The sequence below is a fragment of the Ornithodoros turicata genome, chromosome 3 (genome assembly GCF_037126465.1).
Source record: "Ornithodoros turicata isolate Travis chromosome 3, ASM3712646v1, whole genome shotgun sequence".
Lineage (NCBI taxonomy): Eukaryota > Metazoa > Arthropoda > Arachnida > Ixodida > Argasidae > Ornithodoros > Ornithodoros turicata.
In genome coordinates this window covers 33,686,080-33,830,258 of record NC_088203.1, presented here as the reverse complement: position 1 = coordinate 33,830,258, position 144,179 = coordinate 33,686,080, and the positions used below count along the sequence as shown (strand labels likewise).

Here is a 144,179-nt window from a genome sequence, read left to right as displayed (position 1 = left end):
CACCTCGTAGCTCCTTTGAATGACACCACACACGAAAGCTTGTTACGTTACGGAACCTTTAATGCTACATCTCAGAGGGAAACAACTCAAAATAGAGAAGGACGCAGTTTGTACATGAAACCCCAACAAGTTCGGTATCTAATCCATAAATGTACTAGACGAAAAATATTTCCATCAGGTGTCCATTCGGAAAGCCACTCACATTGACGATTATGCAGCCCTCGTGATCTGTTTTACGGCCCTTCCCTGGAAGCTCGTAGTGGTGGCCCTCGATATCTGTGCAGTTCCCATAAACATCTGCCCCAGCAGAGACGTGAAAGATGCATGCTGCAAAGGACAAATCAGAATGATACACAATTTTCTCGTTTGCAAATTGCTGGTGGTACATCTGAGAACCTCACTCCTTACTTTAGAGAATTCGATACGTCGCGAGACGTTATGCGATCATAAACAACGCCACAGCGGTCGGTCTGTCAATTAATTTTGCAATTAATTTTCTCGACGCGAGGGTTCTCGAACATGCATCGCGATCTCGGCACACGGAAATTCGTCGGACAGGACACGAGCGGGACACCTCGAAATTATTCGGGTCAGTTCCGGGCCACGTACAGAAGCAAAAGAAGGGCTCTGGCCGGGCTTGGACCTAAGAATGCGTCTGTGCAATGTCTCTATATTTCAGCAACTTGCCACGCCCTCTGCCGCGATCTAACAGGCGACCTAGGTATCACTACCGACTCTTCTTCTTCTTGACAAGGGGTGAGAATGGCCAGCCAAAGCCCGCACAGTAGTAAGCCAATGGCTTGCTACTCGTGCGAGGCCGATTGATGAGTGGATAATTTTGACATAAGCGTAATTTTAACGCAGGATACACAGTACGCGGTAAATTGTGGCAAACACAAATGTTTGGGATTTTCAAGATTTTGACCTGAAAACGTCTGTAAGTTCGATTTGGTAGTCAGGTCAAAGTTTACAATAGCCGCGTTTACATGAACTCGACAGAGAGGGTCGAGTTGACTGTCGAGTCGAGTTGAACTCGACCCGACAATTTGTGAAGGAACACCATTTTCTCTTTTATTTTGTTCATTGCGCATCTTCGGAGATGCGACTTTCCTTCACGCACAATGTGAGAGGGTGAAAGATCACACTATTCGCCTCTTGCGTCCTGGAAAAAGACTAAAAGAAAACAGAAAATGCAACTCAAGGTAAGGGCGGTTCCGATAGAGTCACCCTATACATTTGTTTTTGTTTCCGCAAGTTAAAGCGCATCTTCGACGCATGAGGTGGCACTGATGCTCCTTCAAACCTTTCACTTTGGGGGTGAAGGAAAGTCACGTCTCCGAAGATGCGCAATGAACAAAATAAAGACAAAAATGGTGTTCCTTCACGAATTTTTCCTTCACGACAACCTATCCATACTATAGGACTATAGACAGCTATACTGTCATTAAATGGATACTTCGGAACGATCGGTGAAAAAACTGCTGCACATCGTAGTTGGTGCATGACATCCACAGTATACCTCCGATTAACTTTGTTTCTCTCTCGTGTGACGAATTGTGCCTCAAATAAGCGAGCAATCAAATCGAAACAGGAATGTGGAGAGGAGCCTCAAAAGTTTCCACATGAATGGTATGACTAATGTCAAAGGGAGTTACTTCGCATGGCTCTTATGAACACTACCACTGCTTGCGCCGGTGTTTAGATCGGACGACAATAATGCCTTTGTAACACGTCTTTCGTGAAACTGCTTCATCGCGGAGGCTATACCTCACTATCACCATGTCCAGTAATGAGCACAATACACAAAGGTCTGCTTAAAGCTTACATTTCTCCACTTGTTAACTGTCCTGACAGCGCCCTCGCCGGAAACTTAATATCGCGAATATTTCTGTACACTTCTTTCATTTTGTGTCTAATTTCGTGTAGGCCGCCAGCAAAATGCCAGCCTGATGCATGATGCATGATTAAGTACTTAGATATTCGTTCACTCTTTCATTCACTGCACTATTCCTTCACTCCCGCTGCACTATTGGCTGAGAGCGCGGCGTCTCGTCCCAAGACGTTTTAACCTCCACCGACAGTCAACAAACCAAGCGCACTATCGTTAAATGGGACATGGGGGGGGGGGGCGAGCCCCCTACTTGCCACAGGCCGACACACGTGAATCGTGCAAATCCGAGGAGAAAATAATCTATTGGGGGGTGGGGGAGGGTGCCAGTATGACATTCGCGAAAGTCCTTGCAGTTCCTGCGTCTGTCTAGAGTCTATAATGGCTTTCAAAGTATGAACATATCAAAATACTTCCAATCTGGTCACAGGGCCTCATTGGTCATAACAGTCTACATATAATCGCATTGTGATCGAACGTTCAAATCAGTCTAGATATGCATCCCTTTTCTTGCAGTGTGCGCAATAGCCAGCTGGCAATAAAATGTGCGTATTGGCGCACCCAGGAGTAGCGAGGGGGGAACGAAAGTGACCGGGTATTCGTATCTAGCCCTCGTGTTTGTGTTTGTTTACGTCTCTTGCTCATCGCTCAGGCTTGCCTATCATGAAATTTATCCACCAGCTAGCCTGCATTTACGCCATTTTGTCTACTAACTATATTTATTGATTAAATAGAATATAGCCCATAATGGAACATAAATTACGATACTTACATAGAGACAGGTAAAGGACAACTGAGCTGCTTCTCTTCACGTTTGCACAAGTACTATACGAGCTGAACGACTTTACCTCTGCACAACGAGGAGGAATAAAATCTGGACAGTATACAAGTGCGATTTTCATTTAAATACAGGAAAGCACGTCATCGCCCCACATTTATAATGGGAGGATTTGAATTGACAGTCGTTTCAATTATGTGTTGTTAAACGGGCACTTTGTCAGTGATATTTGCACTACGTCTTTTTTTCATGCTCAGTAATATATGTGGTATTTGCACTACGTCTTTTTTTTTTTCAAGTAAGGCAGCAGTCGATATAGAAATTGGAATCTGGAATACAATTGTGTCTACGCAGCAAGGGGATGGCTACAGCTCTGCAGCTGTGAGAGAGCGCAACACTGTAGCCAGTTTGTGACTTCTGTTTGTCTCTTTTTGTGTTTAGCATTGCGCCCGACTTTAGCATTAGCGACTGCAAATGTCAAGTTTCTATAACTGTTCGTCGTACATAAGAGAGTGTGTCTTATGGGGCCGGCGCAGCTCAGTTTGCGTCTTTCTGCTGTGCTTTTTAAGGGACCATGCAATGATTTTCGCAAATACCGAGAACTCTGCCGGAAACGGTACTCATGATCCCTCACTATCGTACACACACCGACTTATAACTGTATTCAGTGCACGAGAGCGCGCAGTTACTACGCAAAAATAGCACGGCGTGGCCGCGAGGGGTCGCCTTCGAAGCGGGCTTACGTCAACGTCATCCACTCCTAACTGTGGACGACCAGGAGGACACCCCTAGGGACCACGTGGGTGCATGGTTTCTGTTTGGACAACCATGACGTGGTATATCTGCCGTCGAATTCAGTAGAAATATGGTGAAAGGCAAATTGTCAGTGATGGAGGAAGAGGTTATGCGACACACACAGCGTCTAGCAATCGTTTCGTACGCAGCAGCTCATAAAAGGCCACTGACCGAGACATTTCCTGGCGAAGAGGTTCAGAGAGGAAAACGTGCTCCGGTAACCATACTGACAGTCAACGGCTACATTATACTTCTGGTAGGATTCTGTTTGAACAATTAGATATAATCTTATACCCAGGTCAAATTAAAACGTATTTCATAGCGAAGTTTGCAAGCTTGCCTGCAAATTTTGCAAATTGCTCGCAAAAACCGAACTGGCAACATCCTCTGTGTGTGACGTCACGCAGAGTTCGCCTGAGAGGCTGGTCGTAGCAGCTGCCGTTCACGGCCGTGGTTAATATAGAATAAGTGCATGATTTAGTACAACGGAAGTAACTGAAAATGATCGGAGACTTGACTGATATCCTTTCATGATCCCTTTACCGTTATAGTAATACCAAAGTCCAGCCTACAAGTGTTATAACAACATTTGAGGTAATTAGTTTTATTATGTACAGCAACAACAATAAGTGCTCACGGTGATATGGGGTGCCTCACCGCGGCGGTGCGGTTATTTTGTAATGCATTACATCACTCGTTGCTTAGTGATGCACAACTAACGCCATTATTTAATCAAGGAATGACATTACTTTGGGATAACGTTTTCCCATATCGCTCTAACATTTCTAGGTGGTGTTTGAGGCGCGCACTATAAAGACAGCTTATTTGCCATTTTATCAATTTTACTTACGCATACGTTTGTTACATATTATCAGTGATATCAATTAGAGTTTCTACAAAATCGCTATGCACGAATGACCTCCTCGGGAGCTGAGTACAATACGCAAAACCTAAATAAGCACAGTCGACCCTAGTTTATCCGGACGGTGCCGTTCCCGGCAAAATCGTCCGGATACCGGGGCATCCGGATAAATGAAGCGACCGAATAGAAACGTCCTACAGAGCAAGGTTTAATTAAAACACAGAAATCTCGTCAATGACAGCTGTTACATAGTAGTGTAGGCACTCGATTCCTGCAAACGTTTGCTAATTGCATGGAGTTGAGCCACGCTGTTGCGCTGCTCGAAGAATGTCAGTGCGGACGCAAAGTGTCAATGTCGGAGCCTTGTTTCTCACTGGTGTCATCGGCACCGTCTTGCTGCACATCATCGGCGGCAACAGCAGCAATCACACCGCCATCAGTCATAGCTGCACACGCGTCATCGTCCTTATCAACGTCAACGTAGTCACAAATCGCACCATCATGTACGGCAGTCGCAGTGAGCCTCTGTATCAGGGATCGCAGCTCAGCTAGGGGAATGTCTTCATCCGCCAACGGGCCGTAAGCAGCAGGCCCTCGGGTTGGAGTTTTCCCCTCTAGAAGCGGACAGTTGCTCGAGATATTGATACGGGCAGCACAGCGTGGTGATGGCAATGGTTTAATGGACAGAATGATAATGCGCGTGACATGAGTCGCGTGAGATGATTCCTCATTGTCGTCGTCACAATACCCCCCCCCCCCCCCTCGAAGTTGTGACCTCCTGGGCACGATGGTCAATGTCGGCCGATGATCAATAGTGGTCAAATGAGCGAAATATGAAGTGACGCTGTGCTGCCCGCTGTAGTAGCCCGGTGCATCCTTCCTAGCGGCGCCGCCTGATGGATGGTGGCGACGTGTACGACAAGGCACAGGGCTAGGAATGACGTTCGGCCCTGTAGACGATGGGGCGATGGGGACGCTGTGCTGCTCGCTGGAACGTCGGTGGTCCGAGGGCGGGAGCTGAGCCATCACTGGGTGCTGCTGTCACGGGCGTCGGTCCTCAACGGGGCTGGGGTGTCGATGGCCATGGCAGCAGTAGGTCGGTCGGGGCGAGCCAGCACCTCCACCAAATGATACGGGCAGCACAGCGTGGTGATGGCAATGGTTTAATGGACAAAATGATAATGCGCGTGAGGTGAGTTGCGTGAGATGATTCCTCATTGTCGTCGTCACAATATTTCCAAATGACTGGACTGGTCAACGTGACCCGACGCACACAAATAGAAAAGGGGGTCATCGTGCACAGTTGTCTCCCCTACAGAGGAATGTACGTCCCTGACGTGTGACGGGAATAACCCAAACACAGCGAAAAGGGTGACGAAGCGGGGTCAGCGTCTCCTCTTACTCACCCCTAGTCCGGATAACTGAAGCTGGATTACAAGAATTTTCTACTTTCGTTCCCTGGAATTCTTGTCAGAGTCTCTGAAGCTGAAGTCCGGATAAACGAGAACAAAATACACGGAGGAAAATCCGTTCTCGTGCCTTTTGTCCGGATACCGCGGGATCCGGATAAGTGAAGTCCGGATAAACGGTGGTAGACTGTAAAATGATTGCAGCGCGATGGAAGGGGTTGGTGTCCAGAGGCCCCACTTGAACTCTCGCCCTTCTTTTTCGTGGTCTGGTCGGTGACAAAGGTGGTTACGAAAACTCAACTGGGGATTCTTTCTTTCTTTTCTTTCCGTGTGTGTGTGTGTATCAGACAATTCTTACCTGCTAGCTTTACCACAGTCCCTGAGTTTTTAGCTAGAGGCATGAGCAATGTTGTTGCGACTTACCCAGCCATAATTTTTTTTAAAATTCCGTGTTAGCGCCGCAAATGAGCTGTGGCTGAGCGACGTACAGATGTGGACAAATGGAGAGGACAGCAGGAAGGACAGGGGGTTCGTATGCGTCCTGGGCCGACTTCAGGGGGAACTGTGCTGAAACCTCAGACCGGTGGTAGAATTCAGACGCTCCTCCTCCCAGTCCTCAGCACGACCTCGGCTACCACCAACGAGCGGGACGCATTAACCCGCTCGATCATGCCGCTGGTCAGCCATAACTTGGCGGCATTATGTTACTCATTCCGCCTCAACGTAGTCATTCCCCCGCGTGGGAAGCTTATGTTTACCACCTTTTCTAAATGTCCTTCGTAGCGAAGCAGGGGGTCTGTACAGCTCGCGTCAAAGTTAATTTGAACACCGCTCTATCCTGTGAAAAGGAAAGAAAGCCATCCTGGCAGCGCGTAGCAGAGAACAACGCCTTCATAACGAGGGTCAGCCCTCAACCTGTAAACCGATGGCCAAAACACCCTCAGCCGTTATTCCTACAAGGCACCACAAAGGTCCGCAGGACGGAATAAGGTAACGTTCAAGTTACCTCTGATGTGAGCTGTACATGGCCCGCATTGGCCGTGATGGAGCAGGTGGCGGTGACCAGATCGGCATGCCATTGTTCGCCTGTCTCATGTGGGCGGCGTCACGACTGTAGCCGAGATGAGATGATATGATGCGAGATAATGTGTTGAGCAGATGAGGGTCGAAAGTTAAGATTCCAACAGCAATGGACTCGAAGGTCGCATAGATGACGTCATCCAAGATGCTTGTCGTCGCACCCGTCGCAACTACGAAATAAAGTTTCACGTGACAAGAGTTTCGATGCCAAGTCAGTGGTCAACGAGGAATAAAATGACACCATTGTTTCAAAATCGACTGGAAATGATGCCACCGTCCCTTTCCAGAAGGGAAATCACAAAGTGCCTGTCAGACCAACAACTTTATTTCTAGGTGATGGATGGGGAGTTTCATCGCCAGGGGCGATACTCCACCCCAGACAAGTATCGAGACGAGACGAGACAAGTATTAAGACGAGGGCAAGTGGTGAGTGCGACGCGGGAAGCGGCCACAGCCAACACCACCTAGCTAGAGAAAGTATTGCCTCCTCTCCCTCCTTCGCTACGTCAACACAAAGTCAGAATTTGTCTGCTACTGCGATTCGCCGTTCTGCGAATGCAAGAACCCGCAAATGCTTGCAGGTCACCTGGAATCTGCAGACCTAAATGTTTAGACAAAAAACGACGAAGACGCTTTCCAAAACCTGGCTTTTGAGAAATACTGAGACCGCATTGCGCTTTATTTCCAAGTTTTGCCATTTAGCACGCGGAGACGTTCACTTACAACTCGCAGACGACGGTAGCTCTTCGCCGTGGCCCCGGCCGCTGAAAGCACGTTCGTGATTGGCTACGGCCGTTGAAGACACAGTCCTCATTGGCTGACTATTACGTGACTGTTACGTGACGTGTTACTGTAACTGTTACGTGATGTCGACGAGCGCGCAGACTTTCTGTATCTAGGTGGTGTTGCCACAGCGTCGGCATTTCGCAGTACAGCTTGTGGTGGTCGACAGGTTCAGACCACGGAGTAAGAAAGAAGACTAGGACAGGCGCCCACAGCTCCCCATACAGCCCATAGTTTGAGATAATTCAGGCAACACTGGACATACGACCAATGAAAATGCGTCGTGATGCCTAGCAGCCAACCAATCAGCAGCCTCTCAGTTTGGCTCGGCTTTCGGCCGGCCCTGGCTGCCATTGACTTCTACTGGTTTTCATACCTGGCGCCCGTTATTCCAAAATAACATTTTGGACATAAGACATAAGACATTTTTGATAGGCGAAATACATATGTATTGATGCAACGTATAAACTCAAATGTTTGACTCATATATTCACCGTGCGTACAGGACGTTTCGTTCCTTGAATAGACAGCAACCAAACCAAGTTCGAACTTGCAAAGCACACATACAGTCTACTTCTGGAGGCGTGCGAAGTCCACGAGTGCGTGCGTTTCACAGATGAGCATCTTCTTCTCATTCTGGCGATGCACCGTAGGTCACACAGTCACGGGAAATACTTTTGTCGTTACGAACACTCTCTTCTTAGTCGCTGTATTTGAAAATGCGACAGCGCTCGAAAGTGTGCCTCAGGCGTCAGCTCACCAAGCATTCCATTTCCGACCCGGCAAGAATGTCCGTAGGCTGACACTTTATCGGAGATCAGTACATGGCCAGAGTCACATAGCTCACGAACAAACCCGCGCGTACACTTCCTCTTTGGTCGTTGTGGTCAACCGACATCGGCGAGCCGCGGAGACGCAGCGACCTTGCCTGGAGCTGCCCGCCTGGCCGACTGCCCGCGAAAAGTGAGCTGTCAGATATTTCGAAACTTTATCAACCAATCCCGGAGCGCGCATCCTCCTTTGGCCAATGGGCATCCGTCATGATGCCTGACGATGTAATACCACGTGACTGTGACGTGTTTCATTTTTCTACTGCCCCAAATGCGGGGAGCTGTGGAGGCCTGACTAGGAGATGAAACTTCACTCTCTCCCGCGACCAGAGAATCTACGAGGAGCGCGCGCTCGGCGACCCGGCCCGCACTGCCATCTGTTGCACGAGGACGCAGAATTTCCGAAGCATGCGGTCACGTGATACTGTCGCTTGTCCGGCGGCGTGACTAAAACACGTGAAAGCACGTGAATTAAACGCTAGAAAAGAAGAAGACGAGACGAGAGGTCAGACGAGTTTCAACTAGATATATGCTTTGCTTTTGACTGATATATGTTTTTCGTTGTTGTCGCGTCGCAGAACCCACTTCTTGCACCTGCGTGAAGCTCTGATATTTCATATTTAATCAATTTGGATCGTTTCAGAACTGCACAGTTTGGCGGAAAGGTGAGGGAAGTTTTAAAGGGTTGTTATTAAGTGTGGAGCGCTGTGCTGTTAAAAAAATGCATAAACAAATAAGTACAATAAGACTATTACGCATTTCTTGTACTTTCGTGAAGCTCTGATATTTCATATTTAATCATCTTTCTGATATTTCATATTTCATATCATAGCTCTGATATTTCATATTTAATCATTGCTTTATATGATCACGAGTCATTGCTTGCATGAAAAGCGCTTCATATGTCATCATATGTCACAAGTCAAAGGCTTCCATACGCAGGGATACTTCAATAACCACTGATACGAAGCAGTCCAGGAGGTAACAGACATGGAATATCACACCTGCGGAGGTACGCGGAAAGTTGAGAGAAGTTTTAAAGGATTGTTGTCAAGCGTCATGCAATTCAAGTTGCCCTTGCGCCATCAAACTCTCAATTACCCACACGCACACATGAGTAGTAGGGAATAGTGGCAAACAACCAGGAGCTTTCTCTAATCCAACAGGAGGCAATTCTAATCAAATTCTAAGCCAAAATCCAGTTCTAACCCTACTGAAAAAACCAGTAAGCTTTAAACTGGAAATGTTACTGGCCAGTCGAAATGCCACTGGTCAGACTGGAAATTCCACTGGTAAGACTGAAAAAGACTGGAAATCAGACAGGCAATACTGGAAACCAGATCATACTGGTCACTGGATATACGGGATTTTCACGGGGACACTGGAAACCAGTGTACACTGGTTACTGGCAGTACTGGAGTTTCACTGGATACACTGGAAACCAGTGTATACTGGATACTCAACCTACTGGACTTCCACTGGGTACATGCAACTGGAGTTTCACTGGGAGAAGTGGAAGTGACACTGTAGATACTGAAATCTGGTGGATACAGACTCTACAGGTCATGGTCCCAATGGATTATGATCACGGAGATCATCGAGTCCTAAAGATCAGAGATGTGTTAGTTTTACTCATCATCTTCAAAAAGTACTTAGTGACTTACCAATTATTCTTTATAATTAGGTAATGACTTTTTCAGGTTAAATGCCTTTCTCAGATTCGTGGGGAGGGGGGGTAAAAATCGGGCGCCATTTTTAAATATGTAATTCGGGGGAGAAATCGGGCAATAATTGTGCGTTCTGGTGTTATCGGCTGTTTTTGTTTCTCCTCTTGTCTATTAACTGATTTTCTAATATTTTTCTTTTGTTTTTTTGCGGGATCGTGACCTTCCAGTGGTTATTGCCCGAAGGCATAGAAAGTCACACATTGGTGTATTCCGGCGCGGATCTAAGGGGGGGGGGGGTTCCAGGGATCTGGATCCCCTCCTCAATTCCAGACTTGAACATAGGGTTCAATGGATCAATCCCAGCATGCACGTTGCACTTGTCCACAGTGCCCCCCCCCCCCCCGTCGGGAAAATCCTAGATCTGCCCCTGGGTGTATTGCTGGGATAAGTGACCCATTCTTACATGTGTTACACGTGGCAACCTTTGTTTGTCTTCACTGGAAACGTCACTTCAGGATTTCTTAGTGACTGGAATTCAGGGAGAAATATAGGGTTTAACCCGAAAAAGTCACAACCTATTTATAATACATTACCAAATCATTATACTTTTGTACAGTATGCACTTACCTGGTCATTACATTCTTCAAGTTGCTTACAAGTTCCATGTTCGCGCCGCGAAGCAACTCTGGCTATGAGCGGCGTACAGATGTGGACAGATGGAAAGAGGACAGCAGGAAGGAGTGGGGGACAGGGGGGTTAGTTTGCGTCCTGGGCCGAATTGAGGGGGAACTGTGCCGACATTCGTCTGAAATGTCTTCGGAAAACCCATGGAAAACCTCAAACAGCAAAGCCGCGATGACGGGATTAGAACCCGTGTCACCTTCCAGTCTCGGCGTGGAAAGCGATCACTTTAACCACTATGCCACGGGAGCTGGTCGTCAAGAATATAGTAGCATTATATATTACACGCTATATGCACTCTTGAGTCTCGAAAATACAATGAATTACCATTACTCGCTGACACGGTGTTGTAATGCATTACCGGCAATAACCCGTCATCATGTTCTTAATGCCATACTACATCACTTCAAACATGCGATTACATGTTTAATCAATTATATGCTAGTTGCAATCAATCTGAGTAGGTCGGCATGATCGCCAAGAAGGTCAGAATGAATGAATGACCCTTTTGTGTTGGAAAATCATATATTGACAAATTTAAGTAATTGCTTGGCTCTAAATATATGTGAATTTGGGGCGGAAAACTTCCAATACTTCCAAAACTTCCAATACTTCCGTTACACTGCGCACGCATGACAGCGTTCATTGTAGCGCCTCAATTTCCCCTGCTTGACCGGACTCCAGCATTCGCAGCCGAAACGTCTGGGTGGCGGGCAACAAACATAGGATACAAACAAAATAGTCATTTTATCAACCAACCAACAGTCGTCGTTTGTTTGTACCTTGGCTGAAGTGCACCCTGTATGGTATTCCAATCGGCAAATTGTAGGTATTGCAATAGCTTGTGCTAGATCAGCCTGTTCTCTGAGTCTATGGGTACTTCATGCAATGTGTTCAATAGCAACGAAGAATTATGAATACAATTTTTTCTTTCATGTGTACAAATTCCAGATTCACCTTGGGAATGACAGTTTTGTTCCTGAGAGATACATGTTTGTACAGCGCGCACAATGAACAACAAGCTAGCCAACGATTTGATGCAGCCCTTCTGAACACAACATGAAACGGTGACAAGTTGCATTTCAGGGCAGCCATGGCAGAGAGAAGGCATTCATGCGCTCGTCACAGGCAAGACCAGAGAAGCTGGAGGCCATGGCCTCCAGCCTCTCTGGTGTCAATATGATAGAAAATGATGGAAAATTAACGATAGAATATATCTGCAGCATGATCGTACTTAGGTAATGCGATTTACTTAAGTAAGATCATGCTGCAGATATTGTCTATCATTCAGTTAACGTTCAGATTCCAGCCTCAGTCAATTTGCTTTTCTTTCTCTGAGCAAACTGTAGAGTCTGCTTGAAATATTGTGGCATATGTACTGAACATCTCAACATTTTCATTTCAGATGGCATGCCACGTTACATTGAGCTTTTCACTTACCTTCCCAAAAGAAGCAAAGCTAAATCTAGTCAGCGAATCTTCGCAGATTTCGTTTTGGAGATGTTGCCCGGCAAGGCAAAAAAAAATAGAAAAGTGACACAATAAAGAAAATAAATCTGGTTATAGTGAATGAGTTCTTACGCATTCCACGGTCTACATCACAATGCATGCAGATTAAGGCGAGACTGCACTGCTTATTTGCCTCTCAGACTACGACACTGCATGTACAACAGGCCGGCGTACACCTGTGTGACCACACTGGATTCTCCAGTAAGACCAGTGCCCACACTGGACTGTCCAGTAAGGCCAGCGCCCATACTCAACTGTCCAGTAAGGCCTGTGCCCACACTGGGGTATCCTGTAACACGAGTATCCAGACTGGGTCAATAATCTGGTATGACACTGGATACTGGTTTCCAGTCTGTCCAGTATACTTTTTTTTTGCAATGGGGAGTCCAACACAAGGCAATTCCAAGCCATCTGATTGCCTCTTCACCAGCCCACTAGCTAGTGATAGCCCACTTCACTCTCTTGTTTACAGTATGCGCAGTGGGTGGCAGCTGTGTGCTCGGCCCATTACTCATCATCCCAAGCAGCACGTCCATATTTTCGTGATAATGGCAACGGGGAGTCCGTGTAATAATAAAGCATTATCCGCGTTAATATCCACCACTGATATTACTTCTCTCTTCTTTTTCATTTCTGCAGATATTCCTATTGACTCACGTTGTATAGCATTACAAAAACACCTCATCGCCGAAAAAACGAAGAACAGGCGCCATATATGCCCGTCTTGCTGAAGGATCCAGGCAGTCCCACTGAACTACCTATGCCAAACATCCCACAGGAGCCTTCTTTGGGATCACAATAGTGTATGTACCAAAAATTTCCAACCTGTTCCGAGAGTACAAAGGAGCGAAACACTTTCGTGACGGTGACGGACATATGCCTCAGCAACTCACACTGCCTGCAGTAAATTGAAAGCTTTACAGAGGACTCATCCTTTCCTATCAAAAATATTGTTTTTTACTTGACCTGCCGCAATTCCGTAATCATTAGAGGAAGCAGTGACATGTTAGCCCGTAGGAAACGTCGGATCCCACTGTCGGCATGCACATTAGTTGTAGGATGCATGATTTCGCTCAAACGACCACGTTCTCAGTCGGTTCGGCCGATTGGCATTGACATCTCGAAGCAAGATGGTGGCTGCTTCCAGACAGTGGAAAGTTGAGTTGAGTTGTAGTGAATGGGATTGCCACGTGTGTTGACTCTTTCGAACAATGTGTATCATCTGCGGGAAGGTTTGGATGTAACAACGTATTGAATAGGGCACTTCACACGCTTCAACGTCCAATCTTGCCGTGCTGCTTCGGCATTTGTGTAACACGGGTATGTACCATTTTCTGCATTTTCAGTCAGTGTGGTGTGTAAACGGGCAATATGGGGCCCATATTGTCAGAATTTTCCCCATATTGGCTCAAACTGGCTGGGGCCCACATTGTCCAGTTCGAGCCATAATGGCGGAAATCTTTGCGAAACGTGAACAGTTGCGTGGGGTTAGGCGTATTTCGCTTCCCTCTCATACATAAGTACATAAGTACTCATAAGTACTCATACATAAGTACATGCGTATTTTAACCTGGAATATGCGGTTGTGCGGAACCCCTTTCTACTCTCCTCCTCTGCTTGACTATTGTTCTCCCTAGAGATATTGGGGTACCAACGCTATCCCAGGAACAACAGCGGTGACCATAATACTCCAAAGGCAGTAATCCGGGGGAATGCATTAGCTTCATCTGCTTAGCCATGCTAGGAAATACTCAAGGCCAGTGTACGTGGTCTGCTGCTTTTGTGTTTCTTCGTGAAAATGGGCGAGAGACGAAGGGAAGAAACTGCGTCACTCTAGGCCGTCAGTTCGTTCCAGACAGTCGTGCATACCGCATGGAACGAATCTAGCAATGAAGATTACAACAAGTTACGGCGAAAGAATGGTGGTGGTGTCCTGCGACGTTATCTCAACGGTACTGTGCCTGAGGGAAGATGAACTAATGTGCAAGCGCCTTACAGTGAGTAGTGTCGTGTACACTTTTTCGTGATAAGTGATTGACGTTCTTTACTGATAGCGCGCTACGTAGTGTCACAGTGGGATAATTATGCTGTCTTTCGTACCTTAGAGATCTACGATGACGACTTTGACATCTGCGTGGAAACAGAACAAGCAGGTACTTTTCGTGGCTGTATAGCTCCCACCTTGGTTCTCTTTACTACGAATTTACAATTTGTATGCCTTCGTAACACATTTTGTTCGTTCAGATTAGGGAATAATGCAATGCGATCACAGGGACTGTCATTGAAACTGCCTTGCACAGAATTCTTCAGGACATTTCGGAAGCGGTTTTGGGGTACAGTCAAAAGAAGCGCAATTGGAAGCGTTCTTTGAAGCCTTTAGAGTCTGAACATGGTGACGGTAAGGTGATATGTCTTACGAGGTAGTCCACAGATAATTCGGACGTTTCACCGTTTTATGGCCTCCATAGCGCATATGCATTGCGACACATGCAGGGTGTTTCTGTTTAATTATTGCATAATGTCGGGTGAATATTCATATTGTGATTATGTCTTTATGTGAAGCAACGATAGTCACACTCCTTGTGGTCCTCAATCTGGTACATGAAAGGTATGAGTCCATCACGCCGCACCTATGGCGTTCGTTCTTATTGTACATCGCAAAAGGTTTTGTTTTGTAGCTATCGGAACGAGCTTTGCATGTTTCACACTTTTATTATTGATATCTCTAGAGCGACCGCGGAGATAACGTCCTGCTGAAAATATTTGCAGATTTTGTCTACGTATTCTGGTATCTTTCTATTGGTGGAGAACGAACACGTCTCTCATGTGGTGTGCTTTTCCCGGGAAGTATTCCATCCGCAGCGAACGCCTTTATGCCTGGAGAAAGAGACTCGGTGTCCAGCTTGAAGGAGCCTGTGAGGACCCTCGTCGCGCGTTACTGGCACCTTTACTGGACGTCGAATTCATGCCGAAGTCCCCTTCTACACTGCTAGTGCTCTACAAAGTGCTCTACCCCTCGTATTGGTGAGCCCATGTGATACAGCTGCTGTGTCTTCATTGAAGTATACTGTACAAAATAAAGATTTGTAATTTGTAACAGCCTTTTCTGTATGCTTCCATGTTATTCACTTCACAACAGTGTTCATTAACTACATGTCGTTACTGTTAACGTCACGTGTACCCCAACAAGAGGGAACAGTTCTAATTACAAGGGCAGAAGAGTTCTATGCATACGGTGGCAAATGCTTCTCCCGAAATGTGTGAAATACCTCTCCCCACCGGCAAAACTATATCACTGCTAAGGTAGAAAACATCTCTCCGTTACAGTGTTAAGGTTCGAACAACTTGGGTAGAACTACTTCCTTCAGGAGTAGAAATTTATAGCCCCGTAGGGCAGATCACTTCTACCAAGGGTAGAACGACCCTCCGCAAAAGGTATAGCATTTATCTCCAACGCGGAGGCAAAATTCGACTCCTCGAGGTAGATGTAGCTCTTCCATGAGGTATAACACATATGCCTTAAGGAGCATAATACTCAACTATGGACGGGTAGAACTCTTCAACAACGTGGGTAGAACTGCCACTCCACTATGGGGTACGTCTGCTCTACCCCTGGAGTAGAAGTGGCGGGGTAGAACTGCTTCTACCCCTCATTTTCTACCCCAAAAGGGTTGAAAATTTGGGACAACGCACTTCTACCCCAAAAGGTAGAAAAACAAACCTTTTTTTAGAGTGCGCACTGCTGCGCGAAAGTGCATGCGCTGGTCACTTTTGCAGTGTTTTAGTACCTTTACTTAAGATAAAGTTTTGTCTAAATGTGCTTCGTGTGTGAGCTACTGCATGTCACTTTCACACTCACAACACGCGTTCCTGAAACAGTACACACACACACAGAAAAGCTTTTAGGTGCGGTGTAAGTAAAGGCTAATGAAGGTATGATCCTAGACATTATGGCTAATTAGGGCTAGAAGCCGCCCCAATCTGGTATATAAAGGGTCTAAAGTAGGGCTAGGGTAAGACGTTGGATGTCTAAGTTGAGACGTCTAGGTGGCGTAAACTTAGCTATGCACTCAAAGAAAAAAAAGGTTGAGAAGGGGTTGAAACGGCGCACTTCTTCACAGACAACTTTTTTTTAAGCCTCCTGGAGGCATGAGTGCGGCGTTTCTACCCCTCTCCCCGGCTGTCTCTTCTCAGCGGTAAGAGATATGTCGGTGCATTGCCATGTGTGGGGTAGAAATGAAAGGCCGAAGCATACTGCGAAAGCCCTATACGTCACCGCGATAACAAAGTTAGCCTCCGGCTACCAAGGACGCCGATAATGACGTGTGTCGACGTTCGAGCCTGCGAGCCACGTTTCTTTTTCTTTCTCCTTTTCCAAACTATGATGTGTTTACTAAAAAAAAGCTCTGTACCTGGTGAAAATGCAGTAGGCGTAGGCTGAGATTCTTTGCGCGTAAACAGCTCACAACTGTCAAGGCATACTGTCACCGTAACATCCTCCCAAGCAGCACAATGTACTGAAAGTCGAGTGCAATAGGGGTGGACAGTATGTGTCTTATCAATGTTCTTTAGTTTCAGGATTCTGTTCCCCTCCCCTCTTGCACTCGACTTTCAGTACATTGTGCTGCTTGGGCTGCGTCTGCGTGCAAAAAGGGGTGGAAGAGAGTGGGATCACACGTGATCTCGTGCTCAGACTCGACGACGCGTTCCTGACCGACTGCGAACTCTGCCGTGAAGGTGAGTTATGGTGGGCCGCTACCGCACTGCTGAGCATACCAGGGGAAGAAGAGACCAACGGTGAGTTACTTTGTATGTTCGAAAAACGTTCAGATAAGTATATCAATTCACTTTTCGTTCAATCTGTGCGTGACTGTGCAGACGAAGGGAAGAAACTGCGTCACTTTAGGCCATCAGTTCGTTCCAGACAGTCATGCATATGAAGATGAATGAAGATTATAACACGATAACAAGTTACGGCGAAAGAACGGCGGTGGTGTCCTGCGATGGCAACTCAACGGTGCTCCGCAGGAGAGAAGATGTGCTAGCACCTTACAGTGAGCATGTGTACTTTTTCTCGTGCTTGACGTAGCCGTCACCTATATTATGATCAGTTCTTCACTGATGGCGCGCTATGTGTCGCAGTGGGATAATTATGCTGTGTTTCGTTCCTTGCAGATCTACGATGACTAGTTTGACATCTGTGTGGAAACAGCACAAGCAGATAGTTTTCGTGGCTGTATAGCTCCCACCTTGGTTGTCTTTACTATGAACTTACCATTTGTACGCCTTCGTGACACTTTTTGTGCGTTCAGATTACGGAAGAATGCAATGCGCTCACAGGGACTGTCATTGAAACTGCCTTGGACAGAGTTCTGCAGGACATTTCGGAAGCGGCTTTGAGGTACAGTCGAAAGAAGCGCCAACTGGAAGCGTTCTTTGAAGCCTTTAGAATCTGAACATGGTGACGGTAAGATTATTTGTCTTCCGAGATAGTCTACAGATAGTTCGGACGTTTCACGGCTTTATGGCTTCCATAGCGCATATGCATTGCGACACATGCAGGGTGTTTGTTTAATTCTTGCGTAATGTCGGGTGAATATTCATATTGTGATTATGTGTATGTGCAGCAATGATAGTCCCACTCCTTGTGGTCCTCTGTCTGGCACATGAAAGGTCCTTCATCACGCCCCAGGTGGGTTCTTATTGTACATCGTACAAGGTTTTGTTCTGTAGCTATGGAAAGGATCTTTGCACTTTATTACTGATGTCTCTAGATAACGTCCTGCTGAAAATACTTGGGAGATTTTGTCTATGTATTCTGGTAACTTTCTAGGTAAAGAACGAACATGTCTGTCACGTGGTGTGCTTTTTCGTGGCAAGTATTCCATCCGGAGTGAACGCTGTTATACCTGGAGAAAGAGACCCCTAGGGTGTCCAGCTGTGAGGAGCCTGTGAGGACCCTCGTCGTGCTTTACTGGCTTATGGGCATCGAATTCATGCCCAAGTCCCCTTCTACGCTGCAAGTACTCTACAAATTAATGAATGTAACCCTCCCATTGGTGAGCCCATGTGATAAAGCTGCTGTGTCTTGATTGGAATAGATTGTGCAAAATAAAGATTTGCGCAAGAGATAAACTGATGTTCTGAGGCTGGAACAACATAGAAGGGACAGATACAAGCAAAGCCTCAAATTGTCTGAATCGTCCCTTCAGATGACGCACCCCGAAAGTCGCTGGAGAGGCGTGTTAGCTTAGCTCAATTGGTAGAGCCCTGGACCGGTAATCCAGAAAATGTGGGTTCGATCCCTACAGCTGGCTAACCTTTTCAGTGACTTTCATCTTTCATCGTTGATTTCTTAGGCAATTTGAGGCTTTGTTTGTATCTGTCCCTTCTATGTTGTTCCAGCCTCAGAACATCAGTTTATCTCTTGTTCAACAGGTGCCGCTTGCGTCGATTTCCGTCGTATGACTGTGTGTATGAGTGAGCAAAAATGTAAGAGTGAAAGGAGGGTGAGTGAGAGTGAGTGGCTGGTTTGTCGTCCCTTCAGATGACGCACCCCGAAAGTCGCTGGAGAGGCGTGTTAGCTTAGCTCAATTGGTAGAGCCCTGGACCGGTAATCCAGAAGATGTGGGTTCGATCCCTACAGCTGGCTAACCTTTTCAGTGACTTTCATCTTTCATCGTTGATTTCTTAGGCAATTTGAGGCTTTGTTTGTATCTGTCCTTTCTATGTTGTTCCAGCCTCAGAACATCAGTTTATCTCTTGTTCAACAGGTGCCGCTTGCGTCGATTTCCGTCGTATGAATGTGTGTATGAGTGAGCAAAAATGTAAGAGTGAAAGGAGGGTGAGTGAGAGATTTAATTAAAGATTTGTAATTCGTAACAGCCTTTTCTGTGTGCTTCCACTCCTTCGGAACAGTGTTCATTAACTGCATGTCGATACTGTTAACTTCACGTGCACCCCAACAAGAGGGAACAGTTCTAATTACAAGAGCAGAAGAGTTCTATGCATACGGTTGCAAATGCTTCTCTTCCTTCCCCACCGGCAAACGTATATCACTGCTAAGGTAGAAAACATCCCTCCGTTACAGTGTTAAGATTCGAACCCCCTGGGTAGAACTGCTTCATTCAGGAGTGGAAATTTATAGCCCTGTAGGGCAGATCACTTCTACCAAGGAGCTGCTCCCCTCTGCAAAAGGTATAGCATTTATCTCCAACGCGGAGGCAAATTTCGCCTCCTCGAGGTAGACGCCCATGAGGTATAACACATAGACGCCTCCGTAGACTGCGACGTATTTATGAGGAAAGTCATCATTATGCACGTGGATCTTTTTTACTCTTTGTTTGCTACACGTTCAACATTTCTTTTCTTTGTCGTAGGGATCAAGGGAAGCGATGCAGCTTCCATTGGGTGTTTAGGGTTAGTCTTAGGCAGCAACTGTTTTGTCACACTGATGATGATGATGATTGAGATTTTATGGCGCACAAGCAACTAAAATAAGAACTCTACATCTCTGTAATTTCATTTATTATATATTCTATGACCAACAACTGATGCTGCATATCGTGCTTTAATGTCGTATGTCAGGGCTCGACAACGCTATAGCACACACTGCACTCACACTGCACACGGTAATGTGTGTCGACGTGGTACACAGCGTCATGAGTAGAGCGTGAAGTTCTGGAGAAATAATTTTTCCCAAATTGGGGGGGGGGTAAAAATCGGGTACGAAACGTGCTCTAAATTAATGCAGATCCGGGTGGAAAAACATCCAGTATGCTAATTCCTGGAGAAATCTGGCTCAGTTACTCCAATTAACTGTACCGATTTGCTACAAACGGTTATTTAACTGCAATTGCTGCCAAACAAGTTAGTGTGCATTCCTGCAAACGTGTCAACGAGGGCAGTTTGTTAGGCAAAAATCGGGTTTCACCCTAAAGAGGCAACCTTCAATTCAGGGTGCAAATTCGTGGAAGAATCGGGTTAAACCCTAAAACTCCAGGGCCTAGTCATTAGCTGTGTTTGAATGCAAGGGATGAAAACCTGTCTCTGCAACTGGCAACTGCAAACATGGTACTTGTTTAAGGTTGTGCGAACCAGTCAAGTGGTGACATTGCACTCGACCTGCGGGGAAAATTGATACATTGTGCATCCCACATGGGGACAATGTTATTCCACGCGAATGACCAGTGTCTTACGAATCATGTGGGGTTAGAAAAGCTATTACAGTAAGATAATGCTGAATCATTCGCATCATGAGGAAATAAATGATATTATTCATTTATTTATCTTTTGTCAAAAATGCTATCTGGACAATGTGATCAAAAGGTTTATGCCGAGCAACTGCTAATACTGCTATATTTAATGGTTCGAAAGCTACTCAGAAGGTGAATTTTACAAACTGTGGACTGAAACAATTTAGGCACATGGTGAATTTGCTACTGCTTTTTCCTTCATCCTTCATCCTTCATCAGCACATCATTTTGCATTTGACTCATTGCATTGCGCGTCATCTATGTGCGTGTTTTTGTCCATCGATTGTAATATGTGCTGCAGACCACCTGATATAGTATCGCGTGAGTGTACAGGATGCTGCACATGCTCATATGTTTGTATTAATATATTGTCGGGGTGGACCTTACATACAGGGTGTCCCAGAAAACGTGTCATTGAATTATAATAAAAAAACTACACCACCTAGAATCATGCGGCCAACAGCAGTTGTTCTTATTAGATTTTTGCCACCACCTAATGTGAATGTCATGTACTCCAAGTTTAATTATGTAAATATTTGCGAACTGAACTCGGAAATTTTTGCCAAGTAAAGGTCACTTTTTTACCCCACCAATATGAAGAGCGTGCCGAATTCACTCAAATTCATGATAATTCACAGTGATATTCACGAGCTATCCCATTGAAAAAAAAAGCCGAATATCATGCTTTTCGGAGCACCGGACCATAGCGCGCGATGACTCTTTGAGCCCAATCGCTCTCAATGCGACGAAAAGAGGTTCCAAAGCCAGCCCACAGAGTGATAGTAGAAAAAGTAACAGTTCCTAAAATTGGGAGAGGGAAAGCATTATCCCAGCGAAAGTCGGACGTGATAAGCCGTGCCTGTTTTATCTCTTTCTGCGATGTCGGGGAGGGCTGGGTTTCCAACTTCCTTTCGTCGGACTGACAAAGATTGCGCTGAAAAATCCATCGTGCGCTATATTCTGTGCGACCTCCGTAGAGCATGATGTTCGGCTATTTTTTTCCGATGGGATAGCTTCTGAATATACCTGTCAATTATCATTAATTTGACTAAATTAGACACGCTCTTCACATTGGTGGGGTAAAAAAGTGGCCTTTACTAGGCAAATTTCCGACTTAAGCTCGCAAAAATTTACACAATTAAACTTACGTTACACGAATAAACGTTACACGGAGGTCCGAATAAAGTTTCGTGTTGTCTGGAACATTCGCTTGAGATATATCCGTATACTGCATCTGAGAGAGCTCCTGCTTACGTCCGTATCTCCTGGCTATGTCCGCAAAGTGGACATCCGTAGGAAGTTCGAAGCCCGGTCAAGTGGATCTCCGTAGGATACTCGCTGGAGAAATTTCATTATTCTGCGTATCTCCGTATCTCCGTTAAAGTATATCCGATGGACATGCTGGGAATTTTCTGACTGGGATCCCGTGAAATACTAAGTACAAGGTACCAAAAAGTTCACACTGATGTAAGCAGGTTAAAACACACAATAAATATTATTTGCCGGTACACAGCTGCAGTAGTCTCTACGCGCTCTACAAAGGCTGAATATCTCATGCACGAAATTTTTCAAAGCAAAATATGCACGATATTCGTAATCTCCCATATATATCCAAATGCCCACGACAGACGTCACAGGGACTTTCAGTGGATCTACAAACAGGGCAGAAATGCTAGTCCCTGGAATATCGCATGGATGTAAAGCGGATCTGTGGCAAACTCCAGTGGATATCCAAACGTCAAGGGCGACATATCTTACGGTCATTTGCTGGATGTATCTGGTTTGCTGGGATGCTGCGAGACTACATGTGCTTTGAAAATAAATGTTTCAAAAGATTCGTTTGCTTCGCCTTTTGCTAGCAGTATTCCATTTTTCGTTTGAAACTCGCAGGTCTCCGTGATTGCATCTGTGTCAAATGACATACGGAGATAGCTCGAAGGCACAAGTGTGTGCGGAATTCTGCCTCGCTGAACTCAGCTTTTTTTTTCCTACCACACTCATTCTCAAACATTGTTCTCTGTTGCAGGGTTGAAAAGACCGACGGGGGAGCCGATCATGATGTCTTATCGTTAACATCACGATCACTATATTTAACGGTCCGCCATTAAACTTTACAGGTGCCTTACAAGATCTCGCGACAGGGCACCTTTGGAAGCGCAGTGAATCACAGCACTTAGGTTTGAAACCTGAACTGCTTGGCCTGAGTTCTGATCTGAATATTTCGTCAGTAGGTGTTCCCGGCAGACCGTTACGTGAAGCAGCTACTAATAAAGTCTAATGAGTGAAGCGTCACAATGTACTGCGCTCTGCCGAACGGAGACTGCGTTCAGTGAAAAACTCCGAACTTTTACGCCGTGATATCGACAGTTCACCAGGAAAAAGTGGTTGTCGTGTGCGCATGTGTTTCTTTTTCCTGCTCATCCGCCCGTTTACCCTTTACAACTGTTATTTATAACCTCGGCAGAGTATGTTTGAAACAGAGCGCGCGAATATGTGTGAAAGAACGTGAGGGTTCAAATCCGCGTAGAAAACGGCTAATTCACCGGCGACATTTTTGCAATTTTGTCACTCCTGAATAAGCGACAGTAAAGCGGCGCGAGATTTACAGTGTAGTCCACTAGCGTCCCCTATGTTAACACCACGCAGTCATTTACCGTAGTTATGCCTTTATTCCAGTGTGCGCTAGTGAAAGCACTTATCTAGCGTGCAACTGCTCCATGTATGGGCGACATCCACGTACTGCCGCATTAAGTCCATCTGGTCACACTTGTGTGTGTGCCTAGAACAAAAAGGACGATCTTGAAGGATGTTAGTGTCAAACACCGCCCATCCACCGCTGAAGTTGTGCTTCACTGTAGACAAACAGATCTAGAAAGGCAAAATGGGCGATCATCAGCCTAGCGCGTCAGGATCATCACGAAGATGAGCAATTAAACATTGGAGAGGGGGACCGACCTCTGTTGCCACCAACCTTAATGTTGTTTGCCTCAGACGAGGACGCTTGCGAATGAAATTATCTTTACGAAAACTCAGCCGTCCAAAAATCTCCCCTTGCGCCTCTTATACTTTAGTTGTCAAATTGTTGGAACTGAGCTATAGCTGAGGACAACACAGCTACTACCTACTATAGCCTAACTTTGCCACATCAGTATCTAGGGATAATAGTATAGTGACAACAGAGCAATTACAAACAGAACATCTACGAAGGATGACGCACGAAAGCGTCTGTCGCTCTTTTTTTTTGTACTCATTAACCATCACCTTCATTCTCTTTGTTTCTTGTGGGTCGTACCATGCGACTATGTTAAAGTCGTCACTCCTAACTCTTCTCTGGAACCTCGCATAGTCGCAGTCATTTGGTGGCCGCATTATGTCCGAGAAGAAACTGCCCATAGAGCATTCCTAGAGAGAGAGGAGTGGTGGGTAATGCACGAACATAAGACCACAAGCGGAACATAGGCTGTCACACTCTCAAATTAGCAGACGTTCAAGAAATGAGAAAATTATACTAAAATCCGCTAAACGAGGAGGATGGTGAAGGATACTCGCAGCATAAACGGATCGCGATCATTCCTGTGTTGGATGTAAATTCGGACACCTCTACTATGTTTTTTTTTTTTTTTCATGGAACCTTTATGACAAACTCCCCAGAAGTCGAAACGAAGTGTAATGGGGAAGTTATGATCCAGTCGAACGAGTGCGAGTACTTCCGCTATTAGCTTTATTCTACATATGATGCTCATAAACTTTGTTTTGTGTTACGTGTACTACTGCCGATTGCGAATACGTTTCGTGGGCATGTTCCTCACTCGAATGGGAAGGTCAGCAGGTCACACCTGGAAATTTTCAGCGCGTGTGCCTACCCTTGTCCGGCTTCTGTATCGCGTCTTTCTCAGCGCGTGGAGTAAAAAGCTGAGTGCTCAGCTCCGACCAACATCTCACTAATTTGGTTCCGCGGCCAGTTTTTGCCAATCGCTGCAGATGCTCGTTGTAAAGGGCTATCATCGTCATTGATATTCAAGCTCTGCTCTGCACGGAACGTGCCATGTAGGTAGGCCTTTACTACATGCATGGACAGACGTCGTGGTAACCTGCCAAACCCTTCGTTGAATACTGCAAAACCCACGAACCCAAAACTTAACAAAAATAAATCTGAAGAGAATACGGGTTCACAAAACGGTTCCGTGAGAATGTTGTCAGCAAGCCACGCCCAGTGCAGTGGAACTTCAAAGGTTTCACGATATACATTTTGAAAACCTGAACAGCTCTTCCACGACAAATTCACTATAAAAATGCATTTGAATCATGGGATTTATTTGGCATAGATTTCAACGTGGACTGTCTTTCATTCGGTTATCTGGCTCTTACCAAAAATGCCCGAATTCTAGATAAGTATTGTAATATGGGCAACAGAAGTCCAGGCCCTTGCCAGAGATCGGACCAACATCTTCGCTTCTTCCTACCCCTCGGTGCCCTACAAATATTTTCTGTAACTAGTTCTTTTGTAGTGCAGATAATGTCCACTTGGCCGCATAACCACAAAATCCATTTAAAATGTATAACGCGCCCAGTATAATCTCAGGCGGCAGGAACTGAACCGAACTAGGAAAGTTTCGAAATCCTGCCGACAACACTAGGAGAGTGTAGTGTTTACCTACGTATTACAAAATACAGTACGTGGCCGATGAACATGGCTAGGAAATACTCACAAACTCAACCTCGCCTTCTTTGTAAAGGCATCTGAGATGAGCTGCGCTGAAATAGTCCCAGCCTCGGACGATCGCATATTCGTGGACCCGTACAAACCACACAGCCATGCTGAAGGAGAGGAGTGGTTTCGTCCCCTCGGGCAATGTCACTTGGTGCATGAACTTCAAGCTATTTACCTTGGCGAAAGAAATAAACGACCGTAGTGAACGAAGTTAATCTGGCAAACTTGATTCATTCAATCCTAATTTGTTGCAATCACTGAGTATTGTGTAAAATCTCTACTGTGCATGCCACTTGGCCCCGGTTCAGTGAGTGCTGTTCTGTGCGGCTGTCCGCAAGAGCGAGCTGTTGGCACAGGAGAGCGAAGAGGAAAGCGCGCGTTAACGCGATGTCGCAGAAGGAATGAAGTTGCTCAAAACTTTCTCTTCGGATAGATTCTGCGGAACGGGCACAGAGTTTGCCGCCGACGGAGAGTAGCACACAAAAAGACGTGACGTCAACCACGTGCACCCAACAAGCTATGACGTCGCTCCTGCCGACCTTGCGTCTCCACCGAGGTTTCGACCCAAAATGTCGTTCTTGCGGACACCCGGTGTTCGCAGGAACGAATACACTCATCTAAGAAGGTTGATAATTTCATATTGGGGAGAAAGTATCTGGGATCACAGATCATGTTTTGAAGAAATAAATGGCACTTCGCAGTTCAGTGCAGTTGCGTCTTTCTTCGTCTCGTCGGCTCACGCGCTGGCTGGAAGCAGTTCCGCAGCCTTTCTGGCATAGAGGATGGAAACATAGGAGCGGCCCTTTTCCATATGTGAATGTCGCGTCGCAAATTCCATGGGCAACACTGTGCACCAGGGCTTCCTTTTTCAACTTTCCACCACGGCTCTGTGTTCAAAAGGGTAAGTACACCATCGTCGCATAGCAATGAAACACAGTTCGAGGTAACGAGTTACAAGTAACGCGTTATACTGTAACTAAGTTCCTTTTTTGGTAACTTGTAACTTAACTCGCGAGCCGTGGTAACTTTCAGAGGAACTCGTTCCTTTTTCAGTTAGTTTTAGCTCGCTTTTCACTCACATCCACATATGTTCTTGCTTTCTCTCCGGTTCTTTCATGGCATTTATTGCCATAAAACGTGGTATCCAATCAATGACAGTATTTTATTCAGGAAGTAAGAACCGCTGCCATTGAAATGAAGCTGAACCGTTGTGCGCCCACAGGGAGTAAGATGCAAAGCGTTCGAATAGACCTCTACCCGAGAAACGTCATCATTACATTGGTAGACAGACTGAAACCGAAACAAATCGGAAGGAGAGGGCTGCGTTGCACGAACGAGCACTTGTTCGCTGCCTCCCATTGAAAGAAAAGTAGGACCGAGAGTCCCGTCCCTTTAAGGGACCATATCGTTATCCCCTCAAGACCGTGGCTTTCGGGCGCGACCTTGTTCACCTCTAGCTTCGAGCGTAGTTCAGTTCTTCCAAATTTCGGCGCTGTCGAACACTAAGACGTTATTTGTTTACAAACAGGGAGAGGCCTATTGTTGGACATAAACGAAAACGATCTAAACGTGTTGCACTCCTCCGCAGGCAGCTCAAGATCTAACTCAACTGCTCGTGAGCGCTGCACCTGCGTAACTTGTCCGAACTAACTTGGAAGTAACTTCTTTTTTTGAAGTAACTCAGTAACTGCGAGTTTAGGCTGAAGAACTTTTGTTATTAACTTAGTTACATTTTGCACACGGTAACTTAACTTGTAATGAGTTCTTTTTGACGGGTAACTTCTCAATCTATGATAAAACACCTATTGTACGAAACAGCGCACTGCAAAGTGAAGAGACTTTACTGGCCCGCCAGCTCTAGAGCTGCTGACAGGTGTACGTGTCCCGATAGAGAACGGGCAAAGTGAGGTACTGAATGAGTTTAGGGTAAAATATCTACTTGCAGCTCAAAGGACCCACTTCTTGTTAACTGCACCACTTTTGTTAGAATGCGATGCACCTGTATATTTGTGGGCACTTTTAGTTTTCTACAAGGATCTGATACACCTGTTTTCCCTCTTAGTTTTCTACAAGGCGTGCAGTACAAAACCCTGGCGTACGCGGACCGCACGGGCCCGTGGCCGTTTATGAAGTATCACCATATCTTGTTAACTGCACCATTTCTGCACCATTTCTTGTTAACTGCACAACTTGTGTTAGAATGCGATGTACCTGTATATTTGTGGGCACTTTGCTTTCTACACGGAACTGATACACCTGTTTTCCCTCTTTTTCTTTTAGTTTTCTACAAGGCGTGCAGTACAAAACCCTGGCGTACGCGGACCGCACGGACCTGTGGCCGTTTCTAAAGTATCACCATATCGTCAAGTACTTCATTAATAAACCTGGCCACGGTAAAAAAACGATGGCATAAAAGTATACGAAAGTAGTACTGTGTCTGGCCGTAGGAGACCAGGGGCGAGTACGTTCTATGGACCCCTGGGCCCTGCCCTGAGCCCTGTGCGTATTTTTCCCCTCGCGGCGCGTGTGCGGAGGGTTGTCCGCGCTCTTATCGGCGAGGGGAGGGCTGTGTGCGCGTTTACCCTCTCACATTTTTCAGTCTGGGCCAACTTCTTTCGTCATTTTTCAATCTGTGCAGACTTGAATCGCAATTTTTTCCCCCGCTACAACAGGTGTGCGGTGGGCGGTTTACATGCAAAGGATAGCCATACACAAAGTACATGTGAAAATATATTTATTATAGTCATTAGTGTCAGGAATTATGTTGTGACTCTGCGTGAAGGAGAAAAACTTAGCCAAAAATCTGATGCAATAGCATTGAAGGGGTATCACAATTTTTTGTTAGTGATAATCACGCAAGTTTTCAATTAAGCAGAAGGAGTAGCACATTTAATCAAAGGAAATATTTTTAATCAGTATTATTACAATCAAAATTAAGTTTTATTATAAAAAGTCTAATGTGAGTGCCATAGTGGAGTTTTAATTACAAAGTTCTAATAGATGTATGTAACTTCAAGAACAACAGCTAATATTCCATTATGACACATTTAATCAAAGAAGATATTTTTAATCAATATGATTACAATCAAAATTAAAAGTTTTATTATAAAAAGTCTAACATTATTATACGTGACCACCATAGTGAAGCTATAGTGATAGATGTAGTTAATTGTGGACAGCAGAGAACCTGGAAGACCATGGGACACGAACACAAGACAAAATAAGAGTGTGTGTGTGTGCGTTTGTGCAGCTGGGGCCGCACTTGACAAGTAAGTTCATTGTGTTTGACATCAGTGATATTGCCGATATTGCCGTATATTATGCCGACTGTGATATTTTTGTGAGAAATAAGATTTATCGCATTTTCAAGAGACTAGACTGAGCGACACATGATGTATGCTTTCTCCAAGCAGCGTGCTCTATTCTTATCGAATCCCTCACGCCTGTATAACAAATTGAGAAAGCAGATGTGAATGGGTGTGTTCTCCAGGTTGTATGTTTGCCACACAAGCTTAATTTTAGCGAATATTGTATTATTCTGTTTAATAATTTTCTGGTGGTAGAAAATGTGTTTTGTCATGCTAGACACTTTGCTATTCGAGCAGAAGTGCGTGTAATTTCTTATTTTTCACTGTCGCTCGTTGTGTCTGTGTTGTGTGTGTGCAGCTGTGACCCCACTTAACCAGTAAGCACATTGCGTATGCCTTTTCGTGTGACTCGAGTGATAAATGTATGTGGTATTGCATGAAATGTTGGTTTAAAAATAACTTGTTGCACTTGCATAGCAGTGCCTTCTTAGTGGAATTTTCGCCCGTAAAAAAAAGAAAAATTCAGCGTATATCGTATTATGCTGCGCGAGAAGTGATTTTCTCAATTCGATTTGCGTACCTTTGTCCTGTGCTTTCTTTACGTAAGGGCAATGCGGCTGTGTATGTAGCGTTATGCAATAATTATTTGATAGCAGAAAAGAGCGCCTTTTTCTCAGTTTATTAGCATGTGCTTCGTTTTTTTTGTTTTTTTTGCAGTTATAGCTATTCAAGCAAAAGTGCGTGTAATTTTTCACGGCCCTTTTCTTCTTTCACTGCTAAAGCAGAAGAAAACCGCTTGGTAAAGCTGAATAGTGTTCTATGACAGAACGTGGGTTTCTTTGTCAGATTTTGTTGTGTGCTCGATGTGTTGATGAAGTAAACAGTTAGGTGTATTTGAGTGGAAATGTTCGTGTCTGAGCCAGGAGTCGAGTTTCCTATAAAGCACGTCTCCTTATGCATTCCCGAGCTGCTGTCTGCGTGTGTGTGTGCGCGTGTCTATGTGCTTTTTCTGATTTGTGTCGTCAAATGGGGATATCCACCCCAAGAACACAGACAGTCCACAGGACGTCCTCACAGTGTCATCGCGTCCTCGTCCTTCGATGTGTATTCCCCAGGATGTCCTGAGGTTGACACTCTCGGATTGTCCGTGAAGAGTCATTCAGGTACATCCTGTGCCAGTCCCGGTAGGTAGCTCAAGGGAAGAGAAATGCCACTTGGTTCAATTTTCCTGCTAAGACTCTGCAAATATTGAGTGACACATTTGTTTTGCTTTCTGGGCCGATCCCAGGGGCTGAATGACATTCGTCAGAAGAGATGCTCCCCTCCGAAAAGGCACCTTGATACCTGGAGCATTTACTGCGGAAAAGACAGAACAGCTCGATTCTGTAGCACTGCTTTTGACTTTTGAAGGTCCTACCCGGATGTCTCGAACCAAAGGAGTAAGAAACATAGACTTCGCATTGCTTGAGAGTTGACACTTCAAGCAATTCATCGCTTGAGTAGTGTGTGTTTGCTAAATTAAATTAAACTTCAATAGCTCGCCCTTCGTTTTCTGTCGGAGGCGAGCAGCACTCTCGAAATTACGGAGGGGGGGGGGGAATATATATTTATTGAAGGGAAAGGTCTGCCAGGAGGATCACATAAGCAATATATAATGTCTAATTTTCTTTGCAAGGAAATTCCAGTACCTTTCGAAGTGGGTATCTCGGCCTTTTTGTGCTCCAGGCAAGACTACTTCTTTTTCTGTCTTTTCTTTTGCCCTCTAGATTTCTGTCTTTTTAAATCGCCGCGCTTATTTCCGTCGTGGAAAGTACTACACTTTATGCGGCAGTTTGTGAATATGAATTGACAGTAATCAATCAGTGAAATCAGTGAAACCAAGCAGTTGTCAAGACTGAGTGGTTTCTGACAAAAACAAATAAGGTACAATAAAACGATGCTAGATTATGTCAATGCTGCGTGATCACATTCTCCTACATCGGTCTTTGATGACCTCCTAGGGACAACCAAAAGAATAAGTAAGTAAAAAGGTCCCATTTAGCACATGAGGGGTACCCTGAGGACCGATTTCGCCCTCCGGCGGACGTCCTGCCTGTCCTGGTGTGATAACCGTAGGATATCCCAGGGACGACATTGTGTTCTTAGGGCATTACATATGTTTTGCATGCGCTGTGGCATGTCTGGATTTGTTTAGCAGGGCCTTGCAAATTTTACCCACGCTAGTATGTTGTTGTTATCTTATGTTAGCCGCGCAGCGATGTGCAGTGACTCTGCGATTATTCCTGAGGTCTTAAGCCTTTTCCCTGGTCGCTTAAAGGAATTTGTGTGCCCTTGTCCTGTGCGTTCCTTACGCGGGGACAATGCGGGTGTGTATGCAGAATTATGCAAGAATTTTCTGATAGCAGTTGATGGTAGTTTGTTAGGATCTGTTTAATGTTTGAAGTCATAGCTATTTTGCTATTCGAGCAGAAATGCTGGTATCTGAGGGTTTAACGCTGACGGTAGAAATTGCTGTCTCTGATGAATCTGCATTTCACTGCAATTCATTTAAGTAATATTATTGAAATTCCACAGCCACTGTAAACAAAAAGGGATGGTTGTGTGCATGCTCATGGAAGCAACTTGCATATCGGAATGACACGTGATGAGAGCGAACTTTGCGCTCAGGTGCGGCAATGGTGTAGGCGGATGGAGCATTACGTGAAGCCAAGGGCAAGCTGCGACCTTGAACATGCAGAGCAGGTTATTTTTAGGCCATGACGACTCCCCACACCCGTGCATGTTAGGGCATGCAGCGAGGTCGCCGCTATATAAGTGCGGAGGATGTGTAAAGAGGTAGCAGTCTTCGCATCGCTTCGGGAGTGTGCGGAGCTCGCTTCAAAAGTAAGTATCTTTCATCCACGCTCTGTGGTGCACGTTTTCTTAGTGTTTCTTTTTTTTTTTTTCAGTGCCTAGATAAGTGTTCTGCTTTTTTGATCCTCATGATATCGGGGATGATGAGGCATTGGAAGAGAATTCACCATCTTCTCCAGACATTTCACCTGGCACATTGCATGCTCACGTCGAGCAATCACATCCCTATGTGGACATTTCCTTCCTGCCTTTCTTTCAAACTGATAGCGCATTCGTGCTATTGGCATCTGTTCACGATCAGGGAGTAGAGGACTTGCGACAATATTTGATGAACCACCTCCACAATATAATTACTATTTTGCGAGCGCAAAGAATACCCTTTAGGTTTTGCAATCGAGGGGATATAACCGCACACATAGCTCATTTTATGGCGCTTGCTCGCGAAGTCCACAGCGATGGAGCTCACACTGTTGTTGTTACCAACAAGGCTTACTCTATTTTTGGAGCAATTGCAAGAATGATGAAAGCTTTTAGCAATCCCAACTGCATTATATTTTTATTCCGGTCACTTGTTCTGCCTATATTGGAGTTCGGGTCAGTGGCCTGGAATTCTCTGTCAAAAACCCATGCAGAGAAAATTGAGAAAGTGCAAAAAAGACTCGTCCGCACAGTAGAGTATCGCTTTCCGTGGTTAAGTGATAGCATTTCACTGCCATCCCTTTTGAACAAACGGATTTACCGTGATCAGATATTTTTGTAGTGTCTACAAAATCGTGTAGATTGTACTAGTGTAATTATGAGGCTAGCTCTCTCCATCCCAAATCGCAACACCAGGGCGCTGCGAATGTTCCATGTTCTTGGTAGCTCTACAGAAAAATGTCCCTCATTAAGAATACAGATTTTAAGTAACATTAATTCTGTTTGCATTGACTTGTTTAATTGACTTGTATGAGAAGTGTCCAAACAGCTCTTCGTCGCGCATGTGATCTTTGATGTTTGTATAAGTATGGCCAATGCGAGCTGCTTTTTCATTGTGCTATGAACGTTTAATTTTATCGTATTAATACATTCCTATGTTGTCTGTTTTTATTGTGTACTGCTGGTAAGGCTTTAGGCTGTTAGTAGACAAATAATAAATAAAATAAATATATTAAATTAAATATCTAAATTCGTCGCTGGGGGAGCTCGTGGAAACCGTCAAATTCATGGGGGGTGCAGAGGCATTCCAATGCTTGAAGCAGGTATTTGGAAACGACACGAAATTTTACTTCATAAAGGCGTATTCCCGTACAGCCATGTCAGTTCTTTCGTGGTGTACGATGAATTGGCCTTGCCAGAAAAATGCTCCTTTCGAAACTATCTCACGGGGAAGGATATAAGAGGAGGATTACCAGTATGCGTTGCTCGTATTTTTGGATGCTCAAATTTGAGGGATTATAATGCACTGTACCTGAAAACCGATGCTCTATTACATGCAGACGTGATGCAGCACTTCCGACATCTGTGCTACAGCACACGAGGATTGGAATTGCTTCATTGTGTTTCTCTGGCATCCTATCCGTGGCAATGCACTCTAAATTACACGCAGGCAAAATTGGAGTTAATCATTGACGAGGACATGTACAGAACCATCAAATCGGGCGTTACAGGCGGGCTCTGTCAGGTGAGCGGGCGTCATTTGCGGGCTAGCAACCCTCTGTGTAGTCTACAGTCTGGCCTCTCTGTAGTGGCTATGATCCCGATAAAGAGGAGGTGTACATATCATATATAGATTGCAACAATCTTTATGGATTCAGTATGATAAAGCACCTCCCCGTTGGTGATCTCGAATGGGTCGAGGATTTTACCTCTGTGGATTTTATGCGTCACCCCTTAGATTCGGATGTGGGGTATGTGTACGTATGTGACTTGGAGTATCCAAAATCTATCCACGCTCTAACGAGGTACTTCCCCCTGGCTCCCGAGAAGGCAGTAGTCCCAAGGAATGGCTCTCGCCATTCCAGCGAGGGCTTCTCGAAGAATTAATGTATCAGCCTGCTAACAGCAAAAAGCTGTTGCTTACATGCAAGGAGAAAGTCGAGTATGTTATTCATTATGCGTTACTCGCACTCTATTGTAGATTGGGCATGAGGGTGACAAAAATTCACCGAATTCTAAAATTTCGCCAGGCACCATTCCTGCGTCCCTACATCGAGGACAATGTTGCCAGACGCGTTGCCTCGGGTACGACATTCGAAAAAAACTTCTACAAACTCTCAAGTAATGCAGTCTTTGGGAGAACACTTTTAAATAAATTTAACATGCGTGATATTCGAGTAGCCTTCGATGAGCAGACGGCGAGTCGCCTCGGGACTCTGGCAGAACGCGTGAGGATGGGAATTTTGTCCCCGGATTATGTCATGTATGAAATGCGCAAACGAAAAGTGCGATGCGATTTCCCGCTCCAGGTTGGGTTTACGATTTCAGAACTCAGTAAATTAACCATCTACTCATTCTACTATGACACACTGCTGAGTAAGCTCAGTTGTCCGGTGATTACCTGTTACTTTGACATGGATCCTCTGATCCTCGGCCTGTTCTACAAGGACTACGAAGATCAGTAACGAGCGATCGCCGACAACCACTTAGATTTGTCTTGCTTCGATCAGGATCATCCACTGTACAGGGAAGAGAATCGTGGAAGACTTGGGGCATTCAATAGCGAAACTGGTAGCATACCCATAGAGGAAGTAGTATGCTTGAAAGCTAAAATGTATTCCATTAAATTAGCTGGAGGAAAGCAAATTGCAAGAGCTAAAGGGGTCAAAAAGAATATTGTACGCAAGCACCTCCTCCATGAGACATACTATGATACCTTGTTCAATCACACGAGCGTATCGAAGGAATAAGTGTCAATTGTTGGAAAGAAGCAGTGTATGTATACCATCAGAAATGTCAAAAGAAGTCTGATGGCATACGACGACAAGAGATACCTCTGCAATGACATCGACTACTATCCTTATGGAAGCTACGAATATGGTAAGTTGAAGTGAAGAAGTTTAAGGTAAATAGTCTTTCATATCTTCTTAAGATTTGCAGGAAGAGAATTAATGCTTCTGTCAAATACTGTTCACTCCTGCAGTTTGCCTCTGGGTCATGAACAGAGAAGGACGAGTGCCTGGGTGATCCACATAGTACCTATTTGAAGAACACTATGGATGTTAGCGGAGATGTACGGCGTGCATGGATGTGTTCCCAAGCAGAACTACAATATCTCAGAGACTGCCATGATGTACAAAATAAACATTGAAAACTATTTACCATGTTTTTGTGTCCAAACCATTGCCGAGAATCGCTCAGGCTAAAAAAGAAAGACCTCCCGGACCAATTTGGGGAAGTGTGAGCTGGCCTAGAAATGAATGGGATTGATCATGAGTGGTTGTCTATTATGCAGCTGGAATTATGAAGCAATATGCAGTTGAAAGCGTGTGAAACTAGAGAGTGTAAATGACAAATGAGTCTATCGAGCATGTATGATAGGCCAATCACTAGGTTTTAGAAATGAATGGAAGTGACCCCCCCCCCCCGGACCAATAGACAGGTGAGCGATTTTGAAGCCTATGAGCCGACTTAGAATTGAATAGAATAGATCATTTTGGTGTGTATGAGCGAGCGAGCGGATGTTGTGGCAATGAAGGGTAGCCAATCACATAGAAATTAGATGGATCAACATGAAGGGGTGTGGCCAGGATCCATCAATCAGTGTGAAGGGGTGGAGCTGTGACCAACCAACCAGAGGACTTAGAAGTGGCTTGACCTGGATTAGAATTGGGTGGTGAATTGGAGAGATTGGAGATTGGTGGAGATTGAAAAAGAGATTGGTGAAAAAGAGCGATTTTGAAACCTATGAGCCAACTTAGAGACTATTCTCTAGAGAGCTGGCCTGAGATTTTCCCTTTCCCTCGCGCGCCCCGCCCACCCGGAGCGCGCCAATGGGAGGACGCGTGGGCGGAGTGAGTCGACTTGAGTGCCATCTGGGGGCAGAGGTTCGAACCTAGACGGAGACGTGCTTTTCGCGATGCTACGTCCACTGGGTCGTTCCATCCACCATGGCCCTGAGTTGGCCCGTGTTCCAGAGATGGCGCTGCTCGATCTGTGAACCTAGGGACGCGCGTTCCTTGATCATGAGTCGCGAGTCATGGTCGCATTTCTGTCTCTTTTTTTTCTTCTTCTTCTTTTTCCGTCTTCGCGGCATGAATTGTCGGATTTTGACCGCTCCTGTGTTCGCTTGTTTTTGCTTTTAATAAACGTTTCATGATCGGCGTCCTCAGGCGATGCTCGCGTTTGTTTGTTTGTTTTTGCTTTTATTGCACGTTTTATGATGGCTTGTTTTTGCTTTTAATGAATGTTTCATGATGGCCTGTTTTTGCTTTTAATATACATTTTATGATCAGCGCCCCTGAGCGATGCCCGCGTTTGTTTCTTTGTTTTTGCTTTTAATGAACGTTTTATGATGACTTGCTTTTGCTTTTAATGAACGTTTCATGATGGCCTGTTTTTGCTTTTAATAAGCGTTTTACGATCGGCGTCCTTGAGCGATGACCGCGTTTGTTTGTTTGTTTTTGCTTTTAATGAACGTTTTATGATGGCTTGTTTTTGCTTTATTAAACATATGGAACACGCGTTGTTAGAATGATCTTGATAAGACGTCCGCGGAATCGTTGCGCCCGTGTTTGGTCGATAGTAGGGCGTTCTTTGGCGTGTGCGTGTGTGTGTGTGCGCCTTACCTTTTATTGAGCATGTCATACGATTCGTGTGCGATGCGCTGTGGACCGGGACACGGGCGGTGAGAGGTATACCCCGCTTTTGTTTCTTTGTCGTCTCGCGGGACAATGCGTCATTATGGACTGAGTTTTTTTTTTCATACCCCCTTTGTCTTCAGTGCGCCATGCGACACGTGTTGTTACGAAAGGAATTTGATGAGATGCCATGCCCGTGCCATTTTTGTGCGTACGTTTAGAGACAGAAGACTCTGGTTCTTTTCCTCCTTTTACTGAACATGATGCCACACATATTGTTACAGAAGGATTTTGACGAGACGCCCAGGCCGTTTTTGTGCATATGTTTGGTAATTCTGGCTAATGACGACAGAAAACTACTTTTTTGGTGGTTCCTTTTATTAAACTTTTGGTGGCACCGTACCGCTGTCAATCGACTGGGAGCGCATCATCTTTCTATGTGAAACCAGGAGACGCATGCAACTGACCACAGCGGGCTGCGAAATTAATGCACATGACATTTATTGCAAGGAACTGCATGGACAGGCTTTTGTTGGCGATGACAACAGTACATGTGGTCGAGGGCTGTCCTTTGAAACCCGTGCAGTAATGCCTCGGTAGTAGAGTGGGGTAGCGGAGTAACAGTGGTCGCCACTCATACCATATAAAATTTTGTCACCTGCTACTGTACGAAGAAGATAGTGTTCGATAACTGTATACGGAAAGGAACAGCAACAGGACTTAGCTCCGAATTCTGGGTCCGTCCTCGGGAATTTCTTGCGCCGAGTGCACGTCAAGGGGCCTTCCATTTGGTTCTGATAGTGCACTCGACTGCAGTGCTAACCCTTGTTAGCAGTCGAGTGCACTATTTGAATCAAAGGGATTACCCATTGATGTTCACTCAACGCTAGAAATTCCCGAGGGCGGACCGAGAATTCGGAGGTTAGTGTGCTGTAACGTGTGCGTCGCGCGACCACGATGATGATGACTGGGCTTGGTATGACCTGCAAAGGAAGGGATCCGGTAACCAGTGTTGGCAAATTGACGACTGGAAAGTTATAGATGTTCGTCAGAGCGGACAGAGTTTCCAGTGCACCTCTTGCTGCATTAGGACGCCAGTAAGGTTCATCTTGTACGGTTGATGTGGTCCCTGAGTGCCTCGTGGACAGCGTCCATACCCTTGCTATTCCAGTGAACAAGGTCCGTTCGGCGGCTGGCTTCTCGTTGTCGACGTCGGTACCTCCTAAGTGCCACGCAATGAGACAAGCCTCAGCAATGAAATTATACACTTCCCATCTGGTATGAAGGCACAGACTTCGCATGTGCCTTTGAAGCTGCATAGCACTCATGTCTTCCAAAGCAGGCAAGGGCATGAAAAAAAAATTAAAAAGCATAGAATTCACTGACTTACATTTACTGACCTGCATGCAGCAAACGTTAAGTACGGTGGCAAAAGTCAGAAATGTGACTCGGTAAGGACGACTAAGTAAGCGCAGTCAGTATTCAGTTCCAGACTCCGGTTAGAGCTCCTATGGCTGCTTTTGAGAGCAATGTTTATTTCGGGATTTCCCACTTACCTCTCGTACACGGCGTAGTTGGGCGTACGGGCTCTTGAAGAAAAGCTGGTGGATACTCACGACATCAACCGTGGCTGTGGAGCAAGATATGAAGCATGTGTGAAGTGGCAATTATGTCCGTCATAAATCACAAGGGCACATGTAGAGGGAAGTACCAGCCTACCACTTTGCTGACTCATTATCCACTCGTTGACAGCGGTGAGAGTGCGCCATGATGTAGACGTTTTTGACGCCAGTGGCAAAGGCGGAAGGGTGAAAACCAAAATGTCCACCCCACGAGACATCAAGCTGTGGATCACTTGTGATAGGCCATGGATCACTTCATCCGCAGTCTTGAGCTTTGCGCATCGTGAAAATGTGTGTTAGACAGTACCCATCTAGCTTCAGCATGGTCATTTATGTAACTAATCTTCACCGATTATGCGCATAGCTCCTTTGTTAACTTGCTGAAGTTTTCAAGCCAGGGGATATAGCGCACACATAACCTACCTGCTTCAGGTCGTTGGTCCCACTCATCAGAAGAACCCTGGATTCAAGACGTCCGAAGTTCTGGATTCCCTCAAGTAGCATTGCGGTTGTAGCGCCAGACCTCAGGACAGGTGACTCTACATGGGAATTTACATGTGTACACCCTTCAAAGCCATTAGGGTTGCTCGATCTTACCCAAGTGCCTCCTGTCACGACAGAGCACGCGACTTGCCAGTCGCAACATCATGGAATCGCCCATAACCTGGCAGCCGTAGACTAAAGTCTTGCTAGAAGATCGAGAAGACATGCGTCGCGACCAGAGTTGTACGTAACTCGTTACCCAGTAACCAGTTACTTTTTTCGGTAACGAAGTAACGACCTAGTTACTTTTCTAAAAAAGTTACCAATAACGTATTCAGTTACAAAAATGGGTAACTCGTTACTCACGTTACTCGTTCCTTTCCTTCGTTTACGCTCGGCTTCACCAGGGACGACATGGTCAGTTAGTATGTGGAAATTCCCAAAATCTCGTATGCTTTTAAAGCGAGGTGACTTGGCCTGGATGTTCAGCTTCTGGGAGCCTCTGGTCGACAGTCATTCTTTTGTTGAGTCCTAAGGTGACTGGCATGACGAATGCCGCAACACTTCCCGGTCGTGTCATTGACCATGAATGCATTCTTGGAAAAATACCATGGATTTATTCGTAGGTGTTATCTCCCAGCAGCTGCCAATGGATATACTAGAGTAACTAAGCTCGCTCAAACTTGGATCCTGAGATGGCACTGTCATTCTCTACTGATTCGCCGTGTTGTTGTAAATTGGGTCCACCCGACGTGGACCACGAAATGCCGGGTTTATTATATGCAGCTCGCGCGTTTCATTGGCCTAGCAGCGCATCCCGTAGTCCCTATAATTTCGCTCCCACCACCACACTTGTGGGCTCCAGTGAGGATCACTCATTGGATTATAAGATGGCACAGATGATAATCACGTGAGTGTAGCCTGGGTTGGACGAGACCGTCAGGGTGAATGTGGGAAAAGGTGACGGGAATGTACAGGGTTATTCTAGCAAACGTTACACATTTCGATCGCATTGTAAAAATATAAGGCTAGGTTTGGCCATCCCAAACTTTGCGGGCTGATAGCTGAAGTTTTATTCGAATTTTTTGTAAGCGCTATGGTCATGCAGAAAGAAAATTAAAAATAAAGCAAAATCTCGCCCTATGCATTTTCAATGGCCTATCCCACACAAACACCGCCATTTTTTCTTGTGTCTGCTTCACATTCACATCACTTGACACAGGTAGCGCTGCCTACAATGATGTGACATGCCGATTCTGGTGCTGTACAACAATCCTCTTATTCCAGTCTTGTTCTGTATGCTTGTGCCACATGTGTGTGGTGAAATGAAAATGAAGTGCACACAGCAGAAAATGGCGACTTTTGAGTGAGATAGGCCAAAGAAAATGCATAGAGTGAAATTTTGCTTGATTTTTAATTTTTCTTCTACAGGACCATAATGCTCACAAAAATTTCCAACAAAACTTCAGACAAACGGCTACCAGTCTGCAAAGTTTGGTGTTGGATAAAACCCGTCTTCTATTTTTACGATGTGATCAAAACCCTGTAGTATTTTAGTGTCTTCTTTCTTTTTTATTTCCTCTCCTTCCCACCCTCCTATACTCTCAATTCGAATCGACAGTTTACATGCGTAACCTGGATCGCGGCGACCTTCTCAATCCACCCCCTGCTAACAGATTGAATACGACGCAACTTTCTGGCGAATTGACCCGTTTACATGAGTGGATTGGGTGCGACAGCTCCGCTCGACACGGTCGTACTCATGTAAACGCGGCCTAATGCGTCGGTATCAGTCGGTGACCGCATTAAATAGCAGTTATCAATAACACGTAAGCAGGCTTCGCGTACTTCATAACATGATACGCACTCATGATAACACTTGCCGAGTTCATCATGTGTATTCTATAGGCTTTTGTGTACCTGTTACATATCATGATGCGTGGCGAACATGTTTTTAATTGTAGATGTGATCATATGAGCGTTGGACAATAGAGGAGGACGACAACAGCTACTGGTGGTGACGGTGCGGTGGCGTTAAACGTGATTTTACATACGTCATCACAGTGATAATCCGTTCGATGTGTTCATCCGTCCGTGTCGCTCGTGACATTGTATATATCGTTGTGCTGATTTGTCTCACTGCTCAGTGTAGAAAATCCAATTTGAAGATTGTCGTCGCACTTCAGATCATTTTGAAAACGTTCATAGCATGTTGGGTGGTCGACCACAGCCCAACCCGACTCACATGGTACTCGTCTATGATGATGTTTGTTGGTAATATAATGCCATATTAGGTTAGGTATCTGCTGTTTTTATATGCTGTAGCATATCATGATGTGTGCTCATGCAACATGACATCCGACTGTCACTTTATAGGATTAATGAAACTGATCAATGTTGGACGACTAACAAGGCAGCAATAACAAACGCAGTCTTATATGCAAGAACAGGAGGGGATATACGGAATGGCCCGATCGCGTCGCATGCCGATATCCCGTAAGCCGAACCCCCCAACCGTTTTATACCCACCGGCTAGCGCCGATATCACGATGTTGGAAATCAGTGCTTTGTCGGCGGATAAGTGAGTGACAGAGGACGAAGCATCAGAGATAAAATGTGAAATTTAATTCAGTTAACTTCCCCGCGCGCAAACGGCTTCGGGATCATGTATCAGCGTCAGCCACAGCTATATATAGGTTGGCACACTGCTAATGCATGTGCTTTGCTACATTCAGGATATGATTGCGCGGTTGTTGCGAATATTTGCATTGTTGCGATTGCAAAGAACAGCACAACACGCCTTCGCCAATAACCTAAAGTGCTGATAAATTGATTCTAACATAACAACAATGATAACGTCTAAAATGCTAATACGCCAATTCTAACGTCTATAATACCCACACTATAATTCTAACATGACCTAACATCTAAAATGGTGGCAAATTGATTCTAACGGTGAGCAGTTGTCCGACGGGCAATGTCTGGTGAGCAACTGTCCGGTAGCATTCCATGAAACGGTATTCGATAAAATGGCATCGATGAAACGTCGTTCGACGAACCGGCGTTTGATGAAATGGGCGGACACCCGATATGCTTGCATTGCTTTGCTCAGTGCGCCGTGCTACGCAAGAGTCCTTAGACAAATAGGCGCATCCCAAACTAACGAAATCATAACAGACATCGGTCCAGCGTCCTTACGGTCCAGTACGTACATCAAGTGTACTACAGGAACTCACGGCAACAGATATAAAGACAGACACTTATACCTTAAAACTTCAATTTTTTGCAGAAAACAACGGAGGGAGTTATAAAGTCTGAGATAGGACGAGCTCAGAAAGAACACAACTACCCAGTAAACCACAAACGTCTGTTAGACATACCAGAAAGATCCAAACGTCTAAGACATTTGGGATGTCTAGTAGACATCCGGATATGTCCAGCTAACGTGGAATGGATGTACTATGGATCGTCGGAAGCTCATCCATAACTGTATAAATGGATATCCTCTGGATGTAACAGCGGGACATTTGTCACATCCGGTGGACGTACGTGCTTGTGAGGCATTGCGACGTCTAATATACGTCCAATCGATGTTCCTACCGGATTAACATACGATAATATAGACATACGTTTACGAAACGTTGTTTCGATTGTCAATTCCATAGTATTTTTTACGTATAGCGCTAGCAGAAAGCGAATCTATCTTGCGAGGACGTGAGAAATTGGTGAACAAGTAAAAGCAAGTTTTTCCATTTGTTCGCGTCCTGCTCTCTGCAAAGTATCTACGTAGCACTCTTCCACCAACACAGGAAACCTGTCAGTTTAACAGCTCCACTCAGTAGGTAACCTCACCATAGACAATAGCCTGAATTACAAACAGAATATTTGTCGGGAAGGAATATCAGAAATGTTAGCGGGCAGTTTGACTCATTGCAGACGTACGAATTAATTACAGAATCACTTCCTCGTCACCGCTACAAACGTTTTCGGCCCCACTACACTTAACAAACATCCCGCAACTACTGGTACTTTAGTATATGTTCCATCCAGTACGCCAATAGAGGCTACTGAGAAATGCCCAAGCCGTGTCGGGTGGGGTACGGCCACGGCTACGTTATTTCCGCTGTTCATGCACACAAAATCGCAGAAAAAGTACATTTGCAATCTGGTCTATATATTGCCGTTAATCCAGTAGGAACATCGATAGGACGTATATTAGACGTCGCAATGCCTCACAAGCACGTCCATTGGATGTGCAAATGTCCAGCTGTTACATCCAGAAGATATCCATGTATACAGTTATGGATGAGCTTCTGACGATCCATAGTACATCCATTCCGCGTTAGCTGGACATATCCGGATGTCTACTAGATATCCAAAATATCCACGGTGTACCATCCTCTAGATGTCCATTAGACGTTCGTGGTTTGCTGGGTAGGCACGTGCTGTACTTGAGCACACAATGGAACCAAGAATTCATTCTACTCTTTCCTCTTAAGCCGTTCTGACCGCTTATCTTTGCACAACGAACTTTTTGTCACTGAACTTTGTGTTGTGAAGTCTGTCTGGAAGTCGCGACAGAAAGCGGATTATTCTCCTACAAGGAGAAAAGAGGGGTCAAAACACCGAAACTGATGGCTGGTTTACGCGGTCCCGGCGCTTCCTTTGTTTCCGTCTTCTGGAGAGGTCGACGACTCTTGGGTTAGACTGTCATAAAAACCGCAGCTGAACTTGTACGCAGTACTCTTGGAAGAGTTCTCGTCCAGCAAAGAGTATCGTTGTTGTCCGATTTGAGTGCCATGGAGATAAGCTCAGACGACTTGGCGGATCTCGCCTTGCAAGGCCCAGGCCCTACGTCGCTGATTTTATTGTTCTTACACCTCTTCTTTAGTTTTGTATGTTGCTTCAGCGAATTTCACATTACGTATCATGCGTCTGTGGCTTATTTTGCCTTTTCTTCCCTATCTCTATGAAATATCCGCCAGGGCGCCCTGCCTTTATTAGGTGGCTGATGGAGAAAGGTGCCCTGCGCAGCGAAATGCGTTTCGGATTATGCAATCGTCCTGCGACTCAATCAGCAATCAGCAATCCAGTTACAGGGACTGCCAGGTGGAGGTGCAAGAATCATGAACACAATTGGGGAGAATCTGTACTCCATGATTCCATGTGCAGGATCCCCTCAGGATTTGCCTTAAGCTCATGCTGATATTTTCTAGCGATCGACATACCTATCGATACCTAACCCGCGAATGTCCAGGTCTGGAAAGAAGATTCACCCAGTAACCATCTCTCGTTGGTTGCCACTGTACCGCCCAGTCGTGTCCCTCTGAATCCAGAGACAAATCGCTACAGAAGGTAAAACTGGTGGCAGAGGTAAAGTTGTGGAGATTGACGAAAGTCTCTTCGGGAAGCGTAAGTATCCCTGAGGTCGTGCTAGGCAAGGCCATTGGGTCCTGGGCATGGTGGAAAGAGATGCAAGCCCAAACGGCAAACACAAGGGAGGTAAGTTGCGGGTTGTCATTTGTCCCAACAATAAGAGAGACAGGGCCACTTTGATACCGTTAATAAAACGTCACGTTGCGAGGGGTATAACTATTATTACGGACTGCTGGGGTGGCTACTGTAACCTTGAAACTCTGGGCGAACGTCCTGAACTGTGGAGACGGCAGCGTAGAGGTAAGTACAGTCGACCCGCGGTTATCCGGACTTCAATTATCTGGATCCCCCGATATCCGGACAAAAAGCATGGGAACGTATTTTCCTCCATGTATTTTGTTCTCGTTTATCCGGACTTCAGCTTCCGGACTCGGACAAGAATTCCAGGGAACCAAAGTTGAAAATTCTTGTAATCCAGCTTCAGTTACCCGGACTACCGTGAGTAAGAGGAGACGCTGACCCCGCTTTGTCACCCTTTTCGTTGTGTTGGGGTTATTCCCGTCACACGTCAGCGACAAACATTCCTGCGAAGGGGAGACAACCGTGCATGATGACCCCCTTCTCTATTTGTGTGCGTTGGGTCACGTTGACCAGTCGAGTCATTTGGAAATATCTCGAGCAACTGTCCGGTTCTAGAGGGGGAAAACTCAAACCGGAGGGATGTCGCCTGATCGCCCGCCCTGTGCGAATCAGCTTCGCTGGCAAGGCAGTGATATGCAAGAGGAAGAAGGACAACCCCCACCTGAAGTTGCCGGACATTCAACAGTGGTCAAAGTCTGAACTTGGTCTCGACATTCCGAAGTCTACGATGGCGGATATACTCAGCTGTTCGGACAAATGGCTTAGCGCAGACAAAGAAAACGTGAACGCCGTGCGGGACCGTTCTGGACTTGAATGAAATGTGAAGGAAGCCCTTCTAACATGGTTCGGAGATCTTCGTTCTCGGGGGGACCGGTTAATGACACGATGCTGATTGAAAAAGCCAAAATTTTTTTGACTACGTTGACGTTGATAAGGATGATGACACGTGAGCAGCTATGACTGATGACGGTATGATTCCTGCTGTTGCCTCCGATGATGTGCAGCAAGACGGAGCCAATGACGCCAGTGAGAAAGAAGGCCCTATTGTAACCGTGGAACATGCGAGATCGGCATTAAGGACTGCACTGACATTTTTCGAGCAGTGCAACAACGTGGCTCTAATCTATGCAATTAGCACAAGTTTGCAGGAATTGAGTGTTTACACTACTATGAAACAGCTGTCATTGACGAGCTTTTTGTGTTTTAATTAAACCTTGCTCTGTAGGACGCTTTTATTCGGTCGTTTCATCTATCCGGATGCCCCGTTATCCGGACAATTTCGCTGGGAACGGCACTGTCCGGATAAACGGGGGTCGACTGTACTACACCCACAAGGTTGTTAATCATCGGGTTGAGTTCGTTACAGGGCCAGACCGTGAGATCCATACACAGACAATTGAGTCAACATGGCGAGCACTATAACGATCGCTTCATCGTGGTGGGCCGCAAAGGAATGACCTGCAACGTTATCTAGACGATCAGCTGTGGCGGAGACATGTACTGAGAGCGGGACTTGATGCATTCGACCATTTTCTTGTCGCCGTTGGAACAGCAAGGAGTCGTGTCTTCGCGGGAACTGAAGCGCTTCGACATCAGACACGTCATGTTCTTGGCACCAGAAGCACACCAGCACGTTCTGCGCATCACCAGGCTGCGATACCGAACCCCAGGCGTGTCATTTGTGCACCACCTGCGCCGCCTCCTGCTGCAGGAGATGCCCAACGCACTGGTGAGCTTTGCAGTCACGTTCTTTGCTGATTTCGTCTTCACCATATTTTCTCTCACAGAGCGTGCAACGACCGAATTGCTACGTGCCACCACCACTACGCGGACACCTTCCCAGCATTCCTCCTCCGTGCACACAATCCGGCATACGCAGACAGCACGAGCACAAAGGATTCAGCATGCCTCGCCTTACTGACGTCCTAACGCAGCGACAGCTGCAGTGGAAACTCCGTCTGCTCTGACCAACACCTATAACTTTTCAGGCGTCAATTCGCCGACAGTGGTTACCGCATCCCTCCCCTTCCAGGTCATACCAAGCCCAGTCATCATCTCGTATCCTGGTCTCGCGGGGCAATATCACCAGACCTTTGGTTACAGCACACTAAGTTCTGTTGCTGTTCCTTTCCCTATACAGCTACCGAACACTACCTTCTTCGTACAGTAGCAGGTGACAAATTTTTGTTAATATGGTATGTGTGGAGTCCACTGTTACTTCGGGACGTGGTGTCAAGCTGCCCTGGGCGCGTTGAATCCAGTAGAACCTGTGCAGCAGCCCCGGGCAGCGTAGCTAGCGCGTCGCTCGTGACATTGTATATATCATTGTGCATGTGTTTGTCATTTCCCTCACCTCTTGTTTGCGTGCCTCATTTTGGATCTGGAGCGATCCCTTTCTTTCCTAGCTGCCAGATCCTGGGTCCGCATGCATAAAGTCATCGACGCTAGCCCTAGAAATTCGGAGAATATAAAGCACCGCAGCGTTTTGCTGGTTGTTCATGGGGACACCTCAACATCCATTACAGTTCAATTTCATGCACAGATCGTCCCTCCTCGACATTTATGCAAGTGGGCCCATATCCTCGGCGGAGCCTGAACCGCTAGGGGACGCTCTGTCCAGGTGGCGGATAGGACTGTTGTTCGTCCATGAAGAAGGCAATAATTATGCCAGTGGACCAACAGGCACTTTCATGGCGGTTAGGCTGCAGAAGTATGGATTTCCTTTGTTTTTCGCTCGCTTTCTTTTTTCAGGCACGTGGACTCCACTACCGAGGCATTACTGCACGGGTTCCAGAGGGCAGCCCTCGACCACATGTACTGTTGTTATCGCCAACAAAAGCCTGTCCATGCAGTTCCTTGCAATTATGTCATGTGCATTAATTTTGCAGCCCGCTGTGGTCAGTTGCATGCGTCTCCTGGTTTCACATAGAAAGATGATGCGCTCCCAGTCGATTGGCAGCGGTACGGTGCCACCAAAAGTTTAATAAAAGAAACCACCAAAAAAGTAGTTTTCTGTCGTCATTAGCCAGCATTATCAAACATACGCACAAAAACGACCTGGGCGTCTCGTCAAAGTCCTTCTGTAAGAACATGTGTGGCATCATGTTCAGTAAAAGGAGGAAAAGAGTCTTCTGTCTGCATTATCTAAACGTACGCACAAAAACGGCACGGGCATGGAATCTCATCAAATTCCTTTCGTAACAACACGTGTCGCATGGCGCACTGAAGACATAAAGGGGGTATGAAAAAAAAAACGCAGTCCATAATGACGCATTGTCCCGCGAAACGACAAAGAAACAAAAGCGGGGTATACCTCTCACCGCCCGTGTCCCGGTCCACAGCGCATCGCACACGAATCGTATGACATGCTCAATAAAAGGGAAGGCACACACACACACACGCCAAGGAACGCCCTACTATTAAAAAAAAAACACGGGCGCAACGATTCCGCGGACGTCTTATCAAGATCATTCTAACAACGCGTGTTCCATATGTTTAATAAAGCAAACAAACGCGGGCATCGCCCAAGGACGCCGATCATAAAACATTTATAAAAAGCAAAAACAAGCCATCATAAAACGTTCATTAAAAGCAAAAACAAACAAACAAACGCGGTCATCGCTCAAGGACGCCGATCATAAAGCGTTTATTAAAAGCAAAAACAGGCCATCATGAAACGTTCATTAAAAGCAAAAACAAGCCATCATAAAACGTATATTAAAAGCAAAAACAGGCCATCATGAAATTCCTCATTAAAAGCAAAAACAAGTCATCATAAAACGTTCATTAAAAGCAAAAGCAAACAAACGCGGGCATCGCTCAGGGACGCCGATCATGAAACGTTCATTAAAAGCAAAAACAAACAAACAAACGCGAACATCGCTTGAGGACGCGGATCATGAATGTTTCTTAAAAGCAAAAACAAGCGAACACAGGAGCGGTCAAAATCCGACAATTCATTCCGCGAAGACAGAAAAAGAAGAAGAAAAAAAGAGACACAGAAATGGGATCATGACTCAGTACTTATCGACCATTTTCGTGGTCCCAAGGAACGCGCGTCCCTAGGTTCACAGATCGAGCAGCACCATCTCTGGAACACGGGCCAACTCAGGGCCATGGTGGATGGAACGACCCAGTGGACGTAGCATCGAGAAAAGCACGTCTCCTTCTAGGTTCGAACCTCTGCCCCCAGATGGCACTCAAGTCGACTCACTCCGCCCACGCGTCCTCCCATTGGCGCGCTCCGGGTGGGCGGGGCGCGCGAGGGAGAGGGAAAATCTCAGGCCAGCTCGCTAGAGAATAGTCAACTTAGAATTGAATGGAATAGATAATTTTGGTGTCTATGAGCGAGTGAGCAGATGTGGCAATGAAGGGTAGCCAATCACATAGAAATTGAATGGATCACCATGAATGGGTGGAGCCTGGATCGGTCAATCAGCATGAAGGGGTGGAGCTGTGACCAACCAACCAGAGGACTTAGAAGTGGCTTGACCTAGATTAGAAATGGGTGGTGGATTAGAAATTCCTAGAACTGGATTAGAAAAAAATGGCTGTTGTGGGGCTCGAATCTATACTACTCATATTGAAAGATGTATGTGTGTCAAAAGAAATCATGGTGACGGAAGTGCTACAAAAGATACTGCAACCTCAAAAGATCCGAAGTGCTGCCATTGCATATGGCATCGAGAATGAGCAAGAGGCGAAAGAGGCCCTTCTGTCTGCATTGTAGCACTTTAGTTAATCACCTGCAAATGAAAACCTACTTCGCTTTTATGAGACGCCGTGCCAGGTTTGTTAGTCCTGCTACAACATTAGGTATCTTGTCAGAGTATGGCACAAGTGTGTGGGGAACATGGCCTGCATAACTCTCCATTTCTTCAGGGTCCCTATGGCTCATTCTACTATGATCCTACAGGAGGAGATTCTCCGGGGTGCAATGACCTCATGATGAGGCAGCTGGTCCTTGTTTCGTGTTGACAGAAGCGTTATCAGCTGAGCTCCATTTTAAAAAATGCCTCATGAAGCTCCCCCTTCAGCAAGAATTTTATCACCCGTTTCGAGCAAGTCAAGCAATCCTGTAAAAAAAGAAGGAAGAAAAAATAATTCCCTGCAAGTGATGTTATTAGCGCAATGTTGACAGAAAATTCCATCAAGGAGAGACATTCGTCACTGTGCAGAGTTATCTGCCTATCAGATATTCTTCCCCCATAAACTTTGGACAAGAAAGTGACAGCTCCATGGGAGTTCACACACACTAGGAATTTCAGTGTGCTTGTTTGCTTGTAATTGCACCAAACTTCTTGCTGGGTCTTCATATTTAGTAGCCTGAAAAGGAAGTTTTTTTCAGCTACTTGACTAAGAAACATGCGCACCTAGTGAAGCAGTACCTGTTTCTTATTCAAGTAGCAGAAAAGTACCACTCGCTTTTCTTTTACTCCTCATTTTAAATAACATTTCTGTACACGTTAGACATCCGCTGTATATCCAAGAACAAACAAAAGCAAATACGTAGCTTAACAAGGCAAGTTATTCCTGTTTCACTACGAAATAGTGATACACCACATCACACAATAATCACCGCAAACTAGTAAAAGGTGAATGACCCATAATGAACCAGCTATCAATGCCTGAATAGAGGTATAATTACATACAGGCTGGTCCACTAACCATGATAGAAATTCATAGTAAAAAACGTAGGCCCCGGAGGGACATGCGGTCGTGGGATTTTTTTCTGCCAATAACTTTTTAAACATATTGGTAACATTTTTATTTCGTTTCAGATGACGGAAAGTTAATTTCTTGAACTGAACTTCAAATTTCCCAAGGCAACCTAACGTTTTCTTTGAGGAAACGTTTGAGGGGGGAAAAGTTACAAGCCTTACCCATGAAACAAACACGCACGGTGAGTGCGGGAATCAGAGCTATCTTATCAAAAATTAGGTCACCCGACGGCTTGTAACCCCTCCCGCCTTGTGTGGCGTGTCAGTGTAACCTGCTTTCTTTGCAGCTTTGCGCTCAAACTACCAGCCGTCAAAAAAGAGGGGGAGCCAAGGGCTCATTTCCACAAATTTTCGACGAATTTATTTCGGCAGTTGCCGTTGCATTACGAGTGGGATTATGTGCTATACTGAGTAAAATGACAACGGGGAGCCCATTTCCGCAAAGAAAACGTTAAGTTGCCTTCGAAAGCTTCGGAGTTCAATTCACGAAATTAACTTTCCGTCAATTGAAACCCCTATATGAAATCCCTATATGAAATCCCTATACCGCATGTTTCTTCGCAGAATACGATTTTTACTTTGAATTCCTATCATGGTTGGTAGACCATCCTGTAGAATAGGAAGCCCTAGTGCTGTTCCGAAACGTACCTGGAAACTGGGATTTCAGAACAATCAATTATAGCTCTCAAGTTAGGGAACTGCTCGTGACCCTCTTTTGTCAGCCAGCTTTTCGCAGCACGTAGTTGAGAGAACATAATGAGCCGCTGACAAAAAGAACTAGCTGAGCAGAGCCAACATTTAAAAATAATGCTGGCGGTGTGCTCAAAGACTCCAAACCTGAATGCATGTTCTTTGAGTGGAACAGCTGCACGTAGCTTCATTGGAAACAGAATGAGTTGTTGTGACACTGTCAGGCATTTAGGGCAGTCACGGACGACAGGAAAAACTGCACCCAGCACAGAGCAGAAAAGTGGTTTTGATAGACCTGAAGTGTCAATGGAACACCTAGTGCATTACACCTTTCTTGTGAGTAGCCCAAACATGTGTAAAACTGTGCTTGCTCATCGCGTGCGTGTTCACTTTTCTTGTCAAGTTTCCGACGGTCTCCGGTAATGTGATAACTTAGGACTTCGATTCTTATTGTGAAGGGGCTCATTATTTCATTCCCCGCATCACCACTAGCAATGGGGCAGAGTATCCCCCTGGCGATGGCGATGAAATCCCCAGTCGTAGTCTTCTGTTGATGTTCATCATCTGTTGATGACACTCCCTCAGTCAATCCCTTTTCTTCTTGCACACCACAGCAACTGGCACACAAAACAGGGCTGTCAGTCTGAGCTTCTGCAAAGAAACATTTCAGCTTGAGAGCTGTTGCACACATAAAAACTCGCTACTTTTGTAGAGAGTAAAGCTTATAGAGAGTAAAGCTTTTTTTTTGTAGAGAGTAAAGCTTGTCCAAGCAACCTGCCGTTCGCGTAAGCACGACGTGGCCTGATTGCCCGTCAGTCCTGTAAGGAGGTGAGGAACGTCTTCGCACTCATCACCACAGTTTGTGCCTGAACTGTTTTCGTCTTCCACACCAAGTAGGGTATGCTGACGAGATGCTGCCGCTTCCCGCTTTCTCGATACGCTCATGCGACGTTCGTAGCTGCAATGTGGTGCATTAACGTTACAAAACATGCCAAGCGGGAATATAGAAAGGTACACGTACCGTTTCACAGATTTGGCATCATGTTGAAACACTAATGCACGTAATCGACGTGCGAAGAGCTGTCGTTCCGCATCCCTACATGACGTGAAGTTCCCCGTTTGTTGGTGTGCACCACAGCCTTTGGGTAAAAGATACTTTAGGTATTTGACACGAAATGCATCTCGCAGATGGGGACCCCTACACCTGGCACCCAGAGTCCGCCCTCAGTCGTTTTACGGCTGATGGCTACAGTCCACCGCATTCTTCTTCCCATGGCATGCGAAACATCTTACAGCTCCCGACAGACGAATTCGAACAAGTACAGGCGGAAAAGCCAACCATAGCGTAAGAAACGCGACAGTAGCCCGTAAACACTTGCTACCATGCGAAAAATTCGAACCGGAAGCACCGCGTCAGGGGTCGAGCTCCCGAGTTACGTCATATCCGGGTCCACCACATATGCAATGCGCTTTGCATTGCATTCTGGGATGCTCATCTCTACCACGTGACCGCTCACGTGACCCCCAGACAGCGTCTACTAAAGCCGACGACACTGTAGCTGCGGATGTCGGCGTTATGTTGAACGCGCGCCTGCACTTCTATTTTCTTGTGCTCGGCGGTTTACTATTCGACTACAAGACCTGTCGCAGTCCACAGAGTCCCATCACTCGTCGCAACGGTGACCGCCAACGTATGTATATTTTTGAAAAGTGGTAAAGAATGCTGTACCCAGAACACCGTTAATCAGACGTGTACAACAAGGGATACGTACAGCGCTAGCTCCCAAACGAAAGATTCCAGATGACTCGAACACACACAGGCGACTAAAACAACCGATTGAGTACCTGCGAATGAAACGTTTTGCCTGACAGAGCTACTTTCTGTTGAACGAGAGCTACCGCCGGGGAACACGTTACGATACGTCGTTTATACGATGGTGCTCGCATTTTAAGAACATCAGACTTGGAAAAGCAGAAACGCTCGGAGATCAGGGCGCGAAACAAAGCCTTGCAAAACCGAAACTTTACAGAGGATCACGTGGTAGACAGGACAAAAATGGCGGTTTTGACTCGAGCAACCGCCAGAGGGTGGCTACGCTCGTCTTGAGGGAAGAGCCGCTCCTTGTGTTTCTTTCGTCTATACCCCAGCTGCCATCCTTGCTCCATTCTGCAGTAGGGGAGGGGCTTAGATAAATAAATCACTGCTTCGTCGTTTTCTCGAATAGGACAGAAAATTGCACATCGATGGAGACGAATATCTGAAGTCCTACCTGGATTTCTTGAGGATCGGGGAGGCAGGGCATGAAAAAGGACAGCCGACTGTAGATACAGCACCGGACAATCGCAAGCCTGCCCTTAAAGGGATGAAAGGATATCTGACAAGTCTGTGATCGTTCTCAATTAGTTCCTGTATTAAAGCCATAGATTGAGAAGTTACCTGTCAAAGTTACCGTGTGAAAAATGTAACTAAGTTAGTAACGAAGTTCTTCAGCATGAAATGTAACTCGCAGTTACAGAGTTACTATGTTGGACTAATATATGTCCAACAATAGATCTCTCCCTGTTTGTAATCAAATGACGTCATATTGCTCGACAGCGCCACAAACTTGTTAGAATTGAATTACGCTCGAAGCTAGAGGTGAACAAGGTCGCGCCCGAAAGCCACGGTCTTGAAGGGATTACGATATGGTCCCTTAAAGGGACGCGACCGTCGGCCCTGCTTTTCTTTCAGTGGGAGGCAGAGAACAAGTGCCCGGTCGTGGAATCCAGTCCTCTCCTTCCGATTTGTTTCGGTTTCAGTCTGACTACTTTGCATCTTACTCCCTGTGGGTGCACAGTGGTTGATTGAATATAACGTTTTATGGCAAACAATGCCATGAAGGTACCGAAGAGAAAGCAAGAAAATATGTGGACGCGAGTGAAAAGAGAGTTAACTTGGAACTTACTTACTTACTTTGGCAAAGTTACCAGAAAAAGGAACGAGTTCCTCTGAAAGTTACCACGGCGCAAAACTACGGAGTTAAGTTGCAAGTTACCAGAAACAAAGGAACTTAGTTATAGTAACGAGTTACTTGTAACGCGTTAATTCGAACTCTGATTAAAGCATTCACTCTGTGAAATATGAAGTTGAAAATTGATGAAATAGCGAAAATATTCGATAATAAGCACGGCTCTGAACGGCAGCTGTTACAACCCCCTCCGATGGCCAACTGACCATGACATGCACAGATGATATTGCCGACTCGCGGACGGGCTTTTGCAAGCAAACTGCAGGATTTGCAAGCAAGCTTCCAAACTTCGCCATAAAATAGGTTTGAATTTGACTTGGACATAAGATTGTCTCTAATCGTTGACTGCCAGCATGGTTACCGGTGCAAGTTTTCCTCTCTGAACTACTACTACGTCAGAATGTGTCTCTGTCGGTGGCCTTTTATGAGCTGATGCGTAGTAGTGAGAACACGAGAATCGTTTATCATGAGAACCGTTTTGCGCAGAGTACTCGGAATTCACGAAAATCATCTCATGATCCCTTCAATAAGCAACGCCAACAAAACTACGTACCATCGGGACTGGCACTAAGGGTTGGTGCAGAGGCAACGAGTTACGTTTTCTGTGGATAGAGTAATCCCAATTTGGAAGGCTGCACCAAACCTCTTACGATTCAGGAAGGGTTCAGGAGAAGCCGAGGTCACAAAGGCGATGCTTTCGCTGTGGTAAACAGTTTCACCGATCAAGAGGCTGCAGGAATGCTTCCCCACTGCATTGCTCGAAATGTGGAGGACGTCATCTGACAGTAATGTGTGATCCAGGAAGGGTTCAAGAACAAGCGTCACTGGTGCAGAGCACGGCATTGGCTTCGTCAGCAAGTCTCCACACTCGATGTTCAACGAGATGTACCGTTCTCCTCTAGAACACCGAACAGAACGTCACCTAGATCGATAACTGTTAGACAACGGCAGCTGACGTTCATTCGTGAAGATGTCGCTTTCGGAAAAGCTTAAGCGTCAGCCAGTAGGAGAGGAAATATTGACACTTCATACATTTGGTACGGAATCATACACAAGTACAACACACCGAAGATGTCATCGAGTACAGGTTTGGCCTCGTAGTCAATATGACAGGGCTGAGGTTTGCATCGAAGCCTTGGATATGCCTGACATCTGCAACGCCGTCATGGAGGTTGAGAACGATGGGTTACTTTCGAAGCTTCAACTGGATGGAATGCGTATGCAACAATATGTTCAAATGCGTGGATATGCGAGTCACTGTTGAAGCGAAAAAAAAGCTCGAACCAAGTGAAAAATTTGGGGAGCTGGAGCATCTTGGAATTCAGGGCAGCAGGTGCCTCTTCGAATGCAGCTGGGTGTCCCTCCCTTAATGACTCCTTTGGCGCAGGACGAAACCTGAGCCCTGAGTTACTCGCTATGATTTTGAGGGTTTGCAAGAGCAGCGTAGGTATTTCAGCTCGAGAAGATCTTCCTTCAAATCACTCTGAACGAAGCTGACAGATATGCCTCCAGGTTTCTTTGGACAGGAATACTCTGCGCTCAAGTCCTTCGAGCCAATTTTCATGCTGTGGTAGGCAAGTTTTCTACGTCTGTAGCATCGTATACAAGTGGCTCATCAAGAAATGGCAAGTCCGCGTCTGCATTCGTCATACCATCCGAAGGCTTGGTGCAAGGACGACGCCTTTCGCATCCAACCTGATCAACAGCTGCACAACTCTATGCCATCATTTTCGTTCTGCAGCGCATCGTGGATTTTACCCCGCGGGAATGGGTAGCGTACTCCGAAAGAATACTGCACTGCAAGCTACTGAAAATTCTGGCATATTAGGCTAATCCATACCCCTAGTCAGGACGTGTCAATGGCTTATAACCTTGTGTACGAAGCGTGGCACAGTCTGGTTCTCCAGTGGGATTCCAGCCCATTGTGGTTTCGTCGGGAATGAACGAGCCGAACACTGCCGCAGAAGTAGCACTGTCGTCTCGGAGACGGACCAGTATCGCGCCGCTTAGAGGAGACTGTCGTTCTACATTTCGACGCCTCGTGACTCCCCTGGCTTTCCGCCAATGGACAACTGACATTCTCACCGCAGCTATGCCGAGAAAACTTGTTCCAACGCTCGCTTCCCGCATGCCACGGAACACCTCTCGTCACGATGCCGCATTAGTTCATCGAATGCGACTCGATGTGGCTTCTACAGCGCAGTGGCGTTACCGCTTGAGAAAAGTTCCCCAAGATGTTGTCAGTGCAGTGCTGTAGAAGATCCAGAGCACATTCTTCTTAACTGGCTACACTGCCAGCCTGCCGAAGAACACTCGTTCCCCTCTCTCACAAAATCGCTTGGTCTCTGGCCAAATCCAGCCCAACGCTCTGCCCTCAAAGCTCTCTTGACCTTTCTCGATGCCATAGCACTTCGATTGCTATTGTGAATGGGCTCATTATTCAGTTCCCCACATCCCCGCCAGCATCCATTACCTCACAATAAAGTTGATATTTATTTATTTATTTTTAGAGGTTTCTAACAAGCAAAGCAAAGTCTAACGCTCCGCTCAAATGCATGAAGATTTGGGGATAATAGTTCAGGGGGAAGGGAATTGCAGTCCTTGATGGTACGCGGAAAAAATGAATACTTAAATGCATGAATACGTGACCCGAATGATTCAACACGCTTACCTTGATTTAATCTCGCAGAGTAGCGGGGAAGGGGGCAAAAGGTATAGGTTTTTATTAATGCGCAGATGCGAATTCAAGGAAAAACGAATGGTTCAATTGTTTAACCATATGTGTAACAAAGGAAGTCCGATGGTAATCATTAGTAATAAAACGGGCAGGGAAGTTCTTTTTCAGTTTCTCTTTTTAGACAAGTTGACTCTCAATGCTGTTACTACGGTGCTGTAGATGATCTAGAGCACATTCTTCTCCGTTGCCTACACTACCAACCTTTCCGAACCGTACCCTCCGGATCACCCCTCTCGGACGACTCTCGCCCCGTTCTTACAAAATCGTTTGGTCCCTGGCCACATGTAGCCCACCCGCGCTCTGCCCTCAAAGGTCTCTTGGCGCTTCTGGATACCATATAGGACTTCGATCCTTATTGTGAAGGGGTTCACTATTTCATTCCCCGCATCACCACCAGCAACAGGGTAGAGTATCGCCACTGGCGATACAACTCCCCATTCATCACTTCACAATAAAGTTGTTTTTCTTCTTTTTCAATTTTTGATATCATATTCGTGTGATGAGGGTCTCAGATAATCGAGGCATGTTCTAGGACTGGTCTGATTAGCGTGTTCTAAGTTTCTATGTTTATGTTCTATGTTTAACAGATCGAGAAGACTGTTATTTTCGTTTGTGTCTGTTTGTTAATGCATTAGTAGAAAGATAGTATTATGAGAAGAAGATGCATTAGTAGAATAATTAATATGGCTGTCCCATTTAAGAGTGTAGGAGATTATGAGGCCAAAATTCTTTGACTATCTGAATGCATCTGTCGCCAACCGAATATTGGAATCTCATTGGTTGCCTTGTTGGGTTGGTTATGTCAAAATTAATTCCCATTTGCCATCTCACACACCACTATGAGAGTTTACAATGGCCCCTTCGCAGCAAGTTGATCAGACTTTGACTGACACGTCTATAACCGTGTATTCACACGAGCGTGTTTTCTGACGGCGCAGCGACACAAGGAGCGAGAGGATAAACGATAGGGCGCTGAGGCTACGCCCCTCTGGAATGCCTACACCGATAGTGTTCCAATGTGCTGTCAGCTCAGATGTCGGGGATGACGTTCGCGCTGCGGTTGAAGGTTGCAGCATTAATTTTATGTGCACGGCGTTTCGTACGCAAAGGACGAAAGAAAGCGAAAATTGGTGGCTTTTGCTGTTCTCATTGACGATAGTGAATGCTGCCATGAAAAGAAGTGGTTAAGGAAGATATGGACGAAAGAATGGGTGTTGAGGAAAGAGCACGGTCTGCAAAATAGCCTTCTACGGGAGCTACGACACGAGGACCCACGTGCCTACCGCAAGGTTTTGAGAATGGATGCGGCCGCTTTTGAATACATTCTGCTCGCATAGCAAAGCGGATAAGGAGAGTATAGAGATGAATATGCGGGACATTATACTAACCAGTGATCGTTTTTCCGTAACCCATCCCCAACAGATTCCTTCGAATTATGTGCGCTTAAACATGCCCCTAAATGCATAAAGCGTTCATAAATAAGACTGAGCGGGAAAGAGTGTACGAGAGAGTGCTATGAAGGCTGTGTGTCTTCGTTTTCTACCGTGACGCCGCAGCAGTGTGACGGTGATGAGTGTGATGTAAAGCAGAGACGGCTGTGGCGTAAAGGTCGCACCTTTAGAACACAGTAAAAACAGCTTCATCACATAGCACACTCTGCGCCAACCATTGCCGCGAATAGTAGCCCTGGCTCACTTCTGACTGGAAGACACAGTGGAGCGTACACCTTTTTCTCTCAATGGTGTGCGCGTGTGTGTGTGTGTGTGGTAGTCCTGCCGCACGTTCTGCTAAAGCAAGAAACCTTGTCCTCTTTCTGCAGAAGGCAGGTCTTGCTCCAAGATCCATCTAACAGTTTCCTCTCCCCAACGAACTCATGCACCCTCTACGCCACCTCTTTCATCGCACGTTAAAGAACCCTCAGGTGGGCAAAAGTAATCCACAGACCGACCGCTGTGGCGTCACTCATGATCTAAGTTCTCGCGCGACGTAAACACCCAATTATTATTATTATCTACGCACCTCTATCCTCCATCCGGCCAGCTTCTTTTCTTTTTCTTTTTCCTGAAGTTATGACGACGCCCACTTCTGTGTGGAAAACAACGGCGAGCCGATCCTGCCATAACCCACCTCCCTTGTGTCAATTCGGATATATGATAAGTGACACAAAAAACCGTTCGCCCTACTCTATATTCGAATCAGAAGCGATGATCCTATCGCTCGTGGCCATGGTTGGAGCATAGCCTGCTATGCTTTTTGAGTGCAGAAATGGGATGGTTCAGGTACGATTCCCTCCTCTGGGAGCTTCCAATTCCTGTGTTTCATTGGCCCCATTGCTTTAGGCGTTGGACAGGCCATGTTTTTGTGTCTACTGCCTTCGTACACTACTCATTGCAGTTCATCGCATATCCTGGTGGCATAACGAGATGGAGTTCACCACCATGAACCCGCACCGTTGGTAGTGCAATTAGAACGGGAGAACGACCTCTTTTGGAAATAATCCTCTCCCACTCAAACAACCTTTATGATCTTTCCTGATCTTCTTTCTTTTTCTTTGGGGGAGGGGGGTTGGGGGGGGGGGTTAGTACGTTACCGCCGCATCCATACATATAAAATTATGGGACAAAGCGAAATTTACGAATTCGCACTTTTTGCATATCGCGTTGTATAAGCTCCCCCAGTGAAAAATTACGAAATAATGCTACGGCAAAGCGAGACGCTATAACGTAAGTTCGTCAATATGTTGCATTATCAGCATAGTCAGATTTTAAACACGTTACTTTGATGCGCTGTGGCACCATTCCCAAAGTTCCCAAACTTTGTGGCCGCGATGGATGGCAAACACGCAAAAATAGTGAAACCGAGGAAAACTGGCTCACTTTATGACAACTGTTCGTCCTCGTTGATGGCTGTAAGGGCACAATGTATGCACACACTGGCCTCCCGCGAGCGCACTTCAGGACGTGATGGTGAACACAGGGTGCTACCTGTAAACTTGTGTAATTACAGACCTAAAATATTATAGCATTACACAGTTAATTTATGATCCAAGAAAACTATGAATATGCGCGACCTCCGCAGTGGTCGGCTTGTGGATTAAATGTTGAGCCCCTTTGGCTTACCTGGCGTGCGACATACTGTCACACATTTTCTCGTTTTTAAACGAAACTACCAGCATCCTGAGCTGATACCTTTTGGTTTGCAATGCGAGCATGCAGCCAACTCGTTATTAATAATTAACACGTTCTTAACTGATACAACGACTACGCCGTGAATATGGGGACCCAAAAAGTGTACATACATACCGTTGTTTCGACATCCAGGTGTCTCTTTTTCATTTCAAAAGCGATCTGTTCTCACATGGCATGTTTCCATGGTACATTTCGGTATTGCTCATCGGCAAGTTTCCACAAAATCGAGTGTTGCTCTATACCAGGTGTATTAGATAAAAACAAAAGAGCTTGTCACATTGGCATCAGAAGGTGGCTTTCTTTTTTTTTTTCTTTTTTTTTTCGTCCTCGCCGGAAGGCTCTGCGCGTCAGTCGTCATATTCTATGCCCCAGGAACAAACCATCCGCGTGGTTCTTTCTGACGGCTAGCTGCCGAGCGCAGTGATGTTGGACAAGGCTGTTTCATATCTATCCAAAAATAAGATAAAAACGTGCGCGCTTGCTAGATTCTGCTGTACGATAAGCTCCGCCCGCGACCGAATGATTGGATGATTGGGTGATTACGCTGATGCCTCCTTCTCCTCCTCCATTCGCTGCCCAGTCAGAAAAGGCACTCGTGTGAATACACGGTAAGCGTCACGAAGACACAAGACCAGGAGTAATCCCGACATAGCGCAACTTAAGCAGGAGTAGATGATATGGTACGCGATCGAACGCCTTAGATAGGTCTAAAAATATGGCATCAACGACGGATGGCACCAGTTGACAGTAGATAAGTTGTTCCTGAAGTCATGTTGGTAAGCTGCGAGTATATTTGCGATATAAACTGCGTATATACTGCGTATAAACTGCGAGTATATAAGTTGAATTTGCCCTTAATGTTCACAGAAGTTGCCGGCATTGCCAGTGGTAATCTACTGAGGCTCACAGACACGTTGCAAAAAGGTTGTGTAAACGCTTTAAAGAATGTGCGATTGAATCCATTCGCGCTCGCCGCTTGCCGTAGGCGTACCATCTGCCATAGGCGTACCGAGAGGGGGCAGTTGACGGCCGTGGGCCCTCCCTGACGCTTCAAGGTCGCTGCTGAAAATAGTGCACCCTTTAGTCTCAGATGTCGTAATACGAACCTTTGAACACCTGCACAGTCTCCGCAACGTCCACCTTCAGAAAAAGAGGTGGTAGTGGGGAGGGGGGACGTTTGCCCCACACACGAAACACTTTGCCCCCCCCCCCCCCAAACTGGAGAAAATCCTGGCAACGCCCAAGCGTCTGGCTAGTAGGAGTTATGTGGCTAACCAGCTGGCGAAGATCGAAAGTAAACAATAATTCAAGTAGCAAGATGCTATATAGACCTCGGAGCCTCTACAAGTAAGTTGGGACCAATCAGTACCCGGCAGATTGACACCTCCGGCAAGTATAACATTTTCATTGTACTTGCGAATTTAGGAGAGGTACTGATGCAACAAATGAATACTGCGGTTGTTGAATGCTCTGCAGCGACGACATAATTCACTGTTCGTTTTTGTTCTTATGGTTTCCTTAGTAATCAATATTTACTGTGCCCTGGCTTTCGGCACTGGCCTTCTATCTTGTCAATGGTATACCCACATGCACGCTCCCAAACCGGAGGTGTTGCATGCTACCCCTTCCGAGAAGAGCCGTGGATGTCCCCAATATCTCAAACGATAAGAGTATATGTACGGCACAAAGCGCTTTGCCAAGACAGAAGAAAATATTTTGCTGGACCTCTGTGTCACGCACAGAGGTGTCTTCGAAGTGTTTTGAATTATAGAGAGTTTTAGTACATTGTAAGCTATCGGTTTTGCGTACGTAAGGGGTAGCGTTGGTGGTTCTGCGCACGCTGATAACAGAAAGAACTTCGCGCAGTGCGCGCAACCGTCAACACTAACCCTTGCGCGCACAAAGGCGACAGCGTACGATGTACTAAAACTTTCATTAATAAATCGGAACATTACGACGCGAGAGAACGGTGATTAGGACTGCCGCTACAGTGGACAAGGTGCGCCGAAATATCGACACACGAATACCACGTTAACGGCCCTCGTGGAAGACGGCGTGTCTGAGCAACTTGTACCCTCCCACCAACTTCCACCGTCCTCGGCCGGGTTTTCCACCCGTGATCTTGGGATCAGCAGGTGGGCATGCTACCGACTGAGCCACCATGGCGGCCCAGTTATTGAAAAGTTACATTGTAGATAGTATGCAGCAAAAGGACAGGAACACACATAGAGGAAGACACAACACGGCAACTGCAGACTCAAAACTGAAGATTTATTCACAAAAGAGAACAGCGTGAAAGGTTAGGGGAGGGGGGAAAAGAGTAGGGTTATGGGGGAAACGGGTCGCTCGGTTTTGAGGGTCAGCGTCCGCAGTGTCTTAAACAGTCCAGTCAGGGCAATGGACGGGCAGCTTATGTATCGTTCCGTTCCAAGCTTGGTAATGAGGGGGGCTTCTATAATCTGTCTTTTGCCCTCGTTACAACTGAAGTCTGTTGGAAGAGGGGATGGCATCCGCCATTCTGGCAATGTAGTGTTAAATGGCCCGAGGGGGTTTCGTTGGACACCAACGTCTTGTGCTCACTGAGCCTAGTATTCAGGCACCTGCCCGTTTTCCCGACGTATTTCCTGCCGTACGACATTGGTATCGAGTAGACGACCTGTTCCTGACATTCTACAGCCTGGAGTTTATGTTTGAATTTGCATTTTCTTGGTTCCCGTAGTTTATTTACCCGCCCACACACCCTTTGCGGTTTGGTCGGTGCGGTAACTTCTCCTACTTTTTTGAAATTATGCGAAAGATTGTGTGCATATGGAACCGCAACAAGCCCCCCTGGTAATATTTCGCGTGAGTTTTTGTTGTTGCCTCTCGACTTCCGCACCAGTTTTTTGGCAGCGCCTGAGATAAGCACAGTGGGATATGTTGCTTCCTGCCATTCGTCTGTTTGCGATTGAAAACTAATCTGTACGGAATGTTCACAGGATCGGGTCAGGGACATTTCTAAGGTAGCCGAGGCTAGGCTTCTTTTCACGATCTTAGAGCGGGCAGAACGGTACGGCAACACCCCTTTCTTCGTCCTTGGGCTGTAGAGCCAACATACATGCGTCGGGGAACTCCTGATGTTCAAGGAATTGTAATGTTCCATGTGAGGAATCCCGCCACATTGGATCGCTGCGTCATTCCGGACGAGCTTCGGCTGCTGTTTGGTTTCATGACCCCTACGGCAAGCCACATCAAACGAATTTGTAAAATACTGTGGGGAGAATGCTGGCGGCACCACAGGTTCTCCCAGGAGTGCCTCAAAGCCGGACGCAGGATACCAGGTGAGTCAGAGCTCCGAGTCAAGATTCCAGCTGTACACAAGCCTCGGGAGAAATTTTACTGATGTCACTTGGAAGGACACTCTCCGTGCTCTCATGGTAAGCTACAAGGAAAATAAGCCCAAAGGGAAAGAGCCATCCACGAACTATCAACTGGTGAACTTGAGCCAAGACCCAACAGACGTCTCGCAGATTCTCTCAATGGGAACAAAGTTTAGCGTCCAGACAGATATCTCGAAATCTGAAGTTCTCGAAATCTGAAGTTCTCGAAATCAGAAACAACGCAAGAGCTGCCCCGGAGAAGAACAAGAGCCGTGCATAGCCGATGCTGTGAAAGCCGTTACGCGAGTATCCCTGTCCAGACAAACGATTAAACCGCTCAACCGTACAACGGACACCAGGATTTTGGCGGCCGACAAGAAAGGTGGCTCATCATCCCGTCTGATTCATCTCAGTCATCGTCTCGTCTGACATTTACAAAGAAAAAAGCGAGCGGGCCTTGTCAAAACATTTCTGCCCCGCGACCGAGCAAGAAGCGAAAGCAGCCCATAAACTGGTTCTATATGCAATTGTGGGGATAACGATCTCAGCTCCCTTTGCGTGTCTATCAAATGCAGTGCCAAGAACATTTTGGACGTGTTTTACACGGTCAAGACCCACAAGGAAAATATTCCTTTCAGAACCATTGCATCTGAGAAACACACTTTGCAAAAAAAATGTGTCTACCTTATTACTCAGTAAATTGAAACAGTGACCGACGTGTTCGTCGGAAAGAACTCCTCCGATGTGATTGACTTTCTTCGAAAGGACAATCCGTGCAAATACCCCATGCTATATATAGACGTTCAGGACCTTTTCTATTCTATGCCACAGGTCCCACTTCTAAGCGCCGTTCAAAACCTCATCGAAAACCAGGGTTTTACACAATTCCAGAATGCAGGGGGTATGAGCGCTCTGTCGTTCGTTGAGCTTCTACGAGCTTATCTGAGCTCCACTGTAATCGCCGATAACAAACAGCTATATCTCGAGAAGACAGGCACCCCAATAGGATCCAAAGTGTCGCCAGCCCTGGGTGATATTTGTTCCGTGCAGTTGACATTCGCATACAGCAAGCCCTCAACGCGGGTTTCTGTAGGTTCAGGATATTCCGCTGTTGACGCTTTTTTTTTTTGCGTGTGTGTGTGTGTGTGTGTGTGACCGGAGTAAGGAGACCACTGTGGATAGCCTGATACAGGTTTTTCGAGGCTCCTCCCACGGACTAAACTTTACGTTTGAACTCCCTCAGAACGGAACATTATAATCCTCGACCTGAACGTCAGGAGTTCCGATACGCATATGTGTCGGTTCTCTAGCCCAAGGTCCAAGAAAGGGGTTTCGCCGTACCGTTCTGCCAAAACGAAGGTCGTGAAAAGTTCCTTAGGCTCGGCTACCTTAGAAATGTCCCTGGTCCGATCCTGTGAACATTCCGTACATTCGCGTACATTCCGTACGTTCAATCGCGAATAGACAAATGGCAGGAAGCAATATATCCCACAGTGCTTCTCTTATAGGCGCTGCCGAAAAACTGGTACGGAAGTTGAGAGGCAACAACAAAAACACACGCGAAAGATTACCAGGGAGGCCTGTTTTCGTTCCATATGTACACAGTTTTTCGCATAATTTCAAACAAGTAGGGGGAAGAGACGGAGTCCCAGTAATGATCTCCGCACCGATCAAACTGCAAAGCGTGTGTCGGCGGGTAAATAAACTACGGGAACCAAGAGAATGCAAGTTCGAACATCGATTCCAGGCTGTAGAATGTCAGGAACAGGTCGTTTACTCGATACTAATGTCGTGCGGCAGGAAATACGTCGGGCAAACGGGCAGGTGCCTGAATACCAGGCACCTGCGACAGACTTCAGTTGCGGCGAAGGCAAAAGACAAGACGACTCCAGAACTTATAGAAGCCTCCCTCATTACCGAGCTTGGAACGGAACGCTACATAAGCTGCCCGTCAATTGCACTGACAGTCCCCAAACTGGAACATTTGGGACACTGCGGACGCTGTCACTCAAAACCGGGCGCCCCGTTTTTATAATATGCCTACCCTCCTCCCCCTCCTCTAACCTTTTAGATTGTTCTCCTTTGTGAATAAATCTTCAGTTGTGAGTTTGCTCTCATCGTGTTGCGTTTTCCTCCCTTTTGCTGCATACTGTCTACAATGTCACGTTACCAACTACCCCAGCTATCAATATAGCTATTTAAAAGTTATTGAAAGAACAACTAAATAGTGGATAATCCTGCATTGTTACGAAGGAACTTACGAATGTCGGCTGACCAACAGCTTCCGCCCACGGTGATGGCCCAAACATGGCACGCGTGACTGAGGTCCTGTCCGGCAATAGGTCTGTTGTTCGAAAAAGGACGATGTCTGGATGAAGTTCACTGATGCAGAAAAAAAAGAAAAACGAGGACAGTTACAACTCCTGTAACGCGAATTCCAGAGTCAGCTCTGCTTGGTTGAGTCAGTTAAAGTGTGTACTACTTCAGTGTGACGGCTGTTTTGTAGTCGTTGAAATGGTGCATGTTGGCAAAGACAAAGGCCAGCGCATTCTCCTCACAATGGCTATGGCTATTTTGTTACGACAAATAATCTCGTTATTAATATATCGAATTAATCTCTGTTATGTAGTCTGTATAACGTCAGCGGAAAGCAATCGCGGGCGCCACACTGCCAATTTCACCCGTAAAGCTCACTTCCACAGTTTTTTTTTTCTTTCTTTCACTTCCCCACAAGTTCCCAGGCGTCCTATCCGTGTTCTAGTCATGGTCGCGCCGGGTAAAATTGTTCGCCTCAGACATGACACCCTCTCCATCCCCAAATATTTCCGTCACTCACTCAGCACGCTGCGCCCACGAGTGTGACTTGGCCAAATCTCTGAAGCACTTGTGAGCACAGCGACTTGTGCGTGCTCTAGTCTCGTCTTTGTTCTTTGGTCGCTTTAAAATGAACGAACGCGACTTCGCATGTTGGAGGAGGGAAAACAACGAGACATTTGCGAGGCGGGCTACAAACGTCAACGACAAAACGAACAGCCACGAGCCTCGGACTCCTAGGTATTACATATATATACAGGGTGTTCCTGCTAGATGCGAACATATTTTTTAAATATATATATCACTTCTTCCGAGATGAAATCAGTTGCATTATAGCATAGGCTGAAGGGCACTCCTTAGGAGGGCATTAGCAAACTCCTAAGGCAATGTCTTGACTAACTTTCAATAGTTAACTTTTTAATTATAAAAGCTACGAAGTTAATTGTCCCAATGAGAACGTCCTGTCCCTTTGGTCACCTGATACCGGAGCAGTTTTCAGAACAAAAATCTGTTCGATAGATCTTCCAACATAAAATCGTGAAGGAACAGCTTTTTTTTTCTTCTTTAATTTGTTCACTGCGCACCTTGGGACACCCGCCTTTCGTTCACCGCCAATGCGAGAGAGTGAAACAGCACACTATCGCCTGTTGCGTCCTGGAGAAAGATTACAAGAAAGAAAATGCAACCCAAGATAAGGGAAGAGTCCCCGATACATTTGTTTTTGTTTTATTTCTCCTACTTAAAGTGGTATCTAACATGGCCAAAAACTGCTGTCATCTTGTAAAGCAGTATGTGAAAAGCATTCGCACAAAATATTTCTGTCCAAAGTTGTTTCACCACGGCGCAATTAATTCAGAAAATCGCTTACGCGGTGACAAGCCAGAGCGCTCCAACTGCAGACCACACCCACTCTAGTGTGACGTTTGTGGTAGAGAGCCCCTCATTCGTTCGTAGGAAAAACCGTCTGCTACGAACATTGCGAACACTTTTCTTATAATGTGTTCCGCAAAATTACCGCAAAATTAAATAGGTTGTTAAAAAATTTTAGGCAGACAACGGAGGTGCAGGAAGTAAGGAAAAATGGGGAAGTTATTTACAACTGGAAAGCTGAACGGGTATGTCGACGCTGCAGCGGAAGCTCCGCCTTCGTCAGGACTGGTTTTCCCATAACATGCGCTGCACTCTAAAAAGTGAGCTGAAACTTCCGATGCGTAGAGAGAGGGGAACGTACGCCTTTCTGCGTCTATTCGGATATATGATAACTGACAAAAAGGCGTACGCCTCCCTCTCTCCTGAATCAGAAGCCGCAGCATTATCATTCGTGGCAATCGTTGGCGCAACGGTTGCTTTGCCGTCAAGTTCTGCTTTTAGAATGTAGGCTGACCCTGCAATATGTATATGTGAAATTGAGCTCGGGCTTTGAGTCCGGTACCTCTTTCACCTGTTACAACCTGGGTGGTCGCGTTTGAAAAATATACTCCAGGGCGCGCACTCTGTATGGTCAAATGGATAGTTTCATAAACTTCGGTGCTCCATATCGGATACCTTATGTCGACAGTGTAATATGTATACGTGAAATTGAGCACAGAATTCGAGCCCCGTACCCAGAGCCGTAGCGATGGGGGTCGAGCGGGGCCAGCCGCCCCGGGTGCACTCGCCAAAGAGGGCGCCGAACAACAGGCCCTGGCAGGTATGGTTGGACAGGATAAAGCGCGAACGAAGAAAATTTGGATTTACGATGTCGGCAGTGCAGACATGCGTTTTCGTTTCTTCGTTTACACAGCTTCTGACGGCAGTGGGAGAGGGGGTGCTTTAGATTTACCCTGCCCAGGGAGCAAACTTGCCTCCCTACGGCTCTACCCGTACTTCTTTCGCCTGTTACATCCTGGAAGGTCGCGTTTGAAAAAATCGTATCCGAGGCGCGCACTCTCGAGGGTCAAATGGATAGTTTCATCAACTTCGATGCTCCATATCATTTAATAAAAAGATACATCTTAAGCCTGTGGAAGCAGGAGGCAGCAGGCGTGAGCAGGACGAGTTTTACTGAAGGAACTAAACTGAACTGGCGGTCCGAACGGAGCTCGCAGAGCTTGCGCCGTGCTTCTTCGTTCTTGTCGCTACAGGGCTCCCCCCTCGAGAAAAAAAAAAAGCAGTAAGCGGAGACGTGACATAAGAATTAGCTGTTCCGGGCGCTGCCTCAGTGAAAGCAGGCTTCAAACGGTTCGCGTCTGCCATTGCAATCGATCAATCCCAAAATTCGCGGTCACTACCCCGCCAGAGTGCTCTGCCACTATGCTTAGCCGCTATGCGGGAAGATTCAGATCCCTTACGGGATCTGAAGGATGGGAGACAGCGTTTATGCCAATTAACAGCTAAACAGAATACAAATTTTAAGATGTCATCTAATACAGAAGAACACCTTGCAAACAACCCCTGGAGACATGAAATGCGCTAGCAGAATATAAACCTAGTGCACCCTGGCCAAATGAATTTTAATGCTCTACGGCCTTTGGGGATTCCGTCGATTTTTGCACAGGGCCCATGTTTAGACTACGATTTTTCGACAATGACAGCCGAATTCTGGAAATATCATCGCCTATTTTTAGTCAGTATGTCCTCCAGGCCACATACCAACAACGGCATGATGTGTGAGTGCTAATTCTGATGCACCCAGGGCCTTCAAAGTTGCGACTCAGACAGGGTTCCCCTCCTTGGCGCTCGACGGACTAAGTCCCAGTATTATCGTAATACGCATGCGCTGAGACTGTACGGCCGGTCTGAAGGAGTTCGAAAGGCGGACGGTCATTTTTTCCGCATCTCCAACAGAATAGACAACTTTGCGTTGAGGGAGTAATATACAAATGGTACAGTTTTGTATTTTATATCGCTTTTATATTAAACTTGATAAAATTATCAATTTCGAGTGCCGTTTTGGAAGTGATTTCGTCAAACGCGACCTTACAGGGTCCAACAGGGGAACAAGATACGGGCTTCAAACCCCGTGATCTTACTTTCACGTATACGTATTACGAAATCACCTTAGGACATCTTTAATATTACTTTTACATCAAATGATATTAAGCCCCGAAGTTGGTGAACTTGGCCATTTCGAGTGCCGTTTTTGAAGCGATTTTCTCAAACGCGACCTTTTAGGGTGCAACTGGGGAACAAGGTTCGAGGTTCAAACCCCGTAATCTTACCTTCTCATATACATAAAATCACTTCCAAAACAGCCCTCAAATTGGCCATTTGGACATTTCGATAGCTGTTTTGGAAGCGATTTTGTCAAACGGGGCCTCTCAGGGTGCAACAGGGGAACAAGATACGGGGTTCAAACCCCGTGATCTTACTTTCACATACACATATTACAAAATCAGCTTAGGACATCTTTAAGATCATCTTATATCAAATGATATTAAGCCTCAAGGTTGATGAAATTGGCCACATGGCCATTTCGAGTGCCGTTTAGGAAGCGGTTTTGTCAAACGCGATCTCTCAGGGTGCAACAGGGGAATAAGATACTGGTTTAAACCCCTTGACCTTATTTTCACATATACAGATTACAAAATCCGCTTAGGGCATCTTTAATATCATTGTTATAACAAATGATATTAAGCGCCGAAGTTGAAGAAGAAAATCAGCTTTGGAGATCTTTAATATTATTGTTATATCAAATGATATTAGGCCCCGAAGTTGATGAAATTGGCCATTTGGCCATTTCGAGTGCCATTTTGGAAGCGATTTTGTAAACCGAGACCTCTCAGGGTGCAAAAGGAGAAAATGGTACGGGCCTCAAACTCCGGAGTCTGGATTCCATGTATACATTCTATAAAACCAGCTTAAGACATTTGTGATATTTTTATTACTCAGATTAAGCCCCAAATTTGGTAGGGTTTCATTTTATTTTTATTTTTTGCCTTCGCGAGTGTCGTTTTGGAAGCAGTTTCTTCAAACGCGACCTCTCCATGTACAGGGGAAACAGGTACGCCCTGGCACCCCGATTAAAGGGGCTTCGCACATTTTGATTGATTGATTGATTGATTGATTGATTGATTGATTGATTATGTGTTTAATGGCACAAAGGCAACAAAGGCCATAGAGCGCCAAAACCATGGTGAGTGTGTCGGAGATGATTATGGGAAAGATGATGTGAGAGAGAGTGTGTGGTAGTTAAAACCTATCTACAGGTATGAGGTATGAGCGATGAGATTGACCAGGATAAGAGAGAGAGGGGGGTGACGATAACAAGCGACGGCAGTTAAAAGCTATCTACAAGCGTGACAATGAGATATTTACATGAGGAGTTCGGTGATATTGGATAAAAGCGGAGCAATGCTTATCATCTACATCTGACTAAGAAACCCACACGTGGTCAAAAATTTGATTACGTTATCAAACGGCACAAGAAGGGTGTCACCCAGTAGAAGGGCTGGGTGGAGTGGGACATGGTATCTGTAGAATGCGGTGAAATACTGTGTTCGAAGTGAGGGCAGGATGCCAGTACGTGCAAGACAGTCAAGCTGTCACCGCAGTGCGCACAAGCTGGCGGATCCTGACCTCTGAGTAGGTGGTGATGCGTGAGCCATGTGTGCCCAATCCTCAATCTCGCGTAAAGAACTTCCGATGATCTGTTGATGTGTTCAGTCCGATGCGGGGGGGAAACGTGTGGCTGTGTGAGGTGTTCGCACGTTTTAAAGGGCTCGATCTGCTGCCGAACGTTGCGGTAGCCTCTGTTACAGTCCCAGTAAAAGCCGTTCATTGTATCTTTTTGACACCATGATACAAGTCATTTGATTCATTGTAAAGGGCCCTGCTGCCGCCTTTTCCAAATTTCGCAGTTGTTTCCGATGCAGCCACAGGAGCGGGGCATAGGGCTGTTGCAGTGAAGTTTGCACAGCGCCATTTCGGGCCCAAACGGCCAACAGTAGGTCGTTTCATCAGCGGGTTTTGCATGGTGTTTCAAACGGTATGGTGCCAAGGAAAGCTACAAAACCTGTAGGAAATCTACAGAAAAAGCGGTGCTTCTTGAAAACTGCGAACAACTCGAGACCGTGTATTTGAAAGTGCCGCGTCGTCTGCTAAACTACCGCTTGTTGCATAATTTGGGGCGCTGACGTTGCTGCTCACTCGCGCCACCTGGCCCAGAGCAACAGGTCTATAGCATAAGCCGTCGCGTCTTTATATGTGTGTAAAATGTCTGCCACCATGATTAAAGGGGTTTTTGTCCGTTTTAAAGGGCCCTGCTGCAGCCTTTTATGGAGTTTGCGGCCGCGTCCGTTATAATTCCAGTAGAATGGCAATAGCATAAGCCGTTGCGAATACGTATATGACTTTGGAACTATGATACAATGGGTATCGACCGTTTTAAACGGCTCTGCTGCTGCATTTTGTGTATTTTGCGGTAGCCTCTGTTACAATCCCAGTAGAAGGGCATAGCACAAGCCACTGATGCATTGATGCAAGTCATTGACAGCAGGATACAAGGGGTCTCGCCCGTTTTGAAGGGCTATGCTGCATCCTTTTCCGATATTTGTGGTCACCTGTGTTATGATCTCGGTAGAATGGCATAGTATAAGTTGTTGACAATAAGTCTTTGGCAGCATCACACAAGGGTTTTGCTCGTTTAAGAGGGCTCTGCTGCCACGTTTTCCGAATTTGGCGATCGCCTGTGGGTGCGTTTTCCTACTCAACCCGAGTAGCCAGGAGTTGGGTAACGACGTCAGATCCTTTATTATCACGTGACTCCAGAGTAGCCATCTTTGACCGTAATTTTCGAACGGCTAGAGTTACTCTGCGCTCAAAATGGCGGACTGACCTGACGGGCGAGACGATGTGGAAGTGCTGGCAGACACTCTGTTTAACAACTTAACGCAGATGCGTGCACTCCAGCAGAAAATGCTCGACAGTTTTTAACGAGTCCTACATTGCGAAATTGAACACCACCCATATTGTCTGTCAACAGGACGGTTGGTAGCAGACGACGCATCGTCGTCTGCTAGCTTGTGTGTGACGTCAGAACGACGGCTACCCTTCTTCAGAGCACAGTAGAGTAGAGTTGTCATTCCCTGGCTACTCTGGCTAATTTGCTAATTTTCGCCGCAGAGTTATGACGTCATTTCTGCTACTCTGGCTATTTTTCGCTCGGAGTTGCCAGAGCTGAATAAGAAAACGCACCCTCTGTTGTAACTCCAGCAGCATTGCACCAAGCCACTGATAACTTTCTTTCTTTCGCTCCGTGATACAGGGAGTTGCGCCAGTTTTAAAAGGCCTTGCTGCCGCCGTATCCGAATTTTGCGGTCCCCTCTTGCGCAATCCCGGTAGAAAGGCATAGCATAAGCCGTCATGAATATGCCTTTGGTACTATGATACAAGGGGTTTCGTACGTTTTAAAGGACTCTGCTGCTGCCTTTTTCGAATTTTGTGGTCGCTTCTCTTGCAATACCAGTAGAAGAGCATCATAGCTGTTGATAATATCTGTTTGGAACCATGGAACAGGTTTCGCCTGTTCTAAAGGGCTCTGCTGCGGTCTTTTATGGATTTTGCGGTCGCCTCCGTTACAATCCCAGTGGGAAGGGCAATAGCATAAGCCGTCTCGAATATGCCTATGGCACCATGATACAAAGGGTTTCGCCCGTTTTAAAGGGCTCTACCGGCGCCTTTTCCAAATTTTGTGGTCACCACTGTTAAAATACAAGTACAAGGGCCTAGTATAAGTCCTTGATAATGGCTTCGCTATGCAGAATACACCAGTGACTCTTTGTGGTGTATTCCTTGAATGCCCCTGCCATCATCGGGGTTGCAGAAAGGTTACTTTTTACTTTTCTCAAAAAAAGTTGGCAAGTGATGCAATGTTTCAGAAGGAGACTGTGGGTCATTTCTTGCAGGTAGACGTGTAAACGAATCAAGGGCTTCTCTATGTGTGCTGCGCTTCGAGAAAAATTTAACTGATTACCATGAACAGTGAAATTCAAACGGCTTCGTAACGGATATGTATTTTCATTTATGATGTCTTTTCCTCAGACTTTAGCACCAGTGCTCGAAGGTGTCTGCTGCCGTAGAAATGTTAGGACTGCCGGCGATTTGCCGTGCAAGTTCACTTTTGTGCCCCGTATCTTGGCTAGTTTTTTTTTTTTCCTTGCCATATCGTCGCGGTGTCATGCTGAATTCAAACGGCAGGTATCAGCTTTTAGTCCGTTACGCAACTCCTATCAGCACCGAAGAGCAACAACAATTTCTTCTTTTTCATTGTTGTTGCGGCTGGCACTATCATCAATGCGCATAGAAGCCAAGATGCGGTACCCGGCGTGATAAGATGTCTGCGTGGTTTCGAGTAGAGCGAACCATAGGGGGTATACCGTTATGGATACATACCTATGGGTATATGCATTGGTGGCCATGCTGTATCAGGAAATCTCATCAATTACAGGGGGGTGGTTTGAAAAATTCAGGGGGAGTGTACCCCTCCCGGGTGGGTGGGGGTAATGAAACCTCTGGAAAGGACCGCAATTATAGCAAAGTACCTTAGCGTAAACAGCTGAGCGGTATAGTTATTAGGCATTCGCATATACAATTCATCAATGAAAAACTTCACCTGACAACACCAACAGAAATAAATGAGCTTCTTTTCCAAATGAGACACTGAAAATTTGAAAGACGTCTCAAGTTCTTCGTACATAGTTCTTCACGAACGATTATCCCAACGTTCAGGACCACTGAAATTGTCGATTTACACACTGCGTTGTTGATTTTGCTTGCATTTTCACCGTGAAAAAGAAAAAAAAATCAGGGAAAGAGAAATTAAAAATTTTCACACAATGACCCTCGTACATAACTACTCCATCTCTTTTTTCTTTTTCCTGTTTTTCTCTGCGCCTCTCTGTGCTCCGTATAGTTTTTCGCGCATGATATCTGGAGAGGCTGCTGCTATGCTGCAAGCCCATCAACTTAGTGTAATAATTAAGATGATGCCATTCTCCGAACTTGTCTCCACTATTACTTCTTATATTACTTACAGTGTAGTTTATCAAAACGCACGTTCAGACAAGATCGCTATAATTACTTGTTGAGGTTCATGAGTCACAAGAACTGCTCGAATGTGAATGTACTTCCTAACGTCGACAGGAGCAGCTCTACACCGTGCAAGGGTAAAAACAATGCCTAAAATCCTGGTTTCATTCCGAATTCTTCATTATTGGTGGGGGGGGGGGGGGGCAGCTTTATTCTATTTAGTGGTCAAGAGCCCTCGGGGCATAGAATAGCTGACCGCAAGCGATGCACATACGGCCCGCGTGTGTGAGAGTCCCGATTACCCTGATCTAAGCATTGCTTCATCTTAAGCGAGAAATAAATAATGCAATCAAGGGCGCGTAGCACTTGTTTAGCGTTATCTTCAAATCTGCGAATGACCAACTTGACTTGATTTTTGACGTTGGGGTGTCTAATCGCCGCCGACGATTTTCTACCCTGTTCCAGTTTCTACTCCCCTATACAGGCTATACTCAATCCCATGCCAGTCTTCATACCATGGATCCATACTGTATCGGTATGCTGATAACAGCCCAGCGCGTAGCATATCTAATCTGTAACCTTGAGCGACTTCACTTGGTCCTGTTTGTACGTGTCCTCCCCCATTGTGTGTGTGTATATAAAAGCTGTGAATAAAGGCGCAACGGTTGTTGCTGTTTTGATCGCACTTCGTGCTTCCTACGGATACATGGTGTCAGAAGTGGGGTATTCCACACCGGAGCAGCTTCCATGGACGGGCTTCGTGCGCCGGATGCGCTAGTACTGTCTGGAAACGTAGCGGAAATTTCAGCAACGGTTGGAATTCTACCTCGAGGCAACAGAAGTTGAAGGGAAGGAGACAAGAAGATAGCGACGCTGCTCCATGTGGCCGGATCGGAAGCGGTGGAAGTTTTTCTGGTCCACGAATGTGGGCGTGGGTTCGAATCCCACTCCTGACACGACAGTGCTTCAGAGGTTTCGAGGATTACTGCACCCCTAAGTGTAACGAAACCTATGAACGCTCAGGTGTCGCATGCAAGGTGAAGGTGAGCAGTTCGAATCCTTCTACCGAGACATTCAACTGAAAGCTCAATCATGTAACTTTGCGACACTGTCAGATTCTTTCATACGGGACCAAATTGTGTACGAGGGGCTAGACAGAAGTCTGCGCGAGAGGCTCTTGCGTGAAGAGAACCTAACCCTAACAAAAACGGTTCAAATATACAAAGCTGCCGAATTGACGGAAGAACACAAGAAGGCCTGGAGTCAAACTGACAAGTCGGTAGACCCAGTGGTGAAAGAAAAACGACGGAAATGCGGCGGCAGCAGATGCAAAAAATGCAACAGTAATCATGAACCGAAGAAGTGCCCCGCGTATGGGAAAGTGTGTCGCAAGCAGAGCTCGGCATTTCGGCCCGAAAGAACTCACGATAAGGCGATCTGATAAGGCGAGCGGGAGGCTGAAGCCGACTGACGCTCACGCTCAGGCTGATATGGGGCGTGACTGCTGTGCACCATGAGCGCGATACTGGATCGGACTCATCCTCGCGCCACTGTTTATCGCAATCACAACGTCGAACGAATGAGTTGATCGCGCATGCTGCGATCACCATGAGGGTGACTGCATGAGTGCGATCACGATATCAGGCAAAGGCCGTTCGTGTGATATCTAGACATTATCGCACTCACGCGATCGCCATGTAGTTGCGCTGTTGGCACATGGCACCTTGCACAAAGCAAAGGCAGGAAGGGCGTAAATTTCCTGTTGTGATTGTGCTTTCGGGCCCAAAATAGGCAAATCAATGTTCGCAATGGCAATAAAAAGTTGTTCGAGCCCGGCTGTGGGGTCTTTTGGGCTGGGGTTGTGCAGGCAACAGGTGTTGCGCCGCTGCTGCAGCAGCGAAGAATCATGTCTGATCCCGTTGATGAGCCGCACACCATGGGCACGAACATTTATGCTGTGCCTTCACTGTAACACGCGAAAGATCGGGAAGGACCAGCGGCATGGACGAGTGGGCTAAGGCGTCCGCTCGGTGGTGGTAGCCAAGGTCGTGCTGAAGACTGGGAGGTGGTGGGTTCGAATCCTACTGCTGGCTGTGCTGGCTGAGGTTTTCGCTGGGTTTTACGAAGACTGCACAGTTCTCCCTGAAATCGGCCCACGACGCATGCTGATCCCCCCCCCCTGTACCCCACTTTTTCCTGCTGTTCTCTCTCCATCTGTCCACGTCTGTACGCCGCTCATAGCCACAGTTGCTTCGCGTCGACAACACGCAATCAAAAAAAAAGAGAAAGAAAAATTGGAAATGGAAGAATAGTGGGAAATTCCGAGCACGGTCAGAGTACGCTGTGGATCTCTCTAGGGCACTCAGCATCTACGGTGTCCTTGATACGGTCCCGTTGCCTGAAGTTTGGCAGACGTCTGAGCGTGAAGAGTTTCTTGCAGAGGACTGCGACAAGCAAGATGTCTGCACCTTTTGGAAACATAACACCAGTCGATATCCTAAGCTGAGTAGTCTAGCGGAGGTCTGCTTTGGCGTACCGGCCGCTTCCGGTGGCGTCGAACGCCTTATTTCGGTGGCCGGTGCAATGCAAAGGGCGCGACGGTCCTCGCTTCTCCAGACTACAGTGGAAAAACTCATCTTCGTTGTTGAAAGCGTGAAGGGCTCAAAATGGGCAGGAAGCCGGAGAAATTCCACGACGTAGCCATTAAAAGCTCACTTAGCTACGCGTATTTCTCAATGTCAGTGTTAGGATGTTTGTTCCTTCATGCATTTCTGCGCGCAAAATAAATAATTGGTGTTAGAAGCACAATGTAAGCTACCAATTATGACAGATTTCCTAACTGACGGCGCCATTGGCCCTCTCTAGTATGTCTACATGCCGATGCCGCGAAGCCAACTGCGGCAAGCAGGGAACGACACATACCATCACCACATGCCGACATTGCAAAATTCTAGCATCGTGACAACAGACATTTGGTCACCGGGCAGCAGGTTCACAACGACACCGTGATCGGCGAATTCGAGATATGAAAAATTGAAGACATCGGAGGATGATAGCAACAGTTTTGAAAGCATCCAAAGGCAAGCGTTATGCAAATATCGCCTCTTATATTTAAATTTTAAGGGAAGGGAATGTTCAGGGCAGACAGCCGCGAAGCAAGAGCATCAACCATAACATACAACTAGCCAGGAGGGGACGTAACACACGGCGTTGCGAACGCGCCTAAGTGCGCGCGTCCCTATACTTTGCGATTTTACCGAACAACATGATCGCGGTGATGAACACGATTACGCATTAATCGCGCTCAGAGAAAACAGCCTGATCGCAATCGCATTGTAATTCCCATGAGTGCCTGCAGAGGCGCGGCATTGTGATCGCAATAGAGGAATCACGAAATACAGATAACTGCCGTGAGCGCGCTCGCGATCACCGCAGGTTTTCCTGATGTTATTGCAACGCGCCGGGATCACCGAAAGGACACTTCAATGACAATTGCAATCACAGCTACACTCATCCCTTTGGTGATCGTGATCGCGGTTATTGTGGGTTATCGCGATCATGCGTGATTTCGCCGAGGTCTGGTCGCAAGTGCAAAAAGAGGAATCATTTTGCTGTATGTTGCAAACTAAGGCAGAAGGTAGCTGACGGAGTGTATCTCTCAGATGATGAAACAGATAGCGACGGCCTTGATGTGCTGGAAGTCTGCAATGGCAGGGATAACCGCGACGACTGGCTGATAACGGCTGCTATCTCGGGGAAGGACGTGCAACTAAAAGTTGACACGGGATCACAAGCAAACCTGCTTCCGCTGTCTGTATTCAAGAAGATAATCCCCGGGATTCGCACCAAACCGATGGCAGCAGTTCTACGGAGCTACAGCGGCGGCGTTATCTCCCACATCGGAACCGCACAGCTGCGCACGAAGATCAAGGGTGTGACAGCAAATCTGGAATTCTTTGTGACTACAAGTGCTCGTCGAGCAATTTTGGGCCTCAAGGCGTGCAGACTATACGGACTGGTCAACTGCGTAGACGCTGCGGCAAGTGCTGATTGCTCAAACGGTCATGTAGCGGCGGAGTTTCCAGATTTGTTCCAGGGCTTGGGATGCACCAAGAAAGTGTACAAGATGGTGCTGAAGGAAGGGACAGTTCCGGTCATCCAGTCAGCGCGCCGGGTACCGCAGATGCTCAAAAGACCTCTCAAGGAGGAACTGGACAGGATGGAGGCAAAGGGCATCATAGCAAAGATGGAAGAACCATCTGACTGGGTAAGTCCCTTGGACGGCTTAGACGGCGTCAGAGTGTACATTGACGACGTGTAAGTCTGGGGTACCACGCGTAAAGAACACGACGAACGTCTGCGTAGGGCACTTGAAGCGTGTCGGCGTGGAGGCTTACCTTTGAACCCCGATAAGTGTGTGTTTTCTGTGAAAGGGATAGCGTTTTTTGGGGACAGGATAACGAAGGAAGGAATACAACCAGACCAGGACCTTTTACGAAGTGTGTTAGATATGCCAGCACCGACAAATAAGGAGGGTGTGCACCGTATCCTTGGACTGGCCAACTACTTCGGAAAATATATCCCCTACCTTTCACAGAGAACCGTCGCCCTAAGAGATCTTCTCAAAGAAGGATGTTGTTTCGAGTGGACAAAGAGCCACGCAGAGGAGTGGCAGAAGCTCAGAAACTCCTTAGCTTCGTCACCGGTTCTGGCTCTTTGACCCGAGGATGGAAACTATGGTCTCCACCGACGCCCCTCAGTTCGGACTTGGTGCGGCCTTGCTTCAACTTCATGACAACGTGTAGCAACCTGTGGCATATGCCTCGACGGTACTCACAGAAGTTGAAGGCAAGTACTCACAAATCGAAAAGGAAGCTGTTGGTAATGTGTTCGGTTGTGAAACATTCCATGACTTTATTTACGGCCGAAAAGTATCTGTGGAAACTGACCATAAGCCTCTCATTGCGATTTCCAAGAAAAAAGCTTGGCGATATGCCACCAAGGTTGCAGCGTTTCTTTATACGTCTGATGAAGTATGATTATGAGCTGCATTATGTTCCAGGCAAGCACCTGCAGCTGGCCGACACACTGTCTCGGGCACCACTAGTGACTGAAACCGCTCGGGGCGTGGATGTCGACGTAGAGGTGCATGCAGTATCAATTCTTTTAACGATGGTGAGTGAAAAGACTCAAACGCCTTAGAGAGGAAACTGAGAAGGATTTGTGCCTGCGGGATGTAATGGCAGCGTTGGAAAACAACGAGTAGGTGCAAGGAGAGTACAAAACATTGCAATCGGAACTTTCCAGTGTAAACGGTGTTATGTTTAAAGGTTGCAAGGTGGTGATCCCTAGAACGCTCCGCAGAGAGATCTTGACGCGCCTTAATGAGGAACATTTAGGAGTCGCTAAGTGCATGGCTAACGCTCGCTCGCTCATGTTTTGGCCTGGAATGAACACGGACATTAGAGAAATGGTATCAAAATGCAGCGCATGCAAGCGGTATGCGTATCGTCAGAAAGAGGAACCCCTAATAATGCGACCTACTCCCAATCAGCCATGGCATCGCGTAGGAGTAGACTTGTTCCAATATGCATCAAAGAACTATGTGGTTGTCATTGACGCGACGTCGAACTATCCTGAGGTTGAAAAGCTCCGGGACACCAGTGCGTGTACCGTCGTTACTGCGCTAGCTAGCGTCTTCGCAAGACATGGTATCCCCACGGAAGTGCGTTACGATAATGGACCTCAATTCGTGTCAAAGGAATTCAGAGACGTTCGTCGACGTTCGAGGAATTCGACGTTCGTCATGTGACTTCAAGCCCTCGGTTTCCAAGGTCGAACGGACTTGCTGAGAAAGGAGTACAGATTGTGAAAAGAATATTGAAAAACTACAGGACCACTCTTCAAGAAGATGGCAACTCCCCAGCAGAGCTGTTGATGGGCCGGCGACTGCGCACACGGCTTCCAGACTTTAGGCGCACCACGAAAGTACAAGTCCGAAAGCATCAACAAGATTCCTCAATAGGCACTCTACTTAAACCGCTGTTGCCTGGCCAACATGTACGTGTACTACAGGACGGAGCCTGGACCCTAAAGGGAAAGGTACAAGATGTCGTAGCACCTAGATCATACAAGGTGGTCACTGAAGACAACAGACCGCTACGAAGAAATCGACATCTTTTGCCCACACCCGAACGGTACGTTCTTACACGCCCGGACATGGATTCAACCCGCCACCCAGAAAACGGACATCGAGTTGAACCACCAGCGATTGAAGACTCTTCGCAATCTGTAACCGAATCGGCCTCACCTTCCAAGAAGTGTCTACCTTCATGTGACAATGGGAAGGATTCAGAGCCCTGTCTACGGAGGTCATCCAGGACAAGACGTCCACCGGACAGGCTCGTGTATACATAGTTGTGTTCTTTTAAACTGTCTACATGTATGATTTAGTATTAGATGTGTAACGGTTAAACATAAAAAAAGGGAGATGTATCGGTATGCTGATAACAGCCCAGCGCGTAGCATATCTAATCTGTAACCTTGAGCGACTTCACGTGGTCTTGTTTGTACATGTCCTCCCCCATTGTGTGTGTGTATACAGGGTGTCCCAGAAAACGTGTCATTGAATTATAATAAAAAAACTACACCACCTAGAGCCATGCGGTCAACGGCATTTGTTCTTACTGGGTTTTTGCCACCTCCTCATGTGAATGTCGTGTAACGTAAGTTTAATTATGTAAATTTTTGCGAACTGAACTCGGAAATTTGCCTAGTAAATGTCACTTTTTTACCCCACCAATGTGAAGAGCGTGTCTAATTTACTCAAATTAATGATAATTGACAGGGATATTCAGGAGCTATCGCATCGGAAAAAATAGCCGAACATCATGCTCTACGGAGGTCGCACAGAATAGCGCATGATGAATTTTTCAGCGAAATCTTTGTCAGTCCGACGAAAGGAGGTTGGAAACCCAGCCCACCCCTGCATCGCAGAAAGAGATAACGCAGACATGGCTTATCACGTCCGACTTTCGCTGGGATAATGCTTTCCCTCTCCCAATTTTAGGAACTGTTACTTTTTCTACTATCACTCTGTGGGCTGGCTTCGGAACCTCCTTTCGTCGTACTGCGAGCGATTGCGCTCGAAAAGACATCGCGCGTTATGATCCGGTGCTTCGAAAAGCATGATATTCGGCTATTTTTTCCGATGGGATGGCTCGTGAATATCACTGTCAATTATCACGAATTGGAGTGAATTCGGCGCGCTCTTCATATTGGTGGGGTAAAAAAGTGACCTTCCCTTGGCAAATTTCTGAGTTCAGTTCACAAATATTTGCATAATTAAACTTGGGGTACATGACATTAACTTTACAATGCGGCAAAAACATAATAAGAACAAATGCCGTTGACCGCATGATTCTAGGTGGCGCAGTTTTTTATTATAATTCAATGACACGTTTTCTGGGACACCCTGTATAAAAGCTGTGAATAAAGGCGCAACGGTTGTTGCTGTTTTGCTTGCACTTCGTGCGTCGTGCTTCCGACGGATACACATACAACTGGTTATTGGAAATCTACAATAAACATTGGAGATTGAATTGAAGGATATGGGCTGGGATTGAAGGAACGGGTCGCACCATCAATCCGCGTTATTGTTGTTTCGTTTCAAGCTTATCTAAACTCTCTGATTGCTGTGCAATATATTTTTGGAGCACCTTGCATTTTCCACGCATAACTATACTACTGAATACAACAAAGATCTGTCGACGTCTGTACGCCGCTCATAGCCGCAGCTACTTCGCGGCGCTAACACGTAATAAAAAGAAAACCGAATACAACAAGATCCGTACATTTGTAGTTGTAAGGGACGAATGTCGCCTCGGTAGAAATACTTTCACCCGCTGGATGACGTCACGGAAATGTTTCCTTTCCAGGCGGGGGGCGGCAGACGTGCATTGTCATCCAAAGGTTCGATAACACACCACCGAAAGCGTTTCAAAATGAACCCCCAGAAAAAAGCTCATTTTCATGTTATTTTGGCTTCGTCACTGATTTTCCTTTCCCACAGTTGAACCAATAAAATTTTTCTACCTGCGGAAGGCAAAATCTGCCATGGGAGTTAGAAACCGCAACATCTGTTGTAATTGTCTGTTCTTGTGTTGTTGTAAATCGCCGTGTGACCTATCCGCCTGCGGCTATACCTGGGTAAACAGTATTGTAAATACACTAAAATAAAATTCACTCAGTGTTCTTCACCGCCTCGTGTGTCGTTGACCTTCTGTATTCCTATCCCACTGCTGGGATTTGTGAATTTAATACACCTTCGATTCTGAATGCATTTAGTTCTGCACCAAAATCTCTGGTCCAACCAAGTCGCGTTTGATCAAATCATTGCCACTCGCATCGCCAAAACACTCTCATACGCCAAATTGTTCATATCATCCATTTCATTTAGTAATAACTCTGGATATAAACGCGATATCGAAGATGTCATCATTTAATTACGTAGACTGTATATCCATGCTTAATAGCTATGAGTCCGCGGCCCATACCTGTTTCCCATGGTACAGCCTGCGAAGTAGCGTTTGGTCAAATCGTTCATTTTCAAGCGACCAAAGAACAAACAGGAGACAAGATCACACACAAGTCGCTCTGTTGTTTCGTGTTTGTTCTTTGGTCGCTTGTGGATTGACACCAACCAGCCCAATCTATATACTTCAGACATTTTGCCAAATCGTCGCCCAAGTGGCACTCACTGGCGCAAAATTGTCAGTTTCCTCTATTTTTGCTCGTAATAACTCTTGATATCAACTTGATACTGACGGTATCATCCTAAAATTACGTAGTCTGTGTATCGTCTGCGGACCGTAGCTGCTTTCCTTGCTGCACCCTTAGAACTCTCATTTAGTCAATCTGTCGTCCAGAAGGCTATCACAAGCTCCAACCTTCCAATTTCATCCGACAATTTCCCGATATCTGGAGAGTCTCATGCTCGTTTCCACAGTTATACATCACCTCTTATTCTTTATCTTATGCGAAAGCTCCGGGGCGTGTTATCGGTATTGTTACCAGGTCGGGGCGCGAAAAGGGAATTGTTCGCCTCAGATATGTTGTCCTCTCCCTGCCCAAATCTGTTCCTCCTCACGTACTGACGCACCACCCTGTACACTTAGCTTCCTTGCGTAGTCCTCTGCTATCAGGTCAAGCCGGGTTTCAGAAGGGGTGTCCCGGAATGCTGCTCTTGACAAAATGCTTAGGTGCACATTCAAGGACGCTGTACGGACCGGTGTATGGTGGCTGGGGGGACTTGCGTAACACATCCGTGCGGACGAAAACCCTGGCAGCGGAACTTAGGTGAGGCGAAGCGTATGTCGTTGCCGGCTGTTGAGCTATAGTTGCGACCGGTCGGATATGTGCGAAATGACCCCGGAGGCGGTGCAAAAAGGCCGAGGGATCGATGGAGATCGTCGAAGAACTGACCGGGAAGTCGCAGCGCAGTGCCGTAAACGAGTTCTGAAGGTGAGCACCTGATATCCGCTTTCCACGACGACCGGAGCCCGAGGAGTATGAGGGAAGGGGTTCCTGCCAGTGCGAAGGGTCTTCGTACGCCATAATGGCAGCCTTGAGTGAACGATGAAATCTCTCCACAAGGCCGTTGGCTGCAGGATGGTATGCAGTTGCACGACAGCGATTGGTTACGAGCGATTGGTTACGAGAAGCTGAGTGAGTGACGAAAGGAGTCGAGATTCAAACTGCTTCCCGCGGTCAGTGACAATCAGGGAAGGAACGCCAAAACGGGCAACCAATGTGGAAAGAAAGGTTCGCGCCACAGTTTCGGGCATGGGTGCAGCCTCAGGCCACCTAGTATATTTGTCGATACATGTGAGGAGATAGCGATGGCCGTTCGAAGGCGGCAGTGGTCCCACAATGTCGATATGTACCTGATCGAAAGGTGCGCTCGGCAAGGAAAACGTCGCGAAAGGGGATACCGCATATCGGTGGACCTTGACTCTGTGACACTGGAGACATGACTTGACCCAGTTGCGGAGATCCGTGCTCATCTAGAGTCAGATATAACGGGCGGCCACGAGGGGCTGCGTGGCTCTGATGCCAGGATGAGAAAGCGAGTGAAGTGTGGTGAAAACTTGGCGCCGGAGACTTTTTGGAACAAACGGTCGTTCCGTTCCGGTAAATGTATCGCAGAAGATCGGGTCAGGAACTGTTGGAAAACGGACTGGCCGGAGCACCAGGGAGGAGCGGCCCGCTAGAACATGCTGCAGCTCAGGGTCGTCACGGTGGTAGCGTGCGAATTCCGAGAAGTTCAGCGGGTGTGACGGATGGACGAGACGCGGCTGAGGGTCTGAGGGTGTGGACCGGAATGTTGTCCGCTCCCTTGACGCGCTCGAAAGTTGCGCTGGGCTCTGACAGGAAAGCGAGCTGGCGGATTTCGCGCCAGGAATAGCGACTGCTGCCGGAGGTGTAGGCATGCATGAGAGGTTTGTGGTCCGTGAAAACGATGAACCGCTTGTCTTCCAAGAAGAATCGAAAGTGCTTCGCGGCTGCAAAAGCGGCAAGAAGTTCACGGCCAAAGGTGCTGTACTGTTCTTCGGCAGATAACAGCTTCCGCGAAAAGAACGCTAGCGGACGCCAATGGCCATCGATGTACTGTTGTAGAACGGCTCCGATAGCTTGGTTATAGGCGTCGACCATGACGGATGTGTGTGCGTCATTGACGGGGTGAGCCAACGCCGCTGCGGATGCTAAGGCGTTCTTGGCGTTAGCGAACGCCTTCATCTGGTCAGGAGTCCAAACTAGGCCGGCTGAGCCGGCCGGAGGCTTGTGAGCCGAGCGAAGGAGTTCGGCGAGCAGTCGGAGGATAGCGGCACAGTGAGGAATAAAACGGCGTAACCCCAGAAAACGGCGTAGCTGGGTGCTTGACGTTGGAATGGGAAAATCCTGCACTTTCTGGACCTTGTTTTGAAGTGGACTTCTGCCGGTGGCGTCGACGTGATGGCCGAGGAACTCCAGTGACGAGACACTGAATTTGTCGACATTTATGAGAAGACCGTGCTCGGCAAGGCGTTGGAACAACACACGAAGGTGTTGCAAGGGCCCTTCAAGTGAAACGCTGGCTATGAGCAGGTCATCGAGGTAGGCAGAAACAAAAGGAACGCCCCGAGTAGCGTTGTCAATGAAACGCTGAAATGATTGTGCGGCGTTTCAGAGGTCGAATGGCATTCGAAGGAACTCGAAGGGAGTAACGATGGCTGCCTTGGTGATGTCCTCCTCTGCCATCGGAATCTGGTGGTAGGCCTTCGTTAAACCTATTTTCGAGAAGAACTTAACTCCAGCTAAACCTCCTGTGAAATCGGATATATTTGGTAATGGGTAACGGTCATGAGTTGTTGCAAGGATCAGCGCGCGATAGTCGCCGCATGGTCTCCAATCGCCAGTCCTTTTAGGAACCATATGCAATGGCGATGACCAGCTGCTGGATGGTGGCCTAATGATCCCGACGGCGAGCATGTGATCGAATTCTTGACGGGCAATGGCTAGCTTTTCTGGGCTCAGGCGACGGGCTTTGGCGAACACTGGCCGACCTTCGGCATATATGCGGTGGACCACTGGGTGACTGACGGGCTTCGTCCAATCGCACTGGGAAGTCAACGACGGAAATTCTTTGAGGATTGCCGCGTATGTCGGATCGGCTGGGCACGGAGTTGTTAAACCGATGGGGGGAAGTTTGGTTGATGCCCCGTTAACGGCGGCGCCGGAAAGCGTATCGAGGAGCCTTCGCCTTGCGACGTCGACTAAGATGTTGTGATGTGGCCCAACGCAAACTGACCTTCCGCTTGACTGAACCAGAGGTCAGGCGGGGCCGTATGAACGGAGGCAGCTTAATAGCGAAGTGAGATACTAAGGGGGCGGATGGGGCGTTCTGCGTAGCCCCTTGCACAGGCGGGGGCTGGTCCTCCACAGCCGCTGGAACGGACGGGGCGTTGTCCATAGCTGATCACGCCCGGGTCACCATTGTGGAAGCAGGAGGCAACAGGCGTGAGCAGGACAAGTTTTACTGAAGGAACTAAACTGAACTGGCGGTCAGAACGAGCTCGCAGAGCTTGCGCCGCGCTTCTTGGTTCTTGTCGCTACAAGCCGATTGGGTAATATGTATATGTGAAATTGAGTCCAGAGTTCGAGCTCGGTGCCTCTTTCGCCTGTTACACCTTGGGAGTTCGCGTTTGAAAAAATCGTCTCCGATGCGCGCACTCTGAAGGGTGAATTGGATAGTTTCATCAACTTCGACGTTCCATATCATTTAATATATCATATACCTTAAGCCGGTCGCACAATATCAGAGTTGTGCCTAACTCGTTACTTGGTAACGGTTACTTTTCTTGGTAACGAAGTGATGATTCAGTTACTTTAAAAAAATGGTAATAGTAACGGAATCAGTTACAAAAATTGTTAGTTAAAAAAGTTACAAAACTCATTACTGACGTTACTCGTTCCTTTTCATCAACGCGGGGGAGTACATTTCGGCACTCCGTGTGGCGCAATCCGTGCAGATTTTGCGGAGCGACTGTTCAGCTCGGCAGCAGGTGTCATCACACGAAGGAGAACGAAGATCACTGATGTAAATTTCGAGTATCAGCTTCTTTTGAAGTGCAATTCCTCATTAATACAGAGTTGAAGGCAAGTGACGGCATGTTTGTTGGCTCCTTTAGCTATGCGGCGGTAACGTAAAAGTAACTCGTTACCTGTGAGGAACGAGAACTCGTTACGTTTGTATATTGGTAACGAGTAACGTATTACTGTTTTCTGAAGTAACGGGTAACGGTATTTAGTTCCTTTATTTGGGTAACAGGCGCAGTCTGCGCAATATGTATATGTGAAATTGAGCCCAGAATTCGAGCCCCGTACCCCTTTCGCCTGTTGCACCCTGGGAGGTCGCATTTGAAAAAATCGTCTCTGAGGCGCACGATCTGAAGGGTCAAATGGATAGTTTCATCAACTTCGATGCTCGATATCATTTAATAAAAGAAAAATGGTATCATATACCTCAAGCCGATTGTGTAATATGTATACAGGGTGTCCCACCGAAAAAGGGCCAGGGGCTAAAGGAAAAACGGAGTGCTCTACACAAATGGAACCAACTGTACGTCCTTGGCAGTTGTGTGGTCTATCCAAAAATATTTTTTTTCATCGCCCCCTTTTAATCGCACTTTTTAATTATCGGTTTTAGCTCTCAGATGTCAATGAGGAAGTTGTAGTACATGTCGAAAAAGACGCAACTGAAATGGTTCGAGGTTGCTATGGCTTGTGGTTTCGTTTTTTCTCGGGTTTAAAAGTTGGTTTCAGATGAAGGGCGGACCGCAGATCGCTGCCCACAATCCGGCACCCGCGCGCGACGATTCCAGCGCCGTCCGGCGTACAGTGACCTTGAGATTAGCGCTTGGAGGCCATCCTTGGGCCACGTCACACAAGAGGAAGATATTTCATCTGTTTCACGGCACACCTATCAGAGTGCACTGCAATCGTCGCGCGCGGGCGCCGAATTATAGGGGAGCGCTCTGCGGTGCGCGCGGCTTCTGAAACAAATTTTTATACCTGGGAAAAAACGAAGCCACAAGTCATAGCAACCTCGAACCACTTCAGTTGCGTCTTTTTCTACATGTACTACAACTTCTTCATTGACATCTGAGAGCTAAAACCGACAATTTATTGACAAGGGGCGATGAAAAAAATATTTTTGGATAGACCACACAACTGCCAAGCACGTACAGTTGGTTCCATTTCTGTTGAGCACTCCGTTTTTTCTTTAGCCCCTGGCCCTTTTTCGGTGGGACACCCTGTATGTGAACTTGAGCCCAGAGTTCGAGCCCCGTACCTCTTCCGCCTGTTACACCCTGGGACGTCGCACTTGAAAAAATCATCGCACTCTCTAAAGGGTCAAAGGGGTAGTTTGATCAACTTCGACGCTCCTTATCATTTAATTAAGAAAAATATTAATAATAATTGGGTGTTTACGTCGCGAGACAACTGAGATCAAAGAAAAAGTTGTCACATACCTTAAGTCGATTGTGTAATATGTATATGTGAAATTAAGTACCTCTTTCGCCCTGGGATGTCGCATTTGAAAAAATCGCCTCCAGGGTGTGCACTCTAGAGGTCAAATGGACAAAATCATCAACTTTGGCGCATAATATCACTTAATTTAATAAACAAATGATATCAATGATGACCTAAGCTGGTGCCGGTACCTCTTTCTCCTGTTGCACCCTGGGAGGTCGCGTTTGACAAAATCGTCTTCGGGGCGCGCACTCTTTGAAGGGTGAAATGGACAAAATCATCAGCTTCGGCGCCTAATATCATTTAATAAACAAATGATATTAAAGAAAGCCCTAAGCTCATTGTGTGATATGTAACTCTGGACTTGAGCCGAGTGTTTGAGTCCGGTACCTCTTTCTCCTGTTACACCCTGGGAAGTCGCGTTTAATAAAATTGCCTTTGGTCGCGCACTCTAAGGGGTCAAATGGACAAAATCATCAACTTCGGCGCATAATATAATATAATACACAAATGATATCAAAGATGCCCTAAGCTGATTGAGTGATATGTACCTGTGAAATTGAGCCCAGTGTTTGGGTCCGGTACCCCTTTCTCCTGTTACACCCTGGGAGGTCGCGTTTCACAAAATCGGCTTCGGGGCGCGCACTCTTTGAAGGAATTGAAATGGACAAAATCATCAACTTCGGCGCATAATATAATTTAATACACAAATGACATCAAAGATGCCCTAAGCTGACTGAGTGATATGTACCTGTGAAATTGAGCCCAGTGTTTGGGTCCGGTACCTCTTTCTCCTGTTACACCCTGGGAGGTCGCGTTTGACAAAATCGGCTTCGGGGCGCGCACTCTTTGGAGGAATTGAAATGGACAAAATCATCAACTTCGGCGCATAATATAATTTAATACACAAATGATATCAAAGATGCCCTAAGCTGATTGAGTGATATATACCTGTGAAATTGAGCCCAGTGTTTGGGTCCGGTACCTCTTTCTCCTGTTACACCCTGGGAGGTCGCGTTTGACAAAATCGGCTTCGGGGCGCGCACTCTTTGAAGGAATTGAAATGGACAAAATCATCAACTTCGGCGCATAATATAATTTAATACACAAATGATATCAAAGATGCCCTAAGCTGATTGAGTGATATGTACCTGTGAAATTGAGCCCAGTGTTTGGGTCCGGTACCTCTTTCTCCTGTTACACCCTGGGAGGTCGCGTTTGACAAAATCGCCTTCGGGGCGCGCTCTCTTTGAAGGGTGAAATGGACGAAATCATCAACTTCGGCGCCTAATATCATTCAACAATCAAATGATATCAAAGATGTCCTAAGCTGATTGTGTGATATGTACATGTGAAATTGAGTCCAGTGTTAGACCTCGGTACCTATTTTCCCTGTTGCACCCTGGGCGGTGGCGTTTGACAAAATCGCCTCCAAGGCGCGCAAGTGTGAAATGGACAAAATCATTGAAAAAATCATTGTGAAACTGAGCTCGGTGTTTGGGCCCGGTACCTCTTTCCCGCATTACACCCCGGGAGGTCGCGTTTGACAAAACAGTCTGCAATAGGGGCTCCCTCTCAAGGGTCAAATTGACAAATTCATCCACTTCGGCGCCTAACGTGTTGAATAAAAAATATCAAGGATGCCCTAAGCTGATTGTATAATATGTATATGTGCAATTGAGTCCAGTGTCTCAGCCCCGTGCCTCTCGTTCCCGCTGCACCTTGGGAACGTGTCGTGTTATGTCGGACGTGCCGTGTCTGTCCTCCTTTCATGTCTTGGGTTGCTTTTTCTCTCACCCTGAGAGGTCGCCTTTGACAAAAACGCGCACTCTGATTGATCAAATGGACAAGTTTATCGCGTTGTTAGAACGATATGAAATGTAAAACGGCGTCATTTACAGTACAATACAGGGGTTGGGACAATTTTATAGATGTGGTTCGCCAGAATACTGAGGAAAAATAATTATCATTTTACGTGTCCTACTTAGCGAGAAACAAGCCCTCGAAAACACTCCCAAGCAAAGCGCAGACGCCAGAGAGCTCTGAGTTTCGTCCATTCCCATTGGCAGCCGTAAGCACGTAGCTTCTTTTGCGTTGCCTCATTGAAAGCGACGAAGGCTGTGCTGTCAGAGCCGCTTGAACTTCTGTATTCGCGGTGCTCACTTCCTCCGCTTCTTTTACCCTCTTCGCAGTGAAACTTTCAATGCAGGTTTAGGGCGATGCGGAGAACCGTCTTTTACGTTTACCTAGGATAACCTGGAATGACCTGTCGCTAAACCTTTACGCACAGATATGTGCGGTCTATTCTGTGAGCCCTTTGGAGATCCTCGAAGAATGCCCCTTATCCTTTCGAATTCCTTCGGACCGGTCGTAGAGTCTTAACGCATGTGTATTACGATAATACTAGGACTTAGTCCGTGGTGTGCTTAAAAAGAGGGTCATGTAGGTGTCTGGTCTTTGAACACCCTCACACTCACAAGTCGTGCGGTTTATGTGAGTGTGGCTCAGAGGACATACTGACTGAAAACGCACCATGACATTTAAAAAACTGACTTTTTGTCCAGAAATCAGTCTACGTAAGCACAGGCCCTGTACAGAAATCGACGAAATCCCTATACACTCTTAAAAATGAACTTCACTGCATAGCACGCTCCGATCCAACCATAATCTCGAATGATATCGTCATCTGCCCCGATTTGTTGAAAACGGGAGGCGTACGCCTTTTCATTTGCAATTATGAACGGCATAAGTGTCACAAAAAAGCCTTAGAAAAGTCTCAGTGTCACGAAGTCTCCCATTTTAAACAAATCAGGGCAGGCTACGATATCATTCGTGATGATGACTGGCTGGGAGAGTGCTATGCGGTGAAGTTAATTTTTAAGAGTGTAAGCACAGTGCATTAAAATTTATTTGGCTTTGTTGAACTCTAGATTCACATCACCCTAGTGCCTTTCCCGTTTGCAGGTGTTCTTTACATGATGTCCTTTCGTGTTGGACGATGCCATCTTAAAATTTGCTTCGCTGTTGACTGCCATAAACGGAGTTTCCCAATATTACCACGTCCTGCAAGGCCGGTTTCCCGCATAGCAGCAGAGCGCGCCGTGGGCATGGATAACCACGAATTCTGTAAACGGGCAACCACTCACCGGATGAGTCTGGCAAAATGGTTCTTCATTATATCGTCTGGGTCCTTTTCGTAAATAGGAGCTACTCCTATGAAGTGATAACCTGTGTGGTTACCGTCCTGTTTCATCTTGGCAAGTTGAAGTTCTTGTAACAACTAAAAAACAGCGACAAGAGAAATAGTGACAAGTCGGGAGGAATAGTGACAAGAGATGTTTTACCTTTACAGTTGTAATCACTTCGTCTATTTCTGCACTGGTGGTGCGGGATGTCAGATTTGTGTCCAGGACACCAAAGTTCATAATGTTCATTTCCCACAACGTGTTAAACCTTCGCGCACCTGCTTCTCCTTTGAGTCGATCGAGGCTACTACGCCTGAATCTGAAACGAGGAAATACGCTATGAGGCATGCGCAAACATATTATCAGCGCTCATTACGCCACTCTGTGGACTGATTGAACAATGTGTTGTGCTAAGTATGTGTGGTGACCATCATGCAATCAACTGCAAGAATTATTCGCGTAATGAAATATGCCGAGTCACGGTCTACACTATGGATATACGTCCAGCTCCTTTTGTGTCAAAATAACAGTAGTGATATCCTCTGGTTTGCGTATGGTCGCTAGATAATAAACCAAAACTGCGCCCACGAGACATGCGACAAAGGCGGAAACAGCAAGCAGGCACGGGGCGCTTCGTCCCGTCCCTGCTTGCTGCTTTCAACCTTTGTCTAGTGTGTCGTGGCTACGATTGATTTAATAAGGTGTGTGGAAGCTAAGATAGGAGCGACCACAAGGAACTAGGATCGGGCGAGAAGCGAAGATGGTTTTAATGGAACCGGGTAAAGCCAGCGGCCGGTGTGCGCGAGATGCTCTCTTCTTCCTTGAGCAAGGCACCGATGGCGCTACTAGCCGCCACAGACAATCCCCCGGCCAGTCACGGAGTGATTCGGACCAAGTGGGGAGACCAGTGGACGTGGCGTGGGACAGGGGCGTCAGATTTGGTACTCGGCTGGTCGGGGAAGCTGACACTGTGGAGGTGGCTGTCAGGTGCGTCCAGATACGCAGGTTTGAGGCGGTCCAATGAGACGGTGTCTCCGCGGCCGGCGATGTCGAGCGTTAAGAATTTTAAGGCGCGCCTGAGGACTTTGTAAGGGCCAAGGTACGGAGGCTGGAGGGAGGAACGCATGATGTCGTGGTGGATGAAGACACGAGACGCGTGGTCGATGTCCTTCTGGATGAAAGGGGAGGGGGCCGAAGAAAGACGCGGGGGAACCGGGCGGATTTCACGGAAAGTGTCACGCAGCTGCTGCAGATAGGCGTCGGTACTGATGGGTGCGGCTTGATGAGTAGCGAAGAAAGCGCCGGGGAGATGGAGGGTGGTACCATAGACTAGGTCAGCTGAGGAGCAGTGGAAGTCAGCCTTGAGAGCGGCGCGAAGGCCGAGGAGTACCAGTGGGATGTTGTCCACCCAAGGAGTTGGATCGGCTTGCGCGCGGAGCGAAGTCTTAATTTGCTGATGGAGGCGCTCAACGATGCCGTTACTGCAAGGGTGGTACGCAGTGGTCCTGTGCCTCGTCGAGCCAAGCAATCTGAGGACGTCGTTGAACAGCTTTGACTCGAATTGGCGGCCTCGGTCCGACGTGACGGTTTCGGGAACTCCAAATCGGGAGACCCATACTGACAGGAAGGTTCGGGCAACGGTGTCAGCGGTAATGTCCTGGACGGGTTGTGCTTCCGGCTAGCGCATGTAGCGATCGATGCAGGTAAATAGATACCGGAAACCACGGGAAGGGGGGCAGTGGCCGACAATGTCCACATGGACATGCTGGAAGCGATGAGACGGAGGCAGAAAGGCTTGCACAGGGGTGACTGTGTGTCTGCCGATTTTCGGCAAGAGCGAGTCCAGAGCCGGATGTCAGAGTTCATGCGAGGCCAAATTAAGCCTTGTCAAGCAAGACGCTGAGTGGCACGAATTCCTGGGTGAGAAGGTGCATGAAGCATTTTGAAGATGGAAAACGAAATTGCTCGGGCAAGTAGGGACGTTGAGAGACGGTGGCAAATGGGTCGAAGTGCTGATCTAAGTGGCAGGTTCCAGTCATAGATAGGCGCGACACGATGGCAGAAAGGCGCTGAACTTCAGTTGGTAGGGTGTCGCGGAAGAAGCAGACAGCTAGACTGGAAGTTGGCAGAGGGGGGACGGGTTCAGTAGCGTGCGATGGAATAACCGCATTGGTGCCGGAAAACTGTGGCGTTGCTTCCATAATGCGATCGGCGAGTTCTGATAGGTCGCGAAGCGACTCGGTTGGAGACGCCGAAAGGATCATTCGTACCATATGCGGTAGCCGCTTGAGAAATAATTCGCGGAGTACTGAATAGTCTAGGGCTGAGGACTCGCTGCCAAGGAGATGGTACATTCGACGTAAAAACTGGCTGGGAGTGCGGTCACCTAATTCTTCAGTGGTGAGCAACTGCCGTAATCTCTATTGTAGAGACTCGGAGAGGCGTTTAATGACCTGTGTCTTCAGGGTGTCGTAAGGGTTGGTATCGGGAGGTTTAACGACAATGTCGCGTACTTCAGCCATGATGGATATGGCTGAAGCCAGTATATGGTGGTACTTTGACTGCTGGCTGGTTATGTGCCGTTTGGCGAATTCGGCTTCTACGAGGACGAACCAGAGTACGGGATCATTTGCCCAGAAACTCGGCAGCTTCAGTTCTGTGACATTGACCTGGGAAGGAAGGCCATACTGTTGAGAAGCTGTTGGAGTTGGGGATTGAGCCATGGCTGACCAGTGATGGTAGAAGGTGCGGGCGTTCTGTCGGGTCACCAATTGTGGGAGCTAAGATAGGAGCGACTACAAGGGACTAGGATCGGGCGAGAAGCGAAGATGGTTTTAATGGAACCGGGTAAAGCCAGCGGCCGGTGTGCGTGAGATGCTCTCTTCTTCCTTGAGCAAGGCACCGATGGCACTACTAGCCGCCACAGGTGTATTTCATCCCACGAGCAGAAACGGCAACGTGCACAGGTTTGGGTGTATATGTTTTGTGCGTTTTGTATGCTCACGTTGTTGTGAAGTCCAAGCCATACATCGTAGTCGTGGACGCTATATTCTTTACGATGTTCTTGTGCCACAATTGTAGACCCTCGGGCAAATTGGACGCAGCCAAACTATCCTCCAAGCCCGTCAGGTTGATGTGAGGAGAATCCGCTGATAAAACTCCCATGTCACATGGGCCAGTTTCGCAGTATCCATCGTCCATGATTCGAATGTAGGTTCTACTGCAGAGCAGGAAATTGGCAGGCAGCGCTGGAAAGGCAGATAGTAGTACAAGGTTCAGTAAGTAAATGTTGGCAACGCAGTTTTTGTTACTAATCATACCGCAATTGCAGCTGCTGACTCCGTGAGCTGACTTTACCGTGCACTCAACTTCACCACATAACTTGTTGAAGGCTAGCCATTGCAAAGAATGCTGCAGTTGCTACTATAAATTCGTGTAAAGTGCCGGCACGTATTCCTCTTTCGCTTCTTCCTTGTCTATTTGATTCACTGAGGAGTCACGACAGATATTTGTTGTGTACTTTTTTTAGTGCACCGGAGTGTATCGTCTGCACTTACAGGGTGATTAGCAGTGAAGCTGACCGAATACTAGAACATAATTCGCAGCACTCTCGAATGCAGAAAGCTTGCATTAGATAACGCTGAAAGCTGACATCGGGCCTGGTGTGCGCGGGTACCTCGCGAAGTTCAGAAGAACGACATTAAAAAAGGTGAAGCACCAGGGGCGATGAGTAAGAAACTTGCGTGCCAAACTTACGTGGCAATTGAAATTGCCACAAAAACGCGTACGCCTACAGTTTTCAACAAATCAGGAAAGCGAAATATATAATTCTGCATGGTGGCTGATTCCGAGCGTCTTTACTCGCGGAAGAACCGGAAGTCTTCGTGGCACCGGAAGTTGGGGCGGGGTCTTGTTTATGTTTACTCGAGAATGGGCGCGTTCGGCTGGCTCCCGAGCGCCATATCCCGGGTTCTTAGGGCAACGTACCGTTGGTGTCTCCACTTAATGGTGTTTGTGAGGCTATCCGGAAGCCGAGCGCCAGAGTCGCTGAGCGCGCGCCTCCTATCGAGCTTTTCTTCTGTCGTCTGCTTTTAACTAAACATAGCAGTAAACCATAACAGTCCTCTGGAATCGTACCACTATTTACCGCCGACATCCGATGATTCCGGACACACAAAAAGCATGGGCGGTTGCAACTAGTGATGTGTCGTTCGCGAATGAACAGTTCGGAATGAACGAATCCCTGGCACAAACTGAATGAACTCATTCACTACTGTCGATCGTACTCGTTCACCAGTTCACTTAGACGTCCCCGTTTTGTCAGGTTTCGCTGCGTTCGCTTCGCAGTTTCTCGTTTCTCCACTCTCCTCCAGTCGATGGTGCGCGTGTCGCCATCTATGTTCGCCGTTGTAAAGCAGTGTTGAACGCATGCGCAGTAGTTAGCCAGGCGAAGCTCAGCGCGCGTGGCCCGAATATCTTATGTGTTCGTTCAAATTAGTGAACATTAGGGACTCGTTCGAAAGATTCGTTCGCGAATCATTGACGCCAGTGGGTCGTGTGACCCTTATCATTACTAGTTTTTTATGCGGAGCCTCTACCGTAGCCACTGAGGCGCCAAATTCGAAGTAGGCAGGCACCAGGAGACTGGTTTAAGATTTCTAAGTACTGATTATTACTAAATACGTACATGAAAAACATGTCCGCCATCTCACATACTAGCCAGAAAGGGCCTTTTCCGGTATACCTGACAAATAACTTGGATTTATCGAGTGCAGATCACCACCAGCGATACGTATAGCGAGCGGATCATAAACAAAAAATCAGAAAACACATTTTTGATTCTGAATACTTCCACCCATACGACGTCCGCCACAAAGCTCGATATCGACGCGCCGTAGTGAACCAACGCTAAGATTCCAAAGGAGACCAGCAAAAACAACGCCACAACGCAGCGAGTCGCTGAGAACGCAGCGAGTCGCGGAGAACCGAAGAACCAGTGCGCCGTTTGAGAGCAAACTATTCCGTTGCTCTTCGATTCAGCTCGCGAGTGAACGGTTCTCCTCGTTCTCCTATTCCTTCGATTCAGTTGAGTTCTCTATCGTTCTTCGATCCCCGGCTTTGCGACTCGCCTTCAGTGCTCTCCGATTCATCCCCGATCGTGGGGCTTGGCCAATCACAAACCGGTAAGCTCTCAGTGTGGCCAATCGAGCTCGTGGCCTGTCATATTCAAGCTTCAGAGGAATGCTGACAGATGGCGCCCGCTCCGGAATAGTTGAGTGTTGATTCATTCGACCGCCGGGAACGGCGGAAACACTACCTCGAGCGGGGAGTAAGCTCGATCGTGGGTGGCTTTCGATTCTTACTAACAGGTCGCAGTGAGTCTCGCTGTTTCCCGTAGACTAAGTTCATTCTTTTCGAAAGAAAAGTGCTGCACAGGTCCATCACCAGTTCTTAAATACATGAGAGGTCCATGGCGAAAAGAATGGGAGAGGGTTGCACTGCTTGAACTAGTTCAGGGCCGGGGTGCAAGCGAAAAGAATGGACCTACTATGAAGGGGACCAAAAAGTAACTATGAAAGTGAATTTGCGTGACCAAAGAAAGCCCTGCCGAGAGGCGGAAGCAAGCGGAAAATGGACTGAAGAAAATGTAAACTACGAGAGAATTACAGTGCGGCAGAATGAGTTGTTTATTTTCTTCATGACAGCGAAAGACGGTCCCATAAACATGCATTCGCTTATCGCAACATATAACCAATATGGCCGGCAGGTGACTGTCAGATTTAACGCGGTAATGTGTTGTACGAACACATCATGGAACACACTCGCCCACAAAACAGAACTCTTACTCAGTTACTGTCTACAACCTACAACCCTGCACATAAGTAGATGCCGGTTCGCCGTTGAGATCAGTCACATGATGTTATGACGTCACGGAAAGATGAACGAAAGAACGAATCTTTTGAACGGTTCAGTAAACCAAACTGAACTGTACGAACGAGTTCACCAAAGTGAACCGGATTGCCCATCACTAGTTGCAACGTGTTGTAACGGTTGCGCCATTTCGAAAGGCGGCACACCGGAACATGCGTCGCGCTCCGGAACTGGCCCCGCTCTTCCCCAGCGTTCTCCTGCTCCGAAGAAGGGGTGCACAGGGTGCACACGGGAACGTGCACCGAAAGTCACTTGCACGTGCATGGAAGAGGGAACGTTCCCGGAGCACGAACGCGCCCGATGTCATGTATTGGAATTGAACTTGAACGGCTTCTTGAAAGCGTTGTCCTTCACCAAGCTTAAGGCTATATTGCCCACTTCCTCCGTGTCAACAACAACAAGAACAATGTTAGTTTATGATAATGAATGGGGAGTTTCTTGTTCAGGGACGATACTCTACTCTACACCCTTAAAAATGAACTTCGCCGCATAACACTTTCCTACAGCATTACACACACACCATTACCCGCCATGATTTGTTGAAAATGGGGGGGGGGGCGTACGCCTTTTTTGTGACAAAAGGCGTACGACTCCCTTTTTCAACAAATCGGGGCAGATAACGATGTCATTCGAGATTATGGTTTGCTAGGAGCGTGCTATGCAGTGAAGTTCATTTCTAACAGTCTTAGTCGGAGAGCAGTCTAGAAGTAGCGAGAAAATGGTCACGATCTTACGCGACCTGGTAATATGGCCTGAAATGCTGGACAGAAAATGTGGGACGCTGCAATATACTTCTACGCTTGACGCGCCTTGTTTTCCACGATGCGGCGCAATTCAGTTTCTGCCTCTAACGACGACGACGACGGCGACAGCACAAAACGCAGGCATTTCGTCCACACCGCGGGCACCTTTTTTTCACACACATGCTTTCTGGAATAAAGGCTAACATATATGAAGATAAGAATAAATGCGTGCTCTCGTTGAAAAACAGCGACGGACCGACGGAGCGCGGAACAGAGCCGAGGTAACCATGACCGCGTAGGCTGGATAGGGACCTATCGGATTCATCCATACAAGACGTGTCACAGCCAACAAGCTACAATCGCCGTTTGGTGCCGACACAGTCGGCGGGCTAGTTTGGTGGAGTTCATAGTTAAAGCATAGAACTCAGAACCAAGAAACCAAGACAGCGAAGGGGGGCATCGCAACATGCGAGCCGCCATGATCGATACGGTAGGCCCAGCGCGTTAAGAACAGCGTCTCGTACGAGTTCCGTGCGCCGTTCTTTCATGCCGCAACACAAGGTTTAAACCGTACGATACTCGTTCCCTAAGGAACCCAAGCGCACAGGTGACTACAGACGAAACAAACACACTTCGCACACGGCATGGCACACGGAGCCAAGCGGAAGCGACTTGCATTGGATTGAATACCGTTGCGCCGAACGCACCTGGTCTTCACACATGGAATGGCTGTGGCAGAATCCGTCCGAATCCAGAATATCGATCATGGCGTCCCCCGGACATTGGGAGAGGGTCTTTCCTCCGTACAACTCCCTTGCTCTCCCCCTTCACTCTCCCTACCAGCTTTTCTTCTAGCCTCTCTCCTTATGATTTCTATTCTTTAAATGGACTGTGATGTCATTTAATTCCGCGTGGAACACCGACGACAGCAACGACAACCCCAGCCCCAAGTAGCGGCGTAAGGTTTGGTTCTTATTTGACGTTGAGAATATGCCGGAATATTTTCTGGAAAAAGGAGAGAACGTTACTCTTTAAAAACCAACGAGAATGCCGCGGCCGTGCGGGAGGTCTGGACGGCGCCATTGTCGTCACAGTGTCATACCTTCGTTTAAGTAGTGATGTCACGCCACCGAAGCCTCGGCAGCCGCAGCGCTGATTACGTTACGCTTATTTAATCCCTAAGCACTTTCAGGAGAGAGAAAGAGAGAAAAAAAAAACAAGTAGGCTGCCGGCGGCGACGCAGTGGAATCGGTTTCACAGACGGGTTTCCAGATGCGAGACCCTCCCTTTAACCCAGTAAACCACAAACGTCTATTAGACATACCAGAAAGATCCAAGCATCTAAGACATTTGGGATGTCTAGTAGACATCCGAATATGTCCAGCTAACGTGGAATGGATGTACTATGGGTCGTCGGATGCTCATTCATAACTGTATAAATGGATATCCTCTGGATGTAACAGCTGGATATTTGGCACATCCGATGGACGTGCTTGTGAGGCATTGCGACGTGTAATATACGTCCAATCGATGTTCCTACCGGATTAACATACGATAATATACACGTACGTTTACGAAACGTTGTTTCGACTATCAATTTAATAGTAATTTTTACGTATAGCGCTAGAAGAAAGCGAATCTATCTTGCTATAACGTGAGGAATTGGAGAACAAGTAAAAGCAAGTTTTTCCATTTGTTCGCGTCCTGCTCTCTGCAAAGTATCTACGTAGCACTCTTCCACCAACAGAGAAAACCTGTCTGTTTGACAGCTCCACTCAGTTAGGTAACCTCATCATAGACAATAGCCTGAATTACAAGCACAATATTTGTTAGCAAGGAATATCAGAAATGTTAGCGGGCAGTTTGACTCAGTGCAGACGTACGAGTTAATTGCATAAACACATCCTCGTCACCGTTACAAACGATTTCGGCCCCACTACACTTAACAAACATCCCGCAACTACTCGTATTTTAGTATATGTTCCATCCAGTACGCCAACAGAGGCTACTGAGAAATGCCCAAGCCGTGTCGAGTGGGCTACGGCCGCGGCTACGGCATTTGCGCTGTTCATGCACACAAAATAGCTGAAAAAGTAGATTTGCAATCTGGTCTATATATATTGTCGTATGTTAATCCGGTAGCAACATCGACAGGACGTATATTAGACGTCGCAATGCCTCACAAGCACCTCCACTGGATGTGCAAATGTCCAGCTGTTACATCCAGAAGATATCCATCTATACAGTTATGGATGAGCTTCCGACGATCCATAGTACATCCCTTCCAGGTTAGCTTGACACAGCCGGATGTCTACTAGATATCCAAAATATCCACGGTGTACCATCCTCTAGATGTCCGTTAGACGTTCGTGGTTTACTGGGAAAGGTCATAAAAATAAATAATTTTTCCGAAACACGCATGGGAGCAACCATGTCTTATGACCAAAATGCACCTGAACGGGCACTGTGACGTGTACGCGCCTTCGCACTTGTCAGTGGATTCTAGCTACGGCTTTTCGTGGCACCACATATCTGTGCGTGAAGATGGCGGACAGCCGCGTTCCACTGGTTCCGCGATGCGCCAACTGTGAATCCATGCGTGACTGGAATTCGTCGTTTGTGTTCTGTGAGCTCGAACAATATGTATCAAGTCACGTCTGCGTTAGCCCCTTTACAGTGCTTGCCCAGTGTACGGTAAATTATTATAGGAAGACTGACCCAGTAAACCGCAAAGTCTGTTAGACATACCAGAAATATCCAAACATCTAAGACCGAAGGGAGCGTCTCATGAGTATCTATTATACGTACAGTTAGTACGTTGTAAACGGTGGAGGTCTATGGGACGTTCATGTACCCATGTTCTCGACGTCCTCTGTGCATCCGTTTGGCAGATGCCATGAACGTATGAGACCCCAGCTAACCAAAAGACGTCTAAGGTACATCCAAAGGATAGTACAGAGTGGACATTTGGGATGTCTAATAGATATCCAGATATGTCACATTCCATTCCATGGATGTTCCATGGATCGTCGGAAGCTCGTTCATAACTGTATAAGTGCGCGTCCTCTGGATGTACCTGCTGGACATTTGTCACATCCAGTGGACGTGTTTGTGAGGCATTGCGATGTCTAATATACGTGCAATCGATGTTCCTACCGGATTATCATACAGCAATACAGACATACGTTTACGGAACGTTGTTTCGACTATCAATTTAATAGTAATTTTTACGTATAGTGCTAGAAGAAAGTGAATCTATCTTTTGAGAACGTGAGAGATTGGAGAACCGGTAAAAGCAAGTTTTTCCATTTGCTCGCGTCCTGCTCTCCGAAAAGTATCTACGTAGCACTCTTCCACCGACACAGGAACCCTCTGTCAGTTTGACAGCTCCACTCAGTAGGTAACCTCATCATAGACAATAGCCTGAATTACAAACACAATATTTGTCAGTAAGGAATATCAGAAATGTTAGCGGGCAGTTTGACTCATTGCAGACGCACATATTAATTGCAGAACCAGATCCTCTCACCATTTCAAACGTTTCCGGCCCAGTTCGCAGGAAATATTGCACGAATCGCTTTTTATATAATATTTATCATGGTAAGCAATTTGTAAGATGCAACGATATCTGCAGCATACTCGACTGCCTCGTACTTTTACAGTTAGAGATACGTTACCAAATGGTACACAAAGGGCCAGTCTTGCAGGGCCCATGTAACTCGAGTCTTCATGGAAGTTATGCTCTAACATAACCAACGCACATGAAATACAAGTATATCTGCTTGTACATGAAATTATTTTTATGCAGATGTTGTACACTCACAGTCATTCATATGCACACGAATAAAGTGAATATATGTGAAGTGGCAAAAAACAATGCTAGACTACCATCATTGTGCCCCTTTAACTTTGCTACTTTACGTCTCGTGAACAGGAAATATCTCACTAGAAAATACAGTTGTGTATTGTTTGGTAAGCAAATCTCTATTTACGTCTTCCATCAATCAGCAATGTTCGGACCTGGTGCAAATATAAATGTCAACAAGAGAAATACTTACAAACTTCATATATATTCAAGTGCAGACACGAATGTCGAGAGGGGAATAATATAAAGCTCCAATAATAGGCTGGGTAAAATGCAAAAGCTTAAATAGCTGTACAGAAAAATTTGAATAATCTATTGCTGTTGTCATGTGTACTACCATGTACAGTTTATGAATGGAACATGTTACATTATTGCCTTGCCTTCATGTGAACACTAGAACAGGATGCTTTCCAGGTCGCTCTTTTCGTGCTTTTCTATTGTCTTTTTTTTTTTTCAATAACAAACATGGCCATAGTGAAAGACAAGGACAGGATGAGATAGCTACAATAAAACTGCTAGCTCTCACTTAAAGGGACTATGAAATTTCCCGAACCCCCATACTTTTTTCGATGGAAACTGTTCTTCCCGCAGAGAAACTAATATCCCACAAATTTTTCCGGACGAAATCGCTCCACTCTGCGAGGAGCGCGCGCTGGAAATGTCTCTTCCGCGTTCCTCTTCTCCCGCGCATATTTCCCTGCCGATGGTGTAACTGTACGGACCGCTCTTCGGTTCCCCGTTACGTCACCGGTGTTGCACAATGGCAAGTAATGCCGCGAGCTCGCGCTGTGGCTGCCGCCACTGCCGAAATCTGCCGATCGCGCGAAAGCTGCTGTCATGGAGATTTCCACTCCCGATGAACGCATATGCGGGATCCTACGGCGCATGCTCCTGGCGGGATTCCTCGGCTCGGCAACACGTCACGATGACGTGTTGCTGAGCCGGCCGTGGTCGCGTCAAGTTACCCGTTGTGTCTCCGCTCGGCAGCTCGTCACGGCGCGGCGCCAGCTGTCCTCCCTTCGCCGCTCCGTTTAAATTCGCTCCCGAGAAATCCGCTCGCGCGACGAAAGTAAAATTTCGGTTCTAGACTCAGAAAAATGTCTTCTTTCGAACGAAACGAAGAAAAAAATCGTTTCATAGTCCCTTTAATATATCTATTAGCAGACTCTGGACTATACACACACATGCTGCTAAACAAATGACAATTTAGCCAACCGAATCACCTAAACCTTCCCCTCTTCTCAACGTATTTCACAGGCACCCATACTATCACCGTATGTGTGCCGGCACGTCCCCTTTGATCTCAGACAGAAGCAAATCCAACCACGGACTGCTTACACGTGCATCTGTCTTGGATTTGTTGTTTAAACGCAGCCTTGATCTCTGTTCTGGAAATTTGGGGAGCACTGTTGCGACCAGGTTGTCGGAGCGAACTGAAAACCAGAACCGAAAACCGAAAAAAAACGCTATTTTGGAGCGAACCGGAACGGAATCGAAACCGTATACGTTTTTTTTTTTTCGCTCAGGAGGGAAACCGAAAAAATTATTTAACGGTTTCTGGTCCAAGAAAAACTTCGCTGGTTTGGACTACGAATAGGTGAATGATCGGTCGTGTGCTCTGAAGTCATGTCATGGATACTTTACGAGGGTTACTGTTACGGTGGAATGTATGTCGGTATACTATGACCCTTACGCTCCCTTTGTAATGTAAGTTTGTAACGTAACACGAGTAAAAGAAAACGGAGCCATCGAGCGCGGTTGTCAGTGAAGGTGTTCCTCGATTTGCGTCGTACTCGTGCGGTGGTGCCTGCTGGCTCGGAAGCAGCAAGACACATTCAGATGGGACACGATCGCACCAATCCAGCAGGAAAGTATGACATCACGACAAACAAGTCCGTCTGTATGATGGGCTTATTTGGATGGGCTAAGGAGAAAGCTTATTTGAACAGACCTAGAGGAGCCAGGAGCTACCAATTTCACAGCTGCCTATTCATATTAAATACCATGTATGCGGAATAACCGGAGCAGAACCGGTACCGGACAGTTTATGATAGAACCGGAACGAAAACCGGAACGAAAAACGTTTCGGTTCGACACCCTGGTTGCGACTTGGGCTGTAAGTCAGCATGGTAGCGAACCGAGGCATCAACACGGGAAGGAACAACTGTACAAGTTTATTTGCAGTGACATGGTCAGAGCAAGAATGAGAGCGATATGCAATGGCACCCAACGAGGGAACAACCTTGGCACGGGCTTCAAGCTGGTCTTGGTCTTCCCGAAACTAGTCCGGTTCCCACGGGACGCCGAGGCTGGTGTCATTCTTGAAGACCTTGCGTTGCGCCATTGTTCTATACATTGGCCAGACTCCTTTCAGACCCTGCATTAGGATTGCGGACGTTTATCTCGCTGCGCGTCCTTGGCCGGCGATGGATTCCACGAAGGGTTGCCGAAAGCGGTGTCCAGTCGTGACAGCGACGGATTAGACGAAAGAATGCCCAAATTGGTGGCCGGTCGTAACAGCACACCCCCGCCAGGTAGATCATCAAGAAGGGGAGCAGTCCCTGAAGTTGCTCCACTGGATTGATGCGTAAGACCAGTAGTTGCACGTTGCCTCCCGGATGTCTGCAATTTGTGAAGTGGAGTTCTAGAATTGAAGCTCTCTCCTCTGGAGTTGTTCTGCTGCGATGCCTTTTCCGTGCAGTAACGCCCCCGCTTGTGACGACGTGTTGTTGGTCCGTCAGTTGGTCTTGTCCTCTCGGTTAATTAGCAGTCGGTGAAACTCTGACGAAGTGACACAAAGATACAACAAAGGCAAACAAACGGTATAGAACAATCAACGCCAAACACAACCTCAGCACAGACAAGTGCCGGCTTTCTCATGTCGTTTGCCAGACATTGATATTACTTATACAATTCTTTTTCTGGTTTCTCGCTATCCCACAATCAGTAATTGGGCCACTTCAACGCACTTGATAGCCAACTATCAAAGTGAGGCATTTCTATTCACAAATTTCTCATGCCGAACACTTGCAACTCAAGGTGATCAATGTCAAAATGCAAACATGCTATTTACAGTTTTGGAACCATCTAAAGAGCTTATCTGTGCAACTAGAAAGAACGACTGAGCCCATCAGTGTTCCTATTTTTGCGTCCCTTTTTGTACCTTACTTCGAAGTTAAAGGGTTGCAGAGCCAGGCTCCAACGGGGCAGACGACCATTTTTTGACGACATGTTTTGCAGCCAATCTTGATCCCGAAAAGTAGCAAGACAGCTTCTGCACTGCCCAGACCAAACAGGCGCATTCTTTTTCTGAGGCACAATAGGACTCCTCCCGACCGGTAAGCTTCCGACTAATGTACAAAATAGGTCGTTCTCGGCCTCTTTCGTCTAGCTGACAGAGTACAGCTCCCAGTCCATGGTCGCTTGCGTCGCACTGAACAATAAATGTGAAGTCTGGGGTATTCAGTACTGGTTTGTGAGTGAGTGCATCCTTCAGTTCTCCAAAAGCGTTTTCTTTTAGCGCGTCCCACTTGATTACGTTTGGTTGCGCTTTTTGGAGAGCATCTGTTAGGCGACTGGCTATGCCTGAGTAATTTCTGATATAGTGATGGTAGTATCCAGCGAGACCCAAAAATGCTCTTAAATTCGATTTTTGTGGTTGGTCGTGGATATTCCGCTGCTGCTGCGATTTTGACATCAACCAGGCCGACGGTGCCCTTGTCCTATGTGCCCTAAGTAGCTCACTTCGGCCCTTCCGACCTGGCATTTTTCTGCCCGCACCGTCAACCCTGCTTCACGAAGTATTTGTAATACTGTTCGCAGGTGACGACTGTGGTCCCTCCCAACTGTCCGAAAAAATAGCAATATCATCCAAGTATGGAAGTGCGAATTCTCCCAAACCCTTGAGAACGCGATCCATAAGACTAGAAAAACAAAATGGGGCGTTCTTTAGCCCAAAACTCAGCATACGAGGGCGAAACGTCCCTAACGTCGAAACAAAAGCGGCGTACCGGCTAGCACGTTCCGAAGTGGCACCTGCCAGTAGCCTCGCACTAGGTCCAGGGTGGTTATGAATTTGGCTTTGCTTACGACTTCCACCCTTTCTTCTATGTTTGGTATTGGCTATGTTTGATCGCGAGTGATAGAGTTCAACTTTCTGTAATCTATGCATGGTCTGGGGGGGTGTCTTTGCCTGGAACTTCTACCAGTATGAGCGGAGAGGTAAAATCGCTCTCCCCGGGCTCAATTATCCCTGGTTCATGCATGCGCTTTATCTCCGTGTCCATGATTTGCCTCTGTCGCGGAGATACCCTGTACGGTTTAGAACGGACCGTCCCGTCACTAAGGAGCTCGATGTCATGTTCTACCCGGTCTGCTCGGGAAAACCTCATGATAGTCTGCAAGTACTCGTTTGACGTCCGACAGTTGGTGTGAGGGTAGCGCGTTGCAGTTTCCCATTTTGCTCAACAGCTCCTCAATCGTGAACTCCGCGTTATCCCCTATCGTAGGTATATCCTGATGCATTTCTTCCGGGACATTTATGGTTAAGTTTACGATTGCCTCTCGTTCCTTGTAGGGCTTTATTAGGTTGGAGTGATATACCGTGGTATCTTTACGCCTGCCCTCCATTTTCACTGCATAGTTCGTCTCTGAAAGCTTCTGTATGACTCGTGCGGGGCCTTCCCATTGTACGTCTAGCTTGTTCTTCGACTGTTTCAAAAGCATGACTCTGTCATCGACATTAAAGGTCGTCGCCTTAGCTGACTTGTCATAGTATACTTTAGATTTCTCCTGAGTGGACCTCAAGTTACTTACTACTACTTCTTTAGCGCTGAATAAGCGGTTAAGAAGATCTAGTACGTACTGAACTACGCTAGGATCTTCACCACGCCCTAAAAGCCGTAGTCTCTTGGGGAACAGACCGAAGCGCAAACATCGTGGCAGTAAGACAGGACTCCCAATCTGTCTTATGCTCATAGCATATAAGGCCCTTAGCACTCTCTTTAGGACCGAATGCATTCTCTCCACGCTGTTCGACTGAGGGTGGTGGACAGAGCTATGAATGATTTTCATTCCGCACTTTTCTAGAAGTGTACTTGTTAGATTACTGGTGAATACACTCCCGTTATCACTTTGAATTTCAGCGGAAAATCCTACTCTTGCGAAAAATGAGAGAAGCGCGTCAGCAACCTGAACTGAGCTAGGCTCCTGAAGTGGTACCGCTTCCGGAAATTTCGCCGCTGGACGCAATGCTGTGAGGATGTAACGGTGCACTTGCTGTGTCGCAACGGCCCAACGATATCTATCACCAACCTCCGGAACGGCTCGGTGATTATCGGCACTAGGCACATAGGCGCTTTCATTTTGTCGTTCGGCTTCCATACACGCTGACACGTGTCGCACGACCTCATCCAGTGCTCAATGTCCTTCCAGCATCCTGGCCAGTAATATTCGGCAGTCCACGAATTACCATTTTTCAGGACAACGAGTTGCTCATATATTCTCCCGTTCCTGTCACCGTACCGTCGATATAACAAATGTGCCTTCTCGTAGACGGAGATGTTCTTCTTTGCAACTCCTTCTCTAACACTGTCACAGAGGTTTGTTAGCGAAGGATCACTCTTTTTGTTCTGCTACGAGAGTGGCGCGATCGACTTTCGCTAACGTTTGAAAGCTGTTCGACACTGGCGTCAACAACGTACTGCCCTCCTCCTGCCTGCTAGTGTTTTCACTGCCCACCTGCGGCGTATCGTCCTCATCGGCATAATTGCTGTTGCCTGTCTGACTCTCCTCGTTTAGCCCCTTTGGATCCTCTGATTTTTTTTTGAAATCTCGCGTGCTTCAGTCATAGTTTCTTTAGGATCGTAGGTCATCTGCGCCGCAAGCTTGCGCGCTTTTGAGCGTGTCAGTGCCTGAATCATTTCAACGGAAAACATTGTTCCCTTTCTCGTAACAGCTACTCTGATTTATTTGAGAATAGATACGGGTAGTGCAAAGAAAGATGAGCGGCACCGCCGCCTGTGTTTCGAGTCGGCCAAAAGGTCCCTCTATGCACACTCTAGCTACGGGGAGACACACACTATTTTCTTCCACAACTTGTTTGATCCAAGCACAACCTCCCGTAAGGTCCCCGGCGCTAACATACAGAGAGTGAACAACATCCACGGTTGCTGCTGAGTCCAAAAGCATGGCGTTATCTTCACTGACATACGAGAAAACCATCTGTTCTTGTCACACTGCGCAGCCATGTCACCTTGTTTGTGACAGTTGTAGCAAACTCTGGGCTTCCTAGCTTCGAATACCCGAGTGTTCTCTACAGTTTCCTTTTTCTGGGTCGTTGTCTCGCTCGCTAATCCCTCTTCGTTTAGCGTCTTTCGCGATTCCTCCTTGGATCGCTCTGTTCTTTTGACGAAGTCTGTCCGGTTTTCTCTGCCGTTTTTGATGCGACTGACTTGATCATCTTTTAGACCCCTTCGCGTCGCATATTCTTCCGCGAATTCGGCTGCCTTTTGTACCTATCTTGGATCCAAAATTTAGCCAGTTCGGGGATGCATCGATAAAACTGCTCCAACGCGACACACTCGATGACCTTATCGTGATCGCCATGAGCCTCAGAACTTTTAAGCCATTCCACTAAGTTGGCTTTTAGGTTGTATGCAAACTCTGGGTACGAGTCGTTTGCCTTTTGGCTGCACTACGATAGGCGGTACTTCTTTAGAAGCACGGACTTAGCTTTCTCATAGTCTTCTGCCTCATTTTTGCTTAGTCTGGCAATCACATCAGCTGCCTCACACGGGAGTAGTGTCAACAATTTTTGTGACCAAGATTCCTTCGAAAGCCCGGCCCTCTCACACGTTCTTTCAAAGTTTACGAGGAATAAACCTATGTCCCCTCCTATCTTACTAGACGGGGTCGGCGCACGACTGCTACGTTTGACCTCGAGTCGTTTCAGCTCGGTAAGTCTAGCTTTTTCAGTTCATGTGCACGCTGCTTTTCCTCACGTTCTATTCTTTGTCTCTCTTCTCTTTCGCTTTGCTCTGCCTCATGTTCACGCTTTTCCAGAATGAGTTCCCAACATTCTTGTAGCAGATTATCGTCTGCGTCTGTTTCACGAATGAGCTCTGATATGCGGCTTCCGTTTCGCCTTACCTACCCTGATCCCCATTTCCTCACAGAGCTAGGAGATCTGGCACGCGCAACTTATTTAGGTCTATGACGCTCACTAAGTATTGGCTACACACTGCACTGAACTTGTTCGTGAAGTTACCACCCAGCTATCACAAATCAATATTTCCAACTGCCGCTACAATTTCACGAGGCTCTATGCAGCTAACAGTCTGGCAAACGATTGAGGAAAACCTGCACTCACCCACACAGAAGTCATGACTCTACGAAGTTCATTCCGACGCTGCCAACCAGTTGTTAAGGCTTGGGTTGTAAGCCTGCATGGTAGCGAACCGAGGCATCAACACGGGAAGGAACAACTGTACAAGTTTATTTACAGTAACATGGTCAGAATGAGAGCGATATGCGATGGCGCCCAACGGTTATATAGGTCTTGGGCGAGGGAACAACCTTGGCACGGGCTTCAAGCTGGTCTTGGTCTTCCCGACCCACGGGACGCCGAGGCTAGTCTCTTTCTTCAAGACCTTGCGTTGCGTCATTGTGCTATACATTGGCCAGACTCCTTTCAGTCCCTGAATTAGGATTGCGGACGTTTATCCCGCTGCGCGTCCTCGACCGGCGATGGATTCCACGAAGGGTTGCCGAAAACGGTGTCCAGTCGTGACAGCGACGGATTAGACGAAAGAATGCCAAAAATTGTGGCCGGTCGTAACAGCACCCAGTGCGCCTACAATGCATTGCAAAGTTTCCCGAGGGCACCAAAATTGTGCCCTTGGCTGCATGTGTTTCACTATGGCTCTGAGATACAAACTACCCCATTTTGACACAGTAGGAAACAGATATTTTTAAACAGTATCAGTTGATTGCACTGTACGTACTGTATAAAGCATTAAAGGGAGAATCCGCATAAGGTCCTTTCCGAGATTTTCGAATATTCGTCACCTTTAGCCATCAACGACCATGCCTGTAAAATATCTCCTTCGAAAACTGAGTCAAACTTGATAAAAATGATTTTCTTCTATGACGCGCTCGGTGACATGGTAGTGCGAGCCACGAGCGCTTTTCTGCAAGGAACACCGAGCGTGATGTAAGTCGCGAGATATCCCGCGCCGTCCGCCTTGCTTTGCAGTGTGTTTTGGCAGTTTTGACGAAGGAAATTTTCCATAGCAATTGTGTTCGTTACGTCGCACACTGATCTTACACCCACCACGATGGCCGGTAAGACATGCTGTATAATCAGTTGTGGCGACAGGTCGTATACAACAACAGACGTAGCATATTTCGAGTTTCCGACGGTCAAACAACGTCGTTTGGAGTGGGAAACGGCGCTGCGCAAAATCAAGTGGAAGAAGACCAGCTCGAGAACGATATGTTCACATCATTTTACAAAGTTACCTTTATTAGGCAAATTTCCGACTTAAGCTCGCAAAAATTTACATAATTAAACTTACGTTACACGACATTCATATGAGGAGGTGGCAAAAACCCAGTAAGAACAAATGCCATTGACCGCATGGCTCTAGTTGGTGTAGTTTTTTTATTATAATTCAATGACACGTTTTCTGGGACACCCTGTATAAGAATGTGCGACAACCTATTAGAAACTCATCATTAGTTACGCCGAGTTCGACAGTCTTCAGTGTATGGGTCCGAGGCTTCGGTTTCAAGCGACGCGCGCACTGGTACAGGGTCCGTCGAATACGGCGAGTCGTTGTGGTTTATGGTGGCGGTCAAGTCATTCTCCTCATTAGAATACACGTCTGAATCGGGCTGAAGTCCCGTGGAGTTCTATTCTGATGCGGAGTCGGTTTCCATGACTGCACGTTGAGCGTAACTTGCTTCCTGGCGTCTTCAATGCAATACAACACATGGGAATCACGGCAGACGAATCTCGCGACTGACGTCACGGCGTGGCGCTCCTCGATTCCGATGCCACCGCCTGCTCTCATAGTTTCGGTTTCGCTTTATCGTTTTCGCTGTTTATAAATTATACGCGCACATTTATACGAAACGGGGGCTGTTGTCAGCATCTGTGGGGTGGTCTCTGCTGAAATCAACTTTCACTTAATTTTGGGCACAACCGTTGCGGACCCTCCCTAAAGGGAGGGTCCGCAACGGTTGTGCCCAACGTTGTGCCCATGCGGTCGGTGCATCCCGCAGGTGCCCGCAGGTGCCACTCCGAGTTCCCGCATGAGCCGTCTTTTCGTGTCGACCATTCCTGGCTCAAAATGATGAGAACATATCGTTCTCGAGCTGGACTTCCTCCACTTGATTTTGCGCAGCGCCATTTCCCACTCCAAACGACGTTGTTTGGCCGTCGGAAACTCGAAATATGCTACGTCTGTTGTTGTATCCGACCTGTTGCCACAACTGATTATACAGCATGTCTTACCGGCCATCGTGGTGGATGTAAGATCAGTGTGCGACGTAACGAACACAATTGCTACGGAAAATTTCCTTCGTCAAAACTGCCAAAACACACAGCAAAGCAAGGCGGACGGCGCGGGATATCTCGCGACTTACATCACGCTCGGTGTTGCTTGCAGAAAAGCGCTCGTGGCTCGCACTACCCTGTCACCGAGCGCGTCATAGAAGAAAATCATTTTTATAAAGTTTGACTCAGTTTTCCAAGGAGATATTTTACAGGCACGGTCGTTGACGGCTAAAGGTGACGAATATTCGAAAATCTCGGAAGGGACCTTATGCGGATTCTCCCTTTAAGGAGGATACTACATCCTGTGTGAAAATGTCAGTAACACAAGAAAGTTGGATTTGAAACCACTCTTACTTCGTAGTAGCTTGTGTGTGAAGCTACACGATTCCTGTCCACCAAATAATTTAAAAACCATGTGTTACATCTGCCAGCATGACAATCCCCTGAAAACCAATCATCAGTTTGCTGGAACTACCAGCTCCAGAATGTATCCCTTACATGTGTTGCATCAGGGAGGAAAACAAAGAGGCACACGGGCTATGTTCTCACTGCGTAACAGCTGCCCTGGATACTAAAAGGAACATGTTCCAAGTGAGTACAACATGGCTTCACGCCATACGCTGGTGAAAGGTAAGAAATAAAATAAGTAGTTAAACGTACAATTCATGAACACTTGTCATACCATGGCAGTTTCCTTCCTGCGCTTATGCGCTGCCATTCCTCTCACTTCAAGGAAGCACTGAACTATGTTACTACATTGCCTGGCATTACACGCTCTTTTGATAGAACTTGAACAGCACTACATAGCACAGAATAAAAGTACAGTGCATATAATTTGAGATTTTCGGTTCATACTTAATGGCCGCAGCAGTAGGCCAGGAAAGCCACTGCAAGGTTGTGTTGAGGAACAACATGCCTTTATACAGGGTGTTTCACCTAGCGTGATGAAAAATTCCAACTGGCGACGTACTCGTCGGAGGATTGTGGGACTATCGGGAAATACCTTCTGAAAACTTTTGCCTCCATTTGGACAATTTTTAATTGAGGGAGATTTATCTTTTCAATTGAACTTTGAAAGTTGCCAAACGAACCCTAACAAACACAATGCACAGCGAGAGGATAGAGAGGTAGCAAGCGAGCTGATGCTATAGATCCATAACTTAAAAACCCGAGACTAGGGGACAAAAAAACTACAACACAGAGAAGGTCTCAAACGCAGGTGAAAGTTTACTTAACAGCACAAACATATAAGGAGTTCAAGTGGGTGAGAAAGATGGGTGAGGAGAACGTAAGAACATCCCCAAAACCAACGGGAAGGTCAGGGAAGGCTTGCTGACCAGTGTGGCGGATTTGGCCGCTCAAATCGGATTTAAATCAAAATCATTTTTTAAGGTAATAAATCAAATCCAAATCAAGTCTGGATTTAATTTTGACACGTTAAATCAAATCCTTTTAAATCCGGATTTGTTTTTCCGGACCTAAATCAAATCCGCTTTAAATCCAGATTTATCGAATCTAGACCTATAACCGTGTTTACAAATTACTAATACTGCACGTATTCAATAAACAACGCTTAAATAACAGCGTGACGTGGCACAAAGAGCAATAAATTTCGTTTGATTGACGGGCCAACCTATCAATCCGCTGGCCGAAATTTTATACTTATTATACAATTTGTATATATTATATAATTATTATATAATATATAATATTATAATTTTATAATATTAGTATATATATATATATATAATATATATATTATATATACTATATAATTTCATACTTTAGGACATAAACTTTTGAGTTTAGAAAGACATTTTCGGTTACGCCTGCTCGGCGTGTACCAGACTATCAGTCAGCACGTATCAGCCTGTGTCAGGGGCGGACCCCGACCTGGCGGAGTTTTGAGGAGGGGGAGATGTGGGACGCCATCACCCTGTCGGAACGCTTATCGCAAGTCACGTAAGTGTCGTGAATCATGGGGGCGTGGCAGCACCGGTACCTGCGTTATCAGCTCACCCGAAGCAGGCAGTGCAGATTTAAGACGAAGGAAGCGAGGGAGGCGAAGGCTAGTCTGGAGGCAGCAGCGGAGCAGCATTGATCCGTACGTCGTAAGGAAATAAACCTTACGCTCCTTTGTTAAGTACTGTGTTCGTGTTCTTCGGGGTTACGGCGGGTCGGACACGGAACCCACCCGGGGTTTGTGGGCTACGGATCCCACACCCTGAATGTGTCGCCCGTGAATGCCTTTAGTGCCAAATACTGACCTGGCCACCGTGGTCATTCATGTATTATGCCACCAGAACAACAACATCGTCGTCGTCGTCATGCTACACAGCCTTTGTCTGATCGAAGCTGATGGAGTCGTACCCAGTTCTTACTTCATTATATAGGTTTGTATTTTTATTTGTATATTTGTACCAACCGTAGCTCACCTTGCTCTCTGCTTTACACCATGTGTTGTATATTCTTTCTTTCTTTTTTTGCAGCTTGATGTTAGTCCTCAAGAAGTGCAGCCGTCTGCGTGAAAGTCTCGTCTCATTAAAATTTAGATGCTCTCAATCGTCTTCTCTCTGTTGGGCAAAATCATTATACAGTATTATTATGTAGTATGTAGTGTAGAGTGTGTGTACTACTAGTATACTGTATATATACTGTACTGTATATAGTACTACTAGTGTACTATATGTATATACTATGTATACATAGAGTATTTTTTTTCTGCAGTGGTGAGCAACCCGGGACACATGGAAGAAGGGGAGTCTCTCTGGGATGACGACCCCTGATGAGCTCATGAGTATTCAGTGGTTAATGAGTCGTTCATGTTCTCATGCATATAGGAACTTCAACAAATAATTCATGAAAAAGCCAATCACTGCTAGCACCAGAAGTTGAACATGGACCCTCCTAGTACCAGTCAGGGATCTTACATTTCAGGCACTCAGACTTTTCGTGAATTACTTGTTGACTTTGTCCCAAGGTGTAGCTTGCCACAGCTCATTTGCCAATCTGTTAATGTTGCGGCTTGTGTAGTGTTTTGTTTTTGTTTGTATGTTCCAGACTCCCCATTCATCACCTTGTAATGAAGCTGTTGTTCAGAACAGTTACTTTGGATTAGGTCAGGCACATTTCATTTTGACATGATAAACAGGAAGTAGTGCTTCTCAACACAACACAGTAGTGGCCTTCCTTCTCTACTGCTTCGGCCATTAAGCGTGAATGGAAGGCTACAAATTATATTCACTGTATTTTTATTCTCTGCTGTCAAAGGACCGTGTAATGGCACGCAATGTAGGAATATAGTTCAGTAATTCCTTAAAGTGGGAGGAATGGTAGCGTATGAATGTTATGTTATTGCAAGTGTTCATGAATTGTTCATTTAACTACTCATGATATTTCTTAGCTTTCACCAGCGTACCATGTCCAGCCATGTTTATTAATTTGGAACATGTTGATTTTCGTAGCCAGAGCAAATGTTACACAGTGAGAACGTACCCGGTGTGTGTTTGTCTTTTCCACGATGCCTTTTTGTTTTGCACCCTGATGCTACACATGTTAGGGATAGGTTTTAGAACCGGTATTTCCAGCCATGTAAGAATCGCTTGTCAGGGGATTATCACGCTGGCAGATCAAACATGTGGACAGGAATTGCGTAGCTTCACACAAAAACTACTACTACTACGAAGCAAGAGTAGTTTCAAATCTAGCATTTTGTGTTACTGACATTATCATACAATATGGAGTATTATCATCCTCTATATGTGGGATATGTACGGCGAAATCAACACATGCTATTTACGAATTTGTGAACAGGGGTAGTTTCTATCTGAGAGCCCTAGTGGTTTGAGAGATCCAAGACAGATGCTTGTGCAAGCAGTCCGTGGTTCGATTTGCTACTGTCCGCGATACGTTTTCAAAGGGGATGCACGAGCGCATTCAGAGGGGTTCAGAGTGATACTATGGCTGCCTGTGAAATAGAACGAGAAGAAGGGAAGATATATAACCCTTTTTTCTTGTGTGTGATTCCGATGGTTAAATTGTCATTTGTTTAGCAGCATGTATGTGTTTATTCCAGAGTCTGTTAATGATATATCAAGTGAGAGCTAGCAATTGTTTTGTACCTGTCTCATCCTGTCCTTGGATGCTTGTGTTTCACTATAACCATGTTTGCTATTGCAAAAACAAAAACAACAACAAAAAAGACCATCGAAAAACACGAAAGGAGCTATCCGGAAAGCTGCCTGTTCTAGTGGTCACATGGAGGCAATGCAATGTGGTAACATGTTCCATTCATGAACTGTACGTACTCGTAGTAGCACAGATCCCGATGGCTTATTCAGAATGGCTTATTCGATTATTCAGATTTTTCTGTAACTATTTTGTCTTTTGAAGCTTTCTATCGTCCGGTCTATTATTGGAGCTTTATGTGATTCCTCTCCAGAGATTGCTGATCCTGCACAGCTCAATAATTTTGAAGCTGTACTGTACTAATGTACAAAAAGCGAATTGTCATGTCTCCACTTGAATATATAGGAATAATTTGTAAGTACATTCAGTGTTGACATTTAAATTTGCACCAGGTCCCAACAATGCTGATTGATGGAAAATGTAAATAATGATGTATCTATTTTCTATGCTATGACCTATGCTATGCCCTAACTCTCCAGACCCCTGAAACAACATTTCTAGGTGGCCAATATGTGCTCTCGTATTTCTTTTGCGTTTGCATGGTGTGCAACCACATGGCTACTGGAGCTTTCGTGTGCATGTTATTGTGGTACTGTACTCACTAAAAACAAAATCCAGATGTTAGACATGAAATGCAGTAGTTTGTAGCAGTAGTATGTAGTTTGTTTTGCAGCATGACGTGGGAGTGTGTGATTAAAACAAAGCTTCAGGAAAATGCACAGAATCCAACGAAAAGTTTAAAACGCGATTGGTATTTTGCTTTACATCGCTCCCTAACGATGTCGACGGTGTTACACATTGATAAATCGTACGTAAAACTCGTCCCATAGCATTATGCGGTTCCTCAAATACATAGCATGCTTTTGCATGCATGCTTTGCCATTTTCTTGATAAAACGGCTGCCGAAACGTCAGTCTATTTCCTCGAAATAATTGACCGTACGCTGGGCAAGCGCTGTAAATGGGCTAACGGAAACGCGACTTGACGCAAATTGTTCGAGCTCACAAAACACAAACGACGAATTCCACTCAAACATCACACAGAGCTTTGTTCACGAAGGAGTTCGCAGCCGCTGCATTTTTTACTCATCGCGGATCAGTGGAACCCGGCTGTCCGCCATCTTCAAGCACAGATACGTGAAGCCACGAAGGGCCATAGCTGGAATCCACTAAAAAGTACGAAGGCACGTTCGGGTGCATCTACGTCATCAAAGTGGCTGCGCCCATGTGTGTTCCGGAATGATTTTTTTTCTTTGACATGGTACTGTACTGAACTGGAAGAATGAACGTGTACTTTTGTTAGAGTTGGATGTGGGCTTTCAGAATATCACAACAGTTTCCACTATTTGGGATATCGGCAAAGCTGACGTTTAATGCGCGGGGGCATTGCCTATTCCGGTTACGCTCAATTCAACAATGCCTTGAGAATGTTACCAATGTAGAATCACGACGGAATCACTTGCGATAAGCGCGCTACGTTGCACAAGAGCGTGTACCGCAACTAGTTCCTGAACGTTCGAAACGCACAAGGAATGTAGAATAAAAAGTGTGTGCATACTCAGTATCCCGCCTTCTGCAGCTACACAAGGCACTTGTGTGTACCAGGTACCAGAGTTTTCCAGGTGGCAAGGAGGAAGCGAGCAGAAAAATACGAAGGAGTCACTTAACAATTGGTGGTATGAGCATACATTTTGGCAACTCGAGCTCGTAAAACCGCACTTAATAGCACACTAGGTGGCGCAAGCAACCGCTGGTTTAAATGAGAAAAGAATCCATCCATCCACACTGCCTTGGAATCCATCGTAGATGAGGGGGAAGCACACGTAACCATGAAGATTTCCGGGATTCATTCGGAAATCCTAGATTCATTCATATATAGCGCACTTTTTGGCGCATAGCATCGCTACGAAAGCATCTTGAACGACAGAGGGGCTGGAATAGGAAAGAGGATAGAGGTACGTAATACTGACGTTTCCTAGTGGTTGTCGTAGTCGTTGTGGTGGTAGTAGTTGTGGTGGTGGTAGTAGTGGTCGTTGTCGTGGTAGGGGACATGGGAGTGATATCCTGGGCCGCATATGCGTCGTTGTAATGATCATTTTGATCCTCATCCTCTGTACCAGGTTCTCCTCCTCCCGATGCCCCTCCCCCTCCTTGAATGATGATGGCTGTAGATGTAAACAGCAAAAGGTGTACTCCTATATCGTTCTCACAATCATTCAGCAATAATGCAGGTTTCAACAAAATCCTACAAGAATCAACAAAATCCTCCAAACAAAAACCCTACATGACGAAGGGGCATTTTTGTAGTCTGCGTCGCTGGCTTGATGCACCGTGTCATTGAGTCAGTACCAGCTGGCGAGGAAACAGCTAACGCTCTTCCCACGTTTCAGCCAGCAATCCCTGTTAGGACCCTAGTGCGCATATTCCTAAAAACTGACACCAAAGTATAAGGAAGATGTCCAAGTGCGCTGCTTTTTTACATGCCCGCGGGCGGATCACATTGCTTGGTCAGAAAACACGGCGACGGCGACATAGATCTCTTGCTACCTGCTCAATGTTCACGACGAGACGATAACGGTTCGGAAGTTCTCGTTATCCTACAGGGCACTCGCACACAGTGCCCCAATGTTGGGTCAGTCTGTAAAACAGCAAGCATTAAATTTTTACTGCTGCTGCATCCTGCGGGCTAATTATACAAACACCACAAATTTCGTTCAAATCCAGCCCGAATTCATATTGATTATTACGGGCAACCCTGTTTCTAAGACCCGACAAGAACTCCGCAGTTATATAGTGCAGCGAACATAAGCATGCCAAAAACAATGGGAGCGTACCGCGACATCTGTGGACCGGTACCGTCACCACGTTGGCTCGCCGGACGAAGTGAATTTTCTGTGTAGTTGACTCCCGTGGTGATTCTGCTGACACTGTTACTCATTTCCACATTGTATCAATGTTCTTACATTTTAAGAGAACGTATGTCGCTAAGTATCTCGCTTACACAAACTTTTCAATTAAATTTCAAGAAGCCAGCTACTTAGCCCATGAGGGCAATGACCTAACCGATAGAGGGTTGGGAACATGTAACACTGTTGCTCGACGAATGGGCGACTGTTTCCCACAAAGTGTCGCCCCACGTCTTTTTACCGCAGTTTCAGTCATGATTAAGAACTATTTTAATTTTTCTGTCACTCATAAAATTTCAAGTGCGGGTTTCTTTCTGTATAAGCTTTCAAATCCTGCTGCCACTATTAACAACGTGCCTGCTGCTTTACGGTGCCTTCATCATGCTCAGCGTTTCATATTTACGCTTCTTCCATTTGGTAGCTTTTACGGATCAAAGTGCAGATCATCGTACATTAAGCGAGGACAGAATTTTAAGTGAGACTCTTCCGCTTGCACCGTTATAAATAGTCCAAACAAGCGAACACAACGACAGTTATTTTCTTTTTATGAAATGTTCCAGGGCGAGGAAGAACCCACGGACAACGCATATGACAGCACGCGCTGAATCTTCAAACATTGCAGTCATCGAAAAACCCAGACAGTGACGGGAACTGAGCGAAGCATCTTGATTACCGATCGAACGTATCTGATTGTCCGATGGTCATCGTTATCGTAGTTTTCATCATCTGATGATCTAGTCGCCATCGTTCTCAGCAATCTTCCTCACTAAACGCAGCTACGCAAATATAGCAGTGGCGTCACCATATAGAGGACGGCGGTGTCGTGGCTACTATGTAGCAAGTAGTAAGCAACCGTACCTTCGCATGTGGTACCCACGAATGCGTTCGTTGTAACCGCATATGTGGAGATATCGTTTATATCCACTCTCATCGTGATCGTGATCGCTCTCGTGGTCCAAACGGTCAGAAGGGACAAACATGGGCAGCACCATCATCCTGAAGGCTCTGATCTCTTTGGCCATCACAAATCCGTCTTAAAGGGAGCGCGAAATTGTTTGAAGCCGCTTTATTATTATTATTATTATTATTTGAACGTCCGTTTCGAAGATCGGACAGTTTTATTTCAATCGTTAAACGGGAATATCGATCTGATAGTCGTGCACATCGGCGGATATAACTACACTTGCATACCACACGGCACACCACAGCAGCATATACCACAGAAAGTCTGGATACTTACAGCTTACTACACCTACACCTGCTATCAGAAAGAGTACGGCGCATGGAACAAGGACGAAAAGAAATTTCTTGTAGTCCCTGGAACAGAAGACGAACGGACTCTATAAGCACCAAGAAACGTATAAAAAGAAAAAGCCTTCGCAAGAGTCTTCCGACACCTATGTCCAGAGTGTTATCCACGCTCCTGGTAAACTATCCGTACGATGTGTACGACGAATTACGCTTGCGTTCCATTAAAGGGACGGTCGCATCCGGGAACGTTACCATAATACTGTTACCATGACGTTCCGCATCCTCCGACAACCTATTTGACCAATTTTCTTTTCCGATAATTGCTTAGTTATTTCAAAAACACATTTTAAAGTTAGCGCAGCCTTTACGGCCGCGAGCGTCCCAGCAACGACATCGCTATGACGTGGTTCGGACCATGACGCGACAGACGAATGAGAGGGCAGTAGGCCGCCCGAGTTTCTCCTTCGACGATTGTCCTTGACGATTCGACACAGTCTGCTTCGACTTCGTGACATACGTCTACATTTCAAGTTTTTTTTTCTTTTTTCTTTTTTTTTTTTTTTTTGAAGTGTGACATTTTCCGACAAGGGAGATTGTATCAGGTCGAGGAGTACTGGCCGCACGAATTCGTCCACGGTCCAGCCGGAACTGACCGGCCTAGAGGCAATGACACAAAACGAAAATAGGAGGCAGATCACAGCCGGTACCCTACAGTGGAGCAAGGACATCGTGTTCCGCCCATCTGTTCGGTGACGAAGCTTATCTGGAGACGGACATTATGCAAGTTCGCCTCGCGTTCGCTCCAAAACGAAAGCGGCTAAGGACTACCTCTACGTTGTTCCCGGAACAAGTTGAAAGCTTCGACGTGCCCTGGACGATGTAAGCGCTTTCAGTTCGCTTCGAATGGAACGCAACAAAGGTAAATGTAGTGGTATCGTGTGCAGTAGCCCGTCGTAGTTTATTGGCTGGCAAAAGTGTGCCCAGTGGGACATCGACGGGAAAACCAAAGCGAGACTGAATATTCCACGCCTGCTCTCTCGGTGGCCCCTTGGCCCCGGTGGCGTAATCCCTTCAGTTTGCATCTCTACGCTTGTGCAAACACTTAACAAGGGCGCGATTTTGTCTCCATTCGTGTTTGCTGGCGCCTATTGCAGATGAACAGCCCCTCACATAGGCTCATGTAAAGGTTCTGTTTCGAGTGCCTCATTCAAATAACGCTTAGTAGTGTAAACGGCCGCCATATCATATATCATTTTTCCCAATCTAAAATACTGTATTTCTATTACAGGGTCGGTCAAAGCAGCATGACGGAACCTGCGTCAAGTCGTGTGTTCAACATCATTGCTTTAGCATTGGTATGTGTTAGTAGTAGTCTGCTAGCAGAGTATTAGCATTAGTATACTCGCTAGTATTAGTAGTAATAGTGTAATTGTGCAATATGTGTGGCAGTGTACTTTTCTCTAATGAGGTTTTTACGATATCTCATGGCTCGCACCATATTCAAACCCTTGAGTCTTGTGCAGCCTGCTGATAGAGGTAATACCATGTCTTGAAGGGCACTGTAGCGGATGAGGTACTTCAACACACAAGGGCTTCTTCAATTAAGCTTGAGGGACCAGGGACCAAGGAAAAAAGTGCAGAAATCAGTGCAGACATTTAAGCATTTCTACAATTAACCGAATAATTTGTGACACATATTCACATGCTCACACTCTTCGACATTCAAGTGCCGTGTTTTTATCGTGTTCATGTGCCTATCTTTCCAATTTATTATTATTATTGTTATTGTATTGTATTGTTATTGTTGTATTTGCGCTTCACCGCGACCAGCCGTGACAAAATATGTAAACCGAAACCAATTACCGCAACAAATGACCGGCTTCGGTGGCAGATTTGTCTCTAAAAGGTGTCCACTGAAGGTCCCAAAAGGGGTAGTACCCATTTTAATGACGACAGCGCCCTGCTTTAGAAGTTACGTTTTTTTTGCGAAACTCATTTGAATCTTTATTTAAATAATGAGCGCCTCCCACTCATTCACACGGTGCGCAGCCTGTAGGTGGTATCGGACAGATACTTGTAAAAAAGAAATTCGTCGATTGGTGCACCCGTTCGCTAATTATTTAGCCCGGGGATTTAACTGATACACCCGGTATATGAAGTGGTATTGGGGTGCAGGCTATCTCGTCTTCCTAGTGCGCACGTTGACATAATTGAGCATCACGGCGGTTCGGCTCACATTTGCCGAAGAAAGAAGCAATTATAGGAGTAAGACCTACTGCCATCATGTAATCAGGTTCTGCTTAACTTTTTTAAAAACTTGCATCCAGTGCACGTCAGCATTATATTATATCAGGAAGCCCACAGTGTTATAGGAAGCTTTCAGGTACACACGCGTAACAGCTCTGGTGTAATACATGCATTCTTTATTTCTCTCAAATAAATGAAATTCCCAGAACCAGTCCGTGAATGAGTGTGATCAAATAATTTCAGGAAACGTACCATTGCTGTAAATCGCAGGCATTTGTTTGGAGCAGAAAAAGAAGACAGAGAGACAGCGAAAAAAAATACTGCATGTACATATACAACATGTATTTCCTCCTGACCATTAAATATCCAAATATTAACATAAAACAGCGTGTACCATCAGGCCGTCCGTTCAAACACGAAAGCTCCTCAAAACTACATCGGTGTATCCCATTTTGTACGGACGTCATCGATACGGATCAGCAGCTATCGGGATATTTCCTTCGGGAACTCTGGTCCGGACAAACGAGGGTACAAAGTTTCTGCACCACTGATCCTGTTGCCCGTTGGATCCAGAAATCGCATCCGGTGGTCGTGTCGGCAAAATGAGGCGTGGACACTGCCAGCAGCTCTCTCAGAACGCAAAGCTCCTTGAACACCGGGGCCATCAGCGCTGTCACAGAGAAGATATCTGGCTCACAGAACTGCAACAAAGGTGCTCATTCATGCTTCCCCGGGATTACAGCGATCAGAGAGGCACCTGTCATTGTCAAGTGGAGAAATGTGAAGCCGGTGTGGGGAAAGTTTCGCCGTACACGCCTGCCCCCCCCCCCCCATCCGGTCATGAAACGTACCTGAAACGGTCGTCGTGCAGCTCATGTCCGATATCGCACCCCTACCACGAGCAGGATGAAGTGGTAAATTGTCTGTCGAATACGGGTCATAATCTACCACCATTCCATCGATGCTGTCTTCTTTAAAATCGCTCGGCAGCGAGGCGACATTGCTTTCAGATTAGCGGACACATGATAGCGGACACGTGACAATAGTAGATCGCGCCCTTCAGACGCCCGCCTGCCAGCTGTGCCGGGAGAGCGCGCCCCCATTAGCGCAGTCCGGTCGTGTGTCTCCTTTCGTCCGGATGACGTTTCCGTGGTTTTCGAGGGAGGATACTCTCAATATGCGTCGTCTGCTCTTGACATGTGCTGCATCAAGCTGCACAGAAACGACGCCACAAATTTGTGTCGGAGTTTCGGCGTTATTATCAGTGATAAACGCGGAGTAAAACAGCACAATAGTTTCGGAATCGACCGAGACGGATACGACCGTCCCTTTAAAGGAGTAGAGAGGGCCACCCAAAAAAAATTTCGGGTTAAGACGTCTGATGAAAGTGTGTGTGTCATTATACCAAATAGCAAAATAGGTTTTGATGTGTGCAGTTTGTTTCCCAGGAAAAAGCTCACATAAACGTGGCTCCGCGCGTTCACCCTTAACTGGCCACTCCAGCTATAACGAGGATGAGGAGGTATGATGCACGTCACCGATTATATAAGGAGAACTGGTTCTGGTTTGCCGGTCAGTGGGGGTCAGCACCTTGTCCCTTTGCCGCCGTAAACCAGTTTTGCCAGTTCTCCCGGAGAATTGGGGCTAGAAGGAGCGGCCGAATCATTACCGAGCCAGGAGAAAGGCTTTTTCAGAACCCCGCACAGACGAGTAGCAGAGGACAGCGGAGTAGCAGACAACATTTAGCTAGGCCAATCAGCGAGCGTTCTCCTTATAGCGTCAACGCGAGGTTCAGGCAGATCACAGGCTGGTACTCCTCTTCACCACCGTTGCGCACGGTCGCTTTTTGCGGCGTATTTTAAATTCAATTTCTGCGATAATTATGACTCCGTGGTGTGAATTACTTCTCATGGTGCATCTTACTGGCCTACTTAACAGTTTCATAGGAAGAAATCAGGGTGTTAAAAATGACTTCAGTGCTAATTTAAACGTTACGACAGGAAAAGAAACGAAATTAGCCTTGCTGTTCCTCATTTTCAGTACAATGCCTGTGACCTGTAAAAGCACACGCCCTGGATGCCTTAGAGCCGTGTTCAACTTAAGAAGGAAAAGAAATGTAGTCCGTCAGCTATGAAAATATTATTCCGCCGCAGATAGGATGGCTCCTCCGCGAGATAATGTAAATCCATCGTGCTCATTCTGCAACCGTATTGGCTGCAAAGCTGGCAACATGGTATTACGTTGCGTGATGCTGCGGTATTTCTCTTGGCGCTCTATTGAGTCTCCAACAGCATATGTACTTGACGAAATATATTCATCTTCCTTGTTCAGTTGAACACTATTATAGTTGTCTCTTGTTTCGAAGGATCACTCCGCTAGGAAGCCACGGATTTATCAGAACGTGTTCCTCATATTGGTTCGTCGAGGCCAAACCTGCCTTACCTTAGCTGACAAGAAACGTCTTTACCTTGCAGCTGAAATTACACATAATGCACGCATGAACGTCTGAGATGAAGCAGGAGGAAATACAGCGGCAGTACTAAAGCATGTAGCTCGCACAGATTAGCATCTATACCATGGGGTGTGCTATGCAGCCGCAACGGCTGCAACTGCATCGGTTTTCAAAAATTGAGACACAATTATATCAAAGTTTCATTCTTCTGTTACGCGGCAATACCATACGGGGTTTGAAAGCCGGGACGGAAAACTTGCCTGGGAACTTTTGCTCTCGCCATGGGAAATGATACATACCGACCGGTTCCGACGTGGTCTACGGTTAATAGATCGGCGCGTCAGGAGGAAAGGACACGTCACAGGTGTCCCTCTTGAACAATCAGAAGCTTGGCCAGAAGTGGCCGTGGGCGACACTCACTCGGGGCTCAGGGCCAGTTCTCACTTGGCGACGCCCGACGCGGCGTCGTGAGCGGGCGGCGAAAGTAGATGCGCTTTTCCGCCGCCCTGTCAGCGCGCACGATTTTCATGTTCCCACCACAGTGGCATTCCGTCGTCCAAAACAGACGAAAAATCAGGAGGCGTGGCCTTTCTGTGTCACCTTATTGGTCGCCAGCTGTCGTTCTCGGCAGCTCTCGCCGACGTCGTGAAAGAAGTTCGGCATGGCAGTTTTTTTTTTACTCGACAGCTCTCCTCTCCCGACTCTGGAAATGCGCGTCTATTTCCGCCGCCCGCTCACAACGTCGTGTCGGACGTCGCCAAGTGAGAACTGACCCTCAGAGTGCTCGGCGGCCGAATTTTATATCGCGATTATGGCGGCATTTCAACTAATATACGTAAATCGAAGTCGGACCCCGGATTGTTTCGGTACACATCGCAATAGGAGGCAGACAGCTTTGCAGCTTATTTTCGCTTCCGTCGTCCTGTAATTGCTATTCCGCGTTGTCTCGCGACACTTTCCACAGCGCCGAGGAATTCGCCAACTACCCCTTGTTCAACATAGCCTCGATACAGACGACCAGCCCAACGACTTCCGGGGTCGCGACATCCGCAACGCGAACAACCAAGGTAAATATAAATGGTAGCGAAGGCGGGAAAAAATACGAAATCTGTGTTAGCAACCCTGCGCCCTTCATGATACACATGCGAGCGTGGTTGTTGAGGGGCAAACTACGAAGGTAGACAAAAATAATTTAATCGGAGGCGCGAATTATGTCTGTACTAATACAATATGCATGTTTTTAATGTAGCAATTCGCGCGGTCTGCCAGTAATACGTAAGATTATAGACAGAGCCGAGTACTCTTCCGGTTCCTGTCGCTCTCCATGTTGTTAGCTACGAGTTTGCTGTACGTTGACTGTGCACTTTGTGACTGTTTATAGCCGTTTTCTTCTTCATCGTCGTCTTTTCAATTTCAAACCACCAAGTCCAACATTGGACATTCCTCGGGGGAATGCCACATTTCAGGACAGTAGTCAGCTATTGCTTTATTTGAGTGTCAAGAATGTGGACAGTACTGACTTTGGAGCTGTCGGTTCCTCTTCCTGCCTTTGCGACGTTTGTGGGTGCGTGTGAGGAAGCCTTCAAAGCCAACGTTAAGACATTCCTCACCTCCCAAGGGGTCAGGTCCAAGCTGTGTGAAGCGTTGGACACTCTTGTGCGAAAGACATTGAGTTTGTGTTTTTCATCCGTGTATAATGATATATTTCACTTTTTTCTGAGGGTACGACTGTTCTGGTTTGCTCGAGAAAGGAATGAGGAAGTACGAAGCAGCACGTTACGTCAGAAGGCACTGCAGCAGGCAGCTAGACTAAGTTCGTAATCTCTGCACGTTGTTGTGATGTAACCAGAAGTTTTCTTTCCATGCAAAGGGATATGCATGGTTCTGTTGTCTATCCAGTGCTTTCAGTCGTAACCTAGATTACACATGATATCTTGTAAGTCTTTCATTCCTGTGAAGCATACGATTTGTCAAAGTGCACTTTTGCACATAGCTCCTTACTGTGTAACTTGTATTTTGACAGCCATGCAGAGTTCAGTAGTCTGTGCCAATTATTTATATGTTTAGTGTTTGTACACCTGTGTACATAGATACCTAGCATACATTTTCTATTTTGAATCTTCAGCAGTTTGCCTATTCTTTGGTACTATTAAGTGTATACCTGTGTACATAGATCCCTAGCACGTAATTTTATATTTTAAATCCTGCGCTGAGTTCAGTAGTTGTGTGCAAGTATGTAGGTGCAGTTATGTGCAGGGCTAAGCACCTTGTGCAGCTTGCAAATCTACACCATATGGCAAAATGTGCACAAAATAGCAGAAGCACAGAACGTTGTCGATGCTTTGACATTCCTTTAATACAAAAATGCTGTTGCTGAAAATGCAAGCTGATACTGTTGTGGCTGTTTTGCAAGATAAAGTACCACAGACTTCTAAAATGAGCTAATGGACTTGTGCCTTCTTGTTCCCCCATAGCATTCGTTACAGTGCCAAAAACTGTGGGCAGACATAGCACCACACAGTATGAAAATATCATATAATGTGATCTTCAAGTGCAAATATGTTCACTTCCACCTTCTTTGTACGAGAGATATGTGGAAAGTTCCAGATGTACATGAGGACAGCTATAGCAGCATGCATTGGACATTAAGGTCCTGGGCCCCACCTGTGTTTGCTGGAATTTGTACATTATCCTTTCGTGCTTATTCAGTACATGGACTGTCATACTGGTTATTTTGCACATTATTCTGTCGTGGGTATTTATGATGAAAGATGGAAGTCACTGAAAAGTCACTGTGTTCCAGCCTCAGAACATCAATTGTCTCATGTGGGTATTTATACTGTTTACAACGGCATGGCTAATTTACCTGATAAATACCTGATTGACTTACCTGATACCTTGATTTACCTGATTGATAAAAGAAAGCAAGCCCCCACCTGGTCTCCTGTGTCCTTTGTTGCACGCATGTCGCTAGTGTTGATTCTTCTCTGTTTACAAATTGTTCGAGTTTTTGGTCTTGGATTTGCTTTCAACAGCGGTTCTGACATTCCGCGGCTCGACATCGCGATGGAACGCACGCGCAGCGCGAGCGCCCGCCCCTTGCTATACGTAATGGTGACGTACAAGGTGACGTCATTATGACGGAATTTGTAGTTTGCCCCGCAACGGATGGATGGCGCTGACGGTCTTTATCATGGCCGCCCTTGAAGACGTGGTGGCCAATGCAAGCTTCGCTACCATCTATATATACCTTGGAACAACCGCATGTCGAAGTTAAAGGGACCGTAAAGTGAAAAATAACCCCCATATTTTTGCCCACTGCACAACATCATTGTTTGATAAGACACAGAAAGCATTACTTCTCAATTCGGCATATTTTTTACGTATAAATATTTTGAAGATTGCCGGAACATGGACTGTGCTGCCAACGAACGGCGAAAAAGAGAAATTTGGGTTTCGGCGGTTTCCGGTCCAGGGCTCCCAGGGATTGGTCAACCCTTACCACGCGAGAGTTAATTTTGTAGAGAATAAAGTTGACGCACATAATCTTACAGCTAAACGCCATTTTAAAAATGACGCTCACTTCTATAGTTTCTACGTTAATAAAGCACTCAGCTACTTCGCCGCTACGTGCTACGATCCGCCGCGCCATCTGCAAGGCCATCTGTGTTGTCGCCTTTATTGTTTACGTCTTAGGTGGTCACGTTGGTCGCGCGAAGCAGGAACTGAATGACATGTTCTGGCTGTTGTATCACGTATTCGAGATACCTACATATGCCTAATGTAGTGTTCGGGGATGCAAAAATCATGTTCGTTCATCTTCGACGGCGGGCGTTTTCTACCACAAGATTCTGCAGGAGAGTACGCGAAAACGAATGTGGTTCGAAACACTCGGCTATTAGATGCAGCAGTCGTGTCGTGTGTGCTGAGCTCATTTTGCTGCCGATGACTACGAAGATAAGATGCCGTAGAAGGCGAATGGCGAAGGCGTCCGAAGCAAACTGCCGTTCAGTAACCAATGATTTTGCTTCACCGAGGTGATCAGTTCAACTCAACCTCCTAGGTATGTACAAGCGTCACACATGTATAAATTATAATATAGCGATGACGTATTTCATTTAACTTATGTTATCCTACTTGTCCCTTAGTCAACATTGTCATTAGGGGCCTCCCAGAGTTGAATGGCCCCAGACTGCTTCGTGTGTGTGTGATCCAGGCACTTAAGTTGGCAGAAATGGCTGAAAGCATGTATGCAAAGTCCACAGATGGAAGCACTAGATTTGTTACGTGTTACAGACTTTGTGACATTTGTGGGGTCTTTGGACAGGTGCAGAAGATTAGTATGGCATCAACAGTAGGAGAAGAAACCGATGAGAACTAGTAGCTTGTTTGAAGGGTAGAAGAATACTTCCTGTTGAGGTGTAGTTATGACTAGGGAACGCTAACTAATTTTCTAGAGAAGCATCCTCCACACTTGAATGCCCAGTGAAACAGCGAAAGTTCATTGTCTTTGAAGCACCACTACTGGACCCCACTACTGGAATTGTTCAATGTGTGTCACAGCTGCAGTGAGCCATGCAAGGTTACCACATCATATCGGTCCTAAACTTGCAGAGTTCCCCTATCTGGGACGCAACAGTTATTTCTCTTTATTGCTCTCCCGATCCTACCTTCTCAGAGATTAATGTGGTTCTCCACACATTGCATGGGCACTGCCTTTTTCTATTCATGCTTTCAGTTTCTTGTTCTGTTGAATAAATCTTCACTTGAGAGTTTGCAGCCATCACGCTGTCTACTGTGTTTGCCCCTCATCTATATTGATGCGCTATAACGGTATAGCTCATCAACATGCCAACAACCTACCCAACAACAACCAAACAACCTTGCCAAGTCCTACTTTTGGATGGAAACTACACGATGTGGTAACATCCACATATATAAAATTTTAGTCGACGGAGATATGCTGTTTTTGTACAACCTTCATTGTACATTTCTTTTGGCTCACCTTAGCACGCCTGAAAAAAAGTTCTCATATTCATCAAGATGACAGGTCATTGTCATCTTGATGATAACAGGTCATGAGAACATCTGTTCCTGTCGGTCACCTGATATCGTAGCCCTTTTCAGAACAAAAATCCGTTCGATAGATCGCCCGCAAAAAATTCGTGAAGCAACGCCATTTTTTTCTTTATTTTGTTCATTGCGCTTCTTAGAAGATGCGTCTTTCCTTCACCCCCAATGTGAGAGGGAGAAAGAGCACACTATCGCCTCTCGCATCCTGGAAAAGATTAAAAGGAAACAGAAAATGCAACCCAAGATAAGGCCAGTTCCTATAGAGTCACCCGATACATTTGTTTTTGTTTTCTTTCCGCAAGTTAAAGCTCATCTTCGACGCATGAGGCGGCACTGTACTCCTTTCCCCTCTCACGTTGGGGAAGAAGGAAATACGCGTCTGCGAAGATGCGCAACGAACAAAATGGCGTTCCTTCACTATTTTTTTTTTTTTTTTTGCGGGCGATCTATCGAACGGATTTTTGTTCTGAAAACGGCTACGATATCAGGTGACCGAAACGAACAGACCTTCTCATTGGGACAACTTTGTAGCTTTTATAATTAAAAAGTTAAGTAATGAAAGTTAATTAAGACATTGCCTTGGACTTTGCTAATGCCCTCCTAGGGAGTGCCCTTCAGCATATGCTATATTGCAATTGATTTCATCTTGGAAAAAGTGTCTGCACACTGATATGGAAAGCGTACGGATGCACGAGTAAGGCAGGAAGAATACTTTCTATTATACTTTCTCAGAGCACCCCATATCCGACTTGTGAATAGCCGACAGGTGATATAACGGAATTTCCTGCAGAAATAAGGGTATTCCGTCCAGTTTTATGGTCAAGGAGCGCGTAAAGACCACAGCTCGCTGCCGAGTATGTTGCCATGCCCTTCGGTTTCTCGGATGTATGCAAGACTCTTGCAGTACTTCGGTGTCACTTCGTGTATTCCGTGCACGACGTGTATTCCGTGCACGACGAAAAGACAGCGCTTGTTTCGGCTTACACAAGTGCTCCTTCCTGATACATGTAAATTTCACAAACCAGTCCGTGTTCACGGCACGGTGAGGTACTGGTGAGGACGAATGTGACTCCGGTAAATCTGTGGGCGAGGAATCTTCTGCTGCGAAGCACGCTATGGCACTAACAGAAGTTCTGTGTGAGCGATGTGTTCTCGAACGCGGAATTCCAGCGCACTCATGTTTGAGAGGTTCGACATTCTAGACATAGAAAGTGGTCACAAATGCACTCTGCCATTTTCGTTCTCGCTGGATTAGCAAGCTGAAGTGCGCGTATTACATGCGTCTCGACAGATGGCGCGGGGTGATGCAATTGTTGACAGACTGCTCGGTTTCCTACTAGGTCCCTGGACATGCAATCATTGAAAATTCGATTACAGAAAAACTACAGCGATTTCAGCGGAGTGATGGTTCAAGCTTTTCGCTGAACATAATGTTTCGATACGCTTATATTCACTTTTCGTTCCCTTTAACATGAGATAGCAGACGACGAGACAGCAGTCTGCTAAAGCCGCTAGCATCTCTGCACCCATGTTCGGGTGACAAGTGTTACGTGGACCTGGAGCTGGCGCCACGCTAGAAATTTCCTAGTGCATTCGAGGTTGCCACAGTTCTGATGGATGCAGTAACAAGAATTCGATTGCGGCTTCCAAGAATGCGCGTTCACTTGATATCAGTGCACCACAGCGGCTTTTATAACGCAAAGACAAATAACAGCTAGGCATTAGCGATGCATTAGGCTCTAATAGCTGTAAAGGCTGTAATAGCTCGGCATTAATGTCCCTGGAACACGAGTGTCAGACTAAGTACTTACTGCCCTCGTCGGCGGTCTGCACGTTACCACCTGTGCCGGCCGACTGGGTGCTCATCTCTGAGGTTATTCCTGGGAGACAGGAGGAACCAGTAAAAACCACAAAATTTGGGCAGTATATGCTTACCAGACATGGACGAGACCATGGACATCTCATCAGCTGAAAGAAAGAACGGAATGGTGAATATCTGGACAATATGCACTTTACTGAAGCACTCATTCATTCACTCACAAACACAGGGCTACAGGTAGAGTTCCCGTGGTGTCTGATTCGAGGACCTCCTCGGTCTGCTGCGACAATCTGGTGGCTATTGTTTCGAATGTAGTGCGGTCGTATCTCCCTGCGTCAGCGTGACGTCGTCACAAAAGGAATCGCTTGCCTGGAGGCGTCCCTTCCACCGTCCGATGGATGTAGACGCGTGAAGTGACGTTCGCGCAGGACATAGCGCGAATCCTTCGACAGCCGATCCTGGCTAATGAACCTGATGTCCCAATTCAAGCTCACCGGTTTGTGAATAAAGTACAATTGCACCTCTCAAACTTGGATTCGCCGCGTCCTAGCTAATAAAAGTGACGTATGGCCCACTTTGCCTCAACCTATGCACATGGTTCAGAACGCTCTAGGCCGATGCTGGAATATGTCGTAGATGAGAATGTACTTCGCCTTCAGATACCATGCCTATTGCAAATACATCAAGCCAACTAATGGTGAAGCAACAGCTCATGTTCCATCTGTCCTCGACGATCATCTTCTAAAGAAAAGGCGTCCTTCCCTATACTTTTCTAGGTAATCTATCGTTGTGTGGCATTCCACGTTGCCGTATCACCGTATTGTCGCGGTTCTGAATTTCTTCGATGCGAGCAGTGTCGCGTTGTCGATTGATGATTTGACGTCTTTCTTTATCGTAGAGGACTTACGATATGCTAAAACAAGGGTTGGTTACCGAAAGCAATTATAGTTCCGCCTCTTTTTCGGTACCAATCTTTTTTCTTTTTCTTCTTTTTCTTTTTTTTCGTTTCCGTATCCAGGCTATTCGGAAAATGTGACGAAAATATTTTGGTTGATGTTTAAATCTTCGTCTGCTGCAGAATTTGGGTATTTAACGTTTTCGTTCCCGGCAACCAACCCCACGTTTTACGTCGTGCACTCTCCCAACAGAATTTCACCGCATGGCATGTTGTCTGCCAACCATTGCTACGAATGAAAGGGTACCGCTTCCGATTCGAAGAGCGAGGGGGTGTACGCCTTTTTGCAGCAATTTGGTTATGTGATAATTGCTCCAAAAAGGCGTACGCGCCTCTCTCTCCAAATTAGAAGCTGTAACCCTATCATTCGTAGCAGTGGTAGGCGGATAACGTACTACGTGGTGAAGTTCTGTTCTCAGTGTGAACTTCTAGATGGAAATCACAAAAGACGAGAGGTGGTTTTCCCTGACCACTCATGCTCGATCGACACAGGCAGGCTCAGGCACCAACTTGGTATAGAAACTCGAGCGCAAAATCTTAAAAATGAACTTCTCCGCGGAGCACGCTCCTAGCCAACCATTATCTCGAATGATATTGTTATCTGCACTGATTTGTTGAAGACGGGAGGAGTACGCCTTTTTTGTGACACTTATGCTGTTCATACTTGTCACAAAAGGGCGCACGCCTCCCGTTTTCAACAAATCAGGGCAGATAATGAATCACGTGAGATAATGGTTGGAAAGGAGAGCGCTATGAAGTGAAGTTCGCATTTAAGGATGCATTCAAGAGCCAGTTACGGTTTCGTCCGGATTGGATCGGATTACTGTAGTATCTCGAGAAGCTCGTGAGACCTCAGCTGGAACCTCTCTCCGTGAAACACAAATCACTCGCATTTTTACACGTATTTCGCCACAACTGTAATTATACATTTGAGAATATTAATGCCTGCATATGAAGAGGAAATGTACGGGAATCATATGATGTGAATGCCGTTTCCATAAAGGAATAATTCACACTGTAACGAATCTATAAACGCTAACTATACGCTAATAAAACTATGAAGCTGGACGTGTGTAACAGACAATGAACGACTTCCCGTCAATGCCTTTCGTTTTAAATCGAAGTATTTTTCAAGTTTTTAGTATTTCCCTGTGCACCGGCAACGCGGCCAGGCGCCTTGGGATGAACATATAAGATCGGCTGACGTGTAATTTCGCGACGTTGCTTCGGTGCTGGCGATAGGAAGCTACATTTCGATGCCAGGGAAACGGGAACGCCATCTTGAAGGTACGTAGTTCTCAGGCAGATGTAGCGTGTACGTTCTTCTCCACGAGAAAGCCTACTCGCGTGAATCCTGTTGCTTTGAAATGTGTACAATAAGTCGTACCGCTCGAGGTGCGGGAAACTAATAGCGAATTCAGCTCGTCGTTTCATTGCAGGCCAGTGTAGTGCGCCGGTGTAGCACCAGTGCAGGAAATCCGCGTCTGTGCTGCTCACAGTGAGACCGCGCTAGCGTCAGTGTTGACCAAATACTCATGCGACTGATACAGGAGATGGAGTCGCCGCCGAAAGGACAACCGCTTTAATAACACCTTTAAACATACATGGCAATGCCAGAATCCATATTCACAACCTTTGGCCATACCATGCGAGTTGGAGTCCATAATCGTCCGAGTAGCGCGAAACAGTGTCCTCGACGTATAGTTATCCGCCTTCGGACGCTTCGCCCGTGAAATAAAAAGAAGAAAAAAATCTGTCGAACGCCTCAGCATAAAACGAGCTGTAACTACAATGCAAAGCATCCACCACCAGCAGTTGGTCTGCCGGTTCCAATGCGGCCATGTTGAGGAAAGGAGGGTGAGAAGGAGCGGAATGCGGAACTTGAGCTCGTGTTCCGGTCCACACCGCCGATATTCTCGGCGTCGCATAACCCGCACGGATTCAGTTCTCGCAAACGCACGCTGCACGCGAACGACCAGTGGAATACCCCGAAGGTACGAGCAGAACAAGCACGATCGAGTCGATAACATTTTCTGCACGAAAACGACCAGCTGAATAGTGCACGGACCTGATAAAGTTCGAAATACCCTACCGTCCGCGGCAGAAATCAACGAATCGATGGTTGGAGAGCGAACTGTCCCTTTGACGTTTCCGGGCTGGAATCTTATGTTTCGATTGCCCGTGAAGGTAACGAAAATGTTTTCCTTTCCTTTTCTGTTTTCGTTTCCTGCGGAGTTTAGGTATCTAGCGTTTTGCGTTTCCGTTTCCGCGGTAACCATCCCTGACTGAAACTGTGACTGAAAGGTTTTCGGAGATGGAACGCCCTATACGAAAACGATACAATCTAGGAAGCTGCAAAATCAAACAGCAGCTGGAGAATGCCCGTCACTTCACGCCATTACGCTGAATTTAGATGTAGTAAAAGTCCGCCTTATGCCAGTCCATAGCCAGTCACCCCGCTTGTTGCGCGTAGACCGTTGTGCACAATGTTCAGCGAATTGGTACTGTCCTCTGTAACGTTGCCAGTGCGTTATGAAGGAGCGGCGTTGGGGACAGCAGAACGGAGGGTTGCAAGATGTAGTTACTTTGCGCCAAGTTGGCTACTTTACAAGGCTGTCGTGTCACCGATATTTGGGCGATGGTGGCTTGGCTACTTTCTAGTTACTTTCTTTTACTGGTTGGCTATGTGTCGTTCTCTGGTAGGTTTGCGTGGGACGAATCATACCTACACGACTTTGGTCCTTTTTTCTTCTAGAAAAATGTGTTCCTCAAGAACTCGTCCCGAACATTTTACCAACTCATCAATGTGTATCACGTGTGTTATAGCACAAATAACAGTTCCGCATTCGTGGTACGACCAGCTGGAACGAGAACTGCACATTCCATGGGACGCCTACAGACCACTGCACTGAAGGCGATTAACCTCTATAGTTGCCACCTGGGTCAACATAGCGTCGGATAAAGGGTGTAAAAGGGGGTTAAAAGGAATTATCATATATCCAGATTGCTACAAAAAGGCATACACCCCCCCCCCCCCCCTCGCTCACACGATCAGAAGCGATAACCCCATTCGTGTCAATGGTTGGCGGACAACGTGTTATGGCGTGAGGTAAGGTCGACAACCATTACCTCCCAAAAGGTGTAACTGCTCCACCCTTTTTTTTTCTGAGAGTGTGGCAACATATACACGAGAAATTTCTCAGTGCGCGAAAGGGACCTTCCAGGATTTTGACCTGCAACGTTCGTAGCGCGTGCCCCCAATAGGTGGGGTGCATTTGCGTAAGCTGGATCACCAGAAAGAGTGAAAAGCACGCGTATAGGCAGGGTGCGCCGGTTCACCAGAAAGAGGGAAAAAGCACGGGTAAAGCTATGGTGTGACGTCATATGCACGCCACCTATACTACCTGAACCGCGTCTCAACAACTCAACACAATCTCAACAGGCGTCATCGAGCACGGCGCGATTTTCATCGGAAAACATAAAACTAAGCGATTCGATGTAGGTAAATGAGAAAAGCTGTGGCTATGGAGACGGCGGTATTGTTGTACTGTGTTCAACAGTCTAGTAGGCTGACCCTAAGGTTGGGGTCCCCATCTAGAATCACACTCATCCTTGTTCGTCAGACAGTAGGTTCTGGCAGGCGAGGAGTAACGATAAATGTCAGACTTACCCATCTTCAATCTAGATATGTGCAATGCACTACCTTGGAACAGGGCGACAAACCGTGCAATGGGTCACACGCGATTCAGAGCGCGCGCTCGGTTCAGCTTCTCTGCTGCTTTTACGTCTTCTGAACTCTCGAAGTTAGAAGTCCCTCGATGTGACGGGAACCACTACAAAGGAGTACGAAGAAAAGGTAAACAAACAAAAAACTAAAATAACAGACATATTTGCTGCTGGTGTAGCCTGACCACCTAACCCCCACCACCAATCACCAATGGCCAATCACCCTGTGTGGAAGGGCCATTTCCTTTGTGGCTGAAGAAGAAGAAGACATACTTGGAGAAATGCGCTCTGAAGTGGTACAGGCAGTCTGGTGGCAGTATTTTACGGAGAAGGAACTCTAAATCCCTGACAGCAATTTCTGCCTGGGAGCCTCGAATCCTGGCAACCATTCCTTATCCGCCCCTCAAGAGACAATGCCTAGGAGATGTGGGAGGTTCTTGAGGTTGCAGTCGATTAAGCACCGAAAAAAGGACTCCACAAGCGAAAATTGATGCATCGAAAACCCCGGTTCTGCTATTTGAATTTTAAACATTCGACTTCTTCAGAGTGCAGCACGCAGAGCGTCAGACCGAGAAAGCGTACGTTTATATAGAATATCCATTTCGGGGCCACAACAAAATGACGTGATCTCGGAGACCACTCACAATGTGCGAAGGCGTGACGTGATCACACAACAGAATCGTATCAAATCTCTTCATGAAAGGGCATTTCTATTTTAATAATTTTTGCTACAGTGCTTAAATAAAAAATATACCCTGCATTTAACACATGCCTTATGTTTTATGACTGCCCTTCAACCTGGGCAAGACTTCCCATATATCCGGTGAGCTATGTCGAACTTGCGTTCTTGTGTTGCTCGCGTGATTCCCGGTTCAACCTGGCTTTTTCGGGAAATTACGTTTCAACCGTTTTTCGGGGATCTCGGCTGGTGTCGTCGTAAGGATTTGAGCTTGTTTTTCGCGATTGCTTTGACTATCCGACCAAATTATAAAGGTGGACTGCCGAAGGGACCAACCGCAAGGACAGATTGCAATTATTGGCCTCAGCGAAGTCTTGTGAGCAGCGTTTCAAGCGAGTCTCAGGATCTGATAACACAGTGTAAAACTTGTTGGTACCTTGAAACCTCCGCCTAAAGAGACCAGGGGGCTTAATCGCTTCATCGTCGTTATGGTCGTTACAAGCTAACGTGTGGCGGGAAATTCAAAAAGGTGGGCGCGTGACACACTGCGCGTGACGTGTACCACGGCCTTCACGTATCGCGCAAAGAGCGCCGTGCACGTGTTTTATCACGTGCCCACCTTTTTAAATTTCCCGCCATTCGTTAGCTTGTAACGACTGTAACGACGATGAAGCGATTAAGCCCCCTGGTGTACCCACGTGTGCTCTTAAAAGTGGACATAAGAAGGCCAGTATGTCATTTAAGCTCAAAGTCCACGCACGGATAACCATGCAGGTATATTATCGTGCACGTAATTTTCGAGTGCGTTATACCAGGACCGTAATGACCGTGTGTGACGCATGGACTGTAACGAAAACCATTACAAGTAACTATACTAACTAACTAACTAACTAAACTGAACTAAACTAACTGAACTAACCCCGAGACAGGGGGAACACACAGGCAAGCACCAAAAAATTCTCCATAGGGATCCGTGTGTTCCTCTGCCTCGGGGTTACGTTTTGCCATGTTTGACCAGTTAGCCTGCACGTTGAATCTTACCATCCTATAAATGCTTGTACAGCACTTTTACAAGTTTAATTCCGGAAATCTTCACATCATAATCACCGCACATGAGGTGAAATGAGATATGATCTATGCGTACTACAGTTTTTCTTTAGTTTTGTGGCAATTTCTGAAACATGCCGTAAGTGGCTTTTCACATGACTCCACAAATGCGTGTTACGTAACTAGTCTTTTTTCCAGAGTTCGAGGTAACTCGTTACTGTAACTAAGTTCCTTTTTTTCGCAACTTGTAACTTAACTCAATACTTTTGCGCGGTGCCCAAGCAGCACAAAGGACCGGGGCGAAGCCGGTCCAGCATCGGGAAAGAATCCTACAAAGTCGGGGGCACGGCAGCAGCCGATACCGGTCCCTCCTCCAGTTTGCAACACCGTGATGACTAAGGACCGACATCGGCAGCAAGTATTCGGTCCCAGCTGGTCCCCGACGGATCCCCGATAATGCTGGCAGGGGCTCCCCCATGCATATTTACCCCCCATGCATATTTTAGCATTAATTTGCTTATTTTTAAGAATTACAATAATTTCGAGTGTAAGCAGTGTGTGTAGAGCCCAACATTTTATTTTCGGACAGGAAATAGACTGACACAACACTTGTAGCACCTCAATAGACTAAACGACGAGTGGTGCATACTAAATAAGCAGTCTGCCTGCATCACCCTGTGCATGCCAATTGTGTCTGAAATGAAAAAAAAAAAAAGGTATACAGAAATATGCAGCCTGTCCGCATAATTACGGTCATTGACAATGTAGCCTGAAAAGAAAAGGGTGGAAATGGTCTACAGTAATATCCAGCCTGCCTGCGTAACCACTGGCCCTTCAATGGTGTCTCAAAAGGGGGGGGGGGGGGGAAACGTATACAGTAAGAGGTGGTCTCTCAAAGGAAACAAAAAAGGTATGCAGTAGTAGGCAGTCTGCCTAACCACTTGCACTTCGGTAGTGGCACAGGAAGAAATGAACGGCTTGTAGCATTAATATTAGAGTAACGGTAAAATTGCTGGATGGGGGAAATGGTATACAGTAATATGCAGCCTGCCTGCGTCACTACTGGCACGTCAACGGTGTCTCAAAAGAAAGAAAAAGGATACAGCAAGAGGCGGTCTGCCTGCGCAAGTGGTGGTGTCTCAAAGAAAACAAAGTTATGCAGTAATAGGCAGTCTGCCTATCTGCTCACGCTTCAGTACTGCCCAGACCCAAAAATGAATGGCATGTAATATTAGACGTAACGGAACAATTGCTGCATGTCAGCACAAAATAGTCTGTGCACGGTATGTGGAATGAGCTTTATCAAAAATGGTAAAATGCACGGCGTAGGGATTATGAAACTCAAGAGTTACCAAGAGAAAATTTAAATTATGAAAAAATGACAAAGCCAACGATTGGGAGAAATGCAAGTCCAGGAAAGAGAAAATAGTTCACATCCAGCGCCTTTGGTGCAAATGACTAGCAATTACTACAACGAAAACTGTCAAAAATTACAGCTGACCGTGACTAGAGCTGACAGTCAATGGTGTGCACATATCCAGCGTTTCTTCACAAAAACGTCAATAAGCAAAAAAAGAAGGAAAAGAAACATGGTCAAGAAGAAGCACCCTATTGAAAAAAAAGCGTCATCAGGTCTGATGTGATTTGGGACACTGTCTTGATGTTAACATCAGAGCCGCTCTGATGCTGATGTTAACACCAGCTGATGTTAGCATCAAGACAGTGTCCCAAATCACATCAGATCTGACGTTAACATCACAGCTGCTCTGATGATGATGTTAACCTCAGAGCTGTCTTGATGCTGATGTTGACATGAGAGCTGCATTGATGCTGGTTATGGCAATCTTGAAAATGCTGCAGTCTTGGTTTCCTGAAATGTTCTGCAAAGAAAGCCCCTCATGCCTGCGGTATATGAGTACCGACAAGAACCCCTACGAAACAGGAGATAGCAGCAACAAATCACTTTATTCACCACTTCGGAGTACGTACCTTTTAAAGGGACAGTCGCATCGACCACAGATCGATTCCGAAACCACAGTGAAATGAGATTCCCCGTCCTTCACTGACCATGACTCCGAAAGTCCCATTCCGATCGACGGAATACTTTTTGCATAATTCGTGTGTAAGCGGCGCTACAGCCACAGGGGTGGCATCCAATGTATTGCTCCGTAGACGAAAGCGTGCTGGGCGAACGCAATGCATCCTGGACAGGTCCTGGTCGCACGTCACAGCAAACGTCAAGGCACACGTGACCTTAAAGATGGCGGCGCCCGAGATCGGCGGCCAAACCGTTTGTAAACAATGCGGTTGTTGTTTCTGCGCGGGGTTTTGGATGTCTTTCGATCACGGTAATTATTTTCATCCGATAATCTCGCAGTAAAACGCGCAGTTTTGCACATAAGGCCTCGCAGTGTTGACGACTTCCAAAGATGTGAGGACGACCGCGCGACTCACTGAGCCGATGCGATGTACTTAAACTAAGGAGAAATGGGCTACCATGTTGCGGAAGATGTACCGCATAGTTTACGCTGGCAAAATACATCTATCTCTTGGCGTTATGACGACGGAAATATGTCGGTAAGCGGCAAAACGACATGTAAACAAAATCACATGACCTCAAAATGACGTTTTCTATGACGTGCGACCAGGACAAGATGGCAGTTTTGCCAAAAGCACCCGCTTGAGGGTAGTTACAACCACTGATCTCGATTGTAAAAGGCTGGATCGCGGATGGGGAGCGCGAGCGTGAAGAAACCGGCCGCCATCTTACTGTACCCACAACAGTCGCCGCAGCGATCATGGCAACTTCTTGCAATTATGGTCGTACCAACCGTACTGGCAAGGTTACAGGGCCTAAATTTATACAGGTGAGTCACTCTTCATCAAGGAATAAATAGGCGTCCATTCTGTATATTTAGTTGCCCATTATGAAGTGTTTTTTTGCCCAAAACGAGCACTGGGTGCAGGTTGCTTGATCGCTCTTCCGACGTTCAATCGAGCACACTTGCATTTTACCCGGCGGCAAATACAGTTTGAGTGCATAATATGCTTGAAAGAACACGTTACACTACACAGGTAGTGTTGTCATCAATATATGTGCGAGCACTCGAGCGCTTTTTTGCATGCATTGCTAGCATGGTACACGGTGTTCTCTGCGGAAGCAAGTGGCCAAGTGCCACATTCATTTCTTTGAATTACCTTCACGCACAAGTTCGGTATTACGTCATAATGAGACCACGATTGGCACCTTTTTTCATGTATTGGTATTGTTTTGTGCCTTGGTTTGATTTGTGACAAAGAATCCTACGTAACGGTGGTGTGGCGCGACTTGAATAACGCCTTTGTGTCTGAGCTGTATCGTCAGCTAGTTAAGATCGTAGTAATTTGTAGCGTGTCGTGCTATTTGTAGCAGTTTTTAAGGCAAAAGTGGTCTCTCAATACAGGTTTTGTCATGAGGGCTACCCAGTGAATTATCTGTGCAGTGTGATACGGCTGGGTGTACAGGTAAGTATCACGTTCCTCATCCACTGGTTTCTACTTTACAGGAAGGAACAACCTCAGTGCGCGCACTGTGGTTAGCCTCTCTCAGTTCTGCATATTTTCTTACATGTTCACATCAGAAACACACCTTAGACTTTAGGCTCCTTCACCCAGCAATAAAATAATTAGAGATTGTACTTCTTCTTAGAATAGTTTTTAATCTTTTTAATTTTTAGAAGATACAGGGATTGTAAACCATGTTTTAAACTGATGTTTTAACATTTGTCCAATGCATTTATTAAACAACATATTCATTTTTAACTGGTTGCACCCAAACCAATGTTCTGATGTATTATTTCTTTTGTTGTCGATGCACCATAAAAATTGGAATAATCATCATCAATGCAGGTTACTTCACAGCTGCCTCAACATACTCAAGAAATGGGTGCAGAACCTGCGTAATGCCCACAAACTTTGACTACCACAGCACCTCCATAAAGTAAAGGCATGTGTGTCACATGGGATTTTTAAAGGCATTCACAGTATATAATACCTTGTATGAACTGTTGTTGATCTAAGCAGCCTCTACAGTACACTCTCAGAAATTAAAACTTGTCAGGGAACTGTGATAATTGTTCCAGTTAATAGGCATGCATATGTACGCTATAAGAAGAAAATTATTTATTGAGAATGCACTACTGTTGATCACACTCGTGCAGCTGTAGGTTTACCTTCAGCCTCTTGGAACTCTTTTTTTTAGTTGCCTTAGCTGCAGGAGGAGTGTCATCGAGCATGTCAACTACTTGCAGAAATATTGCCGTATTTAAGATTATGACACAGTTTGAAGGGTTTCAATTCAGGAAATTTGCAGTGGCAGGGCCTGCCAGAGTGAAACCTACTGAATATTTTATGGTGTCGAAGTGGCAGTTCCTCCAGGATAGGAATATCTTAGATGGGAGCAAAAAGCTTGAAATTAACAAAGTGTTGTTTGCATTAAGCAATTTGTAATACACTGAACACATAGGCAGCAAAACAAAAATTTAAAATTCAGCATGTATGAAAATTGGGTGCAACAAATTTGCATAGTGTACGTGTACATTGTCATTCCTGAGATATATATTGTCATTGCAGGGAGGTCACAAAACAATAAATGTATTGTTTTGTCACTTCCCTGCACATTCATTGTATCTTGAAATGCGTATATGCCAGAATAAATGTTGAACTTGAAAAATGTATATTCTCTTCATTCATAGAGCATAACATCACTTATCTTCTTTACAAAAGCATATCGTGTTACATCTTTGTCACGCAGAACGCACAACCAAGAAAGCCATCTTCCATTAAACATCACGTTTCAGACATGATTCAGTTGGTATCATTTCATAGACAGGGTACACCAGGGCTCGAGTTTCAAGCTCCAAATCGTCATGTTGCAGTTTGGAAACCGTACATGTGTAGTGCAAGAGAGCCCTCGCACATTAAAATGTAAGATGGGAGTCACCGTTACTGATAAGTAACTCCTATGAGAGAGTCTGACGCTGCAGAAAAGTGTGCAAACTGCGGAAAGTGTCATAGAAGATCTTCAGAAATCGTGCCTGGTTTCACGGAAGTGCTACCACACTCCCTTTTAGATGACGATGATAATGATTGGAGTTTCAGATGTGCAGCTGCATTTTTTGCAACGTGCTCCTCCTGCTTCTCTGGCTACTCATGTTGTTTACATCTACTGTTGATCACATTCATTTATCACATATTATATTCTTATATATTATTATTATATTATCACATATTCGATCACATTAAATTTAAAATTTAGCATATATGAGAAAATATCAGGATGGAAGTTGCTATTCATTGCTCATTCCAACCTAAAATTGAGTGCTACAAATTTAGAGAGCGTACCTGATCATTGTCATTCCTAAAATATATATTGCCATTGTAGCAAGGTCACAAAACAATAAATGTAGCCTTTTGCGACCTCCCTGCACGTTCATTGTATCCTGAAACGCATAAGTGCAAGAAATAAATCTTGAACTTGAATAAACTTGATGTTGTATAAACTTGACATAAGACGTTGAATAATACAATGAATAATATAAAATATTGAATAAACTTGAACTCGTATATTCTCTTTACTCATCATCAGTGATCTTCATTACAAAAGCATATCGTGTTAGACTTTTTTGTTTGCGTTTCACAGACTGGGTACACGAGGGCCAAAATGACAAAATCACAACTGTTTCAAGCTCCAAATAGTCCTGTTGCAATTTGAAGATCATATGTAGAGCTGCATTTTTTCGAACATGCTCCACATAACAAGCATGACAAACTTTTCTCACGCTGCAGTTGTATCCAACAAAAGCATATGAGCGCTGGAGAAGGACATTCAGTTTGGCACAACCGCGCCTGCAAATAATCAGAACAAATAAAGGAAGAAGCAAACAAACATAGAAGGGCTGTACTTCAAAAAGAGATAAGTCCTGTGTCTCAAGGAGGTGTTACCACTTTCTAAGTAACTTAATTGATTAAGCTTACATCACTATACCTGATTAACTGTCCTAAAGAGTGTGATCTAATTGCGTGAAGTAATTATTTGGGCTGCTTCGGTGTGTCCATATTTGCGAGGCAAAGCACCGCTGTCGTTTACTAAGAGACTCGTGCTAAGGCGATGCTTGATATAAATCATACTAAACGCATACACTGCTAAAACAACGGCTGTGATTCTACAGAACGATCTCTTTCTGCCATGCGAGTATATCTCTTCCCGGACCGTTCTTTATGGAACAATTTTTGTCCAGAACGCAGTACGGGATATTATATACATGGTTGTTGTTAACCTCAAGTCGTTTCTTATTGAAATATTGGCTGGGAAACGTGCTGTAGTACAATCCCCAGCGCTGCACTGCAGTGACGGTCTAGTTTCGGAATGCAAAACATAACGTAATTAAGAATCGAACGGCAGGACACCTGTGAAACACTGTTAGGATACATCAGTATACTGGCACCTTACAAAATTGTGTGATGACAAACAACGACAAATGCTTGCAGCGCAATAAATACTCACAATCTCTGTTGCCTCCCATTGTTTTCTATGGGCGCACACAGCACTTTAGGGCCCACCAACATGGCGGCCCGAAGGCACGCCTCTCCCCCACGAGCCCCTCTCCCATGCGCGATCCAGCCTTTGTACATAGAGATCAGTGGTTACAACAATGGCGGGTTTGTGTCACCCCTGTGGCAGCAGACGACGGATGCGGTCGTCAAGCGGAACTCCCTGCTGAGAATCTTTAGCAACGTCACAAGGAATCTGACCAATAAGAACGCGGCGAGCCAGAGGAGTCCCCGCGGCTTGCAGCTTGCATGAGCAAGGTCAGGGAGACGAAGGCGAAGGCACATACGGAGATGGCGGACTCGGAACGCGTAAGTGGCGAATCGTGCTGTTCAAATGCCTTTAGTAATAGCTCCCGTGACGAATATACATGTTTGATGACGGGCCATATTCGACGGATCCGCTTCTTCTGCAAGTCACTGGTGATGTACGTGCCGCAGCTGCGTTAGCGCAACAAAACGAACCTCAGGACCACTGCTTTAGGTACGTTCATGATCGGAGTGCTCAATACTTAATCCCGTGACATTCACACTACGACGCAGGAAACAATCCAAATGTTT

General features: G+C 46.3%; 2 protein-coding genes across 3 annotated transcripts in view; both read right to left on the bottom strand.

The window, feature by feature from the left end:
* The window catches only part of LOC135390182 (uncharacterized), an 11,336-nt gene extending 8,564 nt beyond the window's left edge, over positions 1-2,772 (bottom strand). The window contains exons 1-2 of the mRNA XM_064620154.1: positions 2,661-2,772; positions 203-327 (exon numbers count right to left, since the gene is read on the bottom strand). The gene's annotated coding sequence lies outside the window, so the exon portion shown is untranslated. The remainder of the gene's footprint in view (positions 1-202; positions 328-2,660) is intronic.
* Positions 2,773-23,192: 20,420 nt separating this feature from the next.
* On the bottom strand, positions 23,193-135,340 carry LOC135390180 (uncharacterized). Of its 2 annotated transcripts, XM_064620152.1 has the most exons (13): positions 135,249-135,340; positions 130,740-130,772; positions 130,616-130,684; positions 123,722-123,753; positions 119,022-119,098; positions 116,846-117,040; positions 93,595-93,838; positions 90,750-90,909; positions 90,552-90,685; positions 64,773-64,893; positions 25,247-25,423; positions 23,799-23,939; positions 23,193-23,405 (listed from the first exon to the last, which is right to left on the bottom strand). In XM_064620152.1, the coding sequence occupies exons 6-13, from the start codon at positions 116,925-116,927 to the stop codon at positions 23,220-23,222; spliced, it is 1,245 nt and encodes a 414-aa protein (XP_064476222.1). In that variant the 5' UTR covers positions 116,928-117,040; positions 119,022-119,098; positions 123,722-123,753; positions 130,616-130,684; positions 130,740-130,772; positions 135,249-135,340; the 3' UTR covers positions 23,193-23,219. The 2 variants fall into 2 exon arrangements, with proteins under 2 accessions (XP_064476222.1, XP_064476223.1); XM_064620153.1 differs by lacking the exon at positions 123,722-123,753.
* Between the last annotated feature and the right edge of the window lie 8,839 nt (positions 135,341-144,179).

Coding starts and splice junctions, on each gene's coding strand:
- LOC135390180 (XM_064620152.1), bottom strand. CDS start 116,927: ATGTCCCCTACCACGACAACGACCACTACTACCACCACCACAACTACT. Junction 90,910..93,594: donor GGCTTGGACTTCACAACAAC/GTGAGCATACAA, acceptor TCCTCGTTTCAG/ATTCAGGCGTAGTAGCCTCG. Junction 90,686..90,749: donor AAGTGATTACAACTGTAAAG/GTAAAACATCTC, acceptor GCTGTTTTTTAG/TTGTTACAAGAACTTCAACT.